Source organism: Miniopterus schreibersii (genome assembly GCF_964146895.1).
Source record: "Miniopterus schreibersii genome assembly, chromosome: 18".
Classification (NCBI taxonomy): domain Eukaryota; kingdom Metazoa; phylum Chordata; class Mammalia; order Chiroptera; family Miniopteridae; genus Miniopterus; species Miniopterus schreibersii.
In genome coordinates this window covers 32,806,327-32,947,791 of record NC_138121.1, presented here as the reverse complement: position 1 = coordinate 32,947,791, position 141,465 = coordinate 32,806,327, and the positions used below count along the sequence as shown (strand labels likewise).

The 141,465-nt window shown below is 50.3% G+C and overlaps 3 protein-coding genes across 7 annotated transcripts; 1 reads left to right on the top strand and 2 right to left on the bottom strand.

Moving 5' to 3' along the window:
* The first annotated feature begins 10,126 nt into the window (after positions 1 to 10,126).
* On the top strand, positions 10,127 to 49,349 carry SLC6A2 (solute carrier family 6 member 2). Its single transcript, XM_081118263.1, has 15 exons — positions 10,127 to 10,417; positions 10,925 to 11,249; positions 23,466 to 23,597; positions 25,381 to 25,618; positions 28,683 to 28,821; positions 36,157 to 36,291; positions 37,945 to 38,048; positions 39,183 to 39,307; positions 40,067 to 40,179; positions 41,468 to 41,596; positions 42,027 to 42,126; positions 42,601 to 42,701; positions 43,029 to 43,196; positions 45,004 to 45,075; positions 45,694 to 49,349. The coding sequence occupies exons 2-15, from the start codon at positions 10,976 to 10,978 to the stop codon at positions 45,715 to 45,717; spliced, it is 1,854 nt and encodes a 617-aa protein (XP_080974389.1). The 5' UTR covers positions 10,127 to 10,417; positions 10,925 to 10,975; the 3' UTR covers positions 45,718 to 49,349.
* A 6,641-nt stretch (positions 49,350 to 55,990) lies between these two features.
* CES1 (carboxylesterase 1) lies at positions 55,991 to 90,353 on the bottom strand. 5 transcript variants are annotated; one of them, XM_081118582.1, is made up of 16 exons: positions 90,111 to 90,353; positions 84,894 to 85,028; positions 84,651 to 84,802; positions 79,665 to 79,869; positions 78,219 to 78,363; positions 75,683 to 75,816; positions 73,958 to 74,111; positions 71,895 to 71,999; positions 70,039 to 70,143; positions 65,334 to 65,372; positions 62,045 to 62,185; positions 60,572 to 60,652; positions 60,162 to 60,309; positions 57,636 to 57,767; positions 56,614 to 56,686; positions 55,991 to 56,352 (listed from the first exon to the last, which is right to left on the bottom strand). In XM_081118582.1, the coding sequence occupies exons 3-16, from the start codon at positions 84,700 to 84,702 to the stop codon at positions 56,169 to 56,171; spliced, it is 1,698 nt and encodes a 565-aa protein (XP_080974708.1). In that variant the 5' UTR covers positions 84,703 to 84,802; positions 84,894 to 85,028; positions 90,111 to 90,353; the 3' UTR covers positions 55,991 to 56,168. The 5 variants fall into 5 exon arrangements, with proteins under 5 accessions (XP_080974708.1, XP_080974706.1, XP_080974704.1 ...); XM_081118580.1 differs by lacking the exon at positions 84,894 to 85,028 and adding an exon at positions 89,333 to 89,381 and having other exon boundaries at positions 90,111 to 90,350; XM_081118578.1 differs by lacking the exon at positions 84,894 to 85,028 and having other exon boundaries at positions 90,111 to 90,350.
* A 2,432-nt stretch (positions 90,354 to 92,785) lies between these two features.
* CES5A (carboxylesterase 5A) lies at positions 92,786 to 133,564 on the bottom strand. Its single transcript, XM_081118197.1, has 14 exons — positions 133,454 to 133,564; positions 124,602 to 124,714; positions 113,597 to 113,801; positions 111,447 to 111,585; positions 109,955 to 110,088; positions 108,274 to 108,427; positions 106,700 to 106,804; positions 104,829 to 104,933; positions 103,405 to 103,545; positions 101,321 to 101,389; positions 98,667 to 98,814; positions 96,085 to 96,231; positions 93,950 to 94,022; positions 92,786 to 93,872 (listed from the first exon to the last, which is right to left on the bottom strand). The coding sequence occupies exons 3-14, from the start codon at positions 113,719 to 113,721 to the stop codon at positions 93,641 to 93,643; spliced, it is 1,572 nt and encodes a 523-aa protein (XP_080974323.1). The 5' UTR covers positions 113,722 to 113,801; positions 124,602 to 124,714; positions 133,454 to 133,564; the 3' UTR covers positions 92,786 to 93,640.
* Positions 133,565 to 141,465: the final 7,901 nt, after the last annotated feature.

Genomic DNA, 141,465 nt, shown 5'->3' with positions numbered 1-141,465 from the left:
ATAATTCTTTTATCCCTAAGATGTCTCATTAGCAATAATCTAATAGCACATATTAAAATATAGGTCACCGAGGTGGGCTGCCAAGTGGAAGACTTGTCATAACTTTGAAGGCTGGACAGCTGTCTTGTGCCCCCAACAGCACACCACCCCAGTTCCAGGCTTAATTCTAAAACAATCAACTCAGCAAGGACAGTTTACTTTCTGCAGTTAAGGACTTACCCTGGCTAGGAAATCCAGTTGACATCTGTTGCTGTGAGGAGGGGTGGAGGGGCCTTTTCTTGCCAACATGACCTGGTGGAAAATATCTCTGGCCTTAGGCATTTGGGGCCGGGGTTCTGGTCCCAATTGTGCCACCAATGTGCAGAGTTACCTGGGGTACGGCTCTTATTTTCTTTGGCCTCAGCTTTCACACCTGTAACCAGGGAAGGCAGTGGAGTCAGATCAACTGTTTCCTAAAGTCTGCTTGTCTTAGTACACACTTACATTTCCTTTAAATCAACAGGCTCTTCTTACTTAAATACATTTGTTTTAAAGAGGAAGCTCAAGTATCAACATGGAAAAATCTCAAGAACATTTGTGGAAAGATCCATGCAGAATGGTACCATTTGTGTAAACGTTAACTATGCACAAAATATTTTCGATTGCTTAGACAGGCAAACCGAGCCTATGCCAGACAGATCAAGACAGCGTTTTTCTCTGGGGAAGAAGGAAAATGTTGTGACTGGGAGGGGACACGAGGGGGACTTCTGGGGTGCTGGTCATTTTTCAATGGCCTTGGCGGTGATTACACGGGTGTACTTATTAGGTCAAAAGCACCCTTATGATTAGTGCACTTCTCTGTGTGTGTTGAGCCTCATAGACACACACATGCAAGATAATTTTAAGAACACACACACACACACACATATCTGATGGAAACATATATACATATGTTTGGGAACAATTGGCACTGCGTAAGAATGGTGTCTGGCCAGGGGAGGTGGAAGGGAGAGGATTGTAACTGAGGAGAGAGAAACAGGGACATCAACCATATTCCTAATGTTTTTGTGTCTTAAGCCAGCTATAGTTGTTTGTTATATGATTGCCTATATTTTTATGTAACTCTGAAATATTTCATAATTTTTAAATCATAAAGTTAAAAGTAATAATAATGAAAAAACCTTTATGTCACTATCATAAGTTGGAAACCGATAGCACAGGCCATACATAGATAGTAAGTATAAAAATAAATGCAACGAAAAGAAAATGCTGTTATTCAAATGGGCTTGGACCATGGGCTGAAGACTCTGCCCCTCAGCCCAGCTTCCCACTGTCGAAATGGGGATCAGTAAACGAGAGAGGGGCACTCCAGACAAGTTAGACCAGACTGAGACTGGCTCCTTCACTAATCAGGGTTAAAAGGACATGGAAACGGGACCATACCTTCTCCCTTTGTGACTCAAGGCCATTTAAAGCAGGGCCTGTCTGGCCTTAAGTGACCGGCCATCTCAGTGACCTGCTGTGCTGCCTGCTGCCCCACCTCAGGAAAGGGTGGAGAGGTCTCTCTAAGCTCTGGTCCTTCTGGCTTCTAGGTGGTTTGGGGGGTGGGGAGAGGTCTTATTAGGAGTAGGGTGGGTGACAGGGAGATAAAAAGGGAGGGATTATTATTAGCAAAATCATTAGCAATTATTAGCATAATTTGGAAAGCCTTGTGGGCAGGTTGGGAGGAAGTGAGCCTGGGAGGGGAAGAACTCCAGCTCCGGGGAGAAAGGGCCAGAGACCCTGGCAAGAAGTAGGCAATGCTGAGGTTCAGAAATGCATCAGCCGCGACCTCCAGGATCCCAACTCCAAAGAGCGAGGTGCCCTGCTGAGAATGGGGAGCTAGAGAACAAAGTGGGGAGGTGGGGAGGCTGAGAGGGTGGGAACCAAACAGGGAGCCACCAGTCACTGGGGTAGAGCAGTGGTTAAGAGTGTGTGCCCTGGAGCAGCCTAGGTCTGGGTTCAAGGCCTGCCCGCTGTTACATCTTAACCATGTGACCCTGGGCAAGACATTTAATCACTTTCAGCATTAATTCTTCATCTGTAAAATGGAGATAAAAATAGTGGGCACCGTGTGGCATAATACTTAGCCTAGTTCCTGGAACCAATAAATGCTCAATGAATGGAAAGACTGCCAAGTATATAGCAAATATCTATGGTGTATTCAGTGTGGACAAACACTGCTGAAGCTCTCCTCGGTTGTGACACACTTAAGCCTTACAACTACTCCAGGAGACAGAGCCTATGATGAGCCCATCGTACAGAAAACAAAACTGAGGCACATATCAGCCCAAGATGACACAGCTGGTAAGTGACAGAGCTAGGATTTGAAGCCTCAAGCAGTTAGTATGAAAGTCGAGTGCCACTGTGCCGTCTCATCACTTTAGGGAGGCCAACGGGTCGGGGTCTTCTAAGAAATGAGAAGGGGAGGGTGATGGTGTTTAACATACAGAGGGCAGAAACTCACTACCTTGAACCCTGCTCCCTAGTTCCCTGGCCCTGCCCTAAGACACTCAGCTTTTCATCTTGGGGGCCAGGGTACAGGAGCAGGACATGCCTCAGGCAGGCATTCTCTGTGTGTGGCCCCCAGTGTGGCCTACTGCTTGTGCCACCATGTGGAAGCAGCTTACTAGATTCGGGTTCCTGGGAGCGAGGTCCAGTTTAGGCCGGGGTGGGGAGGGCAGCGTCTTCCAGCCTTTGGCCTCCCTGTGGACGAGCCTGTCCTGAAGACTCATGCTGGTCCTTCTGATGAGGGTGCAGTTCCCATCTCCATCTCCTCACCCATGGCGCAGGACTGTCCCCTGGACTGTGAGCACAAGGCCGCTTTTCTCCCTTCCGGGCCCTAGAGGGCGCCCGTTCACGCCGCCCAGGGCAAGGACAGCTCGGCAGGACGTGCCTGCGTGTTTTGCTAAGTGTGGTCAGATCAGAGGAACGGGGTACTGGCCTGGGAAGGAAGGCACTGAGGGTGGGCAAAGCAAGTGCAAATCGCTATGGCCACTCTCAACCTGAGACTGCGGTTACAAAATGTTAAGTCACTGATACTGGGATTGTTTTATTTAAACAGGAATTAGACACGCTGCAAATATGCAGATTTCTCGTTCTCACTGCACATCCGCTGAATCCACACTTCTGGGGCGGGGCCCAGGAATCTGCACTTTAACGATGTGCTAGAATGACGTGAGCTGGGGAAGGCCAGAGGCAAAGGGTCTCTAGGAAGAAGCAGTGACCTTCAAGGACATGACTGCAACTGTCATCACAAAGCCTTGATAAACGGGTCCCTTCCTATTGGGTTACCAAAGTCATTCCCACTGATTATCTTGACTAGTATATTATCCCCATTTTACAAGTGGAAAACTGAGGCTCAGAAGTCAAAGGTCACCTGGCAGGTAAATAGTGAAGTCAGGCCTTGAACACACTTCTATTTTTTTAACTCCATAGGCCATACTCATAATTATTATACCAATATTTGCCATTTCATCCCAGTCTTGGAATTTGAAGTCAGATAAACCTAATTGAAAATTCTGGAGAAGATCCTGCCTCCCACAAGCATAGAGAAATTAAACTTTTTGAAACCACAGGAAGAAGTAACACATATGCTATACCAGGCACTGTCCTAAGTGCTTTACACGTGTTCATTCATTTAATCCTCTTAATGAGTCTATGAAGTAGCTACTGTTATCACCATCCTACCCATTTTACAGATGAGAAAGCTGAGTAGGACACCTTGGCCATGATTTCACAGCTAGTAAGTGGTGGAACTGGGATTAATTCAGGCAGAGGCTCCTAAGTCCATGCTTTTAGCCCCTACCCCATTCTTCTTCTCCAGGCTGCAGGAAAAGCTGAACTTGGTCAGTTTCTCAGGAATAGGTGTCAGAGGGCCAGTGAGATAAGTGGGGAGGGAGTCGGAAGGTAGCTGCAAGAATCACGTGAGTCCATATTTATTACTGGCCAAGCCATCGGGAGGCGTTTCTTAAAAAAGAAAAGAGCGCTCAGAGACTAGCGGGATTTAAGAGATTGTGAGATGGATTTCATGCAACAATCTGCAAGCCCCCTAAAACTATATTTAAAATGCTGTGTACATTTAAGAAGACAAACACATGGAGATATGTACTGTGTTCTTGGATAGGAGGAAGAAAGACTATTGTAAAAATATCAATTCTCCTCAAATTGACCTATAGATTCAAAGCAATCACAGTTGAGAGTCCAAACGTCCACAGGGCTTCTTCACGGAACTCAGCAGGCTGACTCTGAAACTGTAAGGAAGAACACTGCCAAGACATTTCCAAAGAGAAAGAGCTACAGCATCTTGCCCTATCCGACAGGAAAACTTATTAGGAAGCAATGTTTGCTTGTGTTCCAGCTTTATCGAGGTATGGCTGACTGATAAAATTGTATATATTTGAAGTGTACAGCGTGGTGATTTGATATACATATACATTGTGATATGATTACCATCATTGAGTTAATTAACCCATCTATCACCTCACGTAGTTACCTTTTGTGTGTGTGGTGAGAACACTTCAGATCTACTCTCGTAGCAACTTTCGAATGTACAATACAGTATTGTTAACTGTAGTCACCCTGCTGTACCTTAGATCCCAGGTCTCAAAACAAAAGGTTTGTACCTAGAAAGCAATGCCAATTAAGATAATGTGATATTGCTCTGGAACAGATAAACAGACCGATGGAGCAGAGTGAAGAGTCCAGAAACACCCCATTGTACAAGGAAACATGAACCACAGCTAACTCCATCGTCATGGATGAGCCTCAAGTGTCACATTCAGTCACAAGTCACAGGACAATGTCAATAGTGTGATTCCTTTTATATAAAGGTCAAAGGACAAAACTAAACAATGTATTGTTAGGAATATGCTCATAGGTGCTAATACTGTAAAGAAAAGAAAAGGAATGAATATTTGCCAGATTCCCCATAGTGGTTACCTTGCAGTGGGGAGAGGGGTGAAGGGATATGCGGAGGGAGGGGCACACGGGTCTCATGGGGGACTGGAAACGCTCTATTCTTATTCCGGAGAAGGGGTTCTTGTGTGTCCATACCATTAATAGTATTAAAATGGTTCATACATGTTTTATATAGTTTTTCTTCTGTGTGGTTGTGACTGAGTTGAAAAATGCTGGGTGTGCGTGCATGTTCTGGGAGAGTCGACGTTTCACCCGATCGTCTAAGGGGTGCCTGGGCTCCTAACCGAGTGCACGGGGCACGGAGCTTTCTGAGGCCCAGTCCTGCTCGGATATCCCAGCCTGACTCCTGAGCCCGACAACCATCCAGAGGGTCAGCCGACCACAACCCTCCCCTTTCCTGGAGAGGGACGGGAACCAGGTGTGAGCCCCTGTCACCATAACTCACAAGACTCCCTAAGGCCAAAGGATGTATTTGGGGGCTAACACGAAAGAGGGAGAAGGTCCTCCTTGGCTTCCAGTCCCTTTGCCTGGAAGCCCTCCTGTCTCCTCCCTTTCCTAGAGCCTCTGCTGACACACCTTCCATCTGTCCTCCTTCCTCCTATGGTCCATCCCCACCTTCCTGACAGACGTGGCCCTCGCCCCAAAGCCCAAAAGCAGCAGAGAGGAGTGAGGTCGCGGGGCGCTGACTACCAGCCCTGCGCTTTCTGCCCTGGCTGCCTCTCCTGTCTCCTGTCCCCATGCCTTTGGCCCTGCCTGGCTCCCCATCCCACGGAGGGGACAAGGCTGACTCCAGGGTTGTTACCCTAAGGAGCCGGACGGGGGCCATCACCCGGAATGGGGTGGCGAGGAGCAGCGGGTGTGAGCGGGTCAGGGGGTGTTAGGAAATCGGCTTGGGATGGGAAGGGCCCAGGCACCTTTTGTGACCCACGAAGACATGTCCGGTCTGTAGCCGGATCCTGGCAGAGGATGTGAATGTGAATGTCAGTGACAGACCGAAGCCCTTTAAGGCCAGCGCCTGACCTTTGGTAACGCGTTCAGTCCTGCCCATCTCTCTCCAGCGGCTCCCACCTCGTTCAGAACAAAGCCCGAGGGCCTCCTGTGGCTGATGCCACGGAAAGGGTAAGCGCCACAGGAGCCCAGCCACGCCTGTGGCCCTTACTGATGGCGGCCCATTGGGGCAGGAGCTCAGGAGGGTCTAAGGGAAGCCTTGAGAGCCCCTGGGAGCTTTAGTGGGAGGTGGCCTCGGGGGACTCGTTTCAGCTTATGGGTGTTTTTGAGACTTGTATGCTGTTTGTAAATGCGGTATAATTTATAACAATGACCACTGACCCCAGGGCAGGGCAGCTGCAAAGACATATAGGCAGATTGCCTCCTGATCCAGAAACAAACAAAAAGAGGAAAAAAAAAAGAGAAAGAAAGAAGAAAAAAAGAGGGAATCACATGTACAAGCAAACCTCTCCTCCCCTCTGGCCTTAGCTCCCCCATCAGTGCAATGGGGGTGCAGGCTCGGAGCCCATCCTCAGGACACTTCCAGGACACGGCCCCTCAGACTCCAAATGTCTCCCAGTCCAGCCTTTGTGTGTCAGCAGGGTCTTGGTGCCTGCGGGGACAGGGCTAGGGCTGACTGAGAGCACCAGCCGTCGCCTTGTGCCCATGGCCTGTGTCACCACGTGCCATGGTAAGTGGAAGTGACGCCTCCTCGGAGATCACATTAGCTCTGATAATGCTCAAGCCGCCTGCCCGCCCCCTTGCCCTCAGGCCACTTGGAGGGGCCAGGACACAGGGCACAGAGAGAAGCCACATGGCCCCATGGTTCTTGGAGCTGTGGACAGGGAATCTGGACCAGAGATGGAGAGAGACGCCTTCCCCTCAGCCCAGCCGCAGCCTGGTGTCCTCACTGCTATCCCCCAGAAGTCTCGGAAACCACAAGGTGGAACTCTTGGGACTTGCCGATTGGCCCTCGGATGGTGTGTATGTGTGTGTCATGGGGGGGGATGCCTCCTCCATTCCTGTAGCAAACACTCCCAGTGTTTTGCTCACAGCCCTCGGCATTGTCATTCACTGTTCCTGCCAATGCAGACCTGGCCCATCAGCTTTCTACTGCCAGCCCCTCTGCTAGAAGCTTTTTTCTGGTGACAGGGGTGTGCTCAGCCACAGACCACGCGGGCTGGAAATGCTGGCAGGTAGGCAACCTGGGATTGGGTTAAATACTCAGGTTTCCTTGCCTAGGAATCGCACAACCAGAGGTCCCAAGCAGGACTGCACACAAACTGCCCGCAGCTGGAACTGCTCCTAATGTCCCCTCTGCTGGTTTCCTTCCCTTTCCTGCCAAACCTCCCCACTCGTTCACCAGGGGCCACCTCCTAAATAAACTACTTAAATTCAATTCTTTGTTTCAGGTTTGGCTTTGGAAGAATCCAACCTAAATCACTTCAACCAAACAAATCAAACCCAATCAACAACTGAGATTGCCTCTAGCGCTCTTTTGTACACATTTCTGGAGCACAAGCTATGCAACAGAGTATGTGGGCACTGTCCTATGCTGGTGGGAAGTCACACAGATCATTGTATTAGACAGATATACAAAGCCTTATAAAGGAGTTGACTCTGTTGTGGGAGTTGGCTATCAGGGAAGGCTTTCCTGGGGAGGTGACATCTGATGTTTTGAAGGATGAATAGGAGTTCTCCAGGTAGACAGGAGGAAGATGAAAACAGCATGTTAAAAAATCCAGAGGTGTAAAAAGGCACAAAGTGCCCAGGGAACTATTAGTCGCTGAGTATCTCCCATGTTGCTAGAGAACAAATCGTATTTTGGAGGTGGTAATGCATTTGTAGGAAGAATGAGGAAAAAATTAAAATAGCCAGAGATGCGGTTAAATGGACAGGCAGAATCTTGTCTCAATTGCTGAAGGTGTTTAGATATTATCTTGGAAAGACGGGAGGATTTTGAGAAATTGTGGGTTATCTTTTTCTGATTGCTTAAGTATCAGACGCTCATTGTCACAAAGTTGGCAGATAAAGAGAAATACAAAGAAGAAAATAAAATGACCTCAAATCCAGGGTTAATTAAATCACATTGGCATGTTGCCACCTCTCAGGGGAGCTTTGGGCAGAAGAGTGAGGTGATCAGACTGGAGAGTTAGAAAGAGATCCGGAAGCTGGTGAGTGTCATGCGGCTGGAAAGATACCGGGTGAGTGGCCCACGGGGAGGCTGCGAAAGGGGACAGGGGTCTCTGGAGGGGATGCGGCCGCAGTGGGCATGCTGGGGCTTCACCAGGCGCTTAGAGGTGGGGTTTCAGGACCAGCTGGATGGGGCAGGGCATAGAAGAGTGGAGGGGAACATGACCGCTGAAGAGATTCTGAGTGTTTCCATCTGTAAACTGGTGGAAGGGAAGGGAGCCAAGATGCCTGGGTTCTTATCTCAGCTTTGTCACTTCCAACCTGTGGGACCTCAGACAGGTCCCTTGAATCCTCAGGCCTAAAAAACAAAATATGATTCTATTCCTACTTTGCTCACAGGCTTGTCAAGATAATCCCTGAGTCAAGGGAGATTACCGCCCTTGATGGATGGGAACCTGTGGTTCCAGGCTCTCCTGAAACCTTTGCTCCTTCCTTCCCCTGATCCTCTACCTCCAATCATCAGCCCCCAGAAGGCCAGGACAGACCCATCACCCCACTGGTTTTCCCTTCCTCTCCTCTCTGCCTCCTTCATAGAGGACATTTGCCATCCTGGTCCCTCCAGTGAAAAATGCTCTAAGCACCACAAACTCCCCTGCAGCCCCATTCATTCATTCATTTTACATGCTAATCAATGCCCTAGTACGTTTGAGGTGCGAGAAATACAGTGGGATGTAGGACAGTCTAAGTCCCTGCCTTCATGGAGCTCATATGCCCCTCAAGAGGAGACATATAATAAACAAGCAAACATAAATTTGGACAGTGATGTCATGAAGGGAATAAATTAGGGTGATGTGATAGACAGTGGGGGTGTATTTGAGATCAGGCAGAGGAAGCAGCAAGTGTAAAGGTCCTGTGGTAGGTTTGAGCTTTAAATGTTTAAAGATCAGCAAGCCTGGTCTTATCCAAATTCCCGTCCATCCTACTGAAGTGTTGTCACCTCTGGGAAGCTTTCTTGGATCACCACCCCACCCCTCGCTTGATGACTCGGCTCCACGAAATTTCCATAGCCCTGCGGTCACTACCAATCCTGACCACACTGGGTTGTGATTGACCCTTTACACAATGAACTGTTAGTTCTTTGAGGGCAGGGACTATCTTCTCCACCGCCCCGCTAGCCAGCACCGATCAGGTATACAGCAGGTAATCAGCATCCATTTGACAAATGAATAAATTAACCAATAGATAAATAAGTGAGTGAATGAATGAATGAATGAATGAATACCAGGTCTTACTTGTTTAAATGCTGCCTTCTCAAATTCCCCAACCAAACAGGAATCCCACCCTCTCTTTACCACACACTGCTTTTCCCCCACAGCACAGACCACCTTCTCACATACCAGCTAATGTATTTATTTATTATGTTTCCTGTTCCCCTCAGTCTCCACGTGACAGAATGTAAACTCCATCATGTCAGGGATTTTTGAGTAAGTTCACTCATGCATCCCCAGAGCCTAGAACAGTGCCTGGAACATAGCAGGCACATGTAAGAACAGACGCGTGAAGGGGAGACTAAATGAGTGGACAGATGAGTGAGTAATAGTTCTCAGCCTCACACCCCAGGGCTCGCGACCTCCAATGCCTTGCTAGCCTGCCCTGCTGTGCCCTTTCAGCTCAAGCCAGCCCAACAAAGCCCACCCAACGGCCTGCCCGCGTCGCTTTGCCACCCCAGGCACTGAAGTTCCCCTTTTGTCGTTTTTTCCATGGGGGAATCCTAGCAGGGTAGTTTAAGAGGCCTGCGACGGATGGCAGAGCTGGCACTGAACCGGGTCATTTGCTCTCTCCAGTCTTGCCTTGGCCCCCTCTCAGAAGCGACTCAGCCCCTAGTTCTGGGGGTCCCGTGGTAGGAAGTCAGAGCCTGGCGCCCCACGAGCTGAGTCTGGTGCCTCCGTGCGTGCTGGAAAGGGAACGCGCCCCGGGCCGAGAGTCGACGCGAGCGGGCGGCGGGGATCCCGCCACCTCCGGAGCCCGCGCCACGCCCCCGCCCCTGCCCGTCCCCGGTCGCGCTGTCACTCTTCATTAGTGCTAACAGGCTCCAGACAGCGCGGACCCGGCCCCGGGTTAATGCAATCGGCGCGTTACCTGGGGCGCAGGCTACATTACCAGCGCGGCCCCTCGGCGGGCCAGAACCAGCCGGCCCGCCAGCCCGCGCCCCTCGGCCGCCCGCGCCTCCAGCGCTCCTCCGGCTGCGCCCGAGCGCCACGCCGCGGAACCTGGCCCCGGCCCGCGCCCCGCAGCCCAGCGAGGCGGGTCCTGAGCGGTCAGGGCGCGCGGCCTCCGGGATCGCGTTGCTGCCGGACACGTGAGTGCGCCCCGCTCGAGGGGCCGGCTGGATGGACCGGGAGACCCAGGCTGGGGCGCGCAGAGCTAGAGCGCCGGCGAGTTTGACGCGCAGAGGTGTCCGTGTCCGGGGAGGTTCCCGGGCTGTTGGCGGTGGCGCAGACCCGAGCTGAGGGGACAGGGTAGCTAGCGCGTCGGGCTGGTCACCGCCCTGGGAAACCTCTGCCGTGGCGTGTCCAGACCTCGTTTGGGACCGAGAGGGAGCGGCCGAATGAGCGAAGGGCGGCCAGGTCCCAAGCCGGCCCTACTGGGCGGGCAGGAGCGGTCTCCGCCTCTAAGTTCCCTTACAGTCCCGCGCGCCACTACCTCTGTTTCCAAATTGTCCCAACAGACGCGCGCTCGTTTCTGGAATCCCGCGTCTGCTCGGCGCGCACTGACCGAGGTGTCCCCGGCGTTCCCGGGAGGTAGCGGGAGGCGCGCCCCGGGCGGCCCAGCCCCGTGACAGCATCCTCTCCCTTCATCCAAGCAGAGCCTCGGCGCGCTCTCAGCCCCGCGGCCGTGCGTCCCGCCAGCTGCGCCCATGCTCCTGGCGCGGATGAATCCGCAGGTGCAGCCGGAGGGCAGCGGCGCAGACCCGGCCCCCGAGCAGCCCCTGCAGGCGCGCAAAGCGGCCGAGTCGGTGGTGGTGAAGGAGCGCAATGGTGTCCAGTGCCTCCTGGCGTCCCGCGCGAGCGACGAGCCGCCCCGGGAGACGTGGGGAAAGAAGATCGACTTCCTGTTGTCGGTGATCGGCTTCGCCGTGGACCTGGCCAACGTGTGGCGCTTCCCCTACCTGTGCTACAAGAACGGCGGCGGTGAGCCCCCGGGGGCGCTGGGGGTGTGGACGTGGGAGGCTCCCTGTCTGCAGCAGTGGCTGGGAGAGGAGCTGGGATACACACGGAGAAGAGGAAGCACACGGGCAAGTTTGGGGCGCAGGAAGGAACCGGACAGGCTCACACACAAAAGCGCCTTGGAGTCCCCAGTGGAAGAGGGAAATTGAGGCATGAACTTGGACAGGGATAGGCGCATGATTGGGATGAGGGGATCGGGCACCAGGTTGGATGGTTCACAGGAAGGGGGGTGGAGATTTGGAGAGCTCAGGAAAGGGCGCCAAAAGTGCACAGGAGGAGACACAGTGTCCCTAAATCCAGCACTCCAAGCTTGATAGAGGACTTGGGTTTCCTGAAGGCACTTGGGAAGCCCTGGGCGCTTGGGACAGAAATGCACAGAGAGGAGCTGGTGTTAGAACTCCACTCCGAGTTGGTGGTGTTTTGCTGGAGGGGCCAGAGCACACAGCCTAGGAGGCATTGGTCAGTAGATCCCAAGAGCTAGCCTGGTCCTGGAGGCGGAAGGCCTGGATGATAGGGTTGGAGCTTCCATCTACTGGGGTCTTGGCCACATGGCAGGATGGAGGGAGATAGGGCCTAGAAATAGCAGTGGGACTCTTATTTTTCTCCCTGCTGGGTGACATTACCTACCCGCCCTGGGATGAGAGCCTAGAAACCAACTACAGCCCAACCAGGTGGCAGAGCCCTGGAGGAAGCAGCCTAGGGGACAGGATACTGGGTCTTAAGGCCCCAGCTCCTTCCTCAGGGCCTTTACTCCTGGGTGCCCAAACCACTCAGTCCTGCCCCCTTTGCTGGGATGAGCTAAGGGATCCCCTGCACAGAGCCTGGGGAAAGTGATCTGGGCAGAAGTTGGTGAAAGGGGCCCAGCTCCGGAAACCTGTCTATCCACTGGACCATCCTGCCTGGCAGAGGCTCTGGCTCGGGACTCCAGGGGGTCAGAGGGAGGCAGGGAGAGGGTTGGGAACTGGGCATTAGGGCCTGGGACCCCGCTGTTTGCTTCAGTGTATACTCTAGACACTTGCTTCTCACTTTAGGTGAGAAATGGGAAATATGATCCAGAGATGAAGCTCTTTCACGTTTGGCTACGTAGCTTTTCAAGGGCTTCTGATCAGGGTTAAGCATATGGCCCTTCGGACCCAAGAAAGGAAGAAATGCAGATCCTATGTTATCTTAGCAGGGAGGTGATGAATAAAAGGCAGACTGAGAGACCTTAGGCCCTGCCATCCAGCATGTCCTCAGTGACTGTCTGAGACTGCTTGTCCGTAGACACAGAAGGCTCTACCATTAATCAGCAATGTTTATCGGGTTCTTCTTAGTGAGGCCCAAGGCTAGGCTCTCCCACATCACCTAGATGTATTAACTTTCTGCCTGGAGCTTTAGTCACCTAAGGGTTTCATTGTCACTCTGCTACAGGTCATTTCCATTGTTCTAAGTATGGAAGCTGAAACAACTCAGATGACCAAGAGGACACACGGCTAGATAGACATCCTAGAGCTTTCCCTGGCACTGTGTGTGCACTTGGCCACTGCCACCAGCACACAGAGAGAGAGAGAGTGCCTGCTATATGCAAGGTGACATACCAGGTGCTTAGGGCACAAGACAGAGCAAATTTGTCACAGGTTCCATTTTTTTAAGTGAAGTTGTCCAGAAGCCCCCTCTCCTAGGCTTGCTAGGCCTGCCCATGCCCATCCCAAGTCATTCCATCATTTGTCTCTTCGTGGGTCTGCCTCCCCAACAGGCTGGGGCACCTTGAGAGCAGAAACTGTGGCTTTTAATCCCTGCATTTCCAATGTCCAAGATAAGGCCTAGATCCTAGGAATGTGGTAAAAGGTGCCCAGCAAACTTCTATGGAATGAATGCATTCATGAAATGGCCTAACGCCTCTCCAGAAACAGCAGAACCCTTGGTGGTAACGAACAAGCGAGGTGCCCATGCTGTGGGCACTGGGGCGAGGGCGGCTGACAGCCTCGAGATCAGCGGCCTGGATCCCAACTTCTAGCTGTGTGACTTTGGGTGACTCTGCAAGCCTCACTTTTCTTGTCTGTCAAGTGGAAATAATGGTGTTCAACTCAAGAGGCTTGTTGTTAAGACTAAATGTGTCCATGGGAGCGTGGCACGGAGGACGGCTTAGTCCAGGTAGCTGAGGCTCCTTATTGACATCATTATGATGACCTGTGAAATGGGTGGGGGAGGTGACAAGCACTGCTTTGGAAAGACTGGAGGTGGTGGGCTGTAGGTAGAACTCAGGTCCTGTGAATGGGAGGGACATGCTCAAGCCTTGGGGGAGAAAAGGAGATGTTCTAGTTGATCGAGAATGCACATGGATCACCTCAGAGGCTTGGAGTGCAGGCCAAAGGGCAAGCTGGGAGAGATAAGGGTTGGAGAGGCAAGTTGGGGCCTGGCCGTGGAGACCTTAAACACCAGGCTAAGGGTGGGGAAGTATTGCCAGTGAATTTCCATCTCTTGCTAGGGTGTCCGTGGCTGGCACAAGGCAGCAGGGCAGCCCTTGTCTCAGAGTCCAGTCTGAGGCAGCTCTTTTTCTAACTTACTCCCCACCACCTCCAGGCGATGCTCAGCGGGTCCCTTCTGGGCTTTACCTCTGGTGAGACCTCCAGGTTGCTCCTTGTGGGTCAATTCTCATCCAGTAATTAATTCTGAAGTCAGCCCTAGAGATGGGCAGGTGGGCTGGCAGGTAGGGATCTGGAATTGTGGAAGCAGCTTAAAGACCTGAGTTTGAACCCCAGCTCTGTTACCCTGGGCATGGCGCAGTCGCTCTCTGAGCCCAAGCTCCCCATTGCAGCTGGAGGTGAGCTTAGAGGACCTTCCCAAGATCCTCTCCCAGCCCAGCGCTGCACCCAAGCCAGGACTCACCGCCCTGTTACTTGGCACCCCATGTGCTCGTCTGGTGCCAGAATTAGCATGGTAACCTCCGAGTCCAGTTGTTCGTGCCTTTCCAGACTGGAGGCTGTTTTGAAATGATAGAGGTGCTGATAGTTTAAGCCCCTGGCTAATATTTCCTGGATGAATTGCTGGGAAAGGTCAGTCTGCGTGAACATGTTCCCTAGGCTAGCTGCTGGGGTGCGTGGGCGCAGGAGGCTTCTGGTGGGAAAGCCACTCAGGGCTTCACTCAGAACCTTCTCCAGCAGGGAGGCAGTGCCGGGAAGCGGGGCTGTTTCAGGGCTCTAGACCTCCCCCTGCACCTGTGGTCTTGGGCTTGGCCTCTGCTGGTTCCAGGGGGGGAGTGGGCCGGTCGACTGGGTCCCCACTTCTGCCTCCCTCCCATTGTGAATTATCCTTGACAAATGGCTGCTTCCGTTTGAGACATGTCGTGCTGACGGGTCTTAAGGTTCAGGCAGACCTGGGTTTGAATCCCCATCTGACATTTCCTGGTAATGTGGACAAGTCACCCATGCTCTCTGCACCCCAGTTTCCTTGTGCAGAAAAGGAGAGTAACAGTACCTTCCTGCAGGGTGATAGGACATTACAGAGAATGCATGCAAAGAACCCAAAACAGTGCCCGGCTCAATAAATGGAGTTGTTACTGTCATTGTTATTGTTCAGTGATTTCTAACCACAGGCTAGGCCCAGAGAGGGAGCGGACTGATTCTAAGAGGAAATCCACGGGAAAGTGATGGAAGCAGTCATGCTTGGGCCTGGGGAATGGGGAGTGAAGACCTGGGCGTCCCTCTATATTCTGACAGCCTAATCTTGTCGCTCTGTAGTTTCCTCACCTGGAGAATGGGGATTAACGTTTCCCCACATTCATGGGGTCCCACGTGGTTCTGGGTCCCAAATGGAGTTCCCTTCCTTCCCCAAGTAAGCTCTGGCTCTCAGGTACTCACAGCCCTTTAGGAACTCTCTTGGCCAAAATAGCTGAGGTTGTTGAGGCCAGGAGGAGGTGGTGGCTGGTACAGAGGGCAGCTGTTTGCAAACTCAGTGCCCTCACATCTGGCTAAGGGTGCTGTCTACACCCCAAGCGTGGCAAGCCAAGTTCTGCTCAGATGCCCATGAGCCAGCCAGCTGGTGTGGCTGACAGGTTTGCAGGAATGAGGTGCTCCCTGGGGGCTGAAGCTGAGACATTGGGCTGAGGTCGCCAGCATGATTTGGCCCATTGCTCCAAACTGGCCCAAAAGATCTTTTCCAGCACGATGGGATTTCACGGGGATAAATGTTACATTCTACCCTGCGGTTCCAAACCCAACTGCCTAAGTAAGCATTAGGTCAGAGCATGCATGAGTGGAGAAAGGCTCTCGGGATTTCATTAGCTGCGTGTAAGTCACTGCTAGTATCCATTTATTTAACCGAAAAACATTTACAAAATGTCCATCATATGCCAGGAATATCAAGATGAGCATAAGGCAATTCTTTCCTTCAGGGGCCTCATAGTCTATTGTAGATAACCTAAAAGCTAATGTCATTTAAGATCCTATTACTGTAGGTATTAGATCCCAAATGAGGGAGAGGAGGTCCTACTCTGTTCTTTGTGGATTATATTTCCCTCTCTAATGTAATCTGAGCATCCCAGACCCCTGTAGTTTGTTCCTTTAAAGCAGGGGTGGGGAACCTTTCTTTCTGCTGAGGGCCATTTGGATATTGATAACATCGTTCACAGGCCATACAAAATTATCAACTTAAAAATTAGCTATTAAAAAAGCTCCTAGATTTATTGACTTTCAAGTCCTGCCTGTGGTTGCTTTGGCAGGGCCAGACCACATGATTTCGCAGGCCATATACAGCCCTTGGGCCAGAAGTTCCCCACGCCTGCTTTAAAGTAAACGGGATAGAGGAGGTGGGAAACCAGAACCTTCAAGCAGCTGTATGGAGAGCCCCAGCTTCATTAATAAAAATCTAGTCCAGACCCTGCAAAGCCAGTGGCAGAGGGAGAATTACCACATAAAGAGGGGTAGCTCTACCACTCATTTCCCTGAGTTGCACCTCCATTGCCCTCCTTAGAGGAGGGAGCTTCAAACCCTTAGGGGAGTGAGTGTGTTCCCGGGTCTCAGAGCTAAGGCCCAAAGGTTGGCTGGAAGGACCCAAAATGAAGATGAGGGAGTGACCCCTTCTGAGGCCAAAAGTACCAGCTGTAATTTTGTGTGGCATTCCCCTCTTGGAGCAGGGGGAACTTGTGCAGAAGTTCCTGGCTAGACCCAGTCAAGTGCAGGGGAAGGAGTGGAGGGGTGCAAGGCCCCACTTGGGTTGAGATTATAGGGACCCAGAGCCCATGGTGGCTGTTGAGGGCCCCAAGGAGGTCAGTCTTGGGCAGGAGACACTAGTTGGCACCATGTGGCTCCTGGTTAACACGCCTGAATGATCTGGGTCTGGTTTATTCTAAGAACTGGCACACTTCCCTACAGAAATGGCCACAGGGAGCCAGCTGTTTAACTAGCAAAACTCAGAGGGGGACCCTATGCCTGGCACTCAGGGTACAAAGAATTGCTTTGGAAAACACTGATTTGCTGTGTTGTCTGTAGCTCTACGGGACAGAATGGGGGCATAGGTGAGACTGCAGGGGAGGGATGTAGGGAAGAAGGAAGCGGCCGGGTAGAGGTTGGGCAGAGCCTCGGTAGATCGTGGGACCTGAGGCTAGAAGGGCCCTCCAGACTGTCCTGAGTTGGGCAAGAAGCAGGGACTGTATGTCCCAGTGTTGATCAGTCATTGGATGCCAGCTGCGCTGTGAAAAGCATGTGGCCTTGACTGACATGGCTTTCTTCAGCTGAGGCCTGAGCAGTCCCCGCTGGGGGCACAGGTCCTCATTCCTGAAAAGGACCTGGGCAGCACTGGTGGTGGTGGCTTGGGGGGCTCCTTGGCTTTGCACTTGCTCGTGGTCAGCAGTGTATTTGGATACAAGCCTCACTGGGAACAGTGACATGAGGAGCCCAAGGGCCTGCCTCAAAATCCTCTGTGCTTGCGAGCCTCCGGCAGGCGTCCATGGCTGTGCACTGCAAAGGCCCACCCACCCTCAGCCAACGGGCGATCCTCAGCCGTGGTTTCCAGCTTACAGAGCTGTGTCCCATCTGCTCTCCTGTGTGAAGGCAGGGTGACATTCCCATTTATAGAGCACCTACTAAGTGCAGGTATTTGGCCTCCGTGATCTATAATTATCACAGCAAAGCAGTGACATAGGTATCATTAGCCCTACTTACAAAGGGAAACTTAGGCTCAGAGAAGTTCTGCTCTTACTCAAGGTCACAGAGCCATAAAAACAGGACGAGGTGGCCGGAGTGGTCTCTAGATCCAGGCAAGGGGGTAAGAGGAAGGTCGTTTAGGTTTATATTCTTCTGACACCAAATGTGTGGGGGGTTTCCCCACACTGACCATTCCCCATTTCCGGGCACCAGCTGGGTGGCCTACTATTCAGTTCTGACATTATCTACTGGCTGTTAATGAGGACCCCACAAGACTGTCCATACTTTAGGTGCCAGTCCCATGTCCCAAGTTGTCACCTGTGCTTCTAACGAACCAGCTGTAAATCAGGGCTTCCCATCATCCTGTCTTCAGATTTGACCATTTGTTAGAACAGTTCATAGAACCCAGTAAAAAACCCTTATTTACATTTACCAGTTTATTATAAAGGATACAGTTGAGCAGTCAGATAAAGAGGCACATGGAGTGAGGTCTGGAAGGATCCAAAGTACAGGAACTCGGTCCCCATGAAGTTGGGGTGTGCCAGCTCCTGGCACGTGGATGTGTCCGCCCACCTGGAAGTCCTCCCAGCTCTGTAGTTCAGGGTTTTCTATGGAGGCTTCGTCACCTACGCATGGTCAATCTTCAGTCCATTGCCAGCCCCTCTCCCTCCCCAGGGGATGGGGGGTGGCTGAAAGCTCCAAACTTCTAATCATGGCTTGGCCTTTCTGGTCACTAGTCACCATCCAGGAGCCCACTGAGTCATTTCACCAGAACAAAGCCACTCCTATCACCCAAGGGATTTGGGAGCTCTGTGTTAGAAACTCTATTACTCCCATTGCTTGGGAGATTACAGGGGTTGCAGGAGCCCTGTGTCAGGAACACGGAGCATAGACCAAATATATGTATTTCTTATTATGTCACAGGGGGTCTGCCCTGAACCCTGTGCTATAGAGTCCCACTCTGCCCTCCGCCTTGTCTCACTGGGGTCAGGGCCCACCCAGAACACTGCCTCTCAACACCCACCACACTCCAGGTAACTGGGTGTTGGAATTCCCTGCCCAGGCACCCCAACCCCCTCTAGGTCTGCATGCATGGCCCTTTACCTGGTTCCTTCTGCAACATGGACTGTGCTAGACGTTGGCTCAGCCCCAGGCCCAAGGGGAGGCCGGCACCCACTCTCTGCAGAGGCTGTGCGCAGTGCTTAGACCTGTGGGCACAAGAGACCACATGCATGTGAGGAAGGCCTGGCACCTCTCTGGATGGAGCTGGGGGGGAAGGTGGGCAGTGAGGCAAATGGGGCTCCCCCATGCTCCTACTTTCCAGCGCAAAGCACCAGGAGCTGAGGGCTCTGAACTTGAACTTTATACTGGCACCATTGCCAAGGTCTAGCCATCAAGGTAGGAAGATAGCGCATGTTTTTTTTGTTTGTTTTGTTTTAAATTTTATTTTTGTTTAAAATATTACAGGTGTCCCTTTTTCTCCCCAATGACCTGTTCCACCCCATCCCATCCCCCTCCCAGTCCCTCTCCCCACCATTGTCCGTGTCCTTGGGTTGTGCGTAGATGCATATAAATTCTTTGGTTACTCTCTCCCCCTCCACCCACCTGCCCTCCTCCATCCCTCTGACATTCGTCAGTCTCATCTATGCTTCCATGTCATTGAATCTATTCTGTTCATCAGTTTATTAAGTTCTTTAGGTTCCACATATAAGCGAGATCATGTGATGTTTGTCTTTCTCTGCCTGGCTTATTTCACTTAGCATAATTTTCTCCAGGTCCTTCCATACTGTCCCAAAGGGTATGAGATCCTTCTTCTTTACAGCTGCGTAGTATCCATGGTGTGAATGTCCCACAGCTTTTTATCCACTCAGCTGCTGATGGGCACTTGGGCTGTTTCCGGATCTTAGCTATTGTAAACTGTGCTGCTATGAACACAGATAGCGCATGTTTTATTTAGCAGCTAGACTCGTGCAGTGCAGCTTTCCATGCCAACCTTTGCCCACAGGTGCCCCGGGCGGCCTGCTGGGAGCAGCTCTGTCTTCCCTTGTCTTACTCTCCTTACTGACCTTTACTGTGCCCTGGGAATGTTTGCGGGAAAGGGACAAATCCAGCAGCCCTAGGCCTTGACCCAGCTTTAGTTGGGACTCTGGTGAAGGCTGTGGGCAGCGACAGCCCGTGAGCTGAGCTGCAGGCACCAGAGAACAGCTCTGTGGGGTTTCGCTCCTCAGTATATCAAGGTGTGGCTGGAATGCACTTCATGAAATTGTGCCTTCAACAGTCGGGAAGCTGGTCCAGCAAGGTCTCGGGGGCCCTCCTCTCCTCCTGCAGCCCCTCCCTGGTCACACTCCCTCTTCCTCCCCTCAGTTCCTCCCTGGCCAGCCATTTGGCCTCCTGCTGTGCCCCTCCTGCAGGCATTCCCTCCCCTTTCCTGGGGTCCTCCCCACCCACCTAGGCTCTGCTCCAGCACATCCCACCCAGAACCTGGCAACCACTGGGCTTCCCTTCCTGAGGACTCAGCACTTGCACAGAGGATTCCAGAACCCCTCTGTGAGCAATAGGGTTCATCTCGAATAGTGGGGTGCAGGCAGAGTGTGCTGGGCTAGAGGTGATGGACAGCTGCTTTCCTTACTAAAGCCACCCAAAGGCTACTGGCCAGAGTCCCTTTCACAGTCGGCGGGGTTTTCCTTGTGTGTTTGTGAGCGTGTCGGTGTGCAGAAGCGTATGCGTCCCTTTGTGTGAGTAGGCACGGTGCGCACTTGTGGTGCGTCTATGTGGTAGAGACTCCTAGGAGCTGCGACCCCTGGGAGAGGCGCCCTGCCTGCATCTCTCTCAGTCGGCCCCACACGGGGATGGAGCAGGGCCATGGAAACAAGGCAGCTACCTGCCTTCAAGGCAGTAACTTCTAGAAAATGTGCAGTTGAGCCTCAGTTTCCCAGGGGCTGCTTCAGGACTGTTCCCAAGAGAAGCATCCTCGGTGGACTCTTCCTGACCTTTCGGCTGGGCCCTGGCTCCCTCCAGACCCTCTGCAAGGGGGCCTGGGCCAACTTGCCGGTCAACGTCCTTTTTGAGAAAAAGGCCCTGGCTGCGGGCAGCTGCGGTTTTCATTCCTCCGCAGCCGTTTCATCATTCTCGCGTGCTCGCGGCCTGTTTCCGCCTGGAGCCCTGGCTGGCCCACGTCACATGCTCTCATACGCTGTCATAGATAAGCGCCTCGGGCTTGTGCAGACCCATCCTCCTTCCCCTGTCCGGGCTGGGCTCCCAGCCAGCACAAGAGGAAGTAAATTTCAGAGGGGGCAATTCTCCAGCCTGTTGGCAGTGCTACCCAGGGTGTTAGGGCTGAGAACACCGACCGACATGCGGAGCCGTTAATTGGCTCCCATTGCTTCTTCCCTTCCTTGTAGAAGAGCATAGGACCGTCAGTGGCAAAGCACGGTGCCAAGACCTGAGCCGTGACTCCTGACTTCTCCTTCCCCAAAGTCCCTTGGGCCCCTGATTCCTGACTTCAGGCCTGTTAAACTTTAATACATCAATTTTCCCTCCTTTCTGGGTCCAGGCCCCCATGGGGGTAGCAAGTGGCCACAAGGCAGAGCAGGGCTCAGGCAGATCCAGGTTTGAAGCCAAGCTGCATTCTTACTAGTTTGGACAAGCAACTTGACCTTTCTAACCCTTGGCTTCCTCATCTGTTAAATGGGATCAGTGGCAGTTTTCTCTCAGGGATGGTTTTAAATGAATAATTATGGAAAAACTTAGTGTGTGGTTTGGCATATAATAGATGCTCAATAAATGGTCCTTGTTATTTTCATCAACCTCATTGTCACCACCACCATCTTCCTTCATCAGCACCACCTTAACTGTCAGCATTGTGGACAGACATGGGTTCAAGTGCCAAACCAGCCCTCTCTATGGCGGAGAGGGACAAAGGTGGAGACTGAAAACAACAAATGAGGAGGGGAAGAGGGAGGGTGGCATATGGTTGTTTCAAAGAAGTCCAACCTAGAGCAGGGACTGGAGCATTGGACCAGCGTATGACCAACAAATGAGCCCAGATCCTCAGTTTCAGAACCTCCCCCCCCCCCAAGACTCTGTCCTTCATCTAAGCTGGAATGTTCTGGAATCTGCAGAATATATTGAGAATGGCTCTGAAGTTCTGACCGACCTGGGTCTGAATCCCAGATCCATCACTCACCAGCTGGGTGAGCATGGTCACGTCACTTAATTTCTCCAAGCCTCAGTTTCCTCCTCGGAAAAATGGGTATAGTAGTTGCAATCTCAGGCAGTTTCTGGAAAGGGTAAATGGGATCACAGATGTCCAGAGCCCAGTGCCCTGCCTGATACATAGGACGTACCCATTTCCTGATAGTTCTTCCCTACTCCCCACCCTGCTGGCCCATCTCTGGCTACAGAAGGGACTGGGTCTCAGAGCACTGGGACCAACACTTCATGCTTTGTCCCTAAGAGACCTGGACTTCCTGGGAAGAAAGTGGAGAACTGACAGTCTGAGGAGGAGGGTGAATTTGACCTTGGATGTCATGTGATAGCCACAGTCCTCTGCTAGCTGGGGGAGCCTCAGTTTTTACATCTGTAAAATGGAGGAAGGAATAATCTTTACATTCTAGGGTTGTCGTGAAGATCGAATGAGACATTGCATGCAAAGTGCCTGAAACACAGTAGGGGACATTATATTTCTAATGTTGCCATCATTAAATATTTCCCAATTTCTGCTCTTTCCTGGTGTGGACAGGACAGGGAGTGTTTGGTTTCCAAGGCTGCGGATCTCTGTCAAAGGCCAATGGTGGGAAGAGTGTGCATCTGGCCTGGCCACCTCCAGCCACACCAGGAAAAGAAACTGGCGTTTTGCTTTGGTCAGGCTCGCAGCCGGGCTGAGGGCATGCATCCCAGTGAGCCACCTTGCAGAGTCAGAGCCCGTTAAGCTCACCCCGGGCTTCTGGGCACACTGAGAATTGTCTCTGGCACTCAGACGTGTCTAATTCCACCTGGAATTCCCCCAGGGTTCGGTTGCTGCCCATTGTCAAGGGATCCCTCTAGTTGCTCTGAGTGGGCACCTTCCTTGGTCAGAGACTTGGGCCTCTGGCCAATTTGTTCCAGTGTCTATTTACCTTCAACTGCCTTGATTCAAATCCTGCTCTGTCTCTTATCAGCGGTGCAAATAGGACCGATTCGATTTCCTTCTTTACCCTCAGTTTCCCCAGGGGGTCATAATGACCTTGTCAGATTATGTTGTGGGACTGAAAAGAATCCGGTGATATTGTGGGTGGGAAAGCCCCATGTGACTTTAAAATGATACAGATATGTGCCCTGGCTGGTGTGGCTCAGTTGGTTAAACATCATCGGGTGCACCAAGGGGTTGTGAGTTCGATTTCCGGTCAGGGAGCTTACCCAGGTTTGATCCCCAGTCAGGCTATGTTCGGGAGGCAACAGATTGATGGTTCTCTCTCACATCGATGTTCCTCCCTCTCTCCATCTCCTTTCCTCTCTCTCTAAAACCAAAAAAAATATATCCTCAGGTAAGGATTTTTAAAAATTACATAGATCTGAGTAAAATAGAAGCTCAATCATGTCACTTTAGGCACTGTCTCTCCCCTTCTGGTCCCAATTTTCTTACCTACAGAAGGAAAGGTTTGGGGCACTTGGCATTCCCCAGAGTGAGGATTCATGAAAGAAAAGGTCGGTATTTAAATAAACTTGACGCAGACTTACCTGTGATCCACCCCATGGCGCTTCACAGTGTGTGCTTGTGTATCTAAGGCTAGGAGAGTCCTCCAAGAAACATGCCTCTGTAGCTTTAACCCAGATTTTACTAAATTTGATTACATGCCTCATTCTTACGCTATTAGTACAGGTAAAGTATTATTATTGCTGTTATTATTTGTACTAATTGTTCTTTGTATCTCCTATTTGCCTGCCACATAGTCCCCCTCAGGGAATGGCAGGACGAGCGGAGGAATGAAGGCCCTTGCAGCCCTGGGTCCAAGAACTCTGCGGGGCAGGCCCGGCTGGCAGGGGGTGCGGGCTCACACCCTGCCTCTGTGTCCTCCAGGTGCTTTCCTGATCCCGTACACACTGTTCCTCATCATCGCTGGGATGCCCCTCTTCTACATGGAGCTGGCTCTGGGCCAGTTCAACCGGGAAGGGGCAGCCACGGTGTGGAAGATCTGCCCGTTCTTTAAAGGTAACGAACAGGGCTGGGGGAGTCAAAGGTTGTCCGCAAAGACTTCCCTGTGCCCCTGGAGAATCTGCCCCAAAGGTGGGACCTGAGGTAGATCAACTCTCTTGTGGGATTCAATGAGCGTGTCCACCTTTCAGAGTTACCTGGAGAGTATTTGGTGTTTCACGAACAGCTTTAGCCTAGAAAGTCTGGAAACCTGCCTTTCCAGTCCAGGCTGTACAGCTGAGTGACCAGGGGGTGTCTGTTCCCTGCATGGGAAATACCGAAGTGTCAGAAGTACCCAGCACACATACCACTACTCTCCTCTCTTGCTCCCGTGGCAGACGTGATAAATCGATCACAGATCTTTTCTGGCTCAGCCAGCAAGCTGTCTCACGATCCTTAATACAACAGCCACAACTAACGAGTCACAGCGGGGATGTAAGATGAAGCCTGCTTGCATTTGGGACTTAGGGCACGTCTGGAGGAAAAGGTCACAGCATCTGCCATTTCTTGGCCCCTATACAGCTGTGAGAAGGGTGTGGAGTAAGAATTAGTGTCTGCCAAGCACTGTTTAGCCAGCTGGGCCCAGGGGCCACTGAGCACCCTGCGTGACTCCTCTGAGCCTCCTCTCAGCCCGCATGTGTCTCCTGTGCACCTCCCACCTGCTCTGTCCTGTAGCAGATACAGGCTGGTACCAGAGGCTTATAAGCCATCAGTGTATTAGTTAGGAATTATTTTTTATTTCCAGAAATCCCACTCAAAGGGGCTTCAATATAAAAGAGAATATATTGGCTTATGATAAAGTCCAGAAATTTCTTGCTAGCTTCAGGCACAGCTTGATTCAAGTTCTTGAATAATTTATCTGGAGTCTCTCCCGATCCTTCTCTGTTTTCCTGGGTGTTAGCATCAGTCTCAGGCACGGTCTCCTCAGCACTAGCAAAGCTGGCCGTCAGCAACAGGAGTGAATCCCACCACGTTTAACAATGACAAAGTAAAACAACCCCCCTTATAGCATCAGAGCCTCACTAAAGGTCCCAGAAAGGGCTGTCATTGGTTTGGCGCGAGTCATCTGCTCACCTCTCAACCAGTCACTGTGGCCGTGGGGAAGCGGAGCTCTGATGGTCAGACCTGAGTCGCGCCTACAGCTAGAGGAAAGGAGGGATTAGCCTCGTTCAAACCTTGCATGACAAGAATACTTAAGGCCACCCTCTTAAAGCCACGCAGAGCAGGCCAGAAACGTGTCTACTGTAGGCAAGAGCCGTAGAACTAGCCCTGAAGGAGCTTGGGACACATTCAGGAAGATGCGGTTGGCACACAGATCAGACCCAGAGGACACGGGGCTGCAGTTCTGATCAGGGAGGGCTTGTTTGGGGTTCCCCAGAGGCAGGTCCTGAGGCAAGGATCTCAATATAAGGAGTTATTTGGGGAGGCGATGCCAGGGGACACCAGTAGGGGATAGGGAGGAGCAGGCGGTCAATAAGCCAGTTCCCCCGAGGGCCAGGGGCTCATTCACAGCCTCAGTGCTGTCCTGCCCAGGGCAAGGGCGCTGCGATACTTACTCTCCAATGCCTGTCCCTGTGGCTCCCTGGGGACATTAAGGCCCTGGCACACCCAGTCTGCCCAGTGCATCGGCAGAGGGGAGTCTACTGGCCAGAGAGAGCCCCCGGGCAAAGGGATGGGGGTGCCTAGGAGACACAGAGAGGCTCTGGCCGTCTTACAGAAGAAGAAAGGTGCGGGTCGGCCGCCAGGACAGCTGGCTCGGGCTGGGCCTGGGGGAGCCCTGCCTGAGCCCTCTGCCCCCCAGGAGTCGGCTACGCCGTGATCCTCATCGCCCTCTACGTCGGCTTCTACTACAACGTCATCATCGCCTGGTCCCTGTACTACCTCTTCTCCTCCTTCACCCTCACCCTGCCCTGGACCGACTGCGGCCACGCCTGGAACAGCCCCAACTGCACCGACCCCAAGCTCCTCAACGCCTCCGTGCTGGGCAGCCACACCAAGTACTCCAAGTACAAGTTCACGCCCGCAGCAGAGTTTTACGAGTAAGTCTTCCCCCCTCGGCCTGCTCACATGGGCACAGGGACCTGTGCTGGGCAGGACCTGATCCCGACACTAAGGAAACCCACAGGAGAGGAGGGGGCACGCCAGTCACCATTTGCAGCGTGGACTGACCCTGGGCCAGGAGCTGAGGATACAGCGGTGCACAAGCCAGCGGGAGAGGCCGGTGTCCTGGCACAGGAGAGTGGGGGTGGGGAGACAACAGCCAGGGAAACGGGTAAGGAAGCAAGAATGTTTTAGAGAGTTCTGGAAATAAAACACATTTTAGGGAGTGTAAGTGCTCTTAAGGATCTAAACCAGGTAGGTGGTAAAAAGTGATTGTGGGAGGGAAAGGTGGTCAGGGAGGGCTTCTATGAGGAGGTGTCATAAGAACTGATTAGGTCAGCCAGGGGCTTGTATTAATAGTTCCTCCGAGATTCTAATAGCCAGCCAAGGTTGAGAGCCTCTGGCTTGGCCTCTGCACTGTCTCATCTCAGACAGACTGAGATTCTTGCTGAGGTCAGGCTGATGTCCCCACAGTGTGACGTCATGGAAAAGCTACAGCCTCCTCTGCTCTCTCCTGAGGAACATTGCCTCAGAAAATCCCAGAGCCCCTGGAGAGCTTGCGGGTGGAGGTTTTAGGCCTTCTTAGTTTATGACTGTGGTTTGGACCAGCAGGAAAGGGTGCTGCTCACACATGCAACTGGTTCCACACTGGCTGCTTTATCATCGCATGGTAAAGGAAAAGCCGGATTTTTCTTTTTGCTCTTGGCAATCCTTGTCCTTACAAATTAAAATGGAAAATGGCAGCCTCCCCTCTAGTCTAGTTATTATTTGATTCCTCCTCTGACTGTCCGAATGGCCAGGAAGTCTGTCCCAACAGAGACGCCCAGCAGGAGGGAGAGGTGAGCTGGGTGTTGAGACCCCGCTTCCTTTAATTACAGCTGTAGACTTCCTCCAGGCTCAGCTGTGAGCAGACTCTAGTGGGAAAGGTGACATTCTTAAGCGCTGAGGAGCTGAAGGGACTGGGGATGGAGTGGGAAGCAGAATCCAAGGCTTATTTTAACAGCTTTCTGCTCTACAGAGTTCCCATCCCCTCCCCTCACCCCTCCCCTCCCCCTCCCCTCCCTCCCCTCCCCTCCCCTCCTCTCCCCTCCTCTCTCCTTTCCTTCCCTCTCCTGTTAAGCCCTCCTCCCCGTCCAAGCTTCCTAGCTACCATGATCCAGGCCCCTAGCATCCCTTCACATCCAAGTCCCATTTAGTCTTCACAGTTCATGTTGGTGGTGATTATTCCCATTGTACAGATAAGAATGTGGAGGCTCCGTTTTTAGGTTAGAGGTAGAGCCGGGACCAGAACCCAGCCTGCCTGAGTCACGGCCCTCCCCCCCGCAGACAGGCCCCCTTGGGTCTTCCTCCTCACCCCCCAGAGCCCGCAGCGGGCGTGTTGAGGTCAGGCGAGCCGGGTCCACGCCCAGCCTCTCTCTCGCTGGAGCCTGCTCCCCGAGCTTCCGGGCCACTAAGCCTTGAGCGGCCTCCGGGTTCCTCGGTTAATGGCACATGGCCCTGTTAGCCAAATGTTTCCTCTAGAACAGTCACCTCATCTCAGTCTGGGACCAGCAAGTAGGGACTCTGAGTGCCAGCGCCCAGGAGGTTAGTCGTTTCTCTTTCCTCGGGGCCTGGGCCAGCGCTGTTGCCACCTTGTACTCATTTACGCCGAAGGATTGAACCTGTCATTCAAGGGAACAAAACTGCTCTCCTCCCTGGGCTCCGGGCCCAAGCCAGAGCCAGCGGCTAAAAGAAACCCCGACGCTTGTAACTTTATCTGCAACAGGGCGCCTTGGTGAGCCTGCCCGCAGTAAAGAACCCCTGCCCCCCTGATCCTGGTGGGGAAGAGGGCTCCCGCCCCCCAGCACCCCGCGCTTAAGCGGCAAGTGAGAAACTAAGCCCACTGGCCCGTAGGCTTCGGAAAGCCTGGCCCAAGCCCGAAACTTCATGATGATCCATTTCCATTAACTTGCTGGAAAAATGCAGCAAACCCCAGCTACGTGTGCTAACCCCCAAAACTGGGCCTGCTGGGGAGAGGAGGCTGGGGTCGCATTCCTTTGCTTGGGACGCACCCCTGCAATATCTCCACAAGCACTGCAGCCCTGGGAGTGGGCTTCACCTGCACGTGGGCTCCCCTGGGCCTGTTAGGGGGTATTTCTGCCATCTGATGGGACCCTAGAGGCATCCAGCACTTGGCCCATAATGCAATGGGAAGAAGCAGAATTAAGTCAGATGGGTTTAGTACCCAATTCCAATTCTCTGTCTTTTTAGATATATTCAGTGCCTGCCACCCTCCCCTCCCCTCCCCTCCTCTCCCCTCCCATTCCCTCCCTTCCCCTCACCTCACCTCCCCTCCCCTCCCCTCCGCTCCCCTCCCCTTTCCACCCCCCTTCCCCATAGGAAAGGGGCCCAAGTCAGGACATTATTTTTGAGTTGAGACTAACAGGATGAGGAGAAGTTTGCCAAGCAGACAAATTGGGCTGGGAAGTGTGTCCTAGACACACAGAAACAGAAATTCCAAGGCCCAGAGCAATGAGGGCCTCATGTGATTAGGGAATAACTGGCTGGCCACCACTGCCAGCAGCCACAGGGAGGGTGTGGTGAGGGAAGGGTTGCACTGGACTCGGGACCATCGTGAAAGGCCTCAGATTCTGAAAAGTTTACGTTTTTATGCTTTAGACCAGGATTTCACAACCTCGGGGCTTTTGACATTTGGGGCTGGATAATTTTATGTCGGGGGAGGGGGACCATGTTGTGCATTTTGGATGTTTAGCAGCATCCCTGGCTTCTGCCCACTAGACATCGACAGACAGGAAGTCTCCCAGGCGACTAACAGGCCCGGGGAGGGCAGTCCTGGGCACCGAGGATGCACAGAGCAGTCCCAAATGTGCAGAGCTGTGGCCAGGCAGCCCACGGCCTGTCTCCACCACTGTGCACCTTTGGGGACTGGCTTGTGGTCAAGGCCTTGGGTGTCTTCCCTGACTGATGGTGTCTTCCTTGGTTCGTCCCCGGTCCCCCTGGCAGGCGTGGTGTCCTGCACCTTCACGAGAGCAGTGGGATCCATGACATCGGCCGACCCCAGTGGCAACTTGTGCTCTGCTTGATGGTCGTTGTTGTCACCCTGTTCTTTAGCCTCTGGAAAGGTGTGAAAACATCAGGAAAGGTAATGAGCTGTTTCTCTTTCAGTTGGGAGATTGGCCTCAAAAAATTATTTTTTTCTAGCTGTAACTGTTAGATGGTGAAAAGAAAAGGTGAAGCTGGAGGCACAAAGCCTGGGTTTGCTCCCAGCTCTGCCACTGTCTCACTGGGAGACCTCAGACAAATCCCTTCCCTTCCCCGAGCCCAGGCTTCCAACTGTAGTGTGGGGGCTACAAGTGGACCAGGGTACCCACGCTTTTCCACCAAAGCTCCCTTAAGGGACCTGGGAATGGGACACCCCAAGAGCCTTGGGGAAAAGCATATTGGTCCCCTGCCACAAAAAGCAACCTATTGACATGTACTTGATATATCTTGAATTCTGGCCTAAAACTTCATGTAAATGTTCTCTCCTACTTTGGCACATAACCATTGCTTCACTATAAACTAGTCATTCCCCTTTCTGCATTTTTGAGTAAAAAAGAATGCTCTAGAAGATATCTATGTGTCCTGGGGCTTTGTGCTTCTTCTGACACAGTGCTGAATGCCCCCAAGGGCTTAGACATCCTGGAGAGAGGAGCGTGGGTTAGATGACTTAGAAGGGCCTGGCCAGAGTTGGCATTCTGAACCTCAGTGTCTCGTCTCCCTGAAACCAGCCCCTCAAGGTCATGGCCCCTGCTGATTGTTAGGCTAAGGGACGTCATGGGAACAATCACCCCTTTTGGATCTGATGGGTTCCATGTGGAGCTTGACTGCATTAAAGGGGGTGTAACTGGGAGCTGTTCTTTCCAGTGTTTTGGTTAGCTATTGCTGGGTAACAGACCACCCCAAGATGTGGTGATGTAATGTACCAACTATTCCATCATCTCTCCTGATTCTGTGGGTTGACTGGGCTCAGCGGGGTGGCTCTTCCACGCTATGTGATACTGCTTGGGCTACATACCTGGGGGCTTGACTGGGCTGGGATGTACAAGACGGCACACACACAGTGGCAGTTGGTGCAGGCTGGGGACTCAACTGGAACTGTCAGTCAGAACACTGTGGGTTCTTTCCACATCGCCTCTCCTTGTGGCTTGGGCTTCTCATAGCATGACGGCTGAGTTCCAAGTGCATGTTCCCAGCAGACAAGCCCCGATGTGCAAGTGTCTCTTTCAGTCTCTGCTTGTATCATGTTGTTATTGTCCCAGTGGCCAAGAGAGGTCTTGTGGGAGGGGACTCCACACTGGTGTGGGTTCAGTGGGGGGTCACAAGGCAACCGTCTGCCATAATCATCAGGTAGATGTGAATTTGTGATATGCTTCATTAGATAGACAACGTTTTTGCAAAGTGGGGTGTGTCAGGTTCTCTCTGGTACTCCTAGCAGTCTTGGTCATGCCATTGTGAGCAAAGATAGAGGCAAGGGACCAACAGCCAGTGGAGATGAGACCTTTCAAGAAGAGCTTGAAGTGGGACTTCCTATTAGCATGTTGGAGACACAGTGTCTGTCCCAAGGAAGAACCCAGATAGAATGCCAGTCTGGGAGGAATTCGGAAATGGAGCAAAACCAGGCAAGGACCACCACCACCCCAGCATCTGGCACATAAATTTTTAGTGCATATTTATTGAAGGATTAATGAGGGAAAATAGGAAGAAAGGAAGAAGAGTGGGTGGATAAATAAGTTTGAAAATTTGAGAACCTTCATTAAATGTTCTGTTGAATTCAGTTCAACTTATTAATAGTTATGGACACCTACTATGTGCCAGGCTTGTTGCTAGTACTGGTGATGCTAGAATAAATAAGACAGGTTTGTTCTTCTTGCTTTAGAGTTCATGTGTGTTATAGACAGGTGTGGGCCAAAAAATGTCATTGGTTTCTTGGGACTCTATCCAGAGACATATGTGTCCCTCTCTTTAAATAAATATTAATAGTCACAAACTATTAATAAACATTATTAAATAAAGATTAATCGCCACACACTATTATATATCTTGCTGTTTTAAACTTACCTTTACCTTGGAGATAGTTTTGAATCAGGTAGTCAGGTTGTACTTTAGCAGAAATACAAACTGTGGGTTTTTAAACTGTTATTAAATCAATTTAGTGGGTCTCCACAAACAATTTTACAAAACCGAAACAGGCTGGATAATAACAGAGTGCATTGCACATAGTATAGCGTAAGAGCTGTGTCGCGGACTTTATTTGTGTTGTAGCCGAGCATCTGTATGTTTACGTGTGTTTTGTCTCAGTGCAGAAGGTATTTCGTGCCACGAGGCCTCACGGGCACAGTAGTGTGAGAGGTTGCGTTAGTGGAAGAGGGAAGTTCTATCATCCGAGAGGGTCTGCAAAGACCACGGAGAAGGTGTCACCCAGGCGAGGTCTGTAAGGACGGGCGCGGGTGGAGACAGGTAGAGGGAAGGGGTTTTCAGTGGGAGGAACAGCCTAAGCAAAGGCAGAGGAGCAGAAGCCTTTCCTGGGCATCAGGAGCAGGGGTAAGAGCTGAAGGTGTAGGAGCCTCGCTACTGCTCCTGGCCTGGATGTGGGGCCATACAGGCTTCTAATGCCACACCCCACCCAGAGATTAAGTTCCCTGCAGCCATCACAGAGGGGCAGAGCCTGCCCTGCCCCGTGTAGCCCTTGGCAGAGCAGAGAAGGAGTTGTCTGCAGGCAGAGTGATGGAGCTGAGCTGAGCGTCTCGGCTCCTCTGCAAAGGCACTTTTGGAGGACCCATGTCCCCTGGCGGGGAGAGTCATAAGGGGCTGGGCGGGAATGTTGCCCCAGTGAAGCCCCCCAGGTGGGAACATGTCAACAGAAGCCACAGCCCACATTTGCGTCAATGCCGCAGTCTGTGGGGAGGGACGTCGCGTAGGACATTCTTGTGCCCTGTCTCTAATTGTTTTTATAAACTGGCCCAGGAAAAAAACAAGAGCGTTGTTTATTTCTTCCAGATTGCGTCTGGAACAGGACGCGGCGCTCTCCTTAGCAGGCTTCCCTGCCACAGCGCCTGCGATGAACTGCAAATGTTCACACTTCCTGTCTGGGCACGTGGGAGCCCTGCTCGGGAAGATGGGTCACTCCACTGCCCCAGCCGCGACGGTGCGGTGGGGTGCAGTGTGAGCCAGGGAAAGCCGTTACCCTGAGACCTTGCCCCACGGACCGCCGCAGGGCAGAGGGTGGAGATCTGATTCAGGAGTTAGCCCCCAGGGAGCCGGGCAGCTGTGTGCGCACCAAAGCTTGCCGTCCTGGAGCTCTGCCTGCCTCCCCATCTCGCAGTCCTTGGCTGAGCTGGCTCTTAGCGACGACAGGCCTAATGCCAGCACTGTATGTGGACCTGGAAGACACTCAGGGGCCATCTACTTCCTACTGCTTGTAGGAATGGGGAAACTGGGGCCTAGAGAGGGACAGGGTTTCATTGCAGTCTTTAGCACAGGCAGAACTCGAACCTGGGTCTCAAATATACAGCAGAGTGAGTGATTAATTACGTGGCCTGGTGGTCAGACCACCTGGAGTCCAGGTGTCATCATTTGCTGCTGGGTGACCTCAGGACGAATGACGCTCCTCACCTGCAAAGTGACAGCAAGTGTTGATGGTGCCCACCCCCAGGGCTGTTGGGAGGGTAGGGCGAGAGGTCCTCAGTACAGGGCTGGCAGATGGAAACTGATCCACAATCGATCCGTGTCATTCTTTGTCCCGGTTATCAGTGCCCCCTCCAGTGCTCTGTGGGTTTCAAACTCTGCCGAGGTCCTGTGGGGCTGGAAGGGAGGGGCAGGCCCAGGCTCCCACCTGCTGTCTACTCGTTGAACTCAACTCTCGGAAACCTTGGACTTCTTTATGCCTGGAGTTCAATCAAGACAACAGAACTGGCCAGAGTCAGCCACCTCACTCTGCCCCTTCACTGCCAGGCTTTGGGCTCTTTGGGGAATGGGGAATTGAATTCTAGCAAATTCACGCTCTTGAATTCTAGCAAAGTTGGTGGGATCAGGGGGAGGGAAAGCTGGACCAAGTCAAAGTAAACCTTATTTAAATAAGAATATCTTTTTTGTTAACTTTTGAGTCCAAGTTATAATTCTAGCCAAGTCTTCTCACTAATTTGTCAACATAGGCTGGTCCTGGCTTGCTTTAGTGACTCTGTAGGACCCAGTTATAATGAATAGCATCATTTGGGTATGAACAATGGATGGACTAAAATATTGCCAGCTCATTGTTTTCTTAAGTAACATCAGTGTGTACCCCTCACCCCATAAATCTTAGTATGTCTTCATTATTAGTATGAAAGTCCCTAAAACCAGTTCAGGGGATTACAAACGATAAATCATTGGAGGTTCAATTTATGCAGCTTCTATCATCTCTGTGTTAGGGGAGGCCTCAGAGGTGACCTCGAGCAGCACTTCTCAACCTTTAATGCTCATAAGAATCATACAGAGGGCTTCTCAGATGCCTGGGTCCCTCCTTGAGAGTGTGATTCTGTGGGGACAAGGAGAGAATTGCATTTCTGACATGCTCCTAGATGCTGTTGATGCTGCTGGTCCATGGGCCTCACCTTCACCTAGGTAATCCTTTGCCTCATGCTTGGATCCTAGCAAGGCTTGCACACCTGCAATGACAGGGACCTCAACACCTCCCTGGGCAGCTCATTTCCTCTTTGGAGAGTTCTGTTCATTAGAAAGCTCTCCCTCCTGTGGAGCCAAGATCTCCCTCATTGGGATTATCAGCCATGGAGGTTGGCACCCTAGAACCTTGCACATTTTAACCTGTGTCCACAGAAACACAAGGTGGAGAAGAATTTGGCTTTGAGGTGATAGACAGCAGTGTCTTCCCTTGGGGCCTGATGACACTTTTCAAAACCAATGGGCCTCTCATTCTTTTCATCTCATGCTCAAAGACAGACCAAGTCTGGTTTCTCATGGCCAGAGAGTCACTGCAAGCTGAAAATTTGAGAGCAGAGGAGTCTGGGGTGGGGCTGACACAGCCCAAGGGTCCCTTCTGTTCACCCAGTGTGTGTACAGGGTACATGTGAGCATGAGTGAGCTATTGACCCAGGACCCAAGATCCTCCCCCTCAATGCAAGATCTTAGGCAGCAGAACACTCCTGCCATCAATTCTGAGAACTTTCAACAAGACTCAGATCGTTTACTTGAACACATGTGCATGAACGAAGCAAACTCCCCTTTCTTGATGCTTGAATGTGGTCAGGGTCAGCTCAGATGTGTTCCTGGGAAAATTGAATCCATGTTGGAGCCTCAGGCATGGCCAGTGAAGGGCTGACTCCAGACCCCATGGGAGACAGAGAGTGGGGATGCAGTTTCTTGGTGGGTGGAGTGGTGTTTTTTCATGCTCTGCTGGGCTGAGTAGTGGACCTATAGCTGTTGACCTGAGTTGTAGAGGAACGCAGCAGGTAGGACTCAACGAGGATATCTGAGGGCTCCTTCTTGTGCTCGACACCAAGGAATTAGGCTCATTTGTCCCAGTTTGGGAGAATAAGTCCAGAATTTTTGTGAGGCCATCCAGATGCAGTGACTTCACTTTCTAAGGCAGGCTTTCCTCCTCATTTGTTTTTGGCAATTTGTCGTCCTTGTTCCTACTTCCTGAACCCCTGGGGGAAGACAGAAATCTAAAGCCCATACCTGCAAAGACCCCCCATGCAGCAAGGGAGGGTTAGAGGAACAGTTGGGTAACATGAAACAGAGGAGTCCGATTCCCCTACTGATTCCCTCAGAAGATATGACCAACCACTTAACTACTCTCTGACTCATTTGTTCATTCGCTTATTCTTTCATTCTTTGACTAACTTAGCCATCCGCTAACCCTCTGATTTATTACAGTCCATCTGCCCACTGAACCATGAACTCCCCCCTAACCATCCAGCTATCCAGCCAACTATATATTCAACCATCCACCCATCCATTCATCCACCCAACAATTTAATCATCCATCCATCCATCCATCCATCCACCCATCCATCCATCCACCCAACAATTTAATCATCCATCCATCCACCCACCTGTCCATCCATCATCCCGTCTATCCATCAATCCATCAATCCAGTCATTCATTTTACAACTGTCCACTCACTCATCAACCCACCCAACAAACATTTTTTTAAGCACCCATGAGCGCCATGAGCTGGGGATATGAGCTTGAAACCTATGGGTATTTTGCTTCGAAGGAGTTTATGGTCTGGTGGGAGAGACAGATGAGAATAATCCCACCCCTTAAACATAGCTCTGGAACATGTATGACTTTACTTTCTATGCCTCAAATTTTGTGTTGAGCCTTTCTTCCTCTAGGCTGGGAAAGAACTTGGTCCTCAGACATGTTTCAGGGCTTCTGTTCTCTCCCTATGGATGTGTAAAGGTTCTCGGGGCTGCCTAGTGTCAGGGCTTTGAGAGGAGGGGCCATCTGGCCCTTAAGTCATGTGTCCTTGTGTTTCGGCTGACTCTGCCTTGGGTCAGGCTGTCCCAGCCCCGAGTGCATTTCTGCTGGGGGCGCAGTCTGCTTCCCGCGGCTGCCCATGGCTGCATCTGCCTGTGGCAGTGCTTTTCAGCCTCGACTGCAGGTTCACATCATCAGGGGGAGCTTTCAAAACACTGAAGTGCAGGCCCCACCCCAGACCAATGAAATCAGAAACCCCAAGAATGGGATCTAAACTTTGACCTTTTTATCGATCACTTGCCCCAGAGTATTTCAGTGTTGGTCAAGGGTGAGACGGAGCAGGGAGGAAGCCCACACAACCTCCCCTCCCCACCTTTCTTCTCTGTTCCTCCCCCAGGGCAGGATGGGGAAAAGGTTCTTTTTAGTCTGGGAAGCATCTCTTCCTCTATAGACTCTGGGCGATGCACCTTTCTATGGCCCAAGACATCCCCACTAAGGTGAAGAAAGGCCAGAGTTCTGCTCTCTGCCCGGCCACATCCCTGCTTGGATGAAGAGCTTGGAAGGATGTGCTTAAGTGAGGGAGAGGGAGAGGGAGAGGGAGAGGGAGAGGGAGAGGGAGAGGGAGAGGGAGAGGGAGAGGGAGAGGGAGAGGGAGAGGGAGAAGGGTGGAGGGAAGGGAGCCAGGGCACATGTGGCTGTGCTTAGTTCTTCCTGAGCAACTTGAATGGGTCAGGAGAGGTGCCTCTTAGAAGAGGAGGTGGCAGGTGGCAGGAGAGCCCGGCCTTTGTCCTCACACCCTCAGCGCGGATGGCCACGCTGTGCCCGGTGTGGCTGACTCTCCTCTCGGCCCCAGCCGCTCCAGGGCGTGGCCCGTTGCCCGCTGGCTGTGCTGGAGTGGGGCCCTGCCCGGCCTGGAGGCAGAGCTCAAGGCCTGTGCACCCGGTGAAGGAAGGGGGGCGGTTGGAGGCCCCCGGGGCAGGGCCCTGCTCTCTGAGCGAGCTTGTCCGCTGGCAGGTCGTGTGGATCACGGCCACGCTGCCCTACCTGGTGCTGTTCGTGCTCCTGGTCCACGGCATCACGCTGCCCGGCGCCTCCAAAGGCATCAGCGCCTACCTGCACATCGACTTCCACCGCCTCAAAGAGGCCACGGTCAGTGCCCGGTGGCACCCACCGAGGGCGGGGTGGGAGGGTCCCAGGACAGGCAGCCATAGGAGGCCCGGCCCCAGCTCTGCCAGACTTGCTGCGTAGCCTGAGACGGTCCTTCCCTGTCTGAGCTGTGGCGTCTCCACGCGACCAGGGCCGATCTGATTTGCCCTGGGGGTCTCCATGAGCCTGACCAGTTCTGATGGTCTGGGATTCCGTGGTTCCATCTGGTGGCCTTTGTAGCCCCTCTTTTCAGGAGAACCAACACTCTGCCCTGGCTTCGACCCCTGCCTTGTGCCATGCCCCCTGACCCACCCAGCCACCCCAGGGCTTTTCCCATTCTCTAGTCCCCAGCGCTGGCCTTGGCCACCATCCCGTGATGACAGCATAGGGACAGCACCAGCCGTGGGGAGACCTGGACCCTGCGTGCTGCCTCCCCCCAGCCCTCTCCAGCTTTGTGTCCTGCCCAGAGACCCAGATTTTAATGAAAGGAGGTGAATTTGGAGTAGAGTCCAAAGCAGTGGGGCAGGTTGGGAGCAGAGACAAACCTGGAGGTACCCAGTGCCTTGAGCATCTTCAGACCAGGGCAGAGATGGTCTCCAGCCTCCTCCTTCAGCCCCGCCTCAGTGACAGCCGTTCGGCACGATCCCTCACAATTCCCGAAGGCCTCTTCACACTCTCCTCGAACCCACGACGATTCTGGCCACATAGGACCAGGAGGGACACCTCCCACCACGCACCTCCCGGAGTTATAACGTCCCAACACACCACAGGGTTATAGCCTAGTAACCAATAGGAAAACCTACGTCCTCAGTAACTGTCAGAAAGGTAACAGGGCATAAGGCATGGATCAGCCTTGTAAACTGTGAAACACCCCGACTTCTGTTTGCTCTGCGCCTGTTTAAATAGCCTAAGACTCTCTGACGAGTAGAACCTGAGCAGGGCCCTGTCTCCAGGAGCCGACCTACCTGCCTCCATCACATTGCCCCCTCGTTACACCTGCGCTTGCAAAGTAGGGGAAGCCCAGGAGTGTGAGTGGAGCGATGGCAGGAGTCTCACAAGTCCAAGTGGCCGTTTAGTTGGGGTGGGCTAGGTGTCATTGTCCCCACTACACAGATGAGGAAACTGATGTGCAGAGGCATGAACTCGGCCAGGACCAGACCATGAGGTGGGAGCTTGGACAGGGGCTCAGGTCTCCAGGCTTCCAGCCATGTGCTGTCATCACTCGAAAGATGGAATAGGGAAACCCCATTGGCCCCCGGGAGTCACCACTGTGTGGGCCGATAGGAGCTGCTAGGAAACACATCCCTTTCTGAAGATAGCGTCTCCATAACTCCCTTTGCCCTCACTCCCTCTACACAGCCCGGAACTGTTAGTTTATTAACTTTCTTTGACAATCAGGACATCAAATTAAGTCCCTCCAGGGTAAGCTTACTCATGACCACCCAAGACCTGGAGAAGCTAGAGAGACCCCAGCCTCTCTGTCCAGTTATTTTGTCCAGGTTCTGGGGCAGGGGTGCTGTGTGCTCCCATCTCTGGTTCAGACCCCTTCTTCTCGGGTCTCAGAGCATCCCTGGGGTGTCCCTGCCCTTCTGGAGTAGTGAGAGAACCCCATTCACGAGGAAGCAGAGGGTGATGGCTTTTGTCTGCTCGTCTCAGGTATGGATTGATGCTGCAACGCAGATATTTTTTTCCTTGGGGGCTGGATTTGGAGTCTTGATTGCATTTGCCAGTTACAACAAATTTGACAACAACTGCTACAGGTAAGGTCCTTCTCGAGGCTCTGGAAAGCTCTCAATCCCGGGGACTGACCCTTGCAGGGATGAGAGAGAGGGGTTGGTCTGGGACAAGTCAACTTTTCTTCTGGGGTTTCTTCCTTCGTGGAATGAGGCAGAGTGGACCATCCTGGGTGTTCTATGAGTGCTGACATGGCCTGTGGGGTCCTGATGAACTCATTTCAATTCCGGTACCTCTGAAACAAATGCTGGGTGAGGGGCTGAGAAAGTTGAGGCTCCTAGTGCCAGGAGATCCTAGGGATGGGTAGCGAGGCCAGATTGACACTGTGTGGCTTTCAGAGCAGATAGCACTGTCTGTCTGTCCATCTGAGGCCCAGGCAGGTAAGGGTGGAATATCCAGGCTAGTCGCATGAGCGGTGAGGCCCTGGCAGGGCAGACTGAGAGGTCTGCACGGGGCAGCAGAGCCTACACCTGGGCACACATTGGGCCCTCTTCCGTCACTCCATCAAAGGCTGAAGACAGAACCACAGCCCCTCTGGTGCAGACAGAGCAGGATGAATGCGTACCCATGGGGCAGGCTGTGGGATGGCCAAGGGAAAGGGGTCATTAGCCCTCTGATGGGGCATCAACAAGAGCGTGGAGATGCGTTTGAAGTGGGCTTTGGAGGCTAGTTAGGACTGTGACAGGCAGACACAGAAAGGATGGCATGCCTGGTGGGGAACAGCCTGAGCAAAGCCAGGGAGGTGAGATGCTTATGCGCCAGCAAGTTGACCGGGTTTTGTTCAGAGTGTATTAGGCCTTATGGAAAATGAGCCTGGAAGGAAGGTTGGGTCAGCTTAGCAAAGCTCTTGGATGCCTGGGTGAGAAGTTGAGAGACACTAAGGAGCCATGGAAAGCTGGTCGGAGAAAGAGACTGGTGACTCAGTTCCTCAACAAGAATTTGATACCAGACTCTGGTCTCAGGGTATTGCATCCAGAAACTGTTGACCTGTTTCCTGCACCTGTAGGTACTCACACAATTTTGGTGGGGCCCTGAGATCCACGGGGAAACAAGGAAACTGTAGGCATTTGAAGCTGCGGATTGCACAGGCGGTCCAGTGGTCACTGCGCGGGGTCAGGGAGAGTCAGGCAACTTGAATTAACAGTGGTTCTTTCCCCCAGGGACGCCCTGCTCACCAGCACCATCAACTGCATCACCAGCTTTATCTCTGGGTTTGCCATCTTCTCCATCCTCGGTTACATGGCCCATGAACACAAGGTCAACATTGAGGATGTTGCCACTGAAGGTGGGTGGGCAGACCTAGGCCGCTGAGGAAGAGGGGCTGAGAAACCCACCTCGTTCACGGCTGCACAGCTCTACAGCGGCTGGATGGAGGTTTCCAAACTGCCCACGTGATGGGCTGTCTTCGGGTCTGTGGGAATCCCGGGCAGTCTTGGGCAGTCTGTGGATGTAACCGAACCTCCCTCTGAGTCCGGCTAAGCAGGGCAGATTTCGGAGCATCCACTCTGTACCAGCCCCTGTGCTGAGCACTCGACCTGCCTTCGTTTAGTTCTCACAAGTGAGAGTGTAAATAGACCCACTTTACAGATGAGAAAGCTGAGACTCAGGCTAAGTTGCCCAAGGTCATCCAGCTGACCAGTCCAACTCTGGAGTCTATGTCTTTCTCCACTGTTTCCGGTATTCTCATGGCCACAAAAAAAAAGCTGAGACCTGGGAAGGGGTTGCCTCTAACGGCTCCTGAGGAGCTTGTGAGAGAAAGAGGATCCCTGGCGGTATGCAGGAGGAGGGGTTCTCAGCATGTGGCCGGTGGTTTTCCAGGCGAGGCACTGCTCTCTGGTCTTGCTCCTCGAGGCCCACCTCCTTGGTGTGTGAGGAACAGCAGGCTGGGGCTGGCTTTGTCTGTCATCTTCAGACCCTGGTTTTCCCAGCCCACACGTGACTGACCAAGTGCCACAGGCCAATCGGGCCTCAAAATGCGGTCCTCCCACCTGCAGCCCAGACCAACAGCCCCAGCCATTGACAAGGCCCTTGCTGTTTCTTACAGGAGCTGGCCTGGTCTTTATCCTGTACCCAGAAGCCATTTCCACCCTGTCGGGATCCACGTTCTGGGCTGTGGTATTCTTCATCATGCTCCTGGCTCTGGGAATTGACAGCTCAGTGAGTGAACCTGCTCAGCAACCCCCCCCCCACACACACACACACGCATGAGGGCCACTGGGCCTGACCTTCTCCCCACCACACACACGCATCACACACACACACACATACACACAGGACTCAGCCTCAAATTCCCACCATTCGAACCCCTAATTAGTAGTAGGTTCCAGAAGGCCCTATTTAAATGCAGACAAGAAAGGGAGTCCTCACTCAGAAAGGGAAGACTTAGGCCAAAGCCGAGAACCAATAGGAATCCACTGGCATTGTGGGAATCCACATCAGAGGGACCACAGACGAGCCAGCCCCACAGTCCCCCTTGCAGATGGGCATGGATTCAGGCGGGCATGGAACGCCTCTTCTTGAGCCAGGCCCTCCTCCCATTATCATTTCATCACCAACAACCAGCAGAAGCACTTGGGGCCTCCTTCGTGTCTTAGAGCCTTTTACTTGACCCATCGGTCCCGTCAGGTCGACTGCCCTCTGTTTATATTTATGTCTACCTTTAGGGCCATGCCTGTAAGTCTGCAGGAAGTCTTAGACAGGCTTCCTCTCTGCCTTTCAGTGAGTAAATCTGCCCGGAGCAGTGTGTTGAGAAGGATTCTGAGGCTGCTTCCAGGCCCCTGGGAAGGAATCCTGGTCTTGCTGAGCAATGCCCACCAAGGGGAGAGGAGGGAGGCATGTGGCTGATAGTGGTGGCCGGAGTCCTGCCTGTCTGCCGTCCCAGTCTTGGGGTGTCACTTAAGCAAACACACGGCTGTTACTCATATGAGGCCATTAAGAATAAATCTGCCCATAGCTGTGGGCTAAGAGACCCTCTCGCACTCTGAGAGTGGAGCTGGAGGTGACCACTCTGCGGGGTAATGGGGAAAGCAGCCAGAATCCTTGGTGGAAGCTGCTGCCCACAGTCCCAGCACTGGAAGCTCCCCCTTGGTGGCTGTTTCCAGATCCTGTTTATGTGCAAATACATCGCATGGGTGTTGGACATTTTACGGCCTTTCACTCTCCTGCAGGCTCATCAGAACCCGTGGGGGCAGAGTGGGGGGCAGGAGACAGGTGCCTGTTGATTAGGGGAGACAGTAAGCTCTTCGCGCTCCCCCACGTCTTTTGGGTCCTGCGCTTGGTGGAGAATGGGGCAGAAGCGGGGTGAGAGGCTGGGAGGAGGGCAGAGCTCTCCGTAGAGGCAAGTCCGTGCTCAGTCCCCACCCCCGGGAGGTACAGGGTGCTGAGCCTGAGGCCCAGGCCCAGGCGTCCCCCCTTCCCGCACCCCACCCTGCCTGGTTCCCTCCAGATGGGCGGCATGGAGGCCGTCATCACGGGCCTGGCCGACGACTTCCAGGTCCTGAAGCGACACCGGAAACTCTTCACGCTTGGCGTCACCTTGGGGACCTTCTTCTTGGCCCTGTTTTGCATAACCAAGGTGAGAGGGGCCCGGCCCTGGGTCACCCGGAGCTTGGGGGCTGCTTTTCAGTCCAGCCTCGTGGGCGGGGCCAGATGAGCTCAGGGCAGACCCCGACATCCTCCACCCTGCGGCCCATCCCCTGGGGTTACACCCCACTGTCATCTCCCACCTCCGAGCCTGGGGATCTCCAGGCGCCCCTGGTGTGACACCCGTCTCGCTGTTCGCTGGCTGAAATACCCGCCCTCAGACCCAGGGCCTCCAGAAACCTTTATCAGAATGCAAAACAAGTAAATACCGTCAGTACAGCGGCACCCGCACCCTGTCACCCACGTTCTCACTGGGTTCCGGGTGAGTGGGATGGGAAACGGGACAGGCGCATTGTGATGGATGTAACTGTCGGTGGCCGTTTCTAGCCAGTGGCCTCAGGCTCTCTCCCTCCCTGCCCCAGGGTGGAATATACGTGCTCACCCTGCTGGACACGTTTGCCGCGGGGACCTCCATTCTGTTTGCTGTGCTCATGGAGGCCATCGGCGTCTCCTGGTTTTACGGTACATGCTGGGCCCTGTGTTCTGGAGACTTCTTACCTGGAGAGCAAAGGGGCTTCCTTTCCATGGCAGCTGTTGGCTAGTTCCAGAGATGAGTGGATTCCTGGTCAGGAACAGCTCCCCCGGCCCTCAGCTTATTTTTGCATGAACCCCATTAAACGGGCCGAGGAGGCCTGAAGGCACCAGTGTCAGCTTATAAAGCGGAGCTGGAGGAGCTGCTGCTCCCCGAGCCGTGTGATTCATTCTAGAGTAAGGTTGCCAGATCCAGCAAACAAGGATGCCCAGTTAAACCTGGATTTCGGACACTGTTCATGAGTGTGCCCTCTCCCATGTTCTGAGCAGCCAGGTGCCTGTCCCCAAGAATAAGTGCCAGGGTGTCAGGTCTTGCCTCTCCTCCTGGGGCCAGACCCTGGTGAATGGGCATCAGGGGTGCCAGGGCTCTGGGGACCACAGTGACAGGCCTGCCCGTGTGTGCAGGTGTGGACAGGTTCAGCAATGACATCGAGCAGATGATGGGCTTCAAGCCGGGCCTGTACTGGAGACTGTGCTGGAAGTTTGTCAGCCCTGCCTTCCTCCTGGTGCGTAGTGTGTGGCCCGGGCATCCTGGGTGAGGGGGCTGTGCCCGGGCTGGGGGTGGGGTGGGCACACTGGCCTCTTAGGGGAGGAGGTTCTGGGATGCAGAGCGCTGGTCCCTCTGGCGGGGTGCTGGGGATGCTCAGGCCCGTGGACACCGTGGGGGACGTCTACCTAGCAGGTCTCCAGCCTGGGCCAGGTCCCCGGCGGCTCCAAGGCCACTTTCCTTTGTCTCCTTTTCTTGTTCCCCGTGTCTTTGCCTCCTTTTTGTCATCACTTGTTTCTTGACTGCTCCCTCCCTCCCCCTCTGTCTCCCCTCTGTCCCCCCCCAGTTTGTGGTGGTGGTGAGCATCATCAACTTCAAGCCACTCACCTACGACGACTACGTCTTCCCGCCCTGGGCCAACTGGGTCGGGTGGGGCATCGCACTCTCCTCCATGACCCTGGTGCCCACCTACATCGTCTACAAGTTCCTGAGCACGAGGGGCTCCCTTTGGGAGGTGAGCTGTGGCCCTCCGGGGGCGGGGGGCGGGGGGCGGGGTACAGCATGGGAGGGACCATCTGAGTCATTCTGTTGGGGTGAGAGAGGAGATAGGACCCGGACACTAGGGTCAGACAGACCCACCACATTAGCCACTTACGTACCCCCTTGAACCTCAGTTTCTACATTGGTGACCTGGGGACAATAATACGGATTGTGAAGGAGAGAGTGAGTGCTTAGCACGGTGCCTGGTGCCTGGCAGACATTCAACACGTGTCCCAGACACTGTGTCACACGTCAGGAGCACAGTGATGTACGTGCTCCTGCTGCGACTTACAGGAGAAGGTGACGCTCAGCCCTCCAGTCCCCTGAGGATGAGTTAGACAGGCAGCCATCACTGGGGCCCTCCCCTGTCCCCTTCTAAGGCTTGTCATGTCCCTGGATGTCCCAGCTCTCCCTGTCCAAGCTCACTGTGACTTGGTGTGTCAGCCTTTACCTGCCTCTTCCCTGAACCTGAACCTGATCAGCCTAAACCAGAGAACTGCAAAAGGCATTTCTTCCCCTTACCTGTGTGCGTGGCGTTTGCGCACACGGATGACTGTTTGAAACGTGTTTCCTCCCCTTCGCTTGTTAAAATGCCCCCTCCTTTGTAGGTAGTGGTGATGGTCTTTCCCAACAGCCTTACTTTGTGAGATAAAGATTTTGTTCCTTAATTGCTTTACCCCCTCACGTCACGGATCATGACACTGTCCTCACCTCCCAGAGTATTCCCAGCACAGACAAATCTTCCTGGAGCTCGCTTTCTTTCTTTCTTTCTTTCTTTCTTTCTTTCTTTCTTTCTTTCTTTCTTTCTTTCTTTCTTTCTTTCTTTCTTTCTTTTTCTTTCTCTTTCTCTCTTTCTCTCTTTCTAATTTTTTTAAAAAGAGTTTCTTACTGATTTTTTAGAGAGAGAGAGGAAGTGGGGGGGAGAAAAACATGGATGTGAGTCACATCAGCTGCCTCCGGATGGCCCCCGCTAGAGACCAAGCCTGAAACCGGGGCACGGGCCCGCCTGGGAATCACACCGGCAGCCTCCCAGTGCACAGGACGACACTCCGCCCACTGGGCCACACCGGCCGGGGCTGGAGCTCACTTCCTAACGAGGGGCCAGGTGAACAAGTGAGGGCCTAAGGGAGTGAGCCGCACAGGACTTGGGGCAGAGGGTCCCAGGCAGGGCTGTGGCTGCCCTCCCCCAGCTCCTCGTGACATGTCCATGGAGTTCCAAGTCCAGGAGCTGCTGGCTCACCTGGACGGTCTGTGTTCTGTGAGTTCATCCCGGGCATGGGAACCAGGACCCGCTTCCAGCTTTTTATTCTTCACACATTGGGAGCTGGGTGAGCTTCCCGCCACCTGTCGATCAGTCACCCATTCCAGACGCAGCCCCTCAGTCCCTGAGTCCCGCCGGGTGTCCCCGCCCGGGGGAGGCCTGCCCCCATCCCGTGCAGGGCCAGTCCCACGTGCCGCGCTCTCTGTGCTCCGGGCTTGTCCTCCACAGCGCTGACTCTCATCCTGGGGTTAAAATTGCCTGTGTGTTTATTTGTCCAATGCTCATCCCTTCCCTGAGCTGGAAGCTCCTCCCAGGCAGAGACTGTGTGGGTCTCCTCAACTCTGGACCCCAGGCTCTGACCACAGCAGCTGGATAAATGACTCAAAGGGCACTGACCAGGGTAGGGGGCCTTCTGTGGACCTCCTGCGCTGTCCATGTGGGACTGGGGGTGCCCGCTGGGCCGCTGAGAGGGTGTCCTTGGGCCTAGCTGAGGCCTACCCCCTTCTCCAACCTCTCACAGAGACTGGCCTATGGCCTCACGCCGGAGAACGAGCATCACCTGGTGGCCCAGAGGGATATCAGGCAGTTCCAGGTGGGTGCAGCCTGGATGATTCTGGGTGGGCGCCGCAGGGAGGGTCCTAGCTGCTCCCTGCTATGTGCCGGCTGCCCGAGGCAGGACCACATGCCACACGCCAGAAACCCCAGAGCAGCGGTGGGCTATAGCGCAGGGGGTCTGGTGCTAGCAGCCGGGAGGGGCCTGTCCTCTGCCTTCGCCAGCTTCTGCTTGTCTCTCTGCTCTGGTCCTGGAATGCCAAGTGCCCAAACTTTGCTAAGCCCTGTTCTCCCACTGTGAGTTGTCACCATGGAGTGTCACCAAGCTAAGCTGAGGCTTTCTTATCTTGAAGGAAGCGCTTTGGGTATATCAGTAATATGTTGACCTTTTTTCCCTTAAAAATGTCCGTGGCAGGGGGTGGGGGAGGGTCCAGGTGAGCGCCCTGCTTCAGACTGGCTGTGTGACTTTGGGATGGCTCTTTTGCCCTTTGGGGCCTCAGTGGCAGTTAGGGAATCAGTCTGCACGTTCTCCGGGGTCCTTGAAGGGAGGGGATGCTTTCTGCCTCCCTTTGCTTCTTGCTGCGCTTCCCAGCTGGCCCTGGGTCCTCCTGTCCCCGCCTGCCCGTCCAGCTCTGAGGCCTGGCCCTCTTCCCTGCAGCTGCAGCACTGGCTGGCCATCTGAACTTGGCCCCCAGGAGGAACCCCGCCGTGCCCAGGTCCAGGTCAAGGTGTCTGCTTCGCCACCGGATGCTGTCTAGGGATTCCTCTCCTGGCGGGTGCTCCCTCCCACCCCTCCCCCTCCTCCCACTTACAAATGACTTCGAGATCCGGTTTTCCTTCACCTTCTGTTCTTGGGGCCTGGGGCTGTGAGCCTGGATTGGTGAGCCTCAAGGGAAAAGAGAGGCGGGGACAGGAAAAAGACTTCTATAGAACCTCTTTTGTTTTGGGGACGGCTCACCCACTTTGAGAGCCGGCCCAAGCTGAGTCCATGGCTCGGGCAGAATTCCCCACCATGTCTACTTGTACTTTGGGTCACAAAAGAAACCCTCAGTCCGTCCAGTCAGAGGGAACATGTTGCTATGGGTCAGACACCATGAACCAAACCCTAACAAAAGCCTGCCCCACCATCAGCCCTCCGGTGTCTGAACCGTGGTCAGGAGCTTTGGTGTATTGGTCCCTGTCATGAGGTCTTTGGAACCGTGGAGAGATCTTTGGGGATCTTAAGCAGAAACCTTCGTAGTTAGTTTTCACAGGTTAATCTGAGTCTGATTTGTAGATGAGCCCCTGTGAGCAGCTTCTACAGAAGTGCCGGGCAGGCTCATAGAGGCCACATGAGGTCTCGCTCTGTCTGGCTCAAGGAGCCCAGAAACCCAGCTGTGGCTCGAGACCTTCCTGAGAGACCCAGTGAGGCCGGACATGTATCCACCATGGATTCTCTGCTGTCCTCACGAGGCTAGGCGGGTGCCTGAGGTCAGGCTGGCTGTTTATGTATTGTTCCTGGACACCTGCAGCCTTTCCCTGGAAATCCCACCCACCATGGGCCAGGGATCTCGACTGATGGGGGTTGTCCCTGAAAACTCCCTTTGTATCTCATTATGGACTAAACTTGGCACATGAAGGACAGGGTGGAACCAAGCACGTAGCAACCTTGTCACACAGGTAGAGGGACAATATTCTGGGTTGATGGAGCAGGTTGGAAGTTGTAGAGAATTTTGGATAGAGACTTGCAAGTGGTGCCCTCTGGTGGTAGTAGTGGTTAGTTTCTGCTCATTCAGAGAAATGATTCACAGTTTGGTTAAGTTGGTGGCGTCTACTTGGGGTTTCTGTTTATAGTTTGAGTCTCTTACACCCACATTGCAACACTAGATTTGTGGGTTCTCACTGTTATGGTGGGAGTCCCTGTTTCAGAGTCTTGGGGGGAAAAAGAGGCCTCTTCACTTACATTGGGAGTGTAGGGAGATAGACATCCGGAAGATGCTTTGCACAAAACTAGGTAGGGTGTCACGAGCCCAGTTGATTGATTGATGGTGCTGTCTGCGGAAGAAGGTTATGTGAGAGCCAGCTGGGGGCAGGGAGATGGTTTTCTGCTGAGTCAGGGTCCTTGGGTCATTCTTTAGAGAAAAGAGGGGAATCGAGAGACTTTTGATCTTTCCATATAAAAACTCTAGCTCAAAGTCTGAGGCAGCCCAAATGGCAGCTGGGGCCTGGGAGCATCCAACAGAGTGCAACAATAAGGTGGGGGTCTGGGAGATGAGAGCGGGGTGACCTGTCACTGATGGAGTCCATGAGTGACTTCGAATCCTTCCAGGAAGGGCAATTCCTCCCTAGCTGATAGAATTTTTTTACAAAGCACTTTCACCCGCGTCACCTCCCACCCACCCATTCAGGACTAGCTTCTGTCTCCCCATTTCCCAGATGAGAAAACCAAGGCCCAGCATTTCAGATTCTCAGCTACCCAATTGTACCCTCAAGTCAGGTCCCCTGACTCTCAGCCCAGAGCACTTGGAAATGTCCTGCCCCATATGGTTCACCCACCTAGGCCTGCCCTTACGAATAAAGAGAAATGCTGCCATCAAGGGGCCGAGGAGTGTTTCTGAGCAGAGAACAAGGTGTTGGGAGAAGGGGGGAAGGGAGAGGATGTCGTTTACTCTCCTCTAGCTGGTTGGGGGAGGAACTGGCTTAGCCGCTCTCGTTTGAGGAGAAGAGTCACCCTGGGGCAGTGGGATGTGAAAGCTGAGTCTCTGGGGCTGAAAGGAGAGGATCGGAAAGGCCTGTGAGTCAGGACAGGAACGCACTTGAGAGAGAGCCTGCGGTTCCTTCTCTGCTGTCTGCATGTGGCCCTTCTGCCTCCAGACACTTGTCCCAAAGGTGAGTCGGCGATGTGGTGCTAGCCGAACTCATGCCAAACCAACGCAATGGTGCTGCTGTGCGGCAGATGTTGGCTCCTGAGCCTGGAGGGGGGGGGGGCAGCTGGCCCCAAGCCCAGGGCCCCTGGGGCGGTGGGGCACCTGGAAGCCCGTGGAAGTCCTCGTGGAAATGTTGGGAGACCTCTGGGTTCATCTTCCACCCACACTTAATGTGCTTTCTCATAAGTAATGCTTGACTTCTTTTTTGTGGCCCCCCCCTTTTTTTTAATAGCAGAGGTTACCCGGGATAAGGGTGCTCCTGTGTACTGTATATGACACTTTTGATATTTTACAAGATTTTTAAAGAATTATTATTTTCCATGAGATGTACAATATCCGTTTAAGACCATCACGTTGACATCTATTCTGCGTCTAGTTAATTAGCATCCGCCTGTTAGCTGGTCTTTATTCTAGATGCAGATGAGACCCAGGAGAAGGGAGTGGCCAACTCTTGCCAAATATCCTGCTGGATAAAAATCCCCAAAGCTGCCTTAATTCTCAGAGGGGGTTCCCGCCCGGGTGGGAGCCAGTCTCTTTGTGTATGATCCGTTCCACAGTCCTGATAATGTGAGGCTGAAACATTCTTACCAAAGAAGTCATTTCTTAGTAAAGAAGCCCACCGAGCTCATTTCATTTGTTTCTTTCCTTTGAAAGCCATGGAATGGAGAAGAACAGAGAGGGAGTGTGGTGTGGTGGAAACAGCACAGCATTGAGAGTTGCAGCTGACTAGCTGGGCTCCTGGGGAGAGTGGTTGCCTCTCTCTGAGCTTCAAGGTTCTTTGCCTGTAAAAGCAGAGCTGGATTACATAATCAAAGGTCCCATCCAGGTAAAAAAATTTCACGTCTCCCTGACGATGTTCTTGTGCTAAATTGACAGTGAAGGAAGCACATCGTTTACGATACAACTTTCCAGAATGATCTGGTGACTAATAGCCTATGGAGCAGAGAAATGCCAGATTTCTGGCCTCCAGAACTTTGATTTTTTTTTAATTTTTATTTTTAGTCATTTGGTACCTTCTCCAATATTTCTTCAACTGATGCCAGAAACGCTTGGTATTTAAAACCTAAAATCCAACCCTTTTGTTTTGAGGATTTTGAAGGAAACCCATTGCCTTGACCTTGTAAGTCCCAGGATCCACGGGTCTGTGGCTATACAGCCGAGCTATTGCCACAGCCAAGATGTCACCAAACTACTGGTGCACGTGCACTTGCTCTTGGGGTGCCTGCCCTCATCCCTCTGTTTCTCCACGTCTGTGTAAATAAGGACCGTTTCAATGGTGCCCTCTCTGTGTCATGGACTGTTCCAGTGTCATGCAGATTTTTATGTCTGGTGTGGATTTATTTCACAAGGTGTTCTCTTCATGGAAAAATAACTGTATAGAATAATAAAGGATATTCCTGTGCCATGTATCTGGTAGTGGAGTTCTTTCTGCCATAAAAGTAAAATACTACAAATTACATAGGTTTGTCTGTGATCAGCCCCCAGCTAGTACACAAGAGCTTCTGCTCATAGCGGCCCACCTTTCGCTCAAATAACTCTTTTTATAACCCACGGAGCAGGAGACTGAAGGGGTTTAAATGTATAATCCTACCTCTGAGGTTGACACATTTGTATTTAAGTGGAACATGGAGACCAGGTGACACCAGGTTGGTTATTTAGCTTTGCTTTTGCATTTCTAGGGCTGAATTCCACCATCAGCCTGCATCACATTGACTTTCCATTTGAATCCACCCCACATCAAATATGTCATTTATTTTGTCCTGCAAGCTGGGCAGCACCGAGAACAATTTGCCTGCTGGACAGATGAGGAAATGGAGGACCAGGGTTGAGAAGTGACCCACCCAAGGTCACAGAGCCACTGAAGGACACAAAGTCCATGCTCCCATAATTATGTTTGGAAATGACGTGGGACTATCAGTTAAGTCTTGACAGGTAGCCCAGAGCTGTTGGAAAGGACAGCAAGGCTCTGAAGTCTTGGACATCAAGTGAGTGCTTGTTGCAAGGGACTGGGAAGGTTCACTTTGTGATGAAGCCTCAAATAGAACCATCAAGGTGAGTCTGGATGGGTCATTGCTGTTAGGAGTCAAGGTTATGGAAATGTTTTGGGCTCCCAGAGCCCACTTGGGACCAGCTACTCTGATGTTATGACTGGGCCACATTGAAAAGGCATAATTAAACCTTGGTTGCCCTATCAGTAGAATGAGAAGGTTGGATTAGGTGATTCTGTAAAGTGCTTTCTGTCTTTGGCTCTATGAGATACTCTCGGGGAGCTAGCATTCACACTAAGATGTGAATGACTACCTTTCTAAGCAGACACTGATAGACACACGTGGGAGTTGCTGCCTTTCATTTATCCTACAGATTCCCCACAGGGTTTGGCAAATACTTTCTGTATGAAAGCAGCCGTGTGGACGAAACAGCGGGTAAGCTGCAGTTGCCTTCGGGCTGCGGTTTGCCCTGGTCTGGTGGAAAGAACAAAGGATTTGGAGTCAGACTCCAGCTGGCTTTGAGCTCCAGGTCTACCAGTTGTTGCTGTGGAATCTTGGAGGAAGTTACACAAGACCTTGGAGGTTTCTTATTTCCAAAGGGTGGGAATGAGACGGCATGAGAGTTGTCAGGAGGGCACCGAGAGCAGCCTCCCTGGAGCCACGGTGCCTGGCTGCACAGCCCGGTTCCATCGCTCACGGTGCGAAAACCGGCAAGGTGCTTAAACTGCCTTGGCCTCAGGCTGTCACCAACACATGGGAAAGACAATAGTGGCCACCTCGTGGGGCCCTGGGAAGATTGGCTGTTCATATTGTCTCCAGAATGGCACCAGCTACACAGCTCCTTGTTCTGTGTTCAGCACATGCCAGCTACAGAACGAATGTCTGTTTCCACTCATGCCCATTTCAGAGGCAGCCCAGTTACCACAATGTTTTCATGCAGCTGAAATAGTGCCTCTGTTCCTGTGTCCTCTCCTTGGGGTGGTGTCCCTGAGGTCTGAATTTGGGTCTGGTAGCCAACTGTGAGTGTCCCTAGGCCTGAGTGCACGTGGACACTTGTGCAGGAAGTTCAAGCTTCCAGAAATGCCAGCCTCACAGGCCTTGCCAGGCAGCAGTGAACTTCCTGCAGGACGCGGCTGCCCCATGTGCCCTCGCTATCAGCCCCCATTAGGCTGCTGGCAAGGGAGCTGCTCCTCCAGCTGGGCCGCGGCTCAGGCCCCCCCTGACCTCAGAGGAGACAGAAGTGGTGACAGGGACTTCTGAAAGAGCTGGCAGCTATCTAGCTTCCCATGTCTTGTGCATCAGCTACTCCGCTGTCAACCCCCCAGGCTGGGAGGGGCTGAGCTGGCCCAGACTAGCAGGGCATGAAGGCAAGGGGTTTGGTTTCAGGAACTCGGGGAAGATCATCTCTGTCCCCAAAGAAGACCCCAGTGGGGCCATGGCCTGGACATACACAGGAGCAGCAGAGCCATTACTTCTGCAGCAGAGAATGGCAGTCCCTATACCCCCTGCAGTTCAGGCTCTACTCCAGAGTCCCCACTTAGGACGGGCAGACTAAGGGTCAGAAGAGGGGAGGCCTGAAGCAAGCCCAGCCCATGGCCACAGTGGCCTGGTGCAGACTAGAAGGCCATGGTCAGCCCAACAACAAGCCATCTGCCTGCTGCCCACCCCGAACTCATTTCCAGGTCCCTGTTTAAATTTCTGTTCTTGCACCACAGCCCCCCAAACTCTCCTGGTAGTTGCCATTGAACCCTGATCCCCATCTCCAGTATCTCTAGTCACTTGATAGTAACAGTACTCTATCGCTGGAGAGAAGGGAGAGGGCAGGGCTGAGATTTGAGGCACACCCACTTCAGACACTAGTAAAAACATTGCAAAGCTCACATTTTAAATGAGTTGCACAATCATGGAGCGTCAGAGCGAATATGTGAATCGTTAGCTAGGCAATTAAATTTATAGAGACCCCACTGGAGTTTTGGAATTAGAAGGGAAACAGGGCGCAAGGAGTACCTGGCTTTGTTCAAAGAGAGAGTGGGGCCATCCCTGTCTCTCGGCCAAGGATCCCCAGGATGGAGACCTGAGGAGCGTCAGCACCTTGGACAAGGCCAGTGCGGGGAGCTGGCCTCTAATTAGCAAAGACGTGGCCTCTCCTGGGCCAGCTCCTCTCCCGAGTGCTTCACAAATCTCATCTCTCTGAGTCCCCCTAGTAACCCTGTAAAGCAGTATCTTTATCCCCATTTACAACTGGGGGAAACTGAGACACAAAGAGGTGAAATAACACCAGTTGGTGATTTGAACCCAGAAAGTCTGGTTCCAGCCTGTGCTCTTGACCTCTCTGAACTGCCATATTCCTGATCCCCAGATACAAAGGCATAACATGGCCCGGCTGGTAGGGCCATGGGTCCTCAACTAGCACCGGCACACTCTTTTTAATACTTATACAAAAATAAATGTATGTATTTATATGTATATACATGTATGTAATCTGTACATATACGTACACACATGTACATATACACACACATACTTGTATAAGCACCTGTATAGGAATGCATGTATATGTATTTAAGTGCCTAAGGTGTGCTAGAATACAAATGACTTGCCCAGGTCACACAGGAAGAGAGTTCATCTGAACAGAGGTCTTCTGTCTCCCAGGGAAAATACCTTTGCTGGCCTTCTGCAAACACACCCCAACCCCATACTCTCTGTTCTTTATGCCAGACAGAGGGTCCCCCTGGGCTGTCTGTCAAGAAGCAAGAAGATTAGGGTGACAGGGCATCCTTGGTTCCGAATAAGAACTTCAGTGAGGGCCTCCACCTGGACGTGCTCAGAAGCCCGAAATGGCCCCGGAGATACTTAAGAAAGTCCCCATGGATTCGGACTCCTTGGGGTCCCTGTCCCGCTCCCCACTGCATGTGGTCCCCATGCTCAGAGAGAGAAATGGCCAACCCCCTGCAGACATCTCACCCACCTGCAGCAGGAAAAGCAGGAAGAAAGAAGGGGGGAGGCAGAGGGCGGCTGAGTCTGTCCCCCTAGACTCTGGACACAAGCAGCTGTCTCAGGCCTCACCCAGGCCCTGCCTGTACCGAGTTGCCCAGACTCACGTAACCTGGCAACCTCTCGACTTTGTTCCTGGGAATCAGGGTTGCCCTAGGAAGAGGGTATGGGGAGGGCACTGGCCAGGGCCTCCGTTCCTGAGGCTCTCCGCCCCCCAGGTCCCAGCATCCGCTGGCAACAGGGCTCCTTGCGGAGAGCACCATGGGCCGAGTGGCCACAGACAAGGGCGTCTCTGTCCTGTGGGTTCAGATCAGTTCCCGCTCGGGCTCAAGGACTCAGGTCTTGCGGGGGAGCACAGACAGCCCCGGGGTGAGCGTTCCCCAAGGCGCCACTAAGCTGGCTGAGCGGGCGGGGAGGCGAGCGAACCGGCTCTCCACCCACCCCTGCTGGCCGCTCTTTCCCTGGGCTGACAGAGCCCCTTCCTAACCAATGGAAGAAGCTGATCAAAATGGAATCGGGGCGCTGTGGCCACCAGGGGTCACCGACACACACTCGTGCTGCCAGGCCGAGGCCGACGGAAGCCAGGACCAGGGCTCTTTGTTCCTGGCCCGGCTCAGAGCCTAGCCTAGCCCTCCGCACATCCCCGCGCCAGGGCGCTGGGGCAGGCACAGCACCCACCACTCCCGCCAGACTATTGCGGGAGCGCCAGGGAGCTGGAGCAGGCACAGCACCCACCACTCCCGCCAGACTATTGCGGGAGCGCCAGGGAGCTGGGGCAGGCACAGCACCCACCACTCCCGCCAGACTATTGCGGGAGCGCCAGGGAGCTGGGGCAGGCACAGCACCCACCACTCCCGCCAGACTATTGCGGGAGCGCCAGGGAGCTGGGGCAGGCACAGCACCCACCACTCCCGCCAGACTATTGCGGGAGCGCGCGAGAGGCCCGCCTAGACGCTGAACAAGTGGAGCACAAATCACATGGCAAAGGGCAAGTGTGCGGAGAGGCGGAGACAACTGTGGCGACTAGAGTGGGTCCTTCTGGTCTGCAGGGTGGAGAATAGAGGCAGGGAGACTAGTTAGGAGTCTTAGGTCAGCCCAGGCGACAGGCAAAGGGCAGCCTTTGCAGAGACATGTTATGTGAGTGGACTCTCCTGAGCACTTCCCTGGTGCCATGAACTGGATTGGTCCTGTTTTGGAGGCTGGGAAGGACACGTGGGCCAGAAGGCAGTTAATCTCTGTTTGAAGAAGGAATGAGGTTTGGAAGCTCCCACCCAAGCAGCCCCTGCATGGTTAAAACTCTAGAATCTGCAAGAGACCAGTTTGAAGGCTGTCCCGGATGTGTCCGCACAGGCAGTCACTGCTACTGAGCACTTCGCTGGGAGTCTTGGTCTGGGGTTGGGGCCCTGGCTCCACCCCTGAGGCAGGTGCGGCTATATGGCCACTGCCCACAAGAGGACAGCAGAGAATCACCCTCAGCCAAATGGGTGCCTCTGGCCGGAGTAGGGGAATGAAGTTAGAGGCCAGGACAAGCCCAGATAAGGACTTTTGACCTTTGTCCAGTGTAGGAAGGAAGGATTGCTTTGCACTTAAGGACCCAGGCTCTGGAGACAGACTGCCCAGGTCCATGTCCCAGCTTTGTCTCCAGGGCTCAGGCAGCCACACAGGGACCCTCTCCCTCAGAAGGGCTCCAGGCTCTGCTTTAATGCTCTGCTGTTGCCATCTTAAATTCTTAATAATTTTTAAAATAAGAGTATTTTCTCTTGGTTTTATTTTTGCACAGCAAACGATGTAGCTGGTCTTATCTGTCACTTACTAGTTAAGTTTTCTTGGGCCTTGTGTAACCTTCACTGGGTTGATATCAAGTATGTACCTCAAAGGGTTGTTGTGAAGAGTCTTTGAGTTAATATGAAAAGTAATTGATCATGAAGACACACAATCTCAGTTACTATTATTATTAGAGCATTCAGAGGCATAATCGCCAGATTACCGAAGGCTGCTGTCCACCTCCGCCTTATGAAGAAGCATCTGGCTGGCCATCAATCAGTCCGTCCATCTAGTTCTACTGCCAGTCACTTGCTGGGGACCATGAAAACGAATCTGACCTTGGTCCTGACACTGAGGAGCCCACAGTCTAACCGCAGAGCCTCTGGTCACTAGCTAACTTGCCTTCCTTTCTGTCCCTGGTGCCAGTGCACAGGTGAGCAGAAAGGACCTGACGGCCCAAGGACCGAATTGCTGCAGCCACCAGGATCTGAAAACAGACACCAATTCCCGTGTGCCCACTCAGTTGTGCCAGCTGTGTGACCTTGGATAGGGCATTTCTCCCACCTGATAAAAATAACCCCCTCCCTGCTCCAGGCTTGTCAGAAGACTGAGAGGAAGGGTGGGGTGGGAACATGCTGTATCTGTCACCTAGGGGCTGTGTGTGTGACAGCTGCCACCAGAAGGAGAGTCCTCGAAGGGCATCCCCTAGCCCACTCCTCTGCTCAAAGCCTCAGGCCTCTCACAGCTCCCAGAACAAGGGAAATGTATCGTTGAAAGAGCTGGTTTCGTGCCCGGGAGCTTGGAGGGGCTTGGGGAGCAGCTGTAGGCAGACGCAGCAGAGAGCGTGGTCAAGGGGACAGTGCCATCCCTGCATGGAGGGGTTAGCCTGGGGATGGCCAGGCGATGTGGTAGAAAGAACTCCATCTTAGGAGTGAGGAGGCCCCAGTTTGGCTCCAGTAGTTGGGACAATGACTCCTGGGTGACGTGGAGCCAGTTCCTTGCCCTCTCTGGGCCTCCCTGTGTCCATATGTAGAGGTGGTCAAGTGCTCACCTTGGTGCCCTTCTAGCTTGAATTCAGTACTAGACCCTCTCAATGCCTGGCTTATGTCCCCTCTGTGCTCACTGTCCCTCTCCTCTCCACTGGTGGCTTCTCTCTGTGGGCACCTGTGACCCCCCCCCGAGATGCCCTTCTCCGTGGGGCAGGTCACAGTGCTGAGAAGAGAAGCCCTTGATGAATGACAGTGGACTATCCCAACCATCTGCCAAGGGGATGGATTAGCTTCCAGCTCAAGACACAGACACTGACTTGGTCACCAAAAGAATATTATTTCCAAAATTAAGGCCACAGGGTATAAAAGTTCTCCTTCCGTGGCCTCTGCCCACTCCCACCAGACAATAAGATGCCTATTTAGCCCATAAACATCTTCTGTACAATTCCCCCTAAAGCCCCCCAGATCTTTGAGGCCGGCTGGGCCTCCCATTCACAGCTCAACGCGCTCTGTTTGGGGCGGCTTCTTGGCTGTGTCCTTGGTGAGGAGCTCGGTCCAGAAGGCCACTTCCTTGTCTTTCAGCTTCTGGGCTGCCTGGGTGGTGACGCCCAGCTGCAGGTATCCTTCCTCCTGGTCGTACACAGGCCAGTGGGGCAATCCCTCCCCATTGGGGTTCCTGGGAACAGAAAATAATTAAATAGAAACGCCCCAAAGCTACTGTGTGGTCAAAACAACTCTCAGCAATTTGCAGGAATCCCCCAGCTTCCCCAAAGGACCTGCACGCCTCCGGAGCCCGGGCCTCACCATCTCCCGGGCAGTCTGTCCTCAGAGAGCTCTCGTGCCGGAGGTCTCAGCCAGGAGTCTGACCCCCCATGTTAGAAGCTACTCCTCCCAACAAACATGCCCTGGCCCCCCAGCCCTGCCCTGCTCTGCTCACCCAGTCCGAGCGAAGTTGCCCCAGAATCTCATCACCATCTTGCTGAGTTTAATCTCCTCTTCGGAGGCACCGTCTGGAGGGAAGAAGAGGAAAAGCCTTTGCTGCTCCAAGTGCGTTCATGGGCCGGCAGCAGCCACATCACCTGCGTGCTTGTTAGAAATCCAGAATCTGAGCCCTTACTCCAAACCTACTGGGTCAAAGGCTGCATTTTACGAAGACCCTGGGTCATTTGTGTGCACTTGGAACTGGAGAGTTACTGATGGGGGACTCGGCGAAGGACTCTGGTCAGCACACAAGCTAAGGCCTTTGTGTTCTGTGCCCGCCTGCCCCCTTCAGAGTCTCAATGCCACACCCAGGGTTTCTGCTACAGCCACCCCACCTCCCAGGATTGTCGTTTTTTGGGTGTGTTCTTAATCTCTGTCATCCATCCACATTTTCACAGAATCTGAAAAATCACAGAGCCCAAGGAGCCTAAGGCGTCATCCAGTCAGGATATGGCGCTGGTGTGTCCAACAGCCCTGAGGCGGGTCGCACACAAGTCGTCTATAACTGCTGATAGTTACGGTATTGAAGACATTTGTGGAAGGTTGTCTAAAATATCATATTCCTAAATACATTAGATTTTTAAAAATAAGAGTCTTAGATAAATGATAGATGATAGGTAGATAGGTGGTTGGGTAGATAGAGGGGCGTACATTAGCCCTGGTTCAAGGTTAACACCAGTTCTAGCCTTACTCTTATTTCTGATAGGCTCTGTGAGTGGGATGTGACTGGTGATATTTTAGCCCTGGAGCATGGCCCTGTATCACTGATGCCCCGGTCTGGATCTTCAGAGTGACCAGGAATGAGAGGACACGCATGCACACTCTCCACCGTGCATGTCAGAGCAAGAACCTTTGTCGTTCAACCTGTCACGCTGAATTCGGACAACTAAGACCCGGAGGGAAGGAGGAACCTGCCCAAGGCCACCGAACTGAGCCTTGACCACAGATCTCCTATCTCCAAGCTTGTAGGGCCATCACCTTTTAGAAGCGGAGCCCCGAAGACCGAGAAGATCTCATCCCCGTGGTCCCCTTTCACCGTCTTGGGCCTCACGTCCGAGAAGAAGCTTGGTTGGTACCCAAACTCATACGTGTAGGTGGGGTTTCCGGCATCTGAGAAAACACAATTAACACAGGATGCACAGCTAGGTGGCGCCAAGGCCTCTGGGGCCCTGAGCACAAAACAACAATCATATCAGTAGCAGCTGCCCATGTGAGCGCCAGCTGTGTGCTAGACAGTGTCCTGCACATGGGTTGTCAGCATAAGAGAGAAACAGAGACTCTGAGAAGTTCCCGGAGTTGATTAAGGGTGCAGGTGGAACAAATCTGAGCCAGGTAATTGTTGAATGAATGAATGAATGAATGAATGAATGAATGGTTGAGACCTTGGGTAAATCCACTCAAAATAGCTATTATTATAGGGGCATTGGGTCAATTCACCTAAACCCCTCTGCCTATTGATGAATTCACGCAGGAACACCCGAGTACATACAGTTTACTATATTTCACTGATAACAGACTACTTTTCATCCCTTTGAAGGGTACCTGCAGCCCAATAGGTACCCCTTGGGGACAGTAAAAATTTGGAAAATGTTGAAAAAAGGAAAATGAACAAAATCACTTATAATCCCACCATCCAGAGAAAACACTGTTAATATTTTAGCACATATCCCTTCTATTTAAATAAAATTGGGATAATGTTGGGTATGTTATCTGGTAATGACTGTAATCACTTCTTACATCATTAAATATTCATCCACAAAATAGTTTACCGACATTTGCCATCCCAGCCGGAAGGTGTAATTTACTTATTGCCTCCCCACCTCTTGGTTTGGCAAGAGGTGCTGTCTGGGAGATCAACCCTTCTGTGGCCCGTGATCCCCTTGTTAAACATTGACATTGAGGAGATGCCAACCACATAGTGTTCTAGGAACAAAAACAATATGAAATTAATTTTCAAGTTATATGTAAGACATGGAAAGCTTATTAGAAGAAAATACATTGAAAATGTATAGCGGGTTCTTCCAAGGCAAAGAACTGTGGGTGATATCGAGTCTCTTCTTCATGTGTTCCCAGGTTTTCAAAACGTTCTACAACTGTGTTATTAATTTTATATTCAGAAATGTTTTTTGAATCAAAAAGAGTGTGAGACAAATACAAAAGTGAAAGAATCACATTCAGAAAATCTGTGTAGTCCTGGCAAACAAAACAAAACAAAAAAAACCCCTCCTGAACTCAAAGTCAAGAGATATCAGCCAAAAATATCAAGTCCAGGTTGGGATCAGCAAAAATTACAGAAAGGGGTACTGCCAATTAGACACGAAGCAAGAGGCAAGACCAGGTTTATGAAAGAACAGACTTGACCTCTTTCATCAGGACCCTTGGGAGGGGGAAGCAGTGACTAGAATGAACATCACTGTGCTGGACACCTGGAAACACAGGAGGTCAGCTATAGCTACTTTTTATCATGTTTATGACACTGAGAACTTTAAAACCCTCCCAGCACCATAGACAGAGAGGTGTGGACCAGAGAACCATTTCCCGGCTTACTGACTAGGTGAAGGAGGGGTCCTAGGAAAGGAAGGGCCCAGAAAGAGCACCTCCTCTCTCGGTGAGCTCACCCCTCCCTGACCTCACACCCGCCCACACAGCCTTGGGTCAATGCCGGAAGGCCCAAGGCCCCGTGGTAGACCCCACACACATACGGATGGACAAAAGCTGGCCACAGGCATGGACCTGCCCCCACACCTGCCACTGCTCCCCCCCTTTGGTTTTCTTGGTCTTGGACAGCCCTCCTGACCCTACGCTTGCTTTTGCTCTTCCCCCAGCTCCACTGGCTCTGACCTTGGAAACCTTCCAGAACCCATCTTCCAAGATTGGCCATCTAGCCCACAGGCCCCATAACCTCAGCTGAGGAGCCCCTGGGGCACATGCTGTTGGTGCCTCACCGATTCCTACTTCTGGGCATGCCAGCCTGACTTCACCTCCAGCATCGGTAGCTCTTTGCCTGAGGTCTTCAGCCAGCAAAGACCACTCTGCCCATAGTACAGTAGGTCGGCGCTCCAGGGAATTAACACCCCCTTGTGAACAGTCTTTAACCAACGTAGAAGGATAAATACCCCGGCTCCTTCATCACTTAGGGTAACCCTGAGACATGGCTCCTGCTGGATGCCCAGGGCACCCCAGCTCCAGGTGTTCATGGCGAGTATTTGCTTGGCCATGCAGCACGACTGGCTCCCTCTCCTTCCCATGTCACCTCTCCACTCCTCTAACAGTGTCTTCTGGGATCATCTCCAAATAAACTAGTTGCATTTGGACCCTTTTCTCAGATTCTTCTTCTGGCAGAAACCAAAATAGGACAGTGCCCCACCTCAGGCCACATGGAACCAGCCTAGGAGGCCTGACCTTCTGCAGTTTGTACATATATGTCTATGCTGAGGGGTGGGCAGGACACAGACTGAAGTCGGTGGGGTTGATGTCCCCTCCTGTCCAGTCTCTGGGACTCACCTCTGTGGCCACGGGCTATAATCACAGCTGGGACACCAAACAACACATCTCCCATCATATCCAAGAACCGGTCTTTCTTTTTGACAGGGTCGTCTGTCCCTCCTAAATACTTCTCAGCGGCCGCTGGAGTCAGTTCTTCAGGGATGTTCTGAAATGGATCAAGAGTGTAAGTGACTGCCACCCTCGGTGAGTGACACCACTTCTCCAGCCAGCGAGGAAGGCTTGTGTTTATGGTGACACTCTCAAGTCCTGTGCAAACCCTCCCCTCCCCCAGTGGCAAGGTGGAAAAGGCAAAAAATGGGGAGAAAACCCTCTGGCTCCAGTCTTCATTCTGGAATTTAATCCTCAGCGACTTAATCCTCAGTGATCTGAGGCAATGCCCTGTCCCTCCCTGGGTCTCAGCCCCTTACAGTGGCGGTGTAGGACTTCCACAAGAGTGAAGCGGCCAGCTTCTCGTCCAGCTTGTCTTCAGAGATTGGGTAACCCAACATCTGTTAAAAAAATGGTTTAGCTTTTGTGAATCATTGGGAATTAACAGGAAGAACCAAACTGACCAGCCAACCTGTCGGGCCTTGACCAGCAAGGTCTTGGATGAGTTGGGCAAAATCAATAAATGAAATGGACTTATATCCAGGAACTCAAGGGGTGCAAAGAAGGCAAAGCAGAGGTTAAGAGGAGCTGCCCCAGCCCTTTGCAAGCTGGTGCTGAAGGATGGGGCTCTGGGGTGGATGACAAATACCCCCACACCTCTCGGATGACCAAGGAAGCCCTGAATCCTGTCATCGTGGCTTTGGACCTTCCCTATAACCTTTGACCTGTCTCAAGTGAGAACTGCAGAACAGCTCTACGCATAACCATCCCATCCACACCTCCGCACTAAGAGCCTGACCAAACTCTCCTGCGGCTCCTAGCAGCTTAGGATGACTGACCCCAGCCCCCGAGACAGCTCCTGCTGCAGGAGAATTGACTGTTCCAGCCAAAGCCTGGTGCTAGGCAGACAGGCCCTTGAAGCCCCTCTCAGAGCCCTTTGCGGTTGTGAATCCTGTCTCTGCCCTTGGAGAGGTAAGTCTACCACCCATACTGTTTGCTCAAGGACCTGGGAGCCAGCCCTCTGAAATGCAGATGCTCAGGACAACTCCTGCTGTCTCCCAGTCCCTGCGAACGAGAACTGCCAAGGTTCAGGGGCACCTTGCTTCGACTCACAGCACCGCTCCTGACACACACAGGAGAGGCTTCCTGCTCCCCCAGGTAAGAACCGCTTCACAGACCCGGGCCTCGTCGACGGACGGGCCCCTGCGCGGCAGCCTTGAGACGGCGCCAGCCTTTCGTTTCAGGCTCTGAGTTAAGCCTGAAACTGCTTCAACTAGCGTCCAGCTTTGTTTCTCTTCGACAGAAGGGAAAGCCCTTGCTAACTTGGAGAGGTCAATTTTACCTCAAGGGGCAGCAAGCTCCTCTGAATCGTTCTAATTAGGTGACTAAGAGCCCGCGTGGGGATTTGTGGAGCAACTGTGAGCACCGAGCCCGAGGGGAGAGGCTGCAGAGCCCCAGGTCTCACTCCCCTTACTCCTGAGCTCCTCCACTTCCCAGGCCTCAGTTTCCCCATCTGCAGATATAATTCTCTCTACCGGCCCTCCCAGCACCTACATTTCAGGGTTCTTGGGCTGGAGATAATCAGAGAGTTTGGGAGAGGGGTCCCCAGGCCTCCACCACCCAGGTGTCAATTGGGCCATCCCAGAGAAGGTTTCCATGGAAATGTCAACTTGTGCAAAGGGGGCAGCTGCCTTGAACCCAGACGGGGTCAGGAGGAAAAGATCCTGCGACCAGAGATGGGAGGCTGATGGGATGGGAGCCGAGGCGAGTCTGAGAGGCCCAGCCGTGCTCACCATTGGGAGAATCCAGCCAAACTCTTGCTGGTTGATCCCGATGATGTATGGAACGGAGTTGAATTGCTTCTCTGCCATAATCTCTTCTGGCATCTTCGTCAGCAGCACCCCATCAACCACAGAGGACACGAAGGGATGGTTCTGGGTAAGAGGACAGAAGAGTGTCTGTGCGGCCCGTCTCCAGGTCACACCGTGCCCGCCTCTCAGCCCGCCTGGGCAGGGCCAGCACAGACACCCGGGTGCCTGTGGGCAGCGACCACAGAGCTCAGGGTCCTAACAAAGGGGCTAAGTCTGTGACCCCAGAGGGCAGAACTAGTCCCCGAGGGATTAGCATGGGCAGGTGATGGGGGGAAATCTCCCTCAAATTGAAATATATAAAAATATTATGTTAATATTTTTATTTCATATAAAAAATTCAGTGTCAAGTGTACATATATCTACATGTATCTCTCTCTCGCTATAGTCAATTCTCATTCTTCACAGTGGTTACGTTCTGTAGAGTCACCGTGGACTCGGAATTAGTGAACACTGAGCCACTGCTCCCAGGGGAAATACAGGGTTAGGTTCCTGCAAGCCTCTGGTCACAAATCTGGATTTGAAACCTGGCTCTGCCACTTCCTAGCAGATCACTTGGGAAAGTAATTTCACCTGTGCGTGCTACAGTTTCCTCATCTAGAAAATGGGTTGTTGTGGGGATTAAATGACTGACCATGTGGAAATGCTCAGCACAGTACCTGGTACGTTGAAAGGGCTTGGCAAGCAGTAGGTAGACTCATGAGCAGTGTCATTACAGATCCCGCTTGAGGACACCAGTCCCGCCTGCTGCATTTCCCTCCCTGATGGAAGGTGGGCCTGGGCCATGCCTAGGCTCTGAGACCCTGCAGTTCTCAGGGCCTATGTCTGCTCTTCGAAGGCTGAGGAGTGAGCGGCCAGTTCTGGCTGCCTGCAGTTCTGTCACGTGAACCTGACCCAGCAGGACAGGGCCCAGATCCTAACCCAATATGACTGTCAGCTGAGAAGGACATGGGAGCCGCCCCTGCTCTGACAGGCTGCTGCGCAAGCCAACAAGCAGAGCGGCTCTTTCTGGAAGGAAGACACGGGGCAGGCCACGTGGAAACCGGACTTTTGTGGCAGGCTCTGGGGAACGAGCAGCACCAGCAGGCGAAGAAAGAAAGATGTGGGAATTTCCAAAGAGGGGGAGCCTCAGGAGCGACGGGATGCCAGGAACTCAAACCCCTAGAGTCCTGGACTTGGAGGGATGCTGCAGGGCAGACTGGAGAGAGGTCAGGGGGGGCAGTCCGTTTCCGCACCATGCCTGGTGCATAGCAGGCACTGGGATGTGTTTTGAAGGAATAACTCCATGGAGACAAGGAGATTTGTGCTGTAAAAAGGGGGTGACATTGTGGGGAGCCGGCTGGCTGCCCTTCATGAATAGTCTCCCTGGTAGGGTGTTGCCCTGGAATACCTCCAGGGGCTCGCCGACCCTAGCGCCGCCTTAGAGAGAAATCTCTGGCACGTTGACCCGCAGGGTGGGTCGGTTGAGCTAGCACCTCTACCCCCTGTAGCTTAGTTTTAAGATTAAACATTGCTTTAGGGCAGTAGAAGCTTTGCACAATAGATTTATTGCTCTACCTGGAGACATCAAGTCTCGATAAACAGGTGCGGATATGCGGGAATTTGAATTGTGTAAAGGTCACTGCTGGGGGCATTGTTTCACTGCTTGGGGTATTGTTTGGGTGCACTATAAAAGGCTTGTAATCAATAAACTCGGGGCCTCAGCCTGACTCAGCTTAACTTAGCTCTGCCTTGGTTGTGGCCCTCCCGATCCCATCCTTTTGTCTTTTTCTTTCTTTTCTAATCCTCACCCCCTCAATCAGGTCCTCGTTCGCCTGCCGGCTGGCTCCGGCATGACATGCCCTGACCTGCAGCATCAGGCATGGCAGCAGGGAGGCGGGGAAGGAAAGTAGAGGTGAAGGGAATGAAAGTCCAGGAGAGACAAGAGCCTCATCTGATCTGGGTGGCACAGGGCCCTCCCAGCTGGTATCCCTGCGCCTTTCTGTCCTTTCTCTACCGTCTATTTCAACTTGGCAGCCAAAGATCCCCTTTGTTAAACCTAAGGTCGTAACTCCTCTGCTCAAAAACCCCAAGATGTTCCATCTCGCTTGGAATCAAAATCCAATTCCTTTAAGCGACCCCGTCGCCTCCCTTCCATTTAGCCTCAGCCCGTTCCCTCCCCTCACTCCCTCGACTCCAGCCACACTGGCCTCCTGCCTCCGGGCCTTTGCAGCTGCTATTTCCTCTGCCTCCACTTTTCCTGACAGCTGGCCCGCCCCTCCCCTGGAACTTGGCTCTCACGTCACCTTCGCATGGAGTCATTCCCAGATCCCACTATGTAAGCTCAAACCACTGGCAAACTCTATCTCCATTTCCCACTGTCTTTTCCCTGTAGCGCCGGCCATCATCAGACTCGCTACATATTTAATTTGTTGATGGTGCTCTCTCCCGGCTCCAAGACGGCAGGGGCTTGTGTCTGCTTTGCCTGTTTTGCTGTACATTCCAGCTCAAAACCCAGGCCCTGGCACATAGTAAGTGCTAATGAAATCTTTGCCGAATGACTGGATAAATTTCACTTGATCCTCAAGACAGCTTCTAAGATAAGTGCTCCTATCCCGAGAGAAAGCAGAGGGCGGGATTGTAAGATGTTACAGAGGTAATGTCATCAGAACCTGGCAACCCTTTGGAAGGTGGGAGGAGTGGGCGAAGGAGGTGGGGGGGATACTGTTGGAGCTTCTTGCATGGCTGGGAGGAGGGCGGTGTCCTCAGGACTGAGATTCCTGGCTCCCTTCCTGGTGGCCCTGCAAACAGTGCAGCCCATATGGCTAATCAACCTGCAGCCTCGCAGAAGAACTGGGCTCCTCAGTGCAGGCTCCTGAAGAACCTTCATCCAGTTACTTCCACCTCCCGTGGTGGGAGTTTCTAGTCCAGCCTTCTCCCACTGGGGCATTTTGGGGAGCAGGAAATGAAACCAAGAAAGGGTGTAGGCTGGGCTCAGGGCACACAGAGTTAATGACTAAGAGCACTGGACTGGGAGTCATGGGAAGGGGTTCCAGTCCCACATCTGGTCCTCCTAGCTGTGTTACCCAGGCAAGTCACTGCCCCTCTCTGGGCTTCAGAAATATAAACACAAGGAGTTACTGTGAGTCCACAGGGAGAATTTTTATTCATCTTTAACTGGAGCTTAACGGTGTCAAGATTTAAAACCTGTAATCAAGAAACCAAAGGTCCTTACCTCTCTGGGATCTCCATGAAAATCCATACTGAAAAAATTCTGTGAAAACAAAGGCAGAGGGTGTGGGTGAGGAGGCTTCGTGGGAGAAAGGCTGGTCTTTGTCAGCTGTGCACCGAAGGTACCAGGTTCTCCCTCCCAGTGCCACCCGGACTGGGCAAAGAGGAAGTGGGCAGGACACTGGCTCCCCTGGGCATGAGCACAAGGGTCTAGGAGGGGGGAGCTCTGGAGAGGATGTCTGTTGTTTGTGCCTGCTCTGCCCTCCATCCATTCCTCTTGTTCCCTAGGCAACAACACACCCCAATTTTCCTTTAGGGGACTCCCTCAACTTCATTGTGTGAGTCCAGGCATCTCTATAACACCTGGGATGCCCCATCTTCCTGACCACAGAGATTGGTTCATGGATGGGCATGGTGCCCGCGTCAGGCTAGTATAACTCTTGCTAGAGTTATTAGGAAAGGGATTTCTAGGCAGATAGTGCTGGGGGTGGAGATGTTGATCATGCTCAATTGACTGTGGTTGTGAAAGCGGGGAGGGCACCTAATAGGGATCGGACCACAGATGTTCAATAATTCTCCACCTTACTAACAACTATAGACAAGAGGTTGTCTTGCAAACCCTGGGAAACTGGAGGGTGTGCTGCAAGAAGAAAAACAGAGGCTGTAAAAAGATAAGAGACACCTTGGGGCCTGGGTGGGTCCATTGCCTAGAAAAGAAAATACATTTTGAGAACAAAGGACAGGCTGCTCTTTGACTTGGTTGCTGTGCCTGAAGCCTGACCTGCCTCAGGGAGTTTGCCTCAGGAATGCTGACCTTTCTCAGGTCCCAGGAACTGTTGGAACTGGTTTTTTGTTTGCTTGTTTGTTTTGTTTTTTCAGGGAAATTTCTTTTCACTTCAATCACTGAAGTAACAAAACCAAAACAGAAAAGCATATTATTTCTCAAGACTAATGGGAGTAATTTAATGAGAAGAAAAAAGTTGACAGTCCTTTTGTCAAACACATAATATCATAAAAAAATAGCACTCGTAATCACTACCTCTTATTATCTGCCACAAACCAGGCACTGTTCTAAGTACCTGACTCATTGCCATGCCTAACAGCCCACTGAAGTCCTCTTATCCCCATTTTACAGATGAAGAAACTGAGTCTCATACACTACTTAAAGGGCTGACATGAATTTAATCCCTAGCTAACTCCATGGCCCATGTGCTTCATTATGTTACACACTCCCCTGAAATATTTGTCTTTGAAAGTTCACAGAAAACACAAAATCATATATTTTGCAAAACAGAAAGCAAATTTCTCCAAAAAAGGAGCACAAGGCTTATAGTCAAATGTTATTTTCTTAAATAATGCTATATATAATTCTTTCAATAATGTTGCTATTCATTAAAATACTTTGGGAATCTGGTTCTAAAATTGTTGCCTGTAAATCCTGCAGCACCTTTTCTTTGACTATTTTTGCTGATCAAAAATCTTTGTCCATTAGAAATGGGCTTCACTTAGAAGTAACCTGAAAGCATTTGGAACTTCTGTTTCATGCATAAAGCGAGTGATAAAAGCAGTTAATATAATATTTGCTCAAAAATGTTTCCAGCAATCTCTTGATGACATCATCATCGTAGTGAAGTCAGCTGCGGCCCTCAATCCATTGGCTTCGTTTTATAAGAAATCTCTCAGAGACATCATGATTTCTCCATCATAATACATTTGAGAAGTTTACCTAATAATATGAATTTTCCATGAATAATGTCATTGATATCACAGAAATAAATCTTCATTCATCTCAGATGGAACTGGGTTTTAACACCATTGAAAATTAACTACCTTGTTATTGAATTTCAAGATCCTGGAAGGAGACACAGGAACCACAGACCCTGCAACCATCCCCCTTCTTTCCCTCTTACATGTAGCCTTTCTTCCTCACCCCTATACAATCAACCAGCTAGGAAGGAGAGAGAGAACAGATTTTATGTGGGCAAATCCTCCTGCTCTCTCAATTTGTTGGCATTATTGAAATAAAAGCTCATATGATTCAACCCTCTCTCTGCTTAATTGGCTCAAGTGGTGACAGGCAGTCCGACCATTGTGTCCAGTTTCAATAGAATGTATGTCTAGAGTGCTTTTGTTGCCTTTAATCTCCCCAGGGGACAAACCTGCCTGAGAGTAAAACCAACACTGAGAAGTAAAAAATTGAGGGGTAGAGACAGATTCTAAATAACATATGTGTATCTGGATCTAGCCATGCCTGAAGCCAGCTACTCCTGAACTTCTCAGTTATCTGAAGATTTTGTTACAATACATTATTTTTTCTGCTCAAGACACTTTGCAAAGAGTTTTCTCATCTTGCATCAGAAAGTCCTCACTCACATAACCTCGCTGAAATTCACCCCACCCCATGCTTCACTTTGTGTACGCTCACCAATATTGCACTGGTTTAATGCTACACTGCAGCTAACAGGTCTGACTTGCAGGCAGAAACTAACTAGTAGGGTCCCTTCATTATGAGTTGTAGCTCTACTGGCCAGGCCAGGTGTTTATGATGTGTGTGTGTGTGTGTGTGTGTGTGTGTGTGTGTGTGTGTGTGTGTGTTGGGAGAGTGGATAAATATGGAAAGACTTCCACATTATCGCAGAAAATCTCAGAAGGGTAATATGGGCTCTTAGGTTCTCTGGGTTTTGCAAAAGTCACCAGTTCTCCCCCTTACAATCTTACAAACTGGGTCCTCTTGTGCCACATGGAATAATTGTGCCTCTTTCCAGGCATCAGAAAACAGCTGTGTTTTAATTCTTTAAATAAAACACCTTACTTGAGCCTGAGAAACCAGTATCCAAGCCCTAAGGCCACCCTAGGTTCAACCCATGGAAACAGAACAGAGTTCAGTGTGAGAGGCCAGCCCCCAGGTGCCCAGGAATGTATTCAACAGCCCAGGGTTCAGACAGGATGTCTAGAAACTCAGGCTACTTTGGGGCTCACATTCATACCCTCCCCACAAAAAAGGGAATTATTCCCATTGGCCTTAGGTGCTGTATTCTCTTGGTGTCTATCCTACTGTAGCTTCCCTGTAATGACCCACGCCATAGCCATGCAACAGTCCTCAAATGTCACCTTCTCTGTGAGGCATCCCTGCTGACCATAACGAATGATCCTCTTCTCTGTACTTCCACCATACTAGTGGGTGGGTGGATGGATGGATGGATGGATGGATGGATGGATGGATGGATGGATATATGGATGGATGGATGGATGGATGGATGGATGGATGGATGGATGGATGGATGGATGGATATATGGATGGATGGATGGATGGATGGATGGATGGATGGATGGATGGATGGATGGATATATGGATGGATGGATGGATGGATGGATGGATGGATGGATATATGGATGGATGGATGGATGGATGGATGGATGGATGGATGGATGGATGGATGGATGGATATATGGATGGATGGATGGATGGATGGATGGATGGATGGATGGATGGATGGATGGATGGATATATGGATGGATGGATGGATGGATGGATGGATGGATGGATGGATATATGGATGGATGGATGGATGGATGGATGGATGGATGGATGGATGGATGGATGGATATATGGATGGATGGATGGATGGATGGATGGATGGATGGATGGATGGATGGATGGATATATGGATGGATGGATGGATGGATGGATGGATGGATGGATGGATGGATGGATATATGGATGGATGGATGGATGGATGGATGGATGGATGGATGGATGGATGGATATATGGATGGATATATGGATGGATGGATGGATGGATGGATGGATGGATGGATGGATGGATGGATATATGGATGGATGGATGGATGGATGGATGGATGGATGGATGGATGGATGGATAAATGGATGGATTTGGTCAATACATGGAGTATGGATGTATTGGATGGTTGAGTAATAACTGGCATATATGTGATAAATGGATCGCTGATTTTAAAAGGATGAATGGTGGAGTGAAGATACATCGTAGCTGGATGGTTCGTGAATGATTGATAATAGATTAATAAAAGTTATGGATAGATTGATAGTAGAATGATAAAATAATATTGATGAATTGTATATATTTGTGGGTGGACAGATAGATAATAAGATGACAAATGGATGGATGGATGGTTGAATGGATGGATGGATGGATGGATGGATGGATGGATGGATAAATGGATGGTTGGATGGATGAATGGATGGATAGATGGTTACCCTAGAATCACAACTAAGGCAAGGTCTCAGAAAATCTAGAAAATTGGGCCACCACTGGGTTATAATTGATCATTTCTAAATTAACCAAGATGAATTTTGAAAACCTTTCTGAGAATCTTTGTTCTTAATATCCCCATTCCCCAAACGCTGGATGGTAGTTACCCCTGGGAGTAAACAATATCTAATTTCTTCAAAATATCTTTGAAAACAAGAATGACAAAAGAGTAAATTTTGACAGAGCTGGGGAATTATTACACTATTGATTATTATGTTAGTTTTAGACTTTGCTAACATTTTTAGATATTTCATAACATAAAAGAAAAAAAGAAATTCCCCATTCAGATTCAGGGGTGACATTACTCCTGAGAGTCAAGATGCTGTCCCAGGCGGTTTTTCTTGGGGCAAGGGGGCAGCTGGAATGATGAAGCCTGGGGCCATGTTTACAGGGCCAGGGGAGAATGGATACACTTACCATTTTCTCTGACGCCTCCAAGAGCTCATCCTCTGACTTCTGACGTAGGCAGTCCACCATGACCGCTGATGTGGTGGTTTTACACCCAGCAAAGGTAGCAATTTTCTGCAGTGATCACAGGCAACAGCAGAATTCAAGAGCCTTGTTCCTTTTGTCAATCAGTAGGAAGTGTTCTATCCCAACCTCAATTTCTAAAGGCAGTAGGGGGTAGGGGAAAATTCTCTAGACCAGCAGGTATGGGTCCTGGGTCTCAGTCAGGCCAATTATACAACCTCTGTCTCAGTTACCTTATCTCTCATAAAATGGGCAAAATGATCCCGAAACTGAATGTCTAAAGGAGAGCAGCATGGAGTGGGCTTAAGAGCACGGAACCCAGAATCCCACTGTCCGGTTTCAAATCTTGGCTCATCCTCTTACTAGCATTTGGCCTCTACCAAATATTGGAAAGTGTGGCCAGAGGAGAAGTTGAAATAGAAGGAGGCAGGCTCCACGATGGCAGGGCCATGGAGAGTGTACATTAAAGGGGTTGAGGGAAGCACACAAGAGCAAGAATAAAAGTCTTAAATTCCCTTCATTTGCCAATTTCTAGTTCCTGTTTAATAGTGAACTCTAGCCCCATCTCTGCCACCTGTTTCCTTTAAATAAATTCCCTCTTTCCCGACTTAAGCCTGGTCAAGCGGATTTCTGTTGTTTACAGCCAAAGAGTTCTGGAAAACATTCTCAAAATTCTTGGTGTCTTCATTTCCTCCCCTCCTACTTACCAGCCCTTTTAAATCTGGCTCCTGCCACCTCCCCACCCCCCCCACCCCCCCCACACACACCATGAAGCCACTCTCATAGCCCAACTACAATGCTCCCATCCCCAGCTCCAGCGGGCACTCATCCACAGACCCCTTTGTTGCTCTCCCTTCCTTGGATTCCTAAGAGTCTCCAGATAAAGACAAAGTCCTCACCAGGGTCCTGTGCAGCATGGCCCCTGCCAATGTCCCCATCCTCAGCTCACTCCAGGTTCCCTCTGCTCTTTTTGCTCTGGCCACATCAGCCTTACTCTCTCTCACTCAAGATACTTCCTCCTGCCACAGGACATTTACACATGTCCCTGCTTCCTAGAACATTCATTTCTCACCAAGTAAATTCCTGCTCATCCTTACGATCTCACCTTATTGATCACTTTCTTCAGAAATCCTTTCCTGATAACATCCCCCTACACCCTGGACTAAGTGCTCCTTTTGAATTCTCTCCTGAAATTAAGTACCTCTCCTTATTGCTCTTGTCACAGCTGACATTCTATAATTGGATGATTACTTAATCACTAATCCGTGGCCTCCATTAGAATGGACGCCTCACGAGGCTGCTAGATGTCTGACTATATAAAAATTATTTGTTGAGGGAACAAATGGATCAATGAATAAATTCTCCAGGAACCCACCCCAGTCACAAGGCCCCCAGGGAGAAACCTCTCCAGGCCCACATGCTGCAAGGGTATGGTGACCAGAACTCAGGCCTTGGGGACATGAGGCTTCACGGCAGTCCGCTTCCCACGCTCTGGCCCGGCACCCCATCTCAGCCCACTTTGGGGAGTGTGGTCAGTGGACAGTGACCGTGTTGGCAGTCCAGAGCTCTGAGCTTGAGTCAGAGCTCTGCCCTGGTCACCTGCTGGTCACTTGGCAAGCTGCTCTGCTCTCTGACCCAGTTTGCCCTGCAGTGCCACTGGGAGGGAGAGCGAGTTGGCTCCTTGCTCCTCTGCTCGGCCTTTCTCCTGTGATTCCCGGTGTCTGCTGGATGCCACGGCGTGGAGGCCCGAGGACCCCAGGAGAGCAGAGCAAAGGGGGTGAGGGCTCTCCAGTGTGACCTACCTGAGCTAAGGCCTTCGTGTCTTTCTTGATCAGGGCAAAAGTGAGGATCACGCCACTCTCAGAGATGGCCCGGTGGAAGAGATTCTTGGCCAGGGGAGAAAACACCTGGGAGGGGCGTGGAGAGGAAGAGAGTTTAGGCTCATGGGGAGGGGGTCTTCACGAGCTTCCCTACCTCTGCCCTGGCCCATTCCCCTGGAGACCCTGAGCTCAGTGGACTTGACAGGTCCTCTCCTGGCCTGGCCTGTTCCCCAGGCTCACCCCGAGGCCTGGCTTCTCCAAGAAAACCTCAGCCGGTGAAAGCTGAGGATGCAGAGTGTGCGGCAAGCGCTGATTGTAACAATCAAAAGTATCTGAAAGAGAGTTTGGCAATTCCTAGTAACACTTTAGAGTTCTGCATCTCCGTTTCCATTCCTAAGAATTCGCCCTAAGAAAAGCAATCATGGCCCCGGCTGGTTTGGCTCAGTGGTTAGAGCATTGGCGTGTGGACTGAAGGGTCCCGGGTTCGATTCCAGCCAAGCACATGTACCTCAGTTGCAGGCTCGATCCCAGGCCCTGGTCAGGGTGCATATGGGAGGCAACCAACTGATGTGTCTCTCACATTGATGTTTCTCTCTCTCCCCCTTCCACTCTCTCTGAAAAGCAATGGGAAAAATATCCTCGGGTGAGGACTGAAAAAAGAAAAATAAAGATCATGGAGGCACACCATGCCCCGTGGGCGTGCTCATGCTGTTTATACTGGGAAACTGGGAGATTATCCAGGGTTCCAAAATGATGACGTTGGGTGAATAAGCTATTTTTCATTCTCACCATGGACTACTATGCAACTATAAAAAATAAAATTATGGCAGAGTACCTAATGGTTAGGGAAATATTTATGTTCTATTGTAATGTTAAGGAAGGTTTTTGTTATAAAAATCACTAATAGCCCCCTGGGTGTGGCTCAGTGATTGAGCATCGACCTAGGATCCAGGAGATCTCGGTTTGATCAGGGCACATGCCCGGGTTGCGGGCTCGATCCCCAGTCGGGGCGTGCAGGAGGCAGCCCATTGATGACTCTCATCATTGATGTTTCTCTCTCCCTCTCCCTTCCTCTCTCTGAAATCAATAAAAATATATTTTAAAAAAAAATCACAAATAAATGATAGATAGATGGATCCATAGTAGGGTGAGCCACGGAAAAAAGACTAGAAACATGTGTCAAAATGTCCATGGTGACCATCCCTGGGTGACGTAGTCATGCGGGGTCTCCTTTTCTTCTTTAGGCTTATCTGTACGTTTCCTTTTCCTCTTTACAAAATATAAAAATTTCTTCTGAGTATTTGACTATGAAAGCAAATACTATGTTTTAAAAATATAGTAACAGAGCTGACCCTCTGCTCAGCTGTGAGGCAGCTGGAGGGGCCCCAGCAGCTCCCAGCACCTGCTAACCAGGTTCCCCATCTTTGCCTCCCTCGGTCTCCTCTGGCCCCATCCCCCACACCAGGCTTGCAGGTGTGTCTGCGTATGTCCCCTGCCCCATCCCCACTTCCATCCCACCTTCCCATCTCCCCCCAAGTCCTGCTTACCTGCTTCCCCAGCCCAGCCCCCCTCTTTCTCAGAGACTGCTGTCCCCTTTCGGGGGTGTGGACGAGCCATCAGAGGAGGCCCCTGCCCTGTTCTTAGTGCTCGTGTCTTCTGGACACGCAGATCTGGCTTTAGGCTGAACAATGACACTCTGCCCAACTCTGGCCATTGCCTCCTGCTCGTAATTTGCCCACCCTGCTCCCCAAGACAAGTGAGGCGAGCCCCAGGGTAAAATGATTAGGAAGGAGAGAGCTCAGCCAAGTTAGAAGAGGAGGAATGTTGCCGGCTGGGGCTGGAGATTATTACGGCCCCAGGAATCTAACTGAACCCCGAGCTTCCTGGGGGACAAGGAGAGTTTAGTCATTAGCTCTCCACCATCTGATTCTGCGCAGAGTAGGGCCAGCCTTGAATCCAGGTCTTGCTAATAAAGGTGCCCATGGCTAGAACGGCTGGTCTTCCAAGGGCCCCATAGCAGCCACATCAGGGCCAGGAACACTTACAAGAACAGAGACACTTTCACCTCCTGCTGACTCTCCAAAGATGGTCACAGAGCCTGGGTTCCCTCCAAAGTTGGCAATGTTCTCCTGGACCCAGCGCAGTGCGGCCAGCTGGTCAAAGTGACCCCAGTTGCCCGGGCTGTGTTCATCCCCTGTGCTGTGAGTAAAAAAATGGGGGGAGGTGAGAGGGGGTAGAGTCATCATGGTAGGGTTCTCAGGACCACAGATTGGGCTGGGGGCTCTGGGTGAGCCTTCCACAGCCCTGCCTCGGAGATTTTCACTGTCTTCCATTCCTGTAGCATTGTTTCATTTAGGGCTCTACATTCATTCACCTGGCATCTACTTATTGAGCAACTGCCATGTGCTAAACACTGTTCTGAGAGCCAGGAGCACATCTGAGAAACGAAACAGGCAAAATCTTTACACAGAGCTCACAGTAAAGATCATAAAGGAATAGATAAATATAGACTGTAACACCAGGTAGTGAAAATGCTTTCAGGAAAAAGTAAAACAGCATAAGGGAAAAAGGCAGGGATGGGGCAGTGGGGTCTTATTTCAGCTTATATGTCCAGGGAAGGCCTCTTTGAGGCAGCAGCATCTGAGCATAGATTTGAATGAATGAGCACAAGAGCCCTGCAAAAATCCAAAGAAAGGAATTCCAGGCAACAGAAACAGGAAGTGCAAAGGCCCCGGGGCCCAGGGAACAAAAGTGTGAGTATAAAACATGCAGGCAAGAGAAGGAAGTATTTCAAACAGGTGGGAGGGATCATGTGTGGATGCTGCCAAGGTTGGGTCAAGACCGGATGGGTCACTGGTGACCTCAACCAGAACAGTCCAGTGGCATGGTCGGAGTAGAAACCTGACTGGTGTGGGGAGAGGAGAGACTGGAAGGACAGAAAGCGTGGAGAGCTGATGGAACAGTTTTAATGCAAAGGGGTGCAGGAAAACGGGTCGGGGGGTGAGAGAGATGAAGAATCTCAATGAAAGCAATGCATCCAGGGACATGACTCACCTACAACCCTCCTCCAGGCCGACAGATCTTTCCAGTGAGTGTCCACCCCACCTCTAGCCAGCCTAGCAGCATCTCAGGGTCCGAGGCCCTGAGGCCAGTGCATTTAGAAAATATACCAGTAACTGTGTCCTAAGGAAACTTGGTTCCTGTCTCCACAGGGACTGGATGGAGAAGATGCTAGCCTTGACCCAGGCATGTGCCAAATGCGGAAGGAAATGGGGTGAGTGAACCCGACATTCCTCCTGGGAAGGTTGTCTACTGGAGTTAGATGCTCTGACAACCTCCCAGCTCCAGCCCTGAGTCTGTCCCTTCCTTACTTTCCCATGAGAGGTAAGATGTTTAAACTGCTGCTCTAACGGATGTCCTGTTAATTGTCATTTCAGAGGTGTGCAATGTGCTGTGGCAGCACAGGTAAAAAGGAGATGTGTATTTCAAAGGAGGTAACATTTGAGTTGGGCCTTATAGGCTGAATAGGAGTTTGTCAGGTAGAATAGGGATTCCAGGCAGAGGAAACAACACATGCAAGAGCTCAGAAGCAAGTGGAGCAGTGAGGCTGGGAAATGAGATGGTAGATGGAAACCAATTATGAAGGGATTTGGATGCCTTACTAGGGAACTTAGCAAAGATCTCCTTAAGGGCTGACATGACATGACCAGAACTGGGTCCTAGCACCCTCAGTTTGAGGGCCATGTGCAGCGAGGAGCCCAATATCTTACCTCAAGAATCCCCAGATGCCCAGGCGGTACTGAATGGTCACCACCACCACGTTTTCATGGGCAGAGAGGACCGTCCCATCATAGGTGGATGCTCCGCCCATTATGAGACCACCTCCGTGGATCCACACCATCACCTGGACAGGGAGGAAGCAGCCACACTAGCTGTAGGAAGCAGAGCTGGGAAGGACCTCAAGAGGTGGTCTGGTTTGGTCACCTCCCTCTTGACCATGACTCAGGGAGGCCCTTCTCCAAAGTTTATCTGTCCCAGCAGAGCTGGAGCAGGCAGCCACCCTCCTCCCCATTCTCCCAGCTGGGGCCAGGCCGCTGCCCCACCCAGTGCACCCCGGCTGCCCCTGCCTGTCTCTCCAGCCCCTGCCTTGCCTCCGCCCAAGGCTCTTCACGCTGAGAACACCGTCATGGGAACAGCCAAGGCCAAGGGTGTCATCTTCTCCCTAATACTCTCATCAGCCTCATGCCTGGACCCCTCGCCAGCTCAACACACCCTGCCTGAAGCAGCCCTTGTAATTCAGTTTCATTAGTTACCTCTTGTGTGGTGAATTAAACTCCTCTCGTGCGTGTCAATCATCATCTCAAGCAGCACACGTGCCCACAGTGGCATCTCTTCTTAACACCCCTCCCCTCTCCCTCTGCATCCTCAAATCCCACCAGTCCTCCAAAAAACAGCCTAAATGCCACCTCCTCCAAGAAGTCTTCCATTATTTGACACACATAATCTTAAAACCTATAAAATTCTATAAGTAAGAATTGAGGATGAGGGTGGACACAATTCATAATGAATGGCTCTCACATTTAAAGAGCTCACTTTTTCAGGGACGTGAGAGTGGCTCAAACAATAATATTGTAATTATTTTGTTAGTGAAACTATAAAAGAACTCTTAACAAGAACTATGTGCCAAGTACTGTTCTAAGCACTTTAAAATAAACTCTCCATGTGGTAGACTACCGTTGTCCCATTTAACAGACAGAAAGAATGAGGCAATTAACCCGTCCAAGGTCACACAGCTGACAAGTGGTGGAGGCAGGACTTGAACCCATGCAGTCTGGCTCCAGAGCCCATATGCCGAGCCACCCAGCACACTGCAGCCAATGGCCACAGTGCAGTAGGTTGGCTGTTAGGTTGGAATAAGACCTTCCCTTCATTTCTAACTACGGTGTCAAGAGTACTTGCCTGTGTACTGAGCCAGGCACTAAGATAAAGCTTGGGATTCACTATTGAGTTCTCATATGTCACTATTCCTGTTTTGAGGACCCAGAGCCAGCCTCTCGGCTAGTGAAAGGCAGAACCAGGATTTAAACCCAAGCCCTGTAGTTCCAGAGCCTGTGTCCATAAGGAAAGGTTCTCCTGCCTCTGTGTCCCCAGAGCGCCTGATCCTCCCACATCTCCCATCCCTGCCTACCCCAGGCAGAGGGGCTGAGCTTCACCACCTGAGTGGAGGCTGAGCCCAGGTGGCCAGCAGCAATTTGCTGAGGAAGCTGGTCTGTCTGTGCAGCCCAGGTGATGGGATCCTCGAAGGAGGGGCCTGCCTGGTAATGGTTTTATGTTCTCCCTTTCCCCTAAACCCAAGTCTAGCTATGCACATGGGGGCACTGAGTACATAATAGAAGAATGAATGAATGAATGAATGAATGAATGAATGAACCTGTGTCCCATCTCTTTGAGCCAAAGTGTGTGCGGTGCTGCTTCAATGTGCAGCCATGAGTCCACGGACTCCCTCCCCCATCCCTGGGCACATCTTGCAAGGGTTGTTCCTGGGATACGCTGGGTGCTCGCACCCCTCCCTCTGCACTCCAGGGCTTGCCACCAGCAGACCCACCACCTTCCAGCTGGAAGCCTGCCCCTTCTCTGGGCCTCTGCGTGTTGAGGAAATGTTGACTCACTGGGACATCAACCCAGACAGACAATAAGGAAGGGAAATTAGCTAAAAGAAAATCACAGATATTTGGGCAAAGACAAAGGAAAGTACTTCTTGGACTGCTCCAGGCTCTGTCTCCAAACCTCTGTGTCATCATGGGAGGCTTGTCAGAGCAGGGTCTTTGCTGCTGACACAGACTCAGTTTCCCTGTCTGTACCATAAGGCACTGGTTTGGAGGTCAGAAAACTCTTGCTCTTGTCCTGCCAACCCTTGTGGGTGGCTTCGCTTCCCCGCTCTGTAAAGGAAGGGTTGGACCGTTGCCTTCTCTGTAAGATCCCTTCAAGCTCTAACTTTATTGGAAACGATGTCTTAGTTTCTCTGGGAATCAGATTCATACTCTTGCAAAGAACAGCGGTCACTTGTGTCCCTGTGTTAGCGTGAGAGAGCGTGGAGATGCACTGAGGGTTACAGATGTACAGCAGGGTCCCCCCCCACCCAGGCACCAAGGCTACCAACTGAAGTACGGAGAACTTGTGCTTCCTGTGGTGAGGAAAGCAAGCCCCAGGCCCCTGAAGTAGCCCTGGCTGTGCCGCTCCACCCCAAGCTGCCTTTGCCCTCCCCCAGCCTACACCAGAGGATCCTTCCAGTGCTGGCCCACTTACCGGGAGCCTGCTTTTCTTTGTCAAGTCAGCGGGAGTGTAAATATTTAGGTAGAGGCAGTCTTCAGAAAACCTGAAGGGAATTCCCTCCTTTGTGAGGGTAAAGAGCTCGGAGAGCACCTGGGCTGTCACTGGATTTTGGGAGCACCTGGGAGGAGCAGAAGAAAGGAAAAGTCCTGAGGTTCAACCAGAGCTGAGCACAGAGCCATCCCCTGCTCTCAGGCAGGCCTTGCGCTGGGAGCTCTAGGCCTGCACAGAGCTGTTCTTCCCAGAGGGGACGCTGGGGTGGATAGGAAGCTATCTGGGGGGGGGGGGGTCACAGTGGGGGGCCTGGGGCTCACTAAAGTCTCCCAGGACCGTGTACAGTAAGAAGGCTGGGCTCCTCTCCCCATCCTGGAGCCTTCTTCTGCAGCGGGTCAAGGAGGGGAGGCAACTAGCCACTGCCTGCCTGGGAGATGACAGTTTCTGCATGCCCTGGAGGCAGCCCTGGCTCTCCACTGGGCTCCCATGGTGGCTGCCGGCTGCCCATGTTCCCCCACCTGGTAAACCAGGTGGTCTAGTCCACAGGAGACTTCCATTAACCATGAGAAGTCACTCAACTGGCAGCAGACATCTGGAGCCCGAGACAGGTAAGGGTCAATATTTGTAGGGCAGTAACAGGAGAACTGCCTCGGCCACTAATGTGCTGGGTGACCCTGAGTGAATCCTTCCCGGCTCTGAGACCCAACCTGCCAGGCCTAAGCGAGGAGAGTGATTCTGTAAGGGTCTTGCAGCCCTGACGTGCTAAGAGTCTACCATCAACTCATCCATCCCAGGCAAGTGCTGTTGCTTGCCCTACTAAGGGATTGGAAGAAGCCAGCATAGATGATAATTGGTAACCTTTATTGAGTCCTCCCAGTGCGCCAGGCATTAATTACTCCTTGTGACTAGGTAGCTAGACACACTTGGGAACTGAGAACTTGCCCGGTCAACACCCCAAAGCAATCCCACCCACACACCCCCTGGCTCATCCCACTCCCCAAAGATAGCAAAGTTCAAGACAGGAGAAAAAATAGAATCATTGCTTCTGATCCCCATCAGCTGCTCAACTTTTAATTTTTCCCCAAAGCACTTACCATATTCTGACACATTACATCACTTATATATTAATTTTCGTATTGTTTATTATCGATCTCTCCCTGCTAGAACACAGGCTCCATGAAGGCAGGGGTATCTGTTTTATTCCCTAATGGAGCCCAGGAACCTAGAACATGCCTGGCACACAGTAGGTGCTCAATAAATATTTGTTGAATAAAGGGCTCTAGAACGCTGTGGGAGTTCTGGAATGTTTTAAGGATCTACCGTATCTTAAGGATTCCAGAACAATGGATGAGCCACTCAGAGGCTGGCCGTGGTGCCTTCCTGCATCCCTTTGAGGCAAACATTCCCCTGAAAGATGCCCATGCTTACATAGGAGGGTGAGAGGTGGTGTTCTTCACGAAGGTCCATGGTTCTGCAGGCTGCGGAGGAGTGAACCTCAGGGGCCCAAGGGGTGGCTTGGCAAAAGGGACTCCCAGGAAAACGGCCACAGGCTGTGCAAATCCTTCCAAGCTGACATACTTCCCCAGGACTTGGCCCTGCGCGGTGTCCACAACAGGCGGCGAAGGTGGGTGCCCTGTAGACATCGAGAGGAAATGAGGACCCACCAGCAGCGAAAGGTTTGAGCTGGATTCCAGGTGGGTCTTGCCACAGGTAACGCTGAAAGAGTCACTTCAACTCTTAGGCCTCGGGTTCTTCTTATGTAAAAAAGAGAGGAGGTGAACTGTCCCTCCAGAGGGCCCTGAGGAGCGAATGGGAATTGGAGGTACAGCAGCCACGTGTAACCCATAAACGCGGGGACAGCTGCCTGGAGTGGACAAGACCTACGGCTTAGGAATCTGGAAACTTTATCCATTCGGGTCCCGAGGCTGAGCTGCACCCTGGATGACAGGGCAAACGAGAGGCAGCTCCTCTTCTCAGAAACCTGAGCCTTGTGCGGACACTGAGAAGGAGCCACATAAATACTTGACCCCGCTGCCTCGAAGGAAGGGGAAGGAAGGGGACAGGGGTGGGTTTTGTGAGGGAGGCGTCAGCTGGTGTTACAGGAGTTAGAAGAGGGGGGCAAGGCCTTTTGATGGGTAGAAGCGTGGAGCAGTAACCTTGGTGCTGGGCCTGCAGCAGGAGAGGACCGAGCAAGGGGAGATGGGACCAGGGTGCAAAGCTTTAAAGAGAGGGAAGAGTGAGCCGAGGCGTGCAGACACACCACAGTCCCCCCCTGCCAGAGGGACAGAGAATGACCCACTGGGCCAGGGGGACCTCTAGGGAGCTGCAAATGATCCTGGAATGAGAAGGGTCATGTCTGGGAGGGCCTCGAGTGCCAGGCTGGGGGTTCAGGCTTTGGTTACTGGGGAAGCGAGCAGAGCAGCAGTGAATAGCTCTGGAGTACAGGAGAGCGACACAGTCAGCTTGAAGAGATTCTTAGGTGGCTCTGAGCAGGGTCACCAAGCGGGGAGGGGGATCAGATTCCTACCTGTCCCATTCCTCTGGAGCAGATAGTTCTCCCTCACTGGGCTGAATTCACCTCCCTGTAGCTTGCATATCAGTCCTGGTTCTACCTGCCGTGGACCATCCTGAACTTCCAGACACTCGACCGTGCCCATCCTCACGTCTCCCCTTGTCTGTCCTTGGTAGCCTCAGTGTATTTAAGCTCTCCCCTCCGGAAAGGATTTCTAACCTCTCATGCCCCCAGTGGCTCCCCTCTAAATACAGACAAAAAGCCAACATCTGCCCTGCCGGGCGTGGCTCAGCGGTTGAGTGTCGACCTAGGATCCAGGCGATCAGGGTTCGATTCCCGGTCAGGGCACATGCCCGGGTTGCGGGCTGAGGCCGATCAATGACTCTCTCATCATTGATGTTTCTATCTCTCTCTCCCTCTCCCTTCCTCTCTCTGAAATCAATAAAGATATATTTAAAAAAAAAAAAAAGCCAACATCTCCCTCAAAGTGTGTGGCGAGAACAAAAAGGGTAATTCAGATCTGGTCTCATAGAAGGCTCCCCAGTGACACTGGAGATGATATACGCAGAAGCAGGTTACAAAACAGCATCCACGTCTCATGATATGAAAGCCTCTCCCAGTCTGTGGCCCTTTAAACTGTTCTCCTTTGCCGTGGTTGCTGATTATTAAGACGAACATCGAGATGGACTTCCTTGGAAGCGTGTACATCAGATTATCAAGTGGTGGTGTCATTGCAGGGGATGTTTTTTCCTTTGCGCTTTCCAAGTTTTCTGCATTGAACATAGATTCCTTTTTGTAATTAGAAGGATTTTTTAATGAATAAATACGATGATGTCTAAAAGGAATTTTGAAGAAGGACTTGGTCCCTGATCAGATGTGGGGGGCACAGAAGGAAAAGGAGATGGAAGAGCTGGTGGTGAGGCTGAGGTCCGATCCGGACGGATGCGGTGGATGCCAATGAACCGGCTGGGTGGGAAGACACCACAGGAAGCGGGCCCTTCAAGGCTGAAGGGGGCCAGGCCAGGGGGCAGAGTAGAATCATCTGCCTGAAGTGGGGGTCAGCCCATGGATGTGCACGATGTCAGGAGGAGGCCAGGGTGTGAGAGAGAAAAGGCTGCAGAGGAAACACAGGGACAGCTGCAGCGGAGGCTGTCAGAGCCGGGGGGACAGCACCATGCTGGGGGCGGGACAGGGCCGAGCCCCACGGAGGCCATGAGACAAAGGGCGCTAAGAGTGCTGAGTTCCTCAAAGCAGGGAAGGGGGTAAAGTCTGAGAAGAAACCAGACCTGACAAGAGCCTGGCCTTTATGAAGCCAGTGATAACCTTCAAGGGACATGAAGTGCACAGAAGCCCAACAGGCAAGACCTGTGCCCTGATGGTAACAGCAGCAGTTCCCACTTATGTTATATGTAATGGTTATATGTCGAGCATCTCCTGCGTCCCAGAGGGGCATTCCAGTTCATTGGGTCTTCCCAAGGGCCTTGCCAGGTAGGCATTAATATGCCCATTTTACAGTTGAGAAAACTTAGGAGACAGAGGCAGCCAGAATGGACTTCTGAAGAGGGAAACAGGATGGCCTTGCCAGGGGTGAGCCAGCAGTTAGGAAATGCCCCACTCCTAAGTTGTCTCCTTTCTTACTCTGCCTTTCCACTCAGTTCCAGGCCTCTCAGAGTGCACACCCCCAGAAAGAAAAGAAAAGAAAATCCAGATGGGGCCTGGGCCACAGCACTGTGGATTCAGGAGCCAGAGATAGGTGCAGAAACCTAGTTTTCTTTCTTTTCTTTTTTTTTTTTTAAATATCTTTATTGATTTCAGAGAGAGGAAAGGAGGAAAGAGATAGAAACATCAATGATGAGAGAGTCATTGATCGGCAGCCTCCTGCAAGCCCCCGACTAGGGATCGAGCCTGCAACCCGGGCATGTGTCCTGACTGGGAATCAAACCCTGATCGCCTGGATCCTAGGTCGATGCCCAACCGCTGAGCCACGCCCGTCTGGGCAGAAACCCAGTTTTCTTTAATCTGGTCTTTATCTTTTTTCCCTTTGACTCTAACTGGCTTCGCCCAAGCTCCCTGACTCACCCCCTTCCCTCTCCCTGGTTTAATCATTTAGCCCTCAGCATCCAATTATCTTAGGAAAAAGGTCCTGGGTCAATTGACTATTGATTCAATTTTTTTTAATGCTCACCCAAAGACATGCTTAGAGGCAAGGTGGCGGAGTGGGGGAGGGTGGAGAGAAACACTGAGGTGACAGACAAACATCAATTGGTTGCCTTCTGTACACGCCCCAACCGGAGGTGAAACCTGCAACCCAGGTTCGTGTCCTGACAGGGAGTCAAACAGAAGCCTTGTGCTGCGCAGGACGATTCTCAGCCAACTGAGCCACTCCAGTGGGGCTCAACTGACTACTGAGACAGAGCTTTCAATCAAACCAAACATATCTTGGCCTCAGTTGTGTTTGAGCCTCAGACCCAGGAAAGATAAAGCATCCCACAGAACAAACTGGATTGGACAACTCCATGGCTGACATCGGGACCAAGTGCAATGATGAACTACCCCTACCCTAGCACCAACCAAAGTGTAGAGACCACGACCCTTAGTCACCGTGACTAACTCTATTAGTCACCATGATTAATGATTCCCGCCCCCCTATATAATCCATTCCCGAGAAGCCACTGGGGAGCCAGGTCTTTGAACACAAACTACCTGTGACTCCGGGCGTGGCACCATCTCCTTAACTAATCCTTACTTTCTTGGCTACAAACTCCTGTTCATGTCTTACTGGGCTTTGATGCATGCAGGCAAACGGACCCCTTCAGTCCGGTAACAACAGATTCCAGAGCACGGTTTCCCAGCTGACCTTGGGCAAGCTCACTTCCCTCTCTGAGTCTGTTTCTCCATCTATTAAATGGCATAGATGTATTCGCGGGTCCCTTAGCAGGTCCCTTGTCTTAACCTCCACGTCTTTTACTTTTTGTCTTCTGATACATGGACTGACATCTGAGGTATTGCTGACTCTGGAAGGCCTGCCCCCCTTAGAGTTAACCAGTTCCTAGAGATAGTCATGAAATTGCCCTTCTTGCATGCCACAGCCTGTAATCCTCTTCACCCCGGCACGCCTTCTTTCTCTGGCTCTCACACCCACACCAGTATTATCTTGCCCTAATCACTCCAGGACAAGATATGTGCCAAAACTGTCAAAACTGTCTATTTGTGTATCTTAAACCTGTTTGCCCTGAATTGCAACCACCATCAAGGCTCTGGCCCACAGTTCCTTACTCTATCTCTGAATTCACCCTGGGTTTCACCTTGTGACCACCCTGGAGGTGTGGCCCCCTCCCTCCTCTTGGGAACTGGGAGTAACACGCTATTTTTTTCAATGACAGTGGCTCCTGATCTGTTGGCCTTCCCAACATTTTCTATTAATACACTACACTTTAAAACAACCCCTTCATTTATGGACTCTTCCGTGTACTTCCTTCATTCCAATCATTGTGTTCTTTAGAAACCAACAAATAACAGCCCCGCAAGAGAGGTATCCTGATAACACTCACTTTAGAGAGGGGGAAAGGAGTCACTATTAATATTCTGCTAAGCCACTCTCCATGATTTGGTCATATTTGGACTAATAAACAAGGGGGAAATAAACCTGAGCTCCTAAAAGTCCTCCTTCATGAGGCAAGAGTTTTGCAGATGGTCCGCATGCATGCAGCGCGGTCTGCAGGGTTCAGCACCCCTCGGTCTCCTGCAGACGGGGACTCAGGGCTGGCTGGGCTGGCACTCCCAGTCACGCTGTTTCAGAACTGCACCTGTCACACCTTTGTCCTGCATGCATTTCCCCCACCTCATCACCAGACACAGGTTTCCAAATGTGACCCCGCTATTTGTATTTCAGGAGGACTCACCCCAAGCTGTGCAAGCTGCGAGGGAGCCCAGGACCAGAGCGAAGATCCACATCTTGGGAGGACCGCAGCTCCCGGCCAGCAGGTCTCTGTGCGTCCCCAATCGGCTGTGCTGGTCCAGCCCTCAGGTCCAGGCTGCCCTAGTTGCCTTTTGCCTAATCAGGAAACAGCAGAACAGCCCCCCCATCCCAGACTTTGTTCTGGGCACCGGGTGGGGCCTCCAGGCCACGCCCACCCAGAGCTAACCTTTTTCCCCTGAGAGGCAGGGCAGAGTTCTCAGATTCCCAGAGTTGTCCAGCAACTTGTTACATAAGGGTTTCTCCCTTGGAGGCTTCAACCTTAGTAGGCAGTGAGCTTCCCAAGGCAGGCTCGAGAAGATGCCTGTAGAACAGGGGAGGCTCTGGTCTGGGCATGCTCAGAACAAGCCTGAAAACTTTTTGTGCAACTCCCAGCCCCACAGGTGCTCAACTGGGGAATTTAGGACAAGTCTCTTAGCTTCCCTGTGGTGGGGGTGTGGACTTTGTGACAGCATTAGAATCAGTCCCCAAGGGTGACTTCTATAAAAACTGACCTGGGCTGGGGTTCCTATCTTTTATCTAGGAAAAAAACGCAGGTCATAAAGAGCACCCATATCTCTCTCCACATGGGACAATCTGGGCTGTCTTCCAAGCTAATTCTAATCACCTACACCAAATACACACACACACACACACGCACACACACACACACGCACACACACACACACGCACACGCACACACACACACACACACACACACACACACACACACACTGGCCTTTGCAACGTGGAAACGCAGCCATGACTGTTAGCCTATGGAAACTGCAGGGTGCTGTATCAGCAAAAGATAGAACCTGAAGGTGAATTACTCTTCAGATCCCACTGTTCAATCAATCATATGCCTGCTTGGGACACCAACCCGATCCGCAGAGGGAGCCACCTCCAGACCTCGCCGCATCTGGCTGCAACATGGAAGCCCATTCCTGGCTCATGGTGACTCTGTAAAAGCCATGGCTGAGCCTGGGGTCTGAAGCCAGACCTCGGTTTGCCTCACAGGCATAGTCCCCCTGCATCATAGTGCTTCATGCTTCAGTGGCACTTGACTGGGAATATGACTTTTAGATGATCTGGGGAGTAAAATCCCAGGAACTGGCCTTAACTCCTAAGCAGTTGGATGGGTCTTAGGAGTCACCCCTAGGGGCTCCAAATTAGCCCTCCAACCTCTCCATCTCCATCAATTTACTCAACAGACAGATGGACAGCATGCACTCGAGCAAGCACTGGGCAAGTGTGAGCCCGGGTGCTACTGTGCCCTTCATTTGGCTTTGCCCGTTAATCACAGCATTAATCGGCGTAGACTTCACAGTGAAGATCACCCAGAGGTGGGGAAGCCTGCTGGGTGACATTGGGGTTTTTTTCTGGAAAGGGAGTGGTAAGAGGCAGCGGGTGACTACGGGTGAGGTGATCTCTCATGCACGGTCCACTCTGGACCAACATCCTGTGAATCTAGAATTCTGTGACATTTTCCATTGCAGCCTAGAACACATGCAATGTTTCTGGGACTTCAGTTATTCTCATACTAACATCCTGCTTTTTTGCCATATCAGCGACCATCTGTAGTCTTGTTAGCAGTTTTCCTTAAGTGGTAATTATTTTTACTTTAAACATACCCATTCAAAAAGAAAATCTTATACCATTTCCATAAGTGGAAGACCTGTATAACTTGCCATGAATAAAGGTAAGCATGGAAGACGTGTCGTTGCATTTTTAAAAATTTAGAGGATGGTAAAAATAAAAAGTGAATGGAGATATATAAGTAATAACACCGATAACTGGCTTACAAAAGTGTAGACCCCAAAGTAAGTTATCAGTGGGAAAAGTGAGCTGTGGGTGTCCAACATCATGACCACCAGTTAGGTGACCAGGCACTGACTTGATCAAAGGTCATCTTTATTGCAGCCAATTCAGTGAGCTTCAGGGCACATTTCCCTTTTGACACTCAGATCATTGGGCATAAGTCACATGTTCACAAATCTCAAAGACCTTGGTGCTGTGTTATAGTTGGGTGATAACTCCCTGGGGTCATTCTGGCTCTAGGACTTTACTGAGAGCACCTGTGGGAAATTTTGGCCTGGAGGTGGGTCCTGGAGAGAGCTGCACGCCCCCCGGACATAAACAGTCATCTGACATGGCACAAACAACTGGCACTCAGGCCGCCGCCAGCAGGCGGTCACGTGGGGCCTCGGAGCTTAGCTCCTGCTGAGTAAGGGCCTACGGTGAAATCAGGGTAAACTGGCAGGAAGACTTCCAGTCCCAGCGGCTTGGTTCTTGCTCATGAAAAGAGCTGGGGTGCTATTCTCCATACGGCCACTCGGGGATCCATCAGGAGGTCAGCAAACTTCCTCTACAGAGCCAGATAGTGGATATTTTAGGCTTTTCGGGTCATAGGGTGTCTGTGGCAATTACTCAACTCTGCTGTTGTAGCAGAAAGAGCACAGACAATATCCAGGGGAATGGGCACGCTGTGTTTCAATAAAACTCTATTTCAAACGAGGTGTTGGGCTGGATTTGGGACATGGATCAGAGGTTATTGATCCCTGATCTACATGGAGGTGGCTTTGCCATCTTTACCACATGGTTTCGAATGTTTCTTCTCTGCTCTTCCAAATCCTGTCACCTCTTAATGCTCGGGATAATCAGGACAAGGCATGAACAGTCTGGGGCACTGATAAACTCTGATAATCCTCAGTGTAAGAAAACACACACGACACTGCTTTAGTGTGAGGTTGCTATATGTCTGTAATAAAATCTACAACAATTTGAGTTTGCTGAGCCCTTTCCAGAATGTAAGTCAATCTTAACTTTTCTGGACCTAAATTTTTACATGCTTTTCTGATTCACTTTTTCCATTTTTCTTTTTTTTCTTCTTTTTTTTTTTTTTAATTCTTAAAAGGCTGAAGGAAACCTTTATAGAGCAGCTCTAGCAAGCAGGGACCGGGCTCACAATCAGGCTCTTGTAATTTAAAGCAAAGAAATACAAAAGCTCAGTGTTCAGCAAAGTGTAGTACGTTTTATTCCTGGAGCTATGCAAGGTTATTTAAGATGTTGTGAAAACAAACCTTAAAGCATTTATATAGTGGTCATGTATTGATTTTGCTTTGTACTAGAAAAAAATCCCTCATATCAAGTCCATGATTGAGTGGATATTACTTGTGGCAAGAATTGCCAGCTGTCCATTAAACTCCATCCCACATAGGATAGTGAACATATAATACAGTGTACAGATGATGTGTTGTGGAATTGTGCACCTGAAACCTGTAAAATTTTGTTAACCAGTGTCACCCCAATAAATACAATAAAAAGAAAAAATGTAGAAACACATATAATACTGTTTTTAAATGTTCATTTAAAAAAGTTCTCCACTCCCTAATAAAGAAAGGTCAAACACGTGCATTTATTTCCACTCCCTCCCCAAATTCTTCCAAAAGGACATGAAATAAAGTCTTTAAAGGCACAGAATGGCAGAGGAGACAATAGGAACAGCAGTATGGGAGCTGGAAGAGGAACAGAACAATGACACTATTTTTTGAGCAAAGAATGAAAGTCCATGCATGGGGAGGAGGGAGCCCCTAGACAAAGGGATTCCAAATGGAGACAGTGGGGAACTCTCTGGATTTAGAGTTACCAGATGCCTCTGAAAGTAGGGGTGCAGACACTCCCATTTATGCACATGTGGAATGCAGCTCTCCTCCACTCCAAGGCCCATCCCCAGACCAGTGTCCCCATATGTGCTCTGTCTCTGCCAGTCTTAGAACTGAACTGAGTCCAGGGAATTCAGTAACCTGATTACAACAGAGACCAGAAACCTTGGCAGCACCAACATAACATGATTTCTGTCCAGAAATCTGAATGTCAAAAGGAGAAAGTTCCCTGAAGCTCAAGAAATGCCTACAGTAACAGTGACCCCTGGCGACGCCGATGCCTGGTCCTCTACCTAATGGTCATGACAGTGGACAAAGTTGTCCCATCCTTGTGTTACTAACTGACCATCCATAGTCCACTTTTCCTATCAAGTAACTTATTTTGTGGAGTGCAATTTTGTCAGTCCATTGTTATATCTAACAAAACTAAGCAAGGAAACACAGTAATTAATAAGAATAAAAGTGTAGCAGTCCTTCAGAAAATACCAAGTATTGACAACAGGGAGCAGCGGGAAATCTCTTAGCCTGCTGGTAGGAGGGCAAATTTGTACAGCCACTTCGGGAAACTTTTGGTGAGTCTAATAAAGTTGCTGTACACAACCCCCGTGACTCAGCAAAGATCCAAAACAAAGGCATGCAGGTTGCCACTAAATGACAAGCTCTAGAATATTCATACTACTCTATTCATGATAACCTGAAACTGGAAACTGCCCAAGTGCCCAACAAGAGTGGAATGGATAACTTATGGCCTACTCACACACACAATGGCTCCACAGCAAGGATTAAAAAACTGAGCCGCATACTATCTGGAGTGTCATAAACAGAATGTTGAGAGAAAGAAACCAGATGCAAGAGTACGCGATTCTGTTTATACAAAGCACAACACCCAGGAAGACGACCACACGCCGCTAGAAGTCAGGATAGTGGTTTACCACTGTGGACATAATGGGGGGAGCAGGGCATGGACCTGATCAGATGCTGGGGTGCTGGTCATCTTCTGTGCCTTGATCTGGGTGCTGGGTACACAAACATGGCCAGTCAGTGACAGTTCATCAGGTCTCTCTCTCTCTCTCTCTCTATATATATATACACACACACACACACACACATTATATATATAAATATATAACATATATACTATATATCAACATATATATTATATTACACTGTATATACTTTCTTATATATGTCATATTATATTTAAAAGATTTGCTTCAGGTCTTAAGAACTTACTATCTAATAGAGGAGACAAGATCGCTATAGATAAAGTTACTAAAGACTATGTACGTTATAGACATAGACTAAAATGTGAATAGTGAAATGTGCAATTATTTTAATCAATTCTCTGTTGTATGTACCAACAGAAACCCTGTTTAAACTCGCCTAAAGCATATATTGAATATATTGATTCTTGTGCATGAAAATTCCAGGAAATAAAGAGAGCTTCAAGTGTAATTACATAATTACAGATAGATCCAATAGATAGATGATAGATGGACAGGCGGGCGGACGGACGGATGGACGGACAGCTAGAGGAGTAGATGAACTCACTTTTTATCAATCATCCCCCCGGAAAGGAAGAAATCCATTTCCTTCACGTCAAGGTTGAAAGCTACCCCTCTAGGCCTCCAAGGTGTGCTCCAGCCACCTGGACGACGGCACCCCCCCCCCCCCCCGCCCGGCGCCCACTGAATACCCCTCGCAGCTTCCGCCACACCCCTGCTGGCTTTTACCCTCTTTCCAACCTTAAGGCCAAACTTGAATTCTGACCCTTCGGCGGCGAACAGCAGTTTTTGCCAAGGAATTGCTCTGTACTTCACACAACCAGGCGATAAGGCAAACCTTCCTCTCCCCGCTCTCCCTGGCCAGGGGATAAAACGAGCTCCTAATGCAAACTCTCAGCAGCCAGCGGGGCTGTGACGGAGCAGGCCTGTCCCCGCTGTGGGGACGGCGGTTTGTCTTGCATTGGCGCCGCCGAGGGCAGTGCCAGGCAGGGCAGCTTCCCGGGCACAGGAATGAGCCCTCCTCCCCCTCCCTGGGGAAAAATCTTGACCTGCAGCCAGGGCCAGAGGCTAAGAGGGAGGAGAACTGGACTTTGGGGTTGCGCAGAAAGGTCCAGAATCCAAAGCACCCTGGGGGGGGGGGCACTCTTTCCCGCCCGGCAGGCAGCTCCCGGCGGGATGGGGGAGCAGGGGCTTGAGAAAGCAGCGCGCTGCCGGCCCAGCTCCGCTCTGCCCCAGCTCCTCCGGTCAGGCCTCTCGGGTCGCAGGGGACTTCTCACCTCCCAAGTGCTGCCTGGGAAAGGCCAAGGAGGAATGGTGCCGGTTAGTAATGAAACTTTCGACGGGTGTTTTTCCTGCCAAGTTCCTGCTGCACCGTCGGGAAGCAGGGTCCCCTTCTGCGGACGTCAGGGAACTCACGGGAAAGACGTTCGGTCTGTCTGGAATCTGGGTTTCGGTTTGATTTAGTGATCCAGGTCCAAGATTGTTTGGGGGGAAGAGAAGGATTTTCTGTAAAAAAAACTAAATGTTTAATTTACAGTTAGAAAGTAATTACTTTCCTTTTGCGATAACGAAAAGGCAGAGTTGCCTGTGAAATCCATGTACCTGTGTTTCCCATGAATATGAAGTGACTTTGTAGATCGTAAGAGTAATTTTAAAAGGGCATGGCCTTTGACCCTGCCCATCTTCTCTGTAAATCCAGATGCCAGAAATAATTTTACAAAATAAATGTACTCACTCCCAAAGTTGCTCATCAAATGGTGCCCACACACGTCCAGGAGCCTGCTGGTGGCTTGAGACTGATGCAGCCACAACAGGCAGATACGCAAGCTGATCTTGTTAAAAGATCCTTTAGCAACTTAGAATATGCATGTGCCACGTCATTAATCCTCAGCAGTTCTTGATCAGGGGGGTGCACTGGATGCCTGGAAACTGCAAATATGGATGTCCAGGTGCCAGCCGATCCCCCCCCAGGGCACTGGAATTTTGGGAAAGCCTTCCAAAGTTGGTCTCCTAGTTACACCCTTAATAGAAACCCCTGAGTTAAAGGAAGAAATCAGGACGCCAGGGGTATTTATGTTTCAGTGTAAATCAGGGATACATCTTATTGCCTGTGGATGGGACTGAGCAGGGAAGAGGGCCCAGGATCTGGGTGATTGGGAAATACGCTCTCTCTTACAAGACACCGACCAAAATTAGAACTATATTTGAGGATGCTGAGACTGTGAGCAGTATATAAATAATATGTGTAATGCTATTTAATAGGGTTATATTTTAAAAATGAGTTGAGTGATGTTTTCTAGCTGTTAGTTTACTGAGATGTCAATGTAGAAATTAGCCTTCCGCAGCTGTAGAAGCAACTGAAGTCCCAGCTTGCTTCATGTGGCTCAGCCCTCCTCCCAGAGCTATAAAGTGTCCTCAGCATCACTGATCCAGCCTTCCCATCGTCACCTAAGCCGGAGACAATCCAACAGCCTGGGAATGTATGTTGAGAGAGGCGAGCAGCCTGGAAGGAAGAGACCTGCTCTGGAGAGATGAGAGACTCCAGGCCTGGGCTTGATCTGCTGCTAACTCACTAAGGGATCTTGAGGGACTCCCTTCACCTTTCCAGATTACTGTAAAATGAGAGGTCAGGGGTCCAAACTTAAATACCTTCCGAGGCCAGGTAATATCAATGAGTGGAAAGGGCCAGGCATAGGACTCAGGGGAACAGTGAGGACTGGACAGCTGAGAGCTCATGCCTTTGTCATGGGGGTCGTCACTACTCAGTTCTGTGGATTGCGCTGTCAGGGTCACTGAGAACAGCTGTGCAGGTGGCACACTGCGCAAGGACACTACTTCAGACGAGGTGTTGCTCACCTCAGAGATGGAGATCTTTATCAATGACAGTGTCCTGGAAGATGTCTGTAGAGGGTTTTGAAGAAAGGATACCTTCTAATTTGCACAAAGATGCTGTGTGAGTTGTCAGAAGTCCCGGTTACCATGTGAGAATGCAGCTCCAATGTTGCCAGTTCTCCCTTCTTTCTTTTTTTTCTGGAGAAGCTGGAAACAGGGCTTTTAATGTGACAGTCCCCTAATTTAAGATTAGTTAGAAACTAATTCCAAAACATTTTTTACCTCATGTGGGTTAAAGAAAACACTTCTGGGGACCAGATTCAGACAATGGGTTGGAGATCTCTGACTCAGATGAGCCCTAAGTTACTGACATCTCAGAAACCCTCCTATTCCATGCACTTCATGTGTAACCTTGAAGCCATCACAGAGAAAAATGAATTACCCTGATCCATAATATTAGGATATAACAGGGATTATGTGGATCTAAAGAGTAAAAATGCATCCTCTGAATGATGGTATGTACAATTCTCTCTGCCTATCATCTGGGTAACTTTAATTCATCTTTTTTTTTTTTTTTTACTATAAATGTTATTTTTCCAGAGACAACCTCCTAAGACTTCAACCTAAAGTAGGTTCTCTTGTTATACTTTCTTAAAATACCTTACTTTCACTGAGCGAACTTAATAAACTTATAAGATAATCATTTGCTTAAGTGTCTGCTTGTTGTTTGCTCAGCATTTGGGGGCTTAACACCGATATGGTGTGCCTGGTACATAGCAGGCACCCAGTGTAGATTTATTGAATGGTCGATTAGTCTCAACCCCATCAGGGAAGCATCTCTTGTCCTTGGTGTCCTTGGCCTGATCTTGCTGCATGAGGTTTGACTTCTGACTTCCTGACCTTAGAGGATGTCTGGTTTCCATTGCTGAGAGGAGGCTCTTGGCATGCCTCCCTCCCCCACATGTCTCTGAGCCACAGAAGGAACCCTGTTCAAGCCAGTGATGTTCAGGACATCCATGCTTGGCTTGTGGCTGAAACCTGCCTGGATCGAGGCTGGAAGACTCACATTTCAGGTAACACAAGCAGACGCCTTCTCTGATAGACAGTCCACTTCATCTTGGATGTTGGGGGCGGGGGTGTAGTTTTCAGCCCAGAATTAAATTCTGTTCCCTGTACATATTTTACACTCTGCTTTTATTTCATATGCATAACAAGATCATCATCATGCCAACTAAAAAATAGCCCAGCCCTCTCCTGCAGATGTATTGAAGAAATCTGGTAGCCTTCAAGGCAAATTGCGATTTTTTGATGTTGAGATGAATCCCCGAAGGATCAGCTAAAGCAGCTGATTCCATAAAGCAGCTAATCACAGAAAGAAGCCGATGATGGTGAGAGAAACCGCAGTGGAAGGAAAACCAAATTCACACAAAGAGAACCTCTCAATGAGCGCAAGAGCAAAGGAAAGGCAGGAGCGCAGACAGGAGCGCCAAGGAGGAAAGGGGGCCGGCGCACCCTTCGGAAGTGGACATTAGCAGGGGCAGGGTCTCCGCCCAGAACGCCACCTCCGGCGCTCTCAGGCTCTGTCCCACGCTCAGGTTCAAGTCCAGCCGCAGGTACCGCTCCTTCGCATCGTAGGCCGGCCACAGAGGCAGGCCCTCCCCGTTAGGGTCCCTGGGAGTGAGAGCAGAAACGGGGTGAGCTGCCGCCCTCGGACGCCCGGCGGTGGGCAGGCCCGCGGGCTCACTCACCCGGTCCGCGCGAAGTTGGCCCAGTATTTCATCATCTTCCTGCTCAGCAGCTTCTCCTCCTCCGTGGCCCCTTCTGAAGGACACAATGACAAACCCCGGGTCCCACACCGCTCGCCAGAAGCCCGAGGCGCCAGCGTCTGATGAGCGCCGCCCACGCGTCCCCTCCCGCTGGGTCCTCGCCAGGCTGCCAAGCCATTCGGCTCATTTGGGATTTGCAGGTGCCGAGGCTCAGGGCACCTGTGACTTGCCCCAAAAACCACGGCTTCCAAATGGCGGAGGCTGAACACACCTCTTCCCTGTACACCCCATGCTCTCCCAGCCATTCCCCTGAGGCTCCCAGCTCCTTGAGGGACAGAGACCATCTCTCTCTCCCTCTCTGTCTCTAATTACTGTATTTCTTTATTTGAAAAAGTAATGCTCAAAGCATTTTGCTCAAAGTACAAAACCCAAAATACAGGAAGAGCATCTAATAAAAATTAGTTTCCCTCCCATCTCTTCTCTCCACTGTTACCAGCCTCTGAGGCAGCCACTGCTCCCAGGTTCTTGGGCGCCCTCCGAAAGCAGCTAGACAGGTACATGGGCTTAGGCAGACAGGTTTTGCACACGCAGTAGTGTAATGGGCACAGATTCTGCATCTTTTTGCTAAAATCCTATCTAGGAGATAATTCTACAGTGTTGCCTATAAAACATCCATTTATTATCATTTATTTTTCTATAAATATATATACTTATATGCAATCATATAAATATGTAATAGAGTATCCAGTACTCTACTAATGGATCTTTACATTATTTCCAGACTTTTGATGGTAAAAGCAATATTTTAGTGAGCAGGTATATTTTTGCACATGGGGAAGTATAATTAATTGCACAAAAATCCCTAAAAGTTGAATTGCTAGGCTAAAGACCATATGCAGTTAAGATTTTCATCAGGTTTTCCGTTACTACATGAGGCTGTCCGCTTCCCCACGCCTGCTCCAGTGATCATGTAAAACGTACTGTTCTTCCCAACCTTGACCAATGAAAAACAATTCCTCAGTCAAGTAAGTCTGCAGTCCTCTCGCTGAGAGTGAGGTCGAGTGGATTTTCACCTTTGAAAGCCACTCACGGTTCCTTTTCCACAAACTGTATCTGTTACCCAGTTTTCTACTGGGTGGTTTATTTTCTCATTGATTTCAGGAGTTCTTTAGATACGAAGGAATTTAACCCTTCGACACATATGTCATTCATTTTTTTCCAGTTGGGAGAGTCCATGTATCCATCAAATAGTCCAGGCTCAGTAATGGTTGCTGAGTAACACTAATAATAGTATCACTCACTGTGTGCTTATGAGAACTATTTCATTTACTCCCCAGGACAACCTAAGAAGTAGCTGTTGTTACTGGTATTACAAGGTGGGAATCTGTAGATGAAACGATGAAGAAGCCACTAAACCAAGCGCACACCCACACTCCAGAGAGGCTCTGTCCTCACTGTCGAGAGGCCAGCAAGAACTGGCCAAGAGCCTGCATGGTGCAAATGTCTAAAACTAAATATTTTAGCCATATTTTCTGTGTGTAGTTTCTGTAGGATTTTCTGTTGATAATCTCATCTGACTGGCTTATTATTTTAGGCACTGAACAGGTCATAAGTTCAGGAATACCTGAGCGAACCTCAGGGGTAACGGCTCACAAGCATTCACATTAGATCACTGGGATCCAGGCCGCTTTGGGCTGGGCTTATGAAAAAATGAGGTTCTTGCCTTTTAAAGGCCTAGGTGGTAGCCCTGTGGGAGTTCTGAAAAGGGTGGGGGGCGGTGAGACCAGTAGTCAGAGATGGAAGAAAGTGGTTCTGATTTTTAAAAAGGGGAGACTGCCTGAGTGCTTCGAAATGCCAGCCCCTTTAAGCTGTAGTACTCTTCAAGCAACTCTTGGCAGCTCTTTCTCATCTCGGTTTCTAAAAATACGAGTGGGGGGTATTTTCCAGGAGCAGGTCATTTGTAAACCAGAGATCGAACAAGTAAATTAAAACTAGTCCTCCGGCTCCCGCATGAAGTTGGGGCGGTGAGGGCTTCATGCAAACAGGGGGGCGCCCTGTGCTCTCCTGGTCACCCCAGTGCTCCGGCAAGAGCAGGGGCCCGGAGGCCATTTCCTTACCAAATATGACATCACCCTTCAGGAAGGCACCTCCGAAAACGAAGCGGATTTCATCAGAGTGATCGGCTTTGACGAAAGCCGGTTTCGTGTCCTTGAAGCAGTCGGGCCGGTGCTGAAACTCATAGAAGTAAACAGGGGCGCCAGCATCTGCAGGGACAGAGGACAGAGCCCGTGGCAGACACCGGCACGGGGGAGCTGCGGCTGGCCCTGCATCCCCACCCATCTAGTCCTGGATTCCCAGCCCCATACAAGAGGTGACTTGAACAAAGCTAACTTCCCTCTTCCTTACCCAAGGCTGGCATTTCCTGCTCCAGAGGCCCTCACAGCCCTGGTGACAAAGAATTCACCACCCCTCCAGGGCAGCCTGAGGGCAAGATTCCTACTTTTCACAAAATGCCCTTCATGCTGATGCAATGCCTACCCCCCTGTGACTTCCTCTCATGGGCCCAGTTCAATGGCCAAAAACAAACAAAGCAAAGTTCTCCCCTGCTTCCAAGACGCTCTGTGCATCCTATATTCCTTCACCTCTCTTCCGCTAAGGGTCTTTTCTCTCTGATGTCCCCACCTTCTCTGAATCACCATTTCCCCCCTCTACTGGATAATTGCGATCATGCTTACAAAGTCTCCCATTAAAGCACCAACATCACTAATCATTAGGGAAATGCAAATCACAGCCATGATACTGCTTACAGCCATGACTAGGATGCCTATTATTTAAAAAAACACCAACCAACCAACCAACAAAAAAACACATAGAAAATAAGTGTTGGTGAAGATGTGGAGAAACTGAAACTCTTGTGTATCGCTGGTGGGAATGTAAATCGCTGCAGCCGATGTGGAAAAACACACGGCATTAAACATGGCATTACTATGTGATTCAGCAATTCCACCTCCAGATGGGCACCCAGATGAATTCAAAGGAATTCATCTTGAGGAGATAGTTGCATATCAATGTTCACGGCAACATTATTCACAAAAACCAGAAGGTAGAGATAACCCAAATGCCCAACGATGCTGAATGGATGGACAAAATGTGATCTATACATACAGCAGAATATTGTTCAGCCTTAAAAAAGGATGAAATTCTGATCCATGGCACAACATAGGTGGATCTTGAACACATTATGCGAAGTGAATTAAGCCAGATGCAAAAGAACAAATATTGCATGATTTCACTTACACGAGGTACCTAGAATAGTCACATTCACAGAGACAGAAGGAGCGGGGAGTCATTGCGTAGGGGGTAGAGTTTCAGTTTAAGATGATGGAGAAGCTCTGGAGATGGATAGTGGTGATGACTGAACAGCAATGTGAATAAACTTTAATTCCACTGAACCGTATGTTTAAAAATAGCTAAAGTGGTAAATTTTTTGTTATGCATATTTTGCCATAGTTTTTTAAAATGTAAAAAAAGGAAGTATGCTATTTTTAATTTCCAAATGTTTGTTAATTTTCCAAGTTTCCTTCTGTTATTGACTTCTAATTTCATTTCATTGTGGTTGGAAAAGATACTAGGTATGATTTACATATTTTTAAACTTATTGAAACTTATTTTGTGGTCCAATATATGGTTTATTCTAGAGGATGTTCCATGTGTACTTGAGAAGAATGTGCCCTGACCTGTTGTTGTTCAAATCTTTTATTTCATTGTCTATTTTTTGTATAGTTGTTCTAGCTACTATTGAAGTCTCTAGCTATTAATGTAAAACTCTCCCTTCGATTCTGTTTTCGCTTCATATATTGTGGGGTTCTGTTGTAAGGTGCATATGGACTTATTATTGCTATATCTCCTCGATGGATTCACTCTTCTATCTTTATATGATGTGCTTCTCTGTCTCTTTTAGTCTGTAACAATTTTGTCTAATGTCTATTTTGTCTGATACTAAGATAGCCATGCGAACTCTCTTTTAGTTGTTTGCATAGAATATCTTTTCCCCTCCTTTCACTTGCAACCTATTTGTATCTTTAGTTCTAACATAAGTCTCTTATAGGAAAGGAAAGGGGAATGGAAAAGAGAGTAAAGAGAGTAAAGAGGAAGAAAAGAAGGAAGGAAGGAAGGAAGGAAGGAAGGAAGGAAGGAAGGAAGGAAGGAGGGAGGGAGGGAGGGAGGGAGGGAGGGAGGGAGGGAGGGAGGGAGGGAGGGAGGGAGGCAGGCAGGGAGGGAGGGAGGGAGGGAGGGAGGGAGGGAAGGTAGGCTAGGTTTGTGTCCCCACGAGTAATCTTCTCTTTCAGAATGCTCCACCGCTCCTTATAGCTAATACATTTGGGGAGACACTTCCAAACAGAAAGTAACCTGAGAGACTAGCCCCCCAAAATGATGGGGAGGTAGGAGTTTTCTCCATGGTCCTGAAGGAAGGGGAAGGAACAAAAACAGTGAGAACAGATCAACATTCCTGAATTCCGAAAGGCAGGGGAACTGCGAAGGTTGGCGTGCGGGGTTATGCCCCAGCCACCCTTGGGAGGTCCCTCTCAGTGAGGGAACAGAAGGCCAGAGCAGGTGGCCGGTCAGCAAGCACAAGGATCCCTGCAGCCACCAGCCTCGCTGTGCTGTGGCCCTGCAGGGGGGTGGCTCTGGGACTCACCTCTGTGACATCGAGCAGTGACCACCCCGGGAACCACAAAGAATACATCTCCAAGCAAGTCCAGAAAACTGTCTCGAATTTCAAACAGAGATTGCTCGCCATGGAAGTATTCATTAGCCACGAAGTGTAGATACTGGATGGGAATGTGCTGCGAAAGATGATGGTCACAGAGATCCAGGTCAGTGACAGCAGCCCACACGTGAGGCATATGCCTGTGCAAGCATGATTCCACATGCTCCACAAGCACTGCCTCATTGAATCCACACAGGGAGCCTGTGGTTCAAGTGTCAAAATCAGCCCATTTCACAGATGAGGAAACTGAGGCTTGGAGAGATTAAGTGGTTTGTGCAAACTGGTGGAATCGTGATTCTTTCAGAAGTCTATTTGCATCTCAGTCCCATGCTCTTAATCGCAGTACACATGTCTCTCTGAAATGTTTCAAAGCAGCTACCCTTGGGCAGAACTGGCTAGCTACATCATTTGAGGGACCCAGTGCCAAGTGAAAATGCTCAATGCCAAGTGAAAAATTGTTTAAAAATTACAAGAATTTCAAGATGGTGACAACAGAACACCCAACCAAGTGTAGGTCCCTTCTGAGGATAATGCGCCCCCCCTTTTTTAATATATCTTTATTGACTTCAGAGAGAGGAAGGGAGAGGGAGAGAAACATCAATGATGAGAGAGTCATTGATCGGCTGCTTCCTGCACGCCCCCTGCTGGGGATGGAGCCTGCAACCTGGGCATGTGCCCTGACTGGGAATCGAACCGAGATCTCCTGGATCCTAAGTCGATGCTCAACTGCTGAGCCACATCAGCAGGGCAAGGCCCTTTTTGACTACACAGGTCCCACACCCATGAAGCCAGCCCTACTCCCGGTACCAGCACTGCCTCCAGGCCTTTGCTAATTGATCTAAGCTAGTTGGTCTCTTGGAGTTCCCTCATCTACCAAAAAATGGGTATTCAGAGGATGACACTCGATGCAAAGAGAAAATCTTGCTGGTAGAGAGCAGGTCTTTAGTTCTTTTGGTTCCCTGAGACCCATGGCCAAGTCCTGTAGCAGGGCATTCCATGCTCTCCTTGACCTGGTACCAGGCTGCCTCAGTCTGTAAGCCCTCAGCTCGCCCCAAGCACAGATGCTGGAGGGTGGAAGGTGAATCCATGAAGGTTCATGCCTGCCACGTTGGTGATGTTCTCAGGGGTCTGGTACTCTGTAGAATGCTGAGACAAGTTGTTGCACTTCAAACTCCCAACTCTAACAGAGGCACAACCCCTCACAGGTTTCCTTGGCATTTGGAGGCACCACATACCACATCACAAACCACTGCTCAGACTTGTCCATCGGGCCCTCCGAAGGCCAACTGCTTTTAATCAGGCCCAGAGCAAGTAAGGGCTCTGCAGCAGGTCCTGGCTCGGGTGCGAGTTCCTCCCACCTGGACCATATAACCAGCAGACCCCTCCATGCTCGAAGTATCCAAGGTGGGTACAGAAGCTTTGTGGAGCCTCTGGTGAGCCCAACAGGGCAGTCACAGTGCAGGCCCCTGGGTCCTGGAGCAAGGCTATGCCATCTGCACCAGGTAGAACTTACCATTTAAAAAGTACCTCCTGGCATGCAACTGGGCCCCAGGAGGACTGCAGGCTCTTCAGGTCCTCAATGCACCTTCCCACACACCCCACTTCCTGCTCCTGGGACCCAGTTCAAGATACCTTTTCTTCCTGAAATGTCCTCCTGCTCAGATATTCCCCTTCCCGAGGCCCACATCAATGACTTCTTCCTTGGTGAGGCCATCTCCAATCCAGCCTGAGAGATTCTACTGTGCAACTTATATTTTAAATATCTCTCGAACTTTAGTCCCAACTGTCATCACCAGGTAGCCAAGATTAATCCAACATCCCATCTAAGCCTGAGGGCCTGAGGGGCCCCTGCCTCCACTCTGGTCCCCTCTGCAGCCACCGGACTCTCAGATGGATATTGAATCATGTCACTCTTCCGTTCCCAGCCCCTGGGATGAACTTTCTATTCCTTCCATGATGTGTAACAGCCACAAGCATCCTCCTCTGCTGCAGCCAACCCCTTGCGCTGATCTCTTCACACTGCTCTGCCCCTAACTGGCTCTCGTAGTTCCTCCGGCTCCCCTCACCCCTGCCCCTGAATCCACCAGACAAACCTAACCCATCCTCCAAAAGCCTTCCCCGGGTGAGCCATCTGCTCCCTCCTGCAGACACCGTGGGCCCCTGGACATCCTTCTGTCCTGATTGGCGTAGCAACGCACTGAAGCGTCTCATCGGGTCTGTCCACCCCACAGTCTACAGGTTCTGCAAGTGCAGGGGACATGCCTGCTTGTCACTGCACCCCAGGGCCTAGCGAAGTGCTGGGGCATGGGACGCTCAATAAACATCTGACCAATGAATATGTGAGTGAAACGAACCTGGCACAGAGCACACGCAGAATAAATGTTTATGGAAAGATGAGAGGGAGGAAGGAAAGGGATCCATCTCTACATCCTCATGTCTGGGACGCATATGTGCAGGGAGTGAACGAATAAATGTTAAATCGTGCTCCTCAGTATTGCAGGAACCTAGTCTACCGCCTGGTTGGCAGGTAGTGAATATGAGCCTTGGTCCCAGGTAGGTTTCGGAATTCAGAATTTACTTACCAGGATTGTGTGCAACAGGTGCAGGGCGAGGGACTTGTTGGAGCCCCTGAGGATCTCAGGAAACTCCTTCTGTGGAGAGAAGAGGGCACCTGTGAGCACATCAGGTCATTGAAAGGGAAATGGTCTTTGTGAGGGCCCAGGCACCCACGTTTCAGAAGGGAGGCTGGGAAAAGCAGGAACCCTTTCAGCCCCCAGGGGTCCATGTGTGGAAGCAGCCTCAGCGGGTTGGTTAAGCAATGGTTTCTCCTCACGTTTGATGAAAGGCGGCCATTCCCTATTACACCTGTAGTCTTGTGGGACCTTAGCAGCTTCCCTGTGGAAAGGCCATGTAATGGGCTGCCTTAACCCCAGGACCTCAGAATGTGACTGTGAGTGGAGGCAGGGTTATTAAAGAGGAGATTAAGTTAAAATGAGGACGTTAGGTTGGGCCCTAATCCAATCCGACTGGTGTCCTTATAAGAAGAGGAAATTTGGACATGCAAAGAGAAAACAGAGTTGTGCGCACAGAGAGAAAAGACCATGTGAGGACACTGCTAGAAGGGAGCCGCCTGTAAGCCAAGGAGGGAGGCCTCAGAAGAAACCAAACTGGCCAGCGCCTTGAACTTGATCTTGAACTTCCCAGCCTCCAGAACTATGCAAAAGTAAATTCCTGTTGCTTAAGCAACGCAGTCTGTGGTGTTTTGTTATGGCAGCTCTAGCAAATAATACAGGCCACAGCTTGGCTTCGACACTAAGTTCAAAGAGAAGCCAGAGAATCTCAAGACTAGTGGTTTGCTCTTTACTTTCCAAAGACTTTTGCAATCAGGGCCTCTGAGAAGCCAGCAGCTGGCAGGCAGTTACTGAAGTGGTGAGGCTGGCGGTTAAGAACACAGGCTCTGCTTGGTACACAGTAAGAGCTACGAGAAATTATTTGTTAAATGTCCCCTTCCTGGCCAATATTACAGTTTAAAAATGAGGGGGTAAAAATACTATTCACTTGTCAAATGAATTTCCCTGGCACATTTTCTGCTAAAAATCTTGGGAGGAATGAATCACTAGGGTAGATATTTAAACATATTTGTCTCCTGGAATATGAGGGAAGCCCCATAGTTACTGAAGTTGTCCACAAGCATATTTAACCTCTAAGGACCCTCTCTGTATGTTCAGAAGCTGGGATTTGTGGCCACCAACTTGACAAAGCTCTGTACTTCACCAGCTCATTTCCCCCAGCTTGAGAGGAGGTTGGTCTACATGAGTGAGCTGTGATGGTGGGAGGAATTCGAACACTCCACTCTTCCGAGGACAGGTCTAAGTTTATTTCAAAGGTGGAGGGCCTTCTCAAACCACAAGGTCAAGGAACCGTGGCTCCCCAGCACTCAGGCCTCGGCTCAGATGATCCCTCCTCAGGGAAGCCTTTCCCGACCACCTTTTCTCCCCCTGAGGCAGCTCTCTCCCCCAGCGCACGTTCTGCACAGCCCCCACCGTTCGCAGAGACCATCCTCTCAGCCTCGCATTTCATCTGCTTCTGCCCTCAGAATGGAGGCATCAGAAAGCTGGAGCCGTGTGACTTGGTCACTGTCAGGTTTTATAAGAGCTCATGTTTTAGAAGAGCTCAGAGCTTAAAGTAAGTGCTCGGTTCATCCTTATTGAATGAATGAAGTGAGTCAATGCTTTTGCAACTTGCACCAGCTTAGAGAACATTCTTCGAAACCCAGATGCTAGAACTGAGGCTGAACATCATGAACATGTAAAGGCCTGAAGTTTTCTGAACCTACATGGATTTCACCTCTGAAGTAGTTACTGTGCTTATTTGAAATGAGAATTTGTCATGTTTTGAACAAAGCTCAAATGGATCTCATCGTCTCTTCGTGTTTTACAGAGTTCTTTCTCCATAAACCTAATGAGGGGCAGGGTGAATACCTGCTGTGAATGACCCTGATCCCCAGTTACCCTTCTTCAGAGGGAGGAACAATGACTGTCGTGTACTCCGCTGATGGGCTCCAGCCCTCACAACACTTGTGTCGTCTATGGGAGTGACCTGCTGTGGGAGCAAACCCCTGCCTCACTGTGGAGGGAGCAATGGGAGGAACAGACGAAATTCTTACCATGGGCAGCAGGAAGCCACACTCGTGGTTATTGACTCCAATGATAGAAGGAACTGGATTAAATGTTTTTTGATTCAATAGTTCTAGAGGCTCATCAGGAAAGAAAACACCATCAACCACTCGAGTAAAAGACTTGGTTCCCTGAAATAAGAAAAATCAGAAGCTGTCTCTGTCCGCAAAATCTGCTGCCCCCAAACCCTAGCCATGCTGAGCCAACCCACTCTAGCAAAATGTGGTAAGAAAGGAAAAGGAAGCCACTCTTGGCCCATCCCAATGCATCCGTGCTGCCTGGGCAAGGGGGTCAACTCCTCCGTGCCTTAGTTTCCTCCTCAGCTAATAGCAGGTAAGAATAGCATCTACCTAATTGAAAAACAGCCTAGCACAGTAGTTCTCAAAGCGTGGCTCCCAGACCAGCAGCATCAGTGTCACCTAAGAACTTGTTTGACATGCAAATTCCCAGGTCCCACCCCAGGCCTACTGAATGCAAAGCTCTGGGGGTACAGTCCAGACAACTTTTTCAAAACAAACCCTGCAGGTGATTGTGATACGTTCAAGTGTGAGAACCACTGGCCAGATGCAATGGGCAGAGTGGTGAGGGGAGAGGACGGCCAGGGCAGTGAGGGTTGGTGTGAACGCCTTCCTACAATGTCCTACTCAGCGCTGTCCCCTGGATCAGGCTGCATATTTCTTGGGTCTCAAGAAGCAACATTTGGGCTCTATTCTTTTTTTTTTTTTTTTTTTTTAGGTCTTTGTTTGGAAGTGGGTTAGACACTTGTCCACTTCCCAGACTTCAGCATAGCTCACAGCAAATCCTCAATTTATGCCAAATAACCATTTAACAACTGTTGGAATCTGACAGATAATGACCTTGCTCTTCCAAGGACTGTCAGAAGCTCTCAAGGTCAGAAGGGACATAAAAGATCATTCAGTCCAATGAATCATTCAGTGGCTGAAATTTGTCATTGGGACCCTTCCTGCACTGCCCCTCCCCCCCCCCAGGTGGGTGTCTCACTGCCTTCTAAAAGAGCAGATTCTTTTTTCAGAGTGTTCAGAAAGTTCTTGGTCATAACAAGCCACAATGGCTTCCTAACAGGACTTCCAGCTCTTGATCTTGACTTTAGCTTCCAGGGTCTTATGAAACAAGTATGGTCCCTCTTCCTAGTGAGATGCCTTCAATGAATGAGACACAACTTTTGCAATTTGTATTTTGCTGAATCTTCTCCAGGCTAGGTAGGCACTCCTGGCCAATCAAGTTCCTTAAATTACCTGTAAGGGTCCTATAGTCCACATTTTTATAGCCATTATATGAATTCCCAGCCCCCATCTTTCCAAGTCCAAGGTCAAAATAAATAAGAGCGGTAGGGTTTGTCTAGCACTCCATTCAAAGGGCAACCCTGCCCCCAAACCCTCACTTCCCCCTTCACCTGGCTGATGGTCAGCAACTCCTGGGAGGATTTTGCCCTCAGGCACCGCAGCAGGGCCTCGGAGTCTGTGGCACTGCAACCACACATCATTGCAATCGCCTGCAACTATTTGCAGAGAAGGACCAGGTTAGAGCACAGCACTGAAAGCCTCCAGGAAAACAAATATTGGCAAGAGTCCTCAATCCAGCCACAGGCCAGTCCTTCCTGTATGACATCCAGCCTGCTGGCCCTCCCCACTCTCATGACCCTGTAGCAGAAAGGACACAGTGAGGACAGGTTGGCCTTGGATCACCTTTACTCTCTTACCTGACCCTCTTTGTCATCTTTAGCAATTGCTAGAACTGGGGGTGAGGATTTGTCAGCCTGTGGCCTGTGGCCATGGAATAGAGTCAAGATTCCTGGTCATGGAGTGACCTGTGATGTTGGATCCATTGGCACTAAGCCCCACAGAGCTCATAAGCCCAATTCTGGGGTGCCAAATGGAGTCAGGAGCCCCCAAGGGTGAGGAGCAGCTTTGCAAGGTCTGTTGAGACATGAGTCCAGCTCAGAGTCTGGCTGGTCAGCTCTGCTCAAGCACCCACACCCCCAGCCTGGAATGCCCTAATGTCTTTTTTCTGTCTCTTCACCAATTTCACTCACTCTTTAGGACACAAGTCTCACCTACCTCCAGGATGTCCTTTCAGACCACTGCAGCCTCTACGAATCCTTTCCTCCTCTGATCTGACACCCCAAGGATCTCCGCCTTCTCTACCTAGCCCTTTGCTAAACACCTTCTTGCCCTGTCACTGAACTTTCCACATGTGTAGAATTTGTCCCTTGAAAGTGGTAGTCCTTAATCTTCCGGGAGTCATGGATGCTCTGAGAAGCCGATGAAAGCCCAGACCCTCTCCTTGGGAAAATGCACAAACATTCAGAGTCTACATACAATTGTAGGAGTTTGAGGAGCACCCCCAAACATATCCATGGGTTCCAGGTTTAAAATCCTTATCATAAAATGATTATAGTCTTCTCAGCTTAGTATACGCCTTCTCCACCTATAAACCCAGGGGTCCTAACATAGGGTGGGAAAGTCATGGGCACTCCATGTGTGTGGTGAATGACACACACACTGAAACTAGCTTGATATATCACGTTTCCAAAATAAATTTCCCTCTGTATGAGGGTATTTTTGCAACATTATGATTCCGTTTCTGCTCTTGGTGTATGTTATTTTCATAAGGTATTTAAGAAAACGCACCAGTAACATGAATAATACCCAGGATGGCGCCACAACCCAGTGTGTAATTAATGTTCATTAAATGAATCAGCTCATTCATGAACTCACTCACTGAGCAAACATTTATAGTTGCTTAATGCACACCACACATTATGCTGGGACTTGAAAAATACAGAGATCTTGGTCTCCAGGTCCTTATTGTCTGGTAGAATGCAAGGACAAGATGACAGATAAAGAATATCTGGGGCATACACCTCCCCTCCCCCTCCCAATTTCATGCCAGACAATATAAATAAGTCACAGGGTTATTTCCTGCTGAGCTGGAAACAGCACCAGACTCTCATTAGAGCACCCTGGGTGGAGTAGAGCAGGCACAGGAGGTGAGCTGTACATCATGCAGGGGACTAAGATACATGCCACAGGCAAAGCATAATGGATACGAGTGAGAACTGTCACACACAGACACGCACACGCACACTCGTGCACGCCAGCGGTACTGCTTTGTGCACCTGGACCCCTTTCCTATTGACGCAGGCCTTCCACGGAGCAGCAGGGTTCACCTCAGGCCAGCATCGGACCCTCTGGCCAAGGCCAGTAAGGCCAAGCTCATGGTCTATCAACCCCTGCCCGAGGAGAGGTGTTAACATGTACCTACATCTCTCTCCCTCTCCTTAGCGGGGGCCTTCAGGTAAGGGAGGATGGCCGCCCCGCTCTCCATGATGGCTTTGTGGAACAAGTCCCGGGCCAGCGGGGACAGAATCTGGAGAGAGAGCACAGGAGACCCAGCAAAGTTACCCAGGGGGCTTCCCACCCATCACACGCCACCCATCCCTTCTTTAAAGAAAACTTCCCAGGAAGCCTCCTTAAGAGAGCTAACCCCGGAGAACAAAAAGTCCTGGCTCGGGGGCTTCTAGGACTAGTTGTGAAGGTTTGGGCAAGTTACATAACCTCTCTGGGGGCCAGGCTCCTCGTGAACTGCGAAGTCGAACATTCTGGCGTGCGAGGCTAGCGCCTGTCCTTCCGGCAGGGTAACCCCAGGCACGCTGCTGAAAATTTCTAAGCATCGTTTACTTTCTTATAAAACCAGAGTGAAAACTGAGCCCGCATCACAGGCTTGCTCTGAGGAGCAGCAGGAATGAATATAGAAGGCTTAGCACGTGCTTGGTTAAGCCAAAAGCACTCACGGAATGGTGGCTGCTAGCATGTATGTAAAGTTAGTATCACCCACCTTCTAAGGTCATGCTCGAGCCAAAGAACACCTTGTATATTGCCCAGTGTTGCACAGCAGAAGCTCACCCCACCTCCATGGAACTGACTTCTGTGGCTGACATGTTACCCAGCGCCCAGGACGTGCTGCCCACTCGGCGCTCAGGGCGGGTGAGCCCCTCCCTGGCACCTCTGCGTGTCATCTCAGCTCCCATCAGTTTCTTGCCAAGAGTCAGCCGTGCTTGTTTGCAAACCCGTTTTGTCAGTTACACTTGCTGTTGTAATTACATAATCAATGAACTATCATGGGAACCACTGGATGTGTATGTGTAAAAAGAAAACAAAATGATGTTTCAGGGGGGAAAACCTTGATAGAGGCAGGTAGCGAAACACTATGGCTATCAAATTAGGGGGTGAACAAAATAAGAGTAAATCACATGGGGGGGTGGAAAACTCTGTAAGGGGGCTGCACCCGCAGACTGCTTTGCAGGCGTCCGTAAGTACATGTTCACCGGAAGGACACCGACCCCACAATGTGAGGGCCATGGGTTCTGTGGGTGGCTTATGCAGGAGAGCCATGCTGGACCTCCATTCAGCAAAGTGACTGGAAAGATAAGACCCTGTATCAAACTATTGGCGAAGAGATGTACATTTTCTGTTCTAAGTTAAAATAAAATGTTTACATGCATCCTTTGCTATTTGATGCTTTTAGCTGAGCTTTTCTAGCCAGTGATGACCAGTCCTGGTAACTGGATACCAGGGCTTCAACTGTACAGACATAAATTATTTTCCCTCAAATTATCACTCACTATGTGGTCTTGAGTGATTCATTTAACCTCTCCCACGAAAGCTCTCACCCTTAAAATGAGACGGAGCCCCTAGCTCACGGTGTGAGGCTCGAGGGAGACAATGTGTGTAAAAGTGTTCAACATGAAGCACCAATGAGATGTGTAAGTGGTTTATCTGCTTCATTTCTGTGCCCTCCCCTACTGAGGTTCATTCAAGTCCCAAAGAAGAACTCACAAGGCTGGACACACTTATGGCTCCTGCTGACTCGCCGAAGATGGTCACAGAGCGTGGGTCTCCACCAAAGAACTGGATGTTCTCCTGGACCCAGGTCAGGGCAGCCAGCTGGTCCATGAAGGCCCAGTTCCCTGGAGCATGCTTGTCCCCTGTGCTAGGAGCAAGAGGCGGGGTGAGATGCTCAGTGGGCCGCTGTCTGCCTCCTGCAGCCCAGGGAGTTGGTGGCAGAGGCTGTGGGCAGATGTGAGGGCATCATCACTCCCACTGGGGAAGGGCTGAGAATCAGAGACCTGGGGCGGTGGGGGAAACCAGGCCTGGTTCTCTCCCTCTGCTGGAATTTGGGTTTGAGAATCTGAGGAAAGCTATACACCTCAGAAAAATGCATAACAATCATGCATGTGCAAGCTCAGGGTATTCATAGGCTGTCCTGAATCCATGGATTTCAGAAGAGTTCTGCTCCTGAGAGTTGGTCTGCACCAGGGAGCGAGACCTCCCTGGGCACAGAGTTTCCAATGAACGACCAAATGAGCAATAACTATAATAACAGGAGCGGCAGCACTGTAAGTGACACTGTCCTAAGGGCTTTACGGCTGATGCTCCCATAACCCTGCCAACCTGTGAGGTAGGTGGTGCTCGGTTCTTTCCCTCTGCCCCTCTGGGTCTTAGCCCCCCTTCTCCACTCTCCTCCAAAGGCTGACCTCCATGACCCGCAGCACCTAGGCTGCGGCTGTGAGCAGTCAGCGGGAGGCACTGGCCAGGGGCTTGGGGGGGGGGGGGAGAGGGAGACCAGCATGTTTAATCCCCCACCAGAGGCCCCTCTCTGCTGGGAAGTGGTCTGGGCAGTGGCTGCGTTTCTCCGAGGCCATAGCTCACACCACCTCCCTTCAGTGAAATGCGCAAGCGAGCCCTACGGAAACTGCTGGATACATCGGCTCCTTCGCACAGCCAGGGACCTGGGACACTGAGCAAATCCCTTGCCCAGGGCCTAAAACGTAGCAGGCTTGGGATTCAGACCCGATGAGTCTGACCCCAGAGTCCATGGTCCTGGCCATGGCCCCAGGTTGCAGCAAACATGGTTCCCAGGATGGGTGGGCCATTAATGGGGAGGGGAGACAAAGTCATGGAGCGGCTCTTCCCGGGTGAGCCCTGGAGGAGCCTTGAGACGGGCACCAGGGCAGAGATGACTAACTGCTCACACGCTCTGCCTTCATCTTCCAAGGCACACAACCCGGCTACATCGCCCGGCTCCCTCGTGTTGGGTGTGGCCGTGACTAGGTCCCGCCAGTGGGGTGTGGACAGAAGTGATGAGCGCCACCTCCAGGCTGACCCAGGAAGGCCACCCGCACATGACCCTCCAGTCTCTTTCTCCACCTGCTGACCAAGCGCAGAGCCACGGGTGGGAGCCCACGTCCCTGGTCCACCGTGTGGAAGGAGGCCTGTCAGTCAGGAGCACTCACTTAGATTTAACTGGAGGGAGAGAGAGATTTTTATTGCTCTGAGCCACTAAAACTTGGGGGTTTATCTGTTGTAGTTGCTAAAATGACCTAAATAATTTGGGTCAAATTTGTTCAATGTTACTGAAGGCTCATTCCTCCTTAGGATGCAGGGCACTGAATCCCCTATGGCTGCTGCGCAGCTGCCCCTTGGGGATCCGGGGTGTCAATCACTTGGGGACACTCACTTGAAGAAGCCAAACATTCCGAGCCGGTACTGGGTAGTCACAACCAGCACGTCCTCATAGGCTGCCAGGGCGGACCCATCGAAGATGGAGGCTGAGCCAGTCTGGAAGGCGCCCCCCGGGAGCCACACCATGACCTACGGAGGGCAGAGGAAGTTTGCAGTCAGCCTGCCCACCACCCACATCCCCTCCCTGTGCAGGCTGGGCCCTCCTTTCTTTATGAAAATGTGTCTCACTTTCCTTTCTGCTGTTCTAAAGAGCAACAGAGGTTTTGTCTTTTGAAGAGGGCTCAGGGTTAAGCATGTGGGCTCTAGCATCTGGGTTTGAGTCTCAGCTCTGCTACTAACTAGCTGTGTGACCTTAGGCAGATCACTTAACGTCTCTGAGCCTCGTTTTTCTCAACTGTAAGATGTGAAGAGTAAAAGTGTTCCACTTCTGAGGTTAGTATGAGGTTTAAACAAGGTTCTGCATCTGAGGTTCATAGAACGATGTTGCCATTTCAAGTGTTCAGAAAGTATTAACTCAGTATTGAACTTGTGCCCACAAGAAGATGGACATCACTGTAAGCCAGGCATGAGAGCAAAAGTAGCTTAAGCTTTAATCTAAGGCTTCTGTCTACCTACAAAGGGAGAGGAGAGAGAAAAAAGGGAAGAGAAGTGTGAAAACTTTACTGTACTGATTAGAAAAATTGGGACCAGAGAACATAAGTCATTATTCAAATGCTATTATCACTATTTATACTAAATAATAAATCCTTTCCATTCCCCTTTTTAAAGGTGATTAGGGACTACAACCCTTGGAGTAGGAAGAGAGGAGGAAGCCCCTGAGGAAAAAGGAGAACTGGACAGACCTTGACTTTGACAAAAGAATCTGCCACTTCCTGTGGGTAGAGCATGGAGCAAGGCACTTATGCCCCCTTGTGCCTCATCTTCATCATCTGTAGAATGGGTCCAATAATCCTGACCCTCTGGGTTATTGTGGGGGTTAGATGAGATAATGTACTGTGACTGGCATATGTCAGCAATCAATAGATGTTGCCGTTATAATGCAATAGAGCAAGTCTCCCCTTGCACTGGCATGGGGGAGAGATGATGGAAGGGTGTGATTAAAAATTAGATGGTAGACCGTACCTTTTTTACTCACACAGGGATCTTTTACACTCTTAAATGAAAAGCCTCACATTATTACCTGACTGTCTTCATCGCAAACAGAAAATTTGGGAAATGCAATTATCTTCCGTAAAAAAAGGATTTCCCAAGCAAACAAACAAACAAAATCAGAGTCCTTTTAAGCAGCGTCTTTCCTAAATGCTTCCAGACCACTAAATACTCAATAGAGGGGGAAAACAAAACAAAATAAAAACCAAAGTTCAAGTCATTAGAATGACTTTTTAAGGAAGTTATTGGCATGTCAATGATTACATTTCCCTTTCAGGGAAGAGGAGCCTGGGGTCCGATCCCACACGCCCAGGCGGACCTGCTGGCGGGAGCCTCACCGGGAGCTTGGAGCCGCTGTCCGCGCTGGCCGGCGCGTAGATGTTAAGGTACAAGCAGTCCTCCGACACTTCGAATTTGGGGTAATGCACCTTGAGAAAGTACTGATCTGAGAGCAGCCACTCTGGGTTCTGGAGGCACCTTGGAAAAGAGGAGAAGAAACCCCCAGAGTTGCTGTCAGCAAACTTGCCTGGGAGGGGCCAGTTCCTGTGACAGCGAGGAGCCTGGTGGTGTCCTGTGCCTGAGCAGAGGTGCCTACGGGGGCTCTTGGTACAAAGTTGATCATGACACCCCCCCCCCCCACCGGGGGCACAAACATACAAACTATGATTCTCTTTGATCTGATTCCTGGGTAGGAAAGTACACCGTGCATAATAATTGTACCATTACCACCCAGCACCTACCCATGCTACACCCACCAGCATAATCCAGACACAGACACAAAGATTCACGCAGACTGGCTCAGCAATTCCCCAAACCCTAGAGGTCAGGACACTGGGTTGCATATCGACAGCTTTGCCCTGGCAGCTTCCTCTTCTGGCCCCAGAGGAACAAAGGGACATTTCCAGGCCTTTCCACCAGGAACCAACTGAGGCAGGTTGGCAGAGAGACTCCTGCATCCGGGCCTTTGCTCAATCTGGTCCCTCTGCCTAGACTGCTCTGTTCCTCAATCTACTTGCTCATGTTCTGTCCTTTCTTTCAGATTCAGTCCAAATGCTACCTCCTCCAAGAAGCCTTCTGCGATTTCTTCCATTAGACCCTAGGTAATTTTGGAAACAGCTATATATTCTACGTTTTGTTCCTAGAACTTCTAGACTTGTATATGAGTGTAAACATATTCCCCAACTCAACTGTGAGCAGCTAGAAGCCCGGGGCTCTGTATTAGTCACCTAAGTACCTCGCAGCCCCTCTCACCGAGCCTGACACACAGTAAGATTAAGTGAGATCGTATATGTGAATATTTCCACAAAGTGTTCAACTAATTTTTGGATAGAATAGTATAAAGATTTGCTGCAAATCTACCCCCTGACAAGTTTTTATGCTTTTTTGCCCTTTTGTAGGTTGTTTATCAGAAATCAAGGTCTCATGCTCTCAACAAAGCCATCCCTGACCTCCCCTCAAAGCTAGGCTAGGTGTTTCCTCAGCACCTTCTCTGATCCCCTGTGCTGGCCCTTGCCACTCTATATTTTAATTGTCATTATTGTTTATGTCCCCACTACCACTACCAGTCTGCAGGTTCCTGAGGGAAGCTATGTCTAACCCGTGGGGGTGTCATCCAGGGCCTAATGGAATCCAGTTATCGAGCTGGTTCTCAACAGATATGAGCTGAATGAGTGAGTGAATGAATGAATGACTAGATGAGTTTCCGCTTCGTGTTCTCAGTCCCTGGGCCACATGGGGTCTTCTGTGGCTTAGGGAGCTTCCTGGCACCAGGGTACTCCTTCTGCCTGGGAACCCGAAGCCAGGAATGTGACCAACATGAGGACTTGACAAAATTTTACAGTCAGAAAATTCTTGGGGATTTCCAAATCTCAGCTCACACCTAATGTATGAGGCTCCTCCACAATTCACCCGGAAACTTGAATTTTACCCAAGCTTGAAAATTTGCTGGGACTGGGAGCTCCTTACCTCCCAGTGCCCCTGTGTCACAGACACACACTTGTGTCATCATTTCACAGGTATTTATGAATTTTCCACTATGAGCCAGGCTCTGTATTGGGCACAGTGTTGACTGCTAAATCCCTTTAGTGTGATTCTTCCCTCTATAGCCCTTACCCAGCCTGACCATGGAGACTACGCCTGAGAGGTCACATGGAAACACCTGACAGTCCCTTCCAACCAAGACTCAGTAAGCCCATCGCAGTGGTTCCCAAAACTGACTGAATTCAGAATCCTTAGAGAGCTTTCAGACAGTCCAGTTTTCTGGGCCCAGGTCTGGAGATTCCAATCCAGAAAGTTCAAATGAGATTGCCCAGGGGATCTACATGTTCTGAACGATGCCATGTGGTCACTAAAGCCACTTCTGTAACCCTCCCCTCCTCCTCCCCGATGCTCCCCCTTCCCATTGGGCTGCATGACCTTTGTTTCCCCCTCAATGCTCTGCCCCCACTCCCAGGTCGCAGGCCACCCACGGGATCAAGCCCAATCTTACAAATTAGGGTAGGATGTGGCGTTTCGGAAGTCACTCCAGGGCATTGCAGGCTTTGGGTTCGCAAATCGCAGAGGTCCTAGGGGGGGTGCAGCAAAGGGGACCCCGAGGAACACATTCACAGGCATGGAGCTCCCCAGCACAGTGGCTTGCTTGCCCCGGACCCATCCCAGCCGGGTGATCCTCACGGGCGCATCTGCGGCTGGCCCTGCGGGGACACACGGAGTAATCAGGGGCTGCTGGGCCCAGGCAGGAGCAGGCGGAACCCAGAGCTCCCGCAGGCGAGGCCGCTCTTCTAGGCCCAGAGGCTGTGAACCAGGAAGCACCCCGATTCCGTCTCGGGGAACCCATGTCCCTGCTTCCCTCAAGGCTGCCTTAGAAGCCGCCTGCATCAGGGCACCAGCTGAATTCCTCCTGAAAGCACAGCACCAAGCCACCGCTTGTGCCCTGGTTACGTCGGCTCCCATTTCCCGTCTGCACAGCAGCTTCTCTCCCTGTGGACATGGTGACACCCACCAGGCTCTGGAGATCCTGGGACTGCACAGAATCGCCCGGCCCACCGTCGCCCACACTTCAGTCCCTTTCATACCCACCAGCACAATTGTTTGTGCATCACCTATATGACTACTAGCTTTCTATTTTTCTTAAAATGAAATCTAAATAAACTTTTCACATTTACCTACAGGATTCTTAAGCAATAACATCTACAGAATTGTGGTTTTGCTGAGTTATGTATATGCTTTTGAATACCCATCAAGTAAATATACAGCAATGAAAATTAAAAAAAAATTCACACAAATGCCTCTGGAAATTAGCCTGTCTACCTCCAGGGGTCTGAGGATGAAACTTCTGAGACTGAGAGTGCAGGATTCTCGGCTGCCACATAGAATATGGAGCCTTGATAAGTTAACTGCCCAGCTATTTACTTTGCAAGGCCCAGGTGTCTTGGTGCCACCTCTGCTAATGTCATTTCAATAGGAAAGGTCCTGCCTGGGCAGCCAGCACCACAGAAGCACAGGCTCTGTCCCACGCCCCTCCCCGGTGCCCAGGACAGAGGGCTCGCCAAGCCCCACACAGGGTGCGAGCAACTCAAGGGCAGGAACAGGGTCTTCTGTGCCTTACCATGTGCCTTAGAAGGAGACTCTCGCCCTGGGGCTTTCAACAATGCCAGGACATTGATCCGGTGCCCTGAGGTTACTACACAGCCCTCCGTGGGCCCTCAGAGGCCTCTGAGCAGTAATTTCATTTCCACCAGTGGAAAATCCTACAAGATAGGGAAACTCCCCCTTTTACCCCATCTTCTGAGAGCCCTCCTCTCCCACCAGGTATCTCACCCTCGGTGGCAGCTGCAAGGACCCAGACAGCCCAGATGAGGGTCTGGCCTGGGTGCACCCACACCCCACTCATCTGGCTGGCCTGCCTGCACTCCCTGGACATCCACAGCTGCTGCTGGCCTCAGAGGGCTTCGGTCAGAGACAAGAAAGAGCTTTCTGTTAGTTGACAAACGTTGAGCAGGCAGACGCAGGCAAGACTGGTGAAGCGTAGCATTAGACCAAGATTCAAGAGAAGAATTGGGCAAGCAAGACTTTCTTGTTCTGATTTACATAAAAAAACTGATGATTAACTCTTGAGCTGCAGAAAGATAATTTGTCAGGCTTTGGGCTCATAAAAGAGTAGAAGTAAATTTGGGATCAGGGAAGCCAGAGGCCTTAACTCAGATGCCTTCAGGGGCTGGGAAGGCAGCAAATAAGTTGCAAATGCAGCTGGTCAGGAGAACAACAGGGAGGGGTGGGGACTGTGGAAAACTGGACTGCACGTGCTCTGTCTAAAGGGACAGTGACTCCTCAAACCCAATAAAAAATTTCTTTTGTGGCAATGTAGGTAAGCCAAACCAGAAGTGTATAATATTGCTCAATTTTTAAATGTGGCCTCAATTGTGTGTGTGTGTGTGTGTGTGTGTGTGTGTATGATCATGATGTGAACCCAATGCAGCATTTCTGTTGGCTTCAGTTGTGTAATGGGTGAAGCATGCAATTCTGATCTGGACCCAGGCCTTCCCGTGTAAATATGAAGAGACTAGACCAGGGAGGTTCTGCTGGGACTTTCCTCAGCATTCTGAGTTCTCACCGCTCTACTCTTTTCCTCATCAGGCCATGCTCTGAGACACAGCAGGCGGGTCAAGGTAGAAGGCACAGGGTGGGCTTCCCAAATGCTTGGCACTGGGCTTATGGAATCAGAATTATCTAGCATGCTTACTGCTGCCCCTCAGAGATGCTGGGGCAGGAATTTAACAATATCAATAGTGGGTTTGGGAAGCATCAATCTAACACTTGAGGTTTCCCAGGGTAATCACCTCCTGAGAGAGGCAGGGTAGGTACAAGCAGGTATTATGTGCCTGCTGGATACAGAACTCTGCACAGTCAGCAGGGAAGCCTTCCTCAAGGTCAGAGCAAGGGCTGTCTGATGTCCACTGCTCGGAGCAGGTGCTCTGTAAACCTTTGTAGACTAATTTCTTCAGTTTTTTACCCGTTTTACCCAATTCACTGCCAGTTCTTCCAAGAATCTTTCCTGATTCTCCCGAGCTCTTTATTGCTTTGCTGTTTCAGTCCCACCCGTTCCCTAGTGGGATGCATGGCTGCCTTCTTCCTTCCTTCTGGAGGTCTCTTCCACTTATGTATCCAACACAGCCTCTTCCATGTATCCTGGTATTTCCCCTGACTCAGCCATTAACCTCCTGGCTTCACAATTTGTCCCATTCCCACTACCATCAATTTACTTGAGATTTTTCTTTAAATTGACCTTTTAAAATGTTCCTTTTCTATTCTCCAGAGCATCTGAAATCTTGCTTCCTGGCATTGGTCATCAATTTTGGTTCCAATAAACTCTTATAAAAATTCTCAAAAAAAACCTCCAAACACCCCACTAAAAATCCCTCTTCATTTTCAAAGCAATTGTTACATATCTAATGCAATGAGAATAGTGTTTTGACATTACCTCTTAGGACCCTAATGTCCCCTTTAGTACTACAAGCCAGTGTCCCAGCTGGCCCCTAAGACAGGGACCTTTGATGAGTTCTCTCTGTTCTCCCAGATTGCTCTGCTGCAACCCCAAGGGAGAAACCAGAATGGGGACCGCAGTCCAAGGCCTGGCTTCAAACATACCCTAATCTACCCCTGCTGGTGGGCAGCGGGGATCAAAGCCAGCTTTCTAATTCTCATAAGTGGAGGCTGAAGGAGCCTTATGTCATCAGAGCAAGGACAGTGATCTCAGGGTGGAGAGCAGACTTGATCTGTGACATGTGTCTCACATGAAAATGTTTTTCCTCATCAAGATCACCCTACTCCACGCATTGCCCCAGCCGGAGAAAGGAAATATAGCCCATTCCCTGGGAGGAAATGGCTTTCTCGCTGAGTTAATCACATGACGTGGCACATGCATTCTGGTAGGAACTGAGGAAAACATGTATAAGAGTGGATCTTGAGGGGACGGACCTGAGGCATGGGGCAGGAGACTGTTTAGGAGAGAATTAATTAATACAAGAGCACACTGTCATGACTCTGGATTTACTGTCCTGAAAGAATGCCCTGGCTGGTTTCCTAGGCTGCAGGAGTGGCTCCTTGAAGCCTGGACGTGATGACAGCCTACAGTAAGTGAGATGGAGATGCTAGACTTGCCATGGCGGAGTACCGATGAAGAGATCAGAGGGTTCAGGGATGTGGGTCTATTAGAATACATTTATTTCCTAGAATAAGGGAACCCACCACCTGATGAGGTTTACCAAGAGCACCCAGGAGCTCTTAGTGAAAAGGGCAGGAAGGAATGTGCTAGTGTAGAGGGCACCAGCATCTTTGAGGAGCCTGAAGGTGATGGCCCTTGTTAGGTCAGGGTTAACAGTAGTCAACGCCACCATGAAAATAGGCTTCATTTAGCTTCAATGTGAATGAATCTGGAAAGCAGAGGCCAGGTAGTGTTACCCAACCCTCAGAAATAAGGTAGAAATAATTACCTTAATGGGCAGTAAAGAGCAAATGGCAACCAGGATGCCTTGTCCCATAGATATCTTTGACAGTGACTAAGACACCATGGTATTCCTAGCAGTAGGATAGGTGGGCAGCCAACTTGAATGTTATTTAACTTGAAAAACCAAAAAAAGTCAAAAGCTGATGAGAAATTTTATGTGAGCCATAGCAATGAAAAATTAGGATTTCTTTCTAGATGTTTCCAGATCTAAACCACTTCTTAAAACTATTGAGCCCATTGATTAAAGGATGCTGGGTCCTTTTAAGAAAGAAACATCCAATGCCACCACCAATTTATACAATAATCACCCTCCCAGTTCTTTCCTAAAAGGATTTGTGGCCAGGACCCATCTTATAATGGGAAATTCACATACATGGTCACTTGATATTCATGGTCTAGCATTTCTTCTTTACCAGGACCCAGGGACACACAAGGAGATGCTTCTCAAAGGGCATATCCTTGACACTGGTTCTTCTACACTGACTCTGAGCTTGGCCTTGTGACTTGCTTTGGACAATGAAACAATAGAAATGGAGACTTGAAAAGTGATTGTGTATTAAGGTTTGCCTTCTCTTGCTGCTCTTTAGGACCCTGGAGTCACCACATGTGAACCGTCTGGTTAGTTTGCTGGATGATGACAGTCATGGGCTCAGTGTCCCCACCGCTCCAGCTGACAGCCATCCCACCCTCAGGTAAGATCTAGCTGACCAGCAGCTGACCGCAAATGCATGAGTGAGCCTGGCGAAGACCAGCAGAACCGCCTGAGCAAGCTCAGCTCCAACTGCTGGCCCACAGAAACAGGAGCCGAATAAATGGTTATTTTTTAAGCCACTCTGTTCTGGGGTGGTTTGTCGCACAGCAATATATAACTGAGACACAAGTTGGTTTGTAGAAGTTGGATGCTGTCATAACAAAAACACTAAAATTCACGGGACTGAATGTTGTGTCATTAGTGTGCCCCTGGCGTCTTATGCTAAGATGTGGGAAGCATGTGGGAAGCAGAAAAAGAATCAGCTCCTGCCAAACACTTCAGTTCCAGACCATTGTTTCCAGAAGGTCAGGCCCTGGAGGGGGCAGAAAAGGGTGGAGTAGAGTGGAGAGAAAGAGAACCCTGCGAGTCCTGACAGGGACTCTGCAGAGAGGCTCCGGGCTAGTGAGAGAGTGAATCTGGTCCCCAAGATGGAATGGTAACGGGCACTCAGGCAGAGGACCCAGCAAGCCATGGCACGTGTAGCCAAATCCAATGCCCCAAATGTCACCCCCAAAGGACACGAATCTTCTGGGCCTATAGGGCCACTGGATGATGGATGTAGAACCCTACACGGAGCAGTGTTTGAAAAGTACTTGGACCTGCAAGCCTCTTGTCTCCAACCCATGCCTTGGCACTGAAGCTCAGGGGTTATGACCCAATCTTCAAAACTGAAGGAGGGGGCAGAAAATCCAGAACAAATACAGGCTAAATTGTCCTACCATTTGAGCAGAGTGAGGGCTCAGCATCCTAACTCAGCAATAAAGTATGTTACCTATTGGTACTAAGTCTGAGGCAGTGACAGGACAGCACACTCCTTTACTCTCAGTGGTTGTTGTGGGAATCAAGATCTAAGAGTTCAGCTCCTTAGGAGAGTAATTATTTAAATTATAGGAGTAATCATATTAATGTTATACAATCATTATGTAAGAGTTACTATTCTTGTTATTATCACGACCTCCACTGTGCAAAGTGCTTTACATACATTACTTTATTTAATGCTCCTACAACTGTATGAGTGGGAGTTATTACTCCATTTTATAGATAGGGCATTAAGGCTTAGGGGAATGAACTACTAAGTTTCCTGACTTGTAAGTCTGAGCTTTTATGTACCACTCTACATTGCAGATTTGTCTTTGGAAGAATAAACTCTGACTGCACAGTTTCTAAGAGAATTACAGCTAGGAAAGGTTTAGAGATGACCAAAGCCAACTTCCTCATCAGAATGATGGGGACACTGAGGGTTAGAGGGCGTAGGGCTGGGACCAGAACCTAGGTTACTGATTCCTGACAACTATTCTCTCACAAATGGCCAAGGGTGACGTGCATCGTCTCATTTAATCTTCGTAACAACCCTGGAAGAGAAGGTTTATCCTCATTTTAAATATGCCAAAATTATGGTTTCCAAAAGTTATCTTGCCCAAGGTCCTGGATGCTAAATGGCAGTCAGCATTTGAAAGTAAACCTCTTAGCTTGCTATGAACCTCTGCTATGAACATGGGGGTGCATATTTTCTTTCTGATTAGTGTTTCAGGTTTCTTAGGATATATTCCCAGAAGTGGGACCACAGGGTCAAATGGCAGCTCCATTTTTAATCTTTTGAGGAACCTTCATACTGTTTTCCACAGTGGCTGCCCCAGTCTGCGTTCCCACCAGCAGTGCACCAGGGCTCCCCTTTCTCCACACCCTCGCCAGCACTTGTCATTTGTTGATTTGTTGATGGAGCCATTCTGGCAGGTGTGAGGTGGTACCTCATTATGGTTTTAATTTGCACCTCTCTGATGCTTAGTAAGGAAGTGCTCATGAGTAGATGAGCAGATAAAAAAGCTGTGGGACAGTCACACAATGGAATACTAGGCAGCTGTGAAAAAGAAGGAACTCTTACCCTTTGAGACAACATGGAGGGACCTGGGGAGTATCATGCTAAGCGAAATAAGCCAGGCAGAGAAAGACAAGTATCACATGATCTTGCTCATATGTGGAATCTAATGAACAAAATAAACTGACACAAAATAAAAATGCAACATACTGATGATTCTCAGAGGGAGGGTGGGAGTGGGGCAGGAAGAGAGTAACTGAAGAACCTATATGCATATATGCTTAACCCACGGACACAGACAATAGTGTGGTGAAGGCCTGGGGAGGGGGGAGGGGGAGAGGGGGCCAATGAGGGGGAAAGGGGGACACCTGTAATACTTTCAACAATAAAGATAAATTTAAAAAAGAAAAAAAAGAAAGTAAACCTCTATTAGGAAGCTTGTGCTTTTAACTCCTCCTCTACCTGCCCTGGGGGAGAGCAATGCTCATCCAGGCGGTGAATTCACTAAGGTAGGTTTCTGTTAGTTGGGGGCCCAGGAGCATTCCCACCTCCCTAGACCAGCCCCCACCTCCCCAGGCCTGAATGGGGCCTCGCCTGCTCGCTCACTCGTGTGCAAAGAGCTCTCTGCTCTTCTCCAGCTTGTGTCTCCAGGGGATCGCTAAGTGCTCTGCCTGCCTGAGGCCCTTGCCAAGAGCTTCTAACAGCAGGGACCAGTCCCAGGTCCTCTGTGAGGAACAAAGTACTTTGCCTGGGGGCAGGGGAGGGGGAGCCAGCAGGAACCCAGGGGCAAGGGGAGTGATCTGCTCACTAGTCTGACCCAAAGGTCAAGATACCTTCAGGTGTCTTGTTAGAGGCTCAGGGGTTTTCAGGAAAGGAGAAGAAATGGTCCTGGGACCTTCTAAGCGACCCAGAGCCCAGGAGGGAGGCCCAGATAAAGGCTTGATTTGCCTTTCTGGGGAGGTGATTGGCCTTTCTTGTCAGTGAACACCCAAACCAAAGGAACTGGTCTACTGAAGCCTGCTGTAATGGTTAACTTTATGTATCAACTTGACGGGGCCAATAACTGGTAGGATGCTATTTCTGGGTGCGTCTGTGAGGATGTTTCTGGAAGAGGTTGGGGCAAGACATAGTTGAAGCAAAAAAAAAAAAAAAAAAGCCCAAATTGACTTCAGAATAAAGGAGGAAAGCTCCAAATGAAGTACAAAGGCACCATAAATGTTTGTGGGATAAATATTTTTTCCAGAACCAGGGGCTGGGAGCACTGAGGAAGCTGCTGACTGTCCCTCCATAGCTCCCTCCTCTGCTTTCCAATTAAAAATCTGACTTGGAAAGCCCAGCCAGTGTGGCTCAGTGGTTGAGCATCAACCCATGAACTTGGACATCATGGTTCGATTCCCGGTCAGGGCACATGCCTGGGTTGTGGGCTCGATTCCCAGTAGGGGGCATGCAGGGGGCAGCCGATCAATGACTCTCTCTCATTATTGATGTTTCTATGTCTCCCTCTCCCTTCCTCTCTCTGAGATCAATAAAAACATATTTTTTAAAAAAATCTGATTTGGAAAATGGACCTTGGATTCACATGGAAGTTTTGAGCTGAGAGATGACGCTCTAGACTGAGTCTATCAGGTTTTAAACTTTGTCTCCTGAAACACTCAAACCAAAGGGACCAGTGTGTCATAAGAGTGTCTGGGGCCACAGAGAATGGATCTAGGTACCACTCCCTCCCACCTCCCTTCAAAGGAAAATCTCACTTTTTAATTGTTTTATTAAAGTAGTGAGACTCAACCAGGGGCAATCTTGCCCATCGGGGGACATTCGGAAATGTCTGAAGACATGTTTGGTTGCCAGAACTTGGGGAGGTGTTACTGGCATTCGGTGAATAAAGATGCTGCCAAACACCCTGCAGGACAGCCCCCCGCAATTATCCATCCCCAAGATCAATAGTGCTGAGGCTGAGAAAGCCTGAGCCAAACCCTACGACATACCCTATACTTGACATTTTGGACTTACAAAAACAGCGATTTCACCTGATTCATATTGGGTTTCTATAGATTTCAATTTAAGAGAGGGTTCCAAAGTGTTCTTTCGCATTGCAAACTATTAATCAAATCCAAACTCTTCACTGCACAGATGCAAGAGTTTGTTCCAGAGAGGATAAGAGGAGTTCCCAAGGTCACACAGCGAGTGAGCTGGATCCAGACCTGAACATGGCCCCTGAACCCCCAGTTACCCTTCCTGTCAGCACAGAAGCCCAACCTCCCCCTCAGGCTCCCTTCTCCAGCTGTGGGAAATGGTTTTTTCCCAATTTGCTGCTTTGATGCTGGGCCCCAGAAGTTGTTTCAGAGAGAGCTGTTCCCCAACAAAACTTCCAGACATTCATCCAGAACTCAAAAGAAAATCTGTTTTTCTTAAGAAGAAAGAAAAGGGGAACAAAAAAAACCTTATCCCCAAACAGCCATGCAAAGTGAAGCCAGCTGCTGGGAACTCAGTGAGATTGACACCCAGGCACACTGACGGAGAGAGAAAAGGCCTATGGGAAGCACGCAGAGGAGGGCGAAGCTTTCCTCTTCAGGAATAATTGCTTTGCCTCAGATGGATAAGAAGCTTTTCATTCTGAAAGAATGAGCCCGGTGCCATCCCACAATAAAGCGGGCGGGGGCCTCCGGGAGTCCAGGGGAACTTGTCTTCCAGGAAAAAGGAAATTGTGATGACACAGCCACTTTAAGGGGCTCAGCTTGTCAGAGTCAGGAAGAACTCTGGAGATCGTCCAGGGGGCAAGATGCAAGCCAAGTGAGGCAGATTTGGGGTCAGAAACAAGAGTCAAGCTTGTCAACACTCTGCAGCCAGGAGCTGGGCGCTGCATGGTAGAGTACCTGCCACCTTGAACTTGACCGGCAGACACTCATTTTAGTACTAGGACACTTAAACCGCATTGACCCCATGCCTTGCCCAAGTCTTACTTAAACTCTTCTAAAAAGTTCACCCAGAAAGCCTTCATCTAGTCTCACATCCTCATTGACTGATGGGGAAACTGAGGCACAAAGAGGGGGAAGGGTTTGCCTGAGTCAGGGAAAGAGCTTCTCACCTCTCCCCGTTTCCCACACAGGGAGGGACTAAAAGCCGGAAAGCAAATACCTTGTGAACATCTTAGTTAAAGTTTTTTTTTGTGTGTGTGTGTTTTAAATATGTCTTTATTGATTTCAGAGAGGAAAGGGAGAGGGAGAGGGAGAGGGAGAGAGAAACATCAATGATGAGAGTCATTGATCGGCTGCCTCCTGCCGATCCCCTGCTGGGGATCGAGCCCGAAACCTGGGCAGGTGCCCTGACCGGGAATCGAACCTCGGTCTCCTGGACCATACCTCTGACCAACGCCAGCCCGGTGTGTGTGTGTGTTTTAGAAGTTTACTATAAGGCCCTGGCCAAGTAGCTCAGTTGGTTAGAGCATCATCCGGATACGCTAACGTTGCCAGCTTGATCCCCTGTCAGGGAACATGTAAGAATCAACCAATGATGCATAAATAAGCGGAACAAAAAAATGGACATTTCTCTCTCTTTCCCTTTCTCTCTCTCTTTCTAAAAATCAATAAATACAAATTAAAAATTAAATAAAAAGGTTTACTATAAAGTTAAAAATAAACGCCTACACAAACAAAATACACAAAGCTGCCGACCATACAGTTTGGGAAGCAGATTCCCCATCCCAGCGAGGAAGCCTTCCTCTTACAAAATACATCTGAGCCTCAGCTCTGGTGTCTCCAAATTTCCTACTTACCGAGGCCTCAATTATTTCCCGGGATGCACCCAGTGCCCACCCACAACACTGAAGGCCTGGAATCACCTGCCAAGACCCGCATTCCCTCAGCTTCCCTCTGACAGTTTCCATGGCGAACACTTCCACTTTCCATTTTCCAGGCGGGATTTAGGTCAACCCAAGGGCTCTTGAAAATGGTTTTTCTGACCCCACTAGCGTTGACCCTCTTTTTCCTCTTATAAATCAATCTATTTTATTTTAATTTCAAGGGTAGTAATTACATGGCAGCTGTTATGGGATTGTCTGTCTTTTAGCCCATGGCTTCAGCAGCCAGCTGCACCCCAAATTCCTCATCCTTGCTCCTTTCAACAGAGCATGATAGAAGCCTTGGCGAGGACTGCGATGAGACACCGGGGAGTTCACCCTCAAACGGAGCCCTTCCCCTTTGATCTCAGCCTTTTTGATTATGCCTTTGACTACTGAGCACTGCTTTGATCTTTCACCTGCCAGAATCCACCAAAGATTTTCCACATCCTCTGCTCTGTTTAGAATGAAATGGAAATTTCACTACCTGGCAGGCTAGGGCAGCCAGTGGCAGGGAATGGCAACTGGACACTTTGGCAGGCTATGATCAGCGGGTCGTGGAAAGGGCAGTAGAAATTTTTCTTACATGCTGCTTTCTGTCCAGTCTGGCCACCTCCCCAGCAGGGCTATTCTGCACCTTTGGGTGGGAAGCGATGGCACAACTTCTTCAGTAACCACCAGGACTGACCGCCGAAGGACCTGCCCACAAAAGACACAAAAGTGAATGAAAGAAGAGATCGCTCTGGTTTCTTCCGGCAGTCCTGACCAACATGCCGTAAAATCATCGTTCATTCAAACCTTCCCCAAAAGACACTCACCATGGAGTAGGTTTATCAGAAGTATAACCCACAGCTGTCAGAGTCCTGGGCCTAGTGAGGCTTGAAGGGGACTCAGAGGACACGCAAGTGTGGTCTCTGCTAGATACAACCCCTTGATTTATACCCCTTGATTTACATGAAAACATGGGGGCATCATACGAATTTCCATCTCCTCCTTTCGCCTGAAATGCCATTGGTGATTTCTTCTTTACAACACAAATGCCTAGGAGGAGGGTAACGGGTGGTAAATCTGAAGGCCCTCAAATGACGGGGATGGGTTTTTAAGACCAAAAGAATCCAGGTCAATGTGGAAGTACTGGGAGGAGAGGGGAATCTAGGGGGTGGGGGGTGGTAAAAGAAAGACATAAGGAAGAGGGACGCAACAAAGACTAATTTCCTTTTTCACAGTTCTGGCAAAAGGTCAGCCTGGGGCAGGGCCATTTTACTCCTATCTAGTCTTCAGTCTGAACTAAGACCCTTTTGGACACAGAGCTCTAGACCTGGACGTGTTTTAAAGATATGCAGAAAAGTTGTAGACCTACCGCACTCCCATACCTAAAACAAGCAGCAAGTTCAACTCCTGAAGCCTAAGAGGAGAGAGGAACTCCTCATGCAAGGTTCCCAGGCTCCCAGACCTGCATCTGAGCTAAGGAAAGCTCTGCTTTCTGCCTGGGGCTGTGGCCCATCCTGAGCTGCTCATCTGAGATGGGTCTGGACAGGCATGGGAAACCCTGGCAACCAGAACTGGTCCAAGTGACTCACTCGCTCAATCACTTAGTTTGCAATCCATATGAAATGAGACACCCCCCCACACTCCATCATGAAACCTGGATTTAAACTGGGAGACAAGGGGGCTAAATGAAAGTACCACCACACACATACACAATCAGAGAGTGGTGAGCACAGAGAGAGAAAAGAAAACAAAAACTCTCACCAATAAATGTGAACTCACAAACAATGTCATGGAAAGATAGCTAACAAACTCAACAAATCTGAGAAAGTATACTAGCAAAGGAAGTAAAAAGAAAAGAAAAAACAAAACATTAACAATCAAACATAAGGCAATAATAGAAAAAAAAAAGCACATAAAGTAGAAAATACAAGATAAGACTGTAGAAATAAAACCAAATATAATGGTAATCACAATAAATGTAAATAGCTTAAAATCACTTATTAAAAATTAGAGGTCATTAAAAGATGTGAGACTATATATATATATATATATATATATGTATATATATATATATATATATAATTCAGCCATGAAAAAAGAGGCTATCCTGTCATTTGTAACAACATGAATCAACCTTGAACACACTGTGCTAAGTGAAATAAGTCCAACAGAGAAAGACAAGTACTATATGATATCACTTAGATGTGGAATCTAAAAAGTCAAATTTTTAAAAACCAGAGAGTAAAATGGTGGTTACCAGAAGTGGAGGGTGGAGAAATACGATTGATATTGTTTAAGGTAAAAACTTGCCATGAGTAGTAAATAAACCATACAGATTTAAAGCATAGTATAATGAATATAGAAACAATATTATACTACAATCATCAGTCTTGCTAAGGGACTAAAACTTAATTATCCCAATTCACCACAAAAAAAAGGATAATTATGTAATGTGATAGAGGTGCTAAATATTGCTACAATGGCAATCATATTACAATATAAAATGTATAAAATTAACACATTGTACATCTTAAATTTATAAATGTCAAATACATTCAATTAAAGGAAAGCTGGAAGTTGTCAGATTGGACTTAAATCTAGCTATATGTAGTTTACAAAAGATGTACCTAAATCAAAGAAGAATGTTGAAAATAAAAGGATAGAGAAATATATTTCATAATATTGAAATCAGACAAAATGGAATTTAAGTTGAAAAGCATGAACAGGGATAAGAATAAACACTATGATGAAAAAAGTCCATCAAGAAGTTATCACAATCACCCAATAACATATAAGTACCAAATAACATAGCTTCAAAATATATAAAGCACAACCTGGCAGAATAATAAGGGGGAAAAATAACAAGTTAACTGACAAAAAATATGGGGAAATTGAAAAAGTCTCTACTCATATTCCATTTTACAAAAATGTAAAGTGAGGCTCAGAAAAGTTTAGTGACTTGCCAACAGTAACACAGCTAACAAGTGGCAGAGTTAGGATTGAACCCAGGTTTGTCTGACTGCTCTTAACCACTACATAGCACTGTTCCCTGACTCTTGAAGTAAAAACACTCCCTGGCACAGCATAATAGCAACAGATCCCTAATACATCAAGTCTCAGATCAGGCCTCTCTTTGCTGCCAGGCAGAAGCCAGCACCCATGTTTCCAGTTTATACCTTCCCATCCACCACTCTAGAAGACAGTGAGCACCACAAGACTGGCAACTTGTCTTCTCCTCTGGATCCTCAATTCCTACCATTATGTCTAACCAAAAGAGAGTATAGGATATTTTATTAAATTGAACTTAACAGATTGGCAAAAAGAAGCCAGATTCTATCACACCCAAACACCATCCATGCAAACAGAGACACCTGGCCACTTGAGTCTCAAGTTTTATGAACTTGCTTTCCAAGCAGGCTGCTAAATGAGCCAGTGGCCAGGACAAGTTCTTCTTCCCACAGCAGTCAAGTCCCACCCTGGCCATCCCTGGAGCGCCTGGGCCCAGCATCCAGGTCTCCGTAACATAGGCAACTTCCTCTGCAGACAAATCATGGATGGTCCCCAAGACGGCGTTGTAAAGGGAGGGGAGTTTCATGGTTGGGGGTCTTCTAATTCCCAGTTTTTCTTTTCTTCAGAATACCCTAGCACCCCACAAAAGTTCTATAAGTTGGAAATTAAATGTGATTCCTCCTCCTATGCCTAGACCAAGCCCCAGTTTCTCCAGGAAAGCTTATCCACACAGGTTCCTCTGCACTCTGCAAGAAGGTCTGGAATGTAGATAGGGTTGGGACTTAACATCTAGCTACTGACACAAGGGCCTCATGATTCCAAAACCATTTCCGCAATAAGGAACAAAGCACTCAATAATTAATTAAGAAGTGGGAGGAAAGGGACGTTTTTCTTTATTAATTGCCTGGGAAATCTTTTGATGCTTTAAACATGCTATCTCATTTAATCATTGCAACAACACTCCCAGGACATATTAATGACTCCATATTACCTATGAGAACATTGAAACTCAGAGAAGTTAGACCCCCTTGTCCAAGTTCACAGAGAAAGACAGTGACAGGTGGGAGTTGAATCAGGTCTGTCTGCTTCAAGGGGCCTGCAGTCTCAAACTATATAGGCAGTACATTCTACAGACTGTCACAGAGGGTCAACGCTGGGGTCCCTCTGAGCGTCACACACTCCCTGGGCACCAGAAAGAAGCTTGGGCTTAAAAAGACAGCATCTTCCTCAGACCATCCCTGTTTCCTGGAAAGAGCATTTGAGGAGAGGGATGATGATTGATGTGGGTTGTAATAATACTTATTTGTCTGTAATTACTCCTTGAATCCCAGCCAAAATAGGCCCCACTGAGCTGCAGCTGTACAAAACGTCTGGATTCTCCCATAGAGCAGAGTCAGGAATGGGGTGGTCAGGAAAGGAGCTGAGTGGGGGCAGAAAGACATCTCCATTCAATAAATATTTACTGAATCCCTGTGCTTCACACCAGACCTTGGCAGGGAAGGGAGAGGAAAGGCATGAAGTTGAACAAAAATGCAGTTTCTTAATTTATCAATTACGTGTCTACTTTTTTTTTTTTTTAATGGGAGATGTGTTTCTTAAACATTTTTATTTTTATATATCTTTATTGATTTCAGAGAGAGGAAGGGAGAGGGAGACAGAGATAGAAACATCAATGATGAGAGAATCATTGATCGGCTGCAGCCCGCAACCCGGGCCTGTGCCCCGACCGGGAATCGAACCCTGATTGCCTGGATCCTAGGTTGACGCTCAACCGCTGAGCCACGCCCGGCCGGGCTACGTGTCTACTTAAAAAATGCAACAATAATAATAAAAAAAAAGAGTGGCTTCTTGCTTTGAGGGAAATAATACGCAAATGAACAAAAATCAGCAGCATAATGTGCCACCACACTTGAGGTGTGCTGGGAGAGCCAGTGAAGACTATCTGGAAGAGGTGACTTTTAAGCTAGGTCTTGCAGGCTAGGTCGAGCGTGTGACTGTCCAACAAGTGGGCAGGAAGCCGAGAATTGTGGGAGAGGCAGTCCAGGCAAGGGGGTCAGCCTGGGGAAAGGCTGTGAGGCACAAGCAAGCTGGTGTGCAAGAAGTTCGGCACCTGATAGATACATCCACTGTCCTGCTGCGTGCTGGCTGAGAAACCTGTTAATGTCTCTGGGCCTCAGTTGCCTCTTTTATGAGATAGAGAGGATAACAGTTCCTACCCATAGGGTTCTCATAAAGATTGAATGTTATTACATGCTTACTGCTCAGAAGAGTTCCTGGCACAATAAAAGCTAGCTGATTTTAATTTTGTTGATGTGGGATTTGAGACATAGCATACTCCGCAAGAAACTGCCCACCTTCCCTCTCTGCCCCACTCACTAGGTCCCTCCATTCCCACCCACCCCATTTCCCAAACAGCTTTTGGAAATGGAGATGAACACTCCACTAACCCATGAAGCCTTCTCAGGCCATTGGAGGTCTGTGGCTGACCTACTGGCATCCTGACAGGACTTGGCATTGAATAACTGTCCCTTCTTCCCCCTGCCCTGCCTGGTTCTTTGACAATTTGCCTGCTCCTTCAGCCTTACCCATCCGCCCCTGAAATCAGCCTCACTCTCCAGTTTTGCCCCTACTCCTTTGCAGCAGGGGGCCCCTGCTTTCTTCACTGCTCCCCCTGAACACTGGAGCTTCCCGGCCCTGTTTCTTCTCCCATCCGGCCGGAGTCCTAGTGGTCAGCATCTCAATGGAGATTCCTTATCCCACACCGACCTCTCTAACTACTAGAGTCCTCACTGATCTTTCCCTTCCTGCAACCTGTATATTCAGGCGGGCGCCTCACCCCACAGTTTAGCTCATCTGTGTCTTATATTGGCCATAAGCACCTTGACCTGTAGGTGGGGTTCTGCACATAGACAGGGGGCCTCTCTCTACTTCCTCACGTGCGCTGGGCACAGGCTCTCAACACAGCTAGAAGGGGCTCCCCTTCTCCCTTGGGGGCTGAAGGCTATACCCTCTCCTCTTTCTTTCTTTCCATTCCAGACACAAATTTCCCAAATAGAACAAAGAAAGCTGCTCATATTTTCTCAAAGAGAATGCAACGAAAAGAGACTCTAGAACAGAGAACAATGCTCCACATTTACAGATCTGAGGATTGAAGAGAGGTGATGGAGTTTTGAACAGGTCAGCAGAAGATGACTTTCATTTGCCTAGGTTTGCGTCAAGGCTGCAGGGCCCGCTGGTCTCTGGGAGACGCTGCCCTCCACCCTTCCCTCCAGAGCCTGGAGGATGACTGGGCCCCAGGGAGCCCGCATGGGCTGGTTCATTCCTTCCTACTTGTCCTCAATCCATGGGGGTCGCAGGTGGAGGACTAGAGTCTTCTTCCCTCTAGACTCTCTTCCCACAGAAATAGGACAGAGAATGAGGGCAAAGTAGATTTACTGACTTCAGCCCATTCCTCACAGACATCAGTAAAATCAACCTGTGCCTACAGGTTAAAATAAATCAAACCAAAAGTAAAGCAGGAGTGACTGCAGCTAGATGCCAGGGAGAACTGGCAGACCACTGTGATAGATCACACAGAGGTGACAGAGAGGTATTGAAGGGCAGGGAAAGGTAACCTCAGCCAGCCGCTATGACTGAGGATGCACACGTGTCTCGAGACAGAGAAACCTATCTGATCATCTCTTGAGCTCTGTTCTAGTTCTGAATAAGAAAAGGGGCCTATGGCCTGGCCAGTGGTGGTTCAGTGGTTGAGCATCGTCCCATGGACCAGGAGGTTGCGGGTTTGATTCCCAGTCAGGGCACATGCCCGGGTTATAGGCTCCATCCCCAGCAGGGGGCGTGCAGGAGGCAGCCGATCTATGTGGCTGTTTCTCCCTCATCGATGTTTCTCTCTCTCACCCCCTCTCTTTTCCTCTCTCTCTAAAATCAGTAAGAACATATTTAAAACAACAACAACAGAAAGGAACAAACAAACAATACAAAAACCTTCCACATGCTAAGAAAGCTGCTATTTCAGGAACCACATTAATTGCCAAATGACTGGTACAGTCAAGTATTTTAAAAAGAAGAAAGAAAAAACAAGGGCCTATGGGTGGAGCAAATGGCCAGAGGTGGCTGGCAGCAGACTGGAGGCCTGCAGCATCCTCCTCTCTGTGTCAGCTGCACCCCTCCCCAAACCCCAGAAGCCAGGAAATCTGGATCCAGGTTCCTCTGCTGGCCTTGAAGTTCATTCCTTCTCTGGGCTCAGTGCCACTATCCTTGAAATGAGGGGGCTAGACCAGACAATCCTTAAGGGACCCCACTTCTGCCTTCCAAGACAGTTTGAGTGCTCACTGTATGCTGAGATGATTGGACCCATTGCCCACCAGAGTGCCCAGCCTGGGTTGCCCCAGGGCACTACAGGACACTCACCTCTATTCCCTCACTGCAGGTAGGCCACAGCCTCAGTGAGCCCTGACATGCCACCTGGACATTAGCGGCACCAGGTGCGTGATGCGGGGGCACCTACCACTAGCTTTCCCACCCTGGTGATGTGCCCTGAAGCTGGGCCCCGTCCACCACATCACTCCCAGCTTAGAGGCATCCTGCAGCCCAGACCTCTAAATGCATAATGCAGCCAAATCCGACTTGAGACCACACTGCAGTGATACAAGTCAAGTGCCTGCTTACCCCACACCTGCAAAGCAGTTACCCTATGGCTCAGTGAGGATGTCCTCTGCTTCATCTCTCCAAGTCCTCTCCAGTAGATAAAACTCAGCTTCAGTCCACCTCCTCCAGGAAGACTTCTCTGACTATGCCGGTCCACACTCATCTGCCCCTTCTCTCGGGGCCTGCACCATTTACTGCCTGAGCCCCAGAAATACCATGTGATGCATGCTCTGTGGAGACACTCCTGCTCCTTAGCATTAACCTCGTTTTCCCAACCATGACATAACCTCCATGAATATCACATGGAGTCCAGGAGCTTGGAGAGATTATATAAAACCAAACCTTCCCACATGCATAGCATTTAGAAACTAAGTTAGGATAAAAGTTAAGCTGCAAAGGCTCCTCAATATATAGTGGCTTGAAGAACACAGAAGTTTATTTCTCTTCCTGAAGAACCATAGCTACTGCTGTTGGTGCTGAGTTCATATCCTCTCTGGACCCCTTACCATGCCTGTGCCTACCAGCCTGGTTTCTGAGAGCCATCACCTGTATCTTTGGCTGCCCTTAGGCTGCTGGCACTCACATAGCACAAGGAAAACAAGAAGTGCCTGGGAGCTGATGCGCCCCAGGGACTGATGGGGTGAGGATAAATGTGGCCCAGTTCACTCACCCTTGACTGGCTCTGAAAGCTATGTTTTACACTATTTCCCAGAGCCTCCTCCATGGAATTACGCCCTAGTCATCCAGTGTGGTGGCTGGCCCTTATTGGCTGCCTTCTCTCCCCTTTGTCACCTCCCTACTCATCTGCCAGTGCCCTGTGCACTCCCAAGCAAACCATTTGCACTCAATTATCTTCTTAGTATGTGAACCCAGGTTCCTTCCATCTTGCTGCTCTGCCACCCCCTCCTCTACCCCCAGCACATCATCTTGCTCTGCAAAGTGGCATTACAGGTATATCCACGCCTTGGCTTACAGAAAGGAAAAGAGAAAGGACATTAGGGAAGCAATTTACTATAAGTAAGTGAGAAAAGTTGCACCCATTCCTTCCTTTCAAGTAACCTTGGTGAGAACATAGCTGCAAGGGAGGCTGGGAATATGCCCAACTTAAAGTCTATCAATCTGGGTGAGGAGAAGTGATTGAGGTGAATGCATTAAAGTTTCTACAACAGAAATGGAACATCTAACCATTTACTGGGCTCCAAAATACAGGTGCTCTGTTGCACACTTTCCATGTATTTCCTTACTGAATCCACACAACACAATGAGAGTGTTACTGCTATCCTTTACAGATAGAGAAACTGAGGCTGTGAGAAGCTCGGTATCTTACCTGGAGTCACACATGAGCAGTAAGGAGCAAAGTCAGGATCTGAACTCAGGTTTGACTCATGGATTATTTTAGTCCATGGTTATTCTGCTTTTTTTTAGCCCTATAAATGCTTTTTATCTGGTTCACTATCCTAACTTTAAAGGTGGCAAAATTGGGAGTCAGAGATAGTCAGGGACTCACTCCAAACCACCCAGAGAGCTAAAGGCAGAATTGGGCCAGAAGCCAACGGTCCTGGACACCAGCCAGCCAGTGCTTCGTCCAGGAAGCCTGCTCTGGGCTAACTGTCTCCAAGCAGTACCTTCTCTGACTCAAACCAGTGCCTGTGGGGCTGCCAAAGAGGATGTACAAACTGTGGACTCACTGAGTCCAGAGCCTTAAACCACAGTAGGATCTAAAGTTTCTATAGTTTCTAAATAGAAAATCTACCAACCAAGGTGGCAATGATGGTTCATTTCCCTTGTTACCTGTACAGCATCCTCTGTGCTCAGCTCCCAGGCCTTGAGCAGCTCCCTGGCTTCTCCCAGAAGGAGAGGAATGCTTATTCCCCTGGGCCTGGCTGTTGGCATGCTAGAATTAGACAGTGGAGCAGGATCAGGCAACCAGGGTCCCCAGATCCTCCATGAAGTCATCCCATTGCTGTCGTCAATGTCAGTTGCCTAGCAACTACCTTTGGCAGATGGTGGCACTGAGAGCATGCCAATCTCTCCCACAGCTAAAAATACATCCCAACGACAACGGGTCTATTTTAAAAGATACAATGCACTCCCAACGTCTTTCGTTGTCTGCAAGGAACTGTGCTGTGCCGGGTCTCTTTGGGCTTCTGATGTCGTCTGACAGGGTGGAAGGGAGCATTTGAGGAAAGGAACACAAGGCCAGACTCCATGGTGGTGCTTAGAATATTGTGGTGCAGGAGGAGGGTAGGAGAAGAACAGGAGAGAGAAGTAATATCGAGTTTGGCAGTAAATATCTAGTAGTGGGCAGCAAATCCTTTAATTTGGCCATATTTTTAAACCTACTCAGGAAGGTGAGGTTAGAAAGAAAAATCACAGAATCACAGAAGCCTAGAGTTAGAAAGGACCCAATCCCACTCCCAGTTGGGAAGGCAGAGGCCCTGAGAAGTGAGAAGAGTTGCCTGTTTGCCTTTGTTCAGGGTGCAAGGGCTGGGGTTCCCAAGTGTGGGCAGGAAGCTTCCAGCCCCCTAACTCCTCTTGCATTTCTATTGGCAAGTTTGTCGCACAACACCTCGCCAGATTAGCCTTTCATTTAACCACCATCATTTGTAGGTTTCTTTGGAACAAAGAAAGTAGTGAGTCCATTCGTGCATGCATTTAGCCATTCATTTATTCAACAAATATTTATTAAACACCTGCCATATTGTGCCAATGCTGGAGATAGGGTGAGGGACAAATACATGATCCCCACCTCCTGTGGCTTATGGCCCAGCAGGTGAGGTGGGCATTGAGCAGGTAAGCACGGGGTACCCCATGCTAGAGAGAGACATTGGAGCCAGATCTAGGACGAGGCCTACTTACCAGCTCTGTCACCAAAAGCTATCACTTAATTAGGGTTGCAAGATGAAATACAGGAGGCCCAGTTAAATTTAAATTTCAGGTAAGCACAAGTTTTTTAAATATAAGTATGTCCCTAGCATTGTCTGAGGTTCAAATTCAGCTGTGCAGCTTGGATTTTTATTTGCTAAATCTGGCAGCCCTACACTTAATATCACTATTGTTCAGTTTCTCATCTCTAAAATGGGAAAAACAGCATTTACTCATTAGGGTAATTATTTAGTGGATTAAATGAGAAAGTGTATATACCTGTAACTGGCAGGTGAAATGTTTTTCCTCTCCCCTCCAAGCAGGGCTTCTCTGGGGTTTCGTCCTGGCCATCAGGTTAGCCCAGCCCTCCTCCCCAGGGTCTGGTTAACAGGTGATGGATTGGGGTAGCCCTGTTCTGTCCTAAGGCCAAGCCACGGAATGAGGGAACTCTGCAAGTTGACAACTGATTTGCCAAAGGAAATAGGAACCAACCTAACTACACTTGGGGTGCTGATCAGGGCAGCAATTCTCTGCTTGCTAAACATATGGATGCCAGGGTTGTCCCCAAGACTTACAGAATCCGAGTGCTAGGGAATGATATGCCTTTTAAACAAAATCCCTTTGAAACCAAAAAACTAATTCTCAAATGTTTGGGAACCACTGGCCTAGGGTGCAGGGAGAAAAGGCTGTCTCTGCAGAGGCCTGCTTTGCAATGTGGGATCCTGGACTGGATCCTGGAACAGAAAAGGGACGTCAGTGGGAAACGGAATGAAATCCAGAAACAGCAGTAGTTTAGTTAATGGTATTGGACCCATGCTAGTTTCTTGGTTTTGATCATTGCACCGAGGTTATGTAAGAAGTTAACATTAGGGAAAGCTCAGTGAGGGGTATACGGGAACTCTCTGTACTATTGTCAGAACTCTTGTGTAAACCTCTAATTATTCCCAATTTTTTTTAAAAAATAGCTGCTTTGGCTCAAAGCCTGCCTTGGGACTTTCCCCAGCCCCTGGTGCATCAGAAGGCCCAGCCCAGGCCGGCATTAGTCCCGCAAGCACCGAGCTGAGAGGGTGCGCCACACTCAGGGGCTGCAAGAGCATTGCTCTCTTCCCTGCCACTCACACTGGGGCTCAAATGCCAACCTCAATGAACTACATTTTAATCTATGTTATCAACCTGGACACAGCCCTAATTGGCTGCCAGGCACACCCCTGAAAGGCATGCATAATTCATCAGCTGGAAGGGAGGCGCAGACGGCTTTTCATCAGGGGCCAGGGAAGGAGAGAGTAGGAGTGGGGGGGGGGGTTGGGAAAGGAGGGAGAGCAGGTGTGGTTGGAAGGGAGGGGAGAGAAGGGCCCTGGAATAACCCTCCCAACACAGTGCTAGCCGCTCAGTCTTTAAGCCTCTGCTTCAGGGCCACCTCCTCCAGGAAGTCATAATCCACCACCCCCTACCCCCTTCCCCCTGCCCCCAGACAAGTTTGGGCCTTCCTCCCCTGGCTTTCTCATAGCACAAGACATGCCTTTGTTATACTTGACTAATTTCAATGTCCTATAATGTTTAAACATCTGTCTTCCCCTAGACCTTGCATCCTCTCCCTTTGGGATGATGTCCGACTGGATAACAGATCACCCCTGCTTGGCAGAGCCCTACACACAGTAAGTGTTTGTTGAATGACTGAAGGACAGATTTCTAGCTCAGGCCATAAAAAGAAACTACCTTAACTAATGAACTTTTCCCTTTGAGCTTCCCGGCTCTGCCATCAAACTTTCTCCAGCAGCACCCAATTCCCCAAAGCCATGCTCCACTCTGCCCAACCTCTGTCTTCTTCTCTGGTCTGCCATCTCCCAAGGCCAAGAACCACAGAAAAGCAAACAAACACAATTACACTGGAACTGAAAGGGAAAGTCCATATTTCTTTGGGCATGCCACATGCTACACAGTCAGGTGGACAAATCCCCTCCCCTCCCCACTTTCCTCAGTCTCCTCCAAGTAGACTTCCACTCCACTTAAATTGCTCTTGTCCAGGTCACCAATCAGCTCCATGTGGTCATAGCCAATGGGCATTTCTCTGCCTTTACCTTGATGACCTCTCAGCAGCATCAAGCCCTCCCTCCTGGACACATGACTCCTCCTTCTCTTGGCTCCTGACACCACACCCTACTGCTTTTCTTCTTTCCACCTTAGCCACCTCATTCCACTTGCTCTGCTGGATCTCTCTCCTTTACTCAGCTGTTGAAGGCTGGGGAGGCCCAAGGTAACTCCTCAGACATCTGCTCTTCTCTGGCTACTGTTTCTACTTAAATAATATTATCCAGTTCCATGGCTTTAAATATCACTACACATTAATGACTCCTAAACATATATGTCTACCCTTGACCTCTCCCTTAAGTCTTAAGTTCTAAGCACAAACATCCACTTAGACTTTGTATTAGTTATTTATTGCTGTGTAACAAATTATCCCAAAATTTGGCTTCCAAGCTCACCCATGTAGCTGTTGGCAGGATCCAGCTCCCAAGAGGTCACTGGACTGAGAGTCCCAGTTTTTCACTGGCTGTTGCCCAGGGGTCTCCCTCAGTTCCTTGTCATGGCGGTCTCTCTATAGATCGCTCAAGACATGGCAGCTGCCCTGCTTCAGAGAGAGAGAATGAAAGAGCACCCAACACAGAAGCCATGGTCTCAGATGATGACATTCTGTCATCTCTGCCAAATTCTATTTGCTAAAAGTGAGTCTCAATCCAGCCCACACTCAAGTGAGAATTACACGGTATGAACTGCAGGACACCGGGATCAAATCAAACAAGCCCAGGAAAGAACTCCTGACTTCCCCACTCCAAATGTGCTCCTCCCCACATTTTCTCTATCTTGGTAACTAATGCACCAGCATTGGGATGGATTGTACTATCAGCCTGGATAAGCTGGGACTACATCTCCCAGAATCTCCCTATCACATGGGATAGAGTTAGCCAAAATGGGGACTTGCACAAGATTTGGAAGGAGGAGGTGAAGCATCAGCCATTATTCTTGAAAGATCTTAACAGTCAGATATACTGATGAGCAGACACAGAGGTACCTGGAGCATCCCAGATTGTCCTCACTGTCCTCTGCTCTGTGTCCCAACTATTGAATGTTGGGAAGCCCCAACTCATCTTCCCAACTGCAGATTTTGCTGACCAACAGCTACCCAAGGCCCACCTCAGGTGCACGGCTGCAGGCCCGGACAGGTGAAAGTACACAGAGGCAACTGCACCCATAGCCCTCCCATAAGCTCCCCTCATGGGCATCCCTACGGCTCCACTTAGCCATCTGCACCTGGTCTCCAGGTGGCTCTTTCCCTAGCCTCCAATTCTTCCTTCCCTCCCAGACCTCACTTCTCCAGTTCCTCACTTCTCCATTATAAGAGTATAATGAATTCCTATAATGAATGAACCCCTTATCCCATAATGCCCCGCTGTATATCAACTGAAGTGTCGTCTCCTCAGAGAGGCCTTTCCTGAATTCACCACCCTGCCCATGTTTCAGTCCCTCTAGACCACTAGATTCTGAACGAGATAATAGTCAGTAACCTTTACCTCCTCACTATGTCCCACCTACTGACCTACGTACTTGAAGTGTGCTGCCAGGGGTGTTTAACATCAGTCCTGCATAAAGGGTGTATCTATCCCTACTTTTTGAATGAATGTACAAGAGGTGAAGTGAGTTGCCCATGATGGAGAGAGTGAACAATGGAAGGGACAGTGAGATGGGGATGGGAACCTAGTTCTGCCTGACTCCTGGTCCATTCTCCCGAAGCTGGAGCTGGGACTTTCTCCCTCCCTCGATCTCAGTGTCATTTGTAAGCCACAGGTACCTCAGGGATTGATCGTGAACATTAATAGTACTTAATAAACTTGTATCCCTTCCCACTTCCCAACCACTACAGATCTCAAAAGCCAAGGTCGGTATCTCCCCCGGGGTGGATCCCTAGAGTGCAATCAAGGACACCTAGGATTTCTTTGAACAGAGGATCCATGTGCCCTCCCCAAGACCATGTGGCAGATCTCATTCTAGAGCTTTGGAAGTGCCCTGCCAGAGCCCCTTCTTACCCCACTCTTGCCTCGGCTGATAGTCTCAGTTGAGCTGGTGGCCCAACTACTAGCCACACACAGAATCGTAACAGAAGGCCATGGACCGAGCCTCCTGAGTCACTCCCAGGCAGTAGGCCTCCCTTTCTTCATGGCCTTCACCAACTTCCAGGCAATTACACCCTGTGTTCCCTTGCAGTAGGGCTGGGCTCTGTCAGGCCATTAAGGCCTACTCGGAGCTCCTCTGAGGCTTATGCAACATGGAAGCCACACAGCTGGAGAAATAGTTTCATAATCCAGGAGGGCAAAGGGCCACAGAGAAGCCAGTGTCACTGTGATAAGTTTTATCTCAGGGGCCTCCTGGGTATAGCCTAAAGTCCTCACCTACCACCAGGCCTCTCTGGGATCTGTCTTCAGGAAGGACAGCCTGTCCAATTGCTCTGTTTCTCTCCTCCCCAGAAGGAACGGCCCTTTTTCTGCCCTTTGACTCTTAGCTCAGAGCACTGGTCCCTTGACTCCTACCCTTGCTCAAAGGTACAGGTCAAAGCCAACAAACTACTAACTACATACAAATGAAACAACCCTTGTGAATGGTCTTCTTAGAAGACTTAGAAAAATCACTACTTTTTCATCAATTTACACTTTCAACAAATGTTTCCCATATGCTGTCCCATTTCACCTACCAGAAGTTATTAGGCGGGTTGACCATAAAGCAGCCACACTGTAGAGTGCGGAAATAATCATCACGGGTACATTTTGAGCCCTGCCTCTCTCCCCAAAAGTGTGCCAAGCACTTCCTATAAGTTAAATACACTGAGTCCTTTCAAAGGTCTGAGAGGAAGCGACAGTTACTACCCCCGTTCTTCAAAAGAGAAAACAGAGACAGACGCAGAGATATTTAAAAACATACCTGTTCTTTGCCCCTTACCTCATAAGTAACAAAGTCATGATTTGAACCCTGGTCCCCAGCTTTGGTCAACTGCTAAACTGGACTCAGTCCCAAAGAAAGGCCCAGGGAGATAGAGGGGCTTGTCCCGCTCAACACAAAGGCTTTTCAAATTTAATGTGCATAGAATCGCCTGGGGCTCTAGTTAAAATGTATGAAAATGAAGATTTTGATTCTGCTGATCTGGGGAAAGGCTGATGATTCTGCATGCCTAATAAACCAACCACGCTTTGAGTAGCAGGCTCTACACCACACTGAGACTGGGAGGTGCCTGCCACCTCCTTCCCACGTGGAGTCCTGCTGGGTAGGTAAGCTCTTGTATTCCGCCGTTATGACAGAAAACTTAATTCAAACCTAATGTCAAACCTAAGACAAAAAAGGAATTTATCGATTCACGTCACTGACAAGTCCTGGCTTCAGGCCCAGCTGTATCGAGGGGCTCCGATGATGGATTGGGACCTGGTCTCTTACAACTGCTCCGCTTTGCCCTTCATGTTGGCTTCGTTCCCAGGCTCTGCACAGCGATGCAGAGGCTGCCAGAGGAGTGAAGCTTAGTGGGATGGTCCCACAAGCTGCAGCTCAGGCTGGCGAGCTGACGCCAGGTTTGGGAAAAACCAAAGAGCCGATTAAAGGCAGCTACGGAGTCCCTCTTAGTGCTATCACTGATCTGGAAGGTTCCAGGTGGCCCATCACCGCACACCTGACCTGAGTGTTCTTGAAGTCCGAGCCGGCTGGAGATGCCAGTGCCTTTGGCAGATTTGAGACTCAGCTAAGGAGCAGGCAGAGGTGGACTGGCCGCACCCTGATGCATAGCACCTTTCCTTTCCCCTGGGGTACCCTCGTCTTCCCCAGTCGCGGTAGGGTGAATCGCTGGTCCCAATTCTCCTCTCTCCTGCAGCGCTATTACATATCCACACCTTTGCCATGTTTCATGGTGAGTGGAGTACTTCCCACCTCCTGATTGGGGAGTTGGTGACTTGCTTTGGTCAGCTGATGTTAGAAGATGTGAAGTGGCCGGACGCTTGCTTTCCCAGCTTGGCTTGCTGCCTCGTGCCGTGGTGACCATGGAACAGAGCGCATATCTTGTCATGTGAATTGAGCCTGTACCCAACCTGCAGCCTAGAGCCTGGGGCCAGCCTAGCCCAGCCGAATGGTAGCCGACCACAGAACTGTGAGTGCCAGGCCTAGTGATTGCTGCGTTAAGGCACTGAGATTGAGTGCAAGTTTGGTTTGTCACACAGCATCATTGTGACAATAGCTGCTACACCAGCTTAATGATTCATCCTCAAAAAACTGAACCACAAATTCTTCTCCTCTTGAGTTCCCCACCCCCACAATGTCTAGTATATACTCAGGTATGAGAAACACCAGGGCCCCTCCAGCCTAATTTCCTAATAGGACACACAGGGAGGCTGAGACTCAGAGAGGCAAAGTAGGTAGCCCAGCAGGACTAGGACGTGCGTCTACTGACTTCTGAGCCAATGCCTTTCCCCTGTCCCCTCTGCCATCCCTTCCATATGGTCCAGAGTCCAGCCGTCCTTCAAGGCCCAGTGAAGAACCACCTACTTCTAGAAACCGCCCAGTTCACTCTGTCCCAGCTCTGCGTTCCGCACCTTCTTCCAACCGGGCAGCCTTGGGTCCTCTCCGGGCGGCCGCCCTGTGTACCCGCTTTGCGGGCGCAGCTCTCCGTGAGCTCTCCTGGCACGCAGTTTCCTTGATTGATGCCTTTTTTGCAATAACCTCTCTTCCACATACACTCCACCTAGTCCTCCTGGGACCATATGAGATATGAGACAAGTGCGCCTGCCAACACTCAGCACGAAGTTATCAGGAATAGAATTTAATAAACAGGAAGCAACATATAAAAACATTGAGTCAGAGAAATGACACACAAAAGCTGCAATTGTCTTTGCTGCCAAAATCCCAATATG

What these genes read in the sequence shown, in the direction of transcription:
- CES5A (XM_081118197.1), bottom strand. Translation starts at nt 113,721, where the DNA reads ATGCCTGTGAATGTGTTCCTCGGGGTCCCCTTTGCTGCACCCCCCCTA. An exon ending in ACAGCGGCTCCAAGCTCCCG is followed by an intron (nt 110,089 to 111,446) that starts GTGAGGCTCCCG and finishes TGCCCTCCGTAG; the next exon opens with GTCATGGTGTGGCTCCCGGG. An exon ending in AGTTGCTGACCATCAGCCAG is followed by an intron (nt 103,546 to 104,828) that starts GTGAAGGGGGAA and finishes TTCTTATTTCAG; the next exon opens with GGAACCAAGTCTTTTACTCG.
- CES1 (XM_081118582.1), bottom strand. Translation starts at nt 84,702, where the DNA reads ATGTGGATCTTCGCTCTGGTCCTGGGCTCCCTCGCAGCTTGCACAGCT. An exon ending in GTGAAAGTGTCTCTGTTCTT is followed by an intron (nt 72,000 to 73,957) that starts GTAAGTGTTCCT and finishes CGCCCCTCCCAG; the next exon opens with GTGTTTTCTCCCCTGGCCAA. An exon ending in TTGGCTGGATTCTCCCAATG is followed by an intron (nt 60,653 to 62,044) that starts GTGAGCACGGCT and finishes TTTTTTTAACAG; the next exon opens with ATGTTGGGTTACCCAATCTC.
- SLC6A2 (XM_081118263.1), top strand. Translation starts at nt 10,976, where the DNA reads ATGCTCCTGGCGCGGATGAATCCGCAGGTGCAGCCGGAGGGCAGCGGC. An exon ending in CCCTGTTTTGCATAACCAAG is followed by an intron (nt 41,597 to 42,026) that starts GTGAGAGGGGCC and finishes TCCCTGCCCCAG; the next exon opens with GGTGGAATATACGTGCTCAC. An exon ending in GGGATATCAGGCAGTTCCAG is followed by an intron (nt 45,076 to 45,693) that starts GTGGGTGCAGCC and finishes TCTTCCCTGCAG; the next exon opens with CTGCAGCACTGGCTGGCCAT.